Here is a 144179-nt window from a genome sequence, read left to right on the forward strand (position 1 = left end):
ATGCAGTCCAAAATCATCAATCAGGCAGAACACAATATACACGTCTCTCACATGATATAAATAATGCTTTGGATCAATTCAGTCATGTAGATACAACATATTTTGATTTCGGAAAAGCATTTGAGTCAGTACCAAATCTATGATTATTGTTTAAAGTAAGATCATACGGTGTATCAGGAAAAATTTATGACTGGACTGAATACTTTTTGGTATGGAGGTTACCTTGGGTAGAGAGCCATTGTCAGATGTAGAAGTAATTTCAGGTGTGCCCCAGGAAAGTGTGTTGCGACTACTGCTGTTCATGTTGTATATTGATGATGTCATGGACAATATTAATAGTAACCTCAGACTTTTTATACATGATGCAGCTGTCTGTAATAAAGAACTGTCCAAAAGAATCTACATAAATATTCAGTCAGATCTTGATAAGACTTCAAAGAGGTGCAGAAGTTGGCAACTTGCTTTAAATGTTCAGAAATGTAAATTTGAGCACTCCACAAAATGAAAAAAATGTAGTATCCTATAACTATAATATCAATGAGTCACAGTTGTAATTGGCCAACTTATACAAAAAATTGGTGTAACACATTGCGGTTTGTGAAATGGAATGATCACACAGGCTTAGTCATGGGTACAACATGCAGTAGTCTTTGGTTTATTAGTAGAATAATGGAGAAATGCTATCAGTCTACAAATCTCTCATGCGACCCATTCTACAGTACTGCTGAAGTGTGTGGGACCCATAACAAATATCAATAACAGGGGATATTTGGAATGTACAGAGAAGAGCAGGACAAAGAGTCACATGTTTGTTTGACCAGTCAAATAGTGTCATAGAGATGCTGAAGAAACTCAACTGGCAAACTCTTCAAGACAAATGTAACTGATCCCAAGAAAGCCTACTTACAGTGTTTCAAGAACTGGCTTTTATTGATGACCCTAGGAATATACTACAACCCCCTTTGTATGACTCACAAAGGGATCATGAGACAAAATTAGATTAATAACAGCATGCACAGGGGCATTTAAACAATCATTCTTTCTGCCCTTCGTGTGTGAATGGAACAGGGCAAAAACCTAATAACATGTACAATGGGATGTAAGCTCTGCCATTATTTCATAGTGGTTGCAAAGTATAGATGTAGATTCAGATGTAGATGCCACCCATAATGAACACTACAGTGGCTGAGTACCTTCACCACACCTAAACTAACATGAAAATCAATGCTATGTGCTCTATAACACAGACTGACCTGGAAAATGATGCTATTGGCTGGAGCATTGTGTAGTACAATCCCCCTTGCCACTGTGCAGCAACCTACCAACCGCCATCTTAGGCGCACACTACTATAACAAGGGAAGAAGACATCCAACTTGAACATGGTTAACTTCCCTTCTGTTATGAATTCAGCTTGTTCCATCATTGGGCACACAGCAGTTCGCACCAACAGAAGGAACCAGCCAAAAAACAGAATTTAAACAAAACTGACAGTAGTACTCATAGAAATAAAAGGAGCTTGTGCGACTGCAACTAATTCTGACTGACAAGACAAATGCGCCCTACCTACCAAATTAGCTGCTTGTATCTAAAAGTCAGTGAATTCTCGGTGGGGGGAAAAAAACAACTCTAACCACTCAGTCACATCCATATGGCCATCAGCAGTAAGCTACTGCATCAGTGTGCCAATACACAACTATGCAATCAGCATCATCCAACTTAAATTTGGGTGAGTGATGATGTATGACTTGCCATATATACTATGTTCAGTTAATCACCACTCTCTAAGACTGTAGATATTGTCATCAGCAAAAACACACTTTCAAGCACCAGTTAAAAGCCACTGTCTATGCGACTGTGCATGCTGAGATTTAATCAACATCAAATGAACAAATACAAAGCTTATGCTGTAACTAAGTTGGACTGCCAACTGACATAGGTCTAACCTCAGGCAACACTGATGCGTCCTCTTCTCTATACAGAGGTCTGTCACCCCTACTTGTAACTTTTTGGGCTTCTGTGATGTCAGCCAAGTCGCTTTACTAATGGTTCCCATATCAAAACTGTAATGTCCTACATCAGTTCTTCCAGTGGAAACTCTACCAGAACACTACAGTGGAACCTCGCTTAGTGAGCATAATTCATACCAGAATTTTACTTGTAGTATAAAACACTCATTAAGTGAAACAATTTATTCCATATAAATTAAAATAAAATACGATAATCCGTTCCAAGCAGAAAAAATACTAAAAGTTTTATCTTATTCATGCCGTTTATTGAAAGAAAATTATACATACAGTATTATGCACTTTATTATTCATGATACATTATTTGTTTCTACCGACACTTCAACACTTGGCGAAAATGTGACACAGCATTATCGCGTCAAATAAATGTGTAGTGTGCTTAGCTACTGATTTATTGGGGTGATGATTTTCAATGTACTGTGCAACCGATTCCAATGCTTTCAGCATTTCTATTATTGCACCAGAATATTGCTACTTTGCTGGAGCAACTTTTTGACATTGTCCAGAATACGAAACCATTGTTTAGATACTCTTGTCACTTTCTTTGAAGCATTTACCTCCTTAATCTTGTCCTTGTTCTTGAGGATAGTGCAAATAGTTGATGTAGACCAATTTTATGTACATGTTAATCAGCAACACTCACACCACGTTCGCATTTTTCAACGAATTTATGTTTCATTTCTAAGGTCATTTTCTCTCTCTTATGATTATCTTACTCATTATGCAAAACATTGTCATTAAGCAAGTCTTTTTTTTTTAATTTATTTTGCTCGTTATGTGAGTGGTACATTATGGGAGGTGCTTGTTAAGTGAAGTTCCACTGTATTTGGAGAGGATAGATTGTTGCTCATGGTAATGATAACACTACGAGCTGCAGACACACACAACAAAAAACTGTTACACAAAAAGCTTTCAGCCAAAGCCTTCTTCAGAAAGGAAATGAAAAACACACACATATTCACACATGCAAGCATACCTCAACCACACATGATTGCTATCCTGCCACTATGGGCAGAATGCAACTTTATCACTTAGTGTGGAAGTAGCAATATGGAGTGGGGAAGGTGGAGGGATAGCAAGGTATGGGTGGGGGTAGAGGAGTCAGTGCTGCCTGGAAGAGTATGCAGGGTCAAGGTGGTAGGACAAGGCTGCCATGTGCAACATCAGGAGGCTGTGTGTGGGAGGAAGAGGAGGGGAGGGGAATGGGGAGCGGAAAAGGAGAGGAGCGCAGAAGGGGAAAAGACTGGCAGATGCGTTGGCAGTGTGTGGTGCACAAAGAGGATGATGGGACATGAATTGGGAGGAGGGGATAGGGCAAAGTGGACAGAAACTGTTGCGTGGAGGTTGTGGGGACAGAAAGTTACCATAGGTTGAGGCCGGGATGATTTTGGGAGAGGAGTATATGTTGTAAGGATAACTCCCATTTGCGCAGTTTAGAAAAGCTGCTGATGGCAGGGAGGATCCAGATGGCACAGGTTGTGAAGCAACCACTGAAATCAAGCATGCTCAGCTGCATGTTGTGCCATAGGCTGCTCCCCACTACAGTTTGGCAGTAGCCATTCATCCTGGAGGAGAGGTGGTTGGTAGTCACACCAATATAAAAGGCTGTGCAATGATTCCAGTAGATCTGGTATATGACATGGCTCCTTTCACATGTTGCCCAAATTCTGAAGGAGTGGGGTAAGCCTGTTGCAGGGCTGGAGAAGGAAGTCTGTGTGGGTGGATTGCACCTGAGTCTTCCTTACGAGTATGATCCCTGTGGCAAGGGGTTGGTATTGGAAACAGCATACGGATGGACTAGGATGTTGTGGAGGTAGGTGGGTGATGGAACACTACTTTAGAATGGTTGTGAAAAGTCTTGGGTAGGATGCTCCCCATTTCAATTCATGATGATACATAATCCAATCCCTGATGAAGGATGTGTTTCAGTTGTTACAGTCTGGGGTGGTATTGGGTGATGATGGGGCATTTCTTTCTAGATGGTTCTTGGGGGTGGTGGGAGGACTGGGGGTTGAACTGAATTGAATTTTATTAGATACAGCAGGTTTACATGGTGTACAGTGAATGCGCAAGTAATTTAGGACATGTCAAAAATACAAAAAACCTTCATTATCACATTCTTCCTAACTACACTAACATAATTGATTATAATTAACAATATTTACAAATTTAATGTGAACAGTGTTCATCAACATTGCAAAATTCCTTTTCCACCAGATAGTCTTTTAGGTTCTTTGAAAACATAGTGTCATGTATGTTGTTACACAGCTTTTTAGGCAGACTTCTTAGTAATTTGATACCTGAGTACTGGGGTCCTTTTTCAAGCATTGTCAGTCAGTAGGGTATGCTTCGTATGTCATTCTTCCTCCGTGTGTGCACAGGGATACAGGACAGTTAATCTGTTTGTGCACTAGATCTGGAGATACGGACTGTCTGTGAAGGCCATGATTCAACCTTCAGCATACTGGACAAGGGAGCTGCCATCACTGCAGACACACAGTCCCTGGTTGGTCAGGCTGTGTGAAAGGGACTTTTTGGTATGGACGGGAAGGTAGCTGTTGAAATGCAGGTACTGTTGGTGGTTTTAATGTGGGCAGAGGTCTGGATGGAGCCATCAGAGAGGAGGAGGTCAACATCCAGTAAGGAAGCAGACTCGGTTGAGGAGGACCAGGTAAAGCAGGTGGGAGAGGGGTGTTGTGGTTGAGAATGAATGGGGATAAGGTGTCTTGGGTCTGAGTTCAGATCATAATGATATCAGCAATGAACCTGAACCAGACAAGAGATTTGCAGTTTTGGGAGGATAGGATTTCCTCTAAATGGCCCATAAATAGGTTGGCATAAGAGGGTGCCATGCAGGTGCCCATGGCTGTGCCATCAGATTTGTTTTTGGTCACATTTTCTTCCAAGGAGAAGTAGTTGTATGTTAGGGTAAAGTTAAATATGGTGTATGAGGAATGAGGTAGTGGGTTTGGACTTGAAGGATGTTGGGAGAGGTAGTGTTCAACAGCAGCAAGACCATGGACATGGGAGATGTTGATGTATGGGGAAGTGGCATCAACAGTAATGAGTAGGGATGGGAGAAAGTCGATAAAGGAAGTGGTCAGTATCTTTGACATGAGAGGATAGCTTTTGGGCAACTGGCTGGGGGTGTTGGTCCACATTGGCTGAAATTCTTTCAGTAGGAGCACCATAACCAGCTACAACGTGACTTCCAGGATTGTTGGACTTGTGGATTCTGGGGAGCATGTAGAAGATGAGTGTGCGTGGTGTCTTAGGGGTGAGGAGGAAAACAGATTCAAGCAATAGGTTCTGGAGAGAACCTAAGGCTTTAAGCAGGGATTGGTGGTTATGTTGGACTCCTGAGATGGGATCACTGTGCCAGAATTTTATTCGTGGAAAAGTCAGACAATTACCAGAAGCCTTTAGCCAGATAGCCACTGGGATTCATAATTACAGCGGTGGAAACTTTGTTTGCAGGTTGTTTTATTAGGTCAGGATCAGTTTTGAGACTGTGTACGGCTGTCCTCTCTTCTGTTGAAAGGTTGGTGTCCTTAAGAAGGGACCTGTGAAAGGACAACGAGATCAAGTTGGACGTAAGGAATTCCTGGAAGGTGATCAGGGAGCAATTAGGTGGATGCAGAGAGGATCACAGTTCATTGGTGGTAGGAACTGGAAGAGGAAGGCTTCAATGCTGAGGTTAGTTGTGTTTGGCTGGAGGGATTGGTTGCAAAGAAGTGTTTCCTTTGCAGGAATAAGCAGAAGGATAACATGTCCAACAAGTTTCAGCTCTGTCCACATTAATACCAACAGCCACCATAAATACATGCATTTTGACAGCTGCTATCCCTTCCCCACCAAAATGTCCCTCCTACACAACCTGGCCACCCATGGACAGTGTATCTGTAGTGACAAGGACTACCTTTCCCAGTATGCTGAAGGTTTCACAAAGGACTTCACAGACATGCGCTATCCCCAGACCCAGTCTGCATACAGATTTCCCATGTGATTTCCCCACTCACCACCAATCCTCCCACCACCCCCAAGAACCAGCTACAAAGGAGTGCCCCATTCATCACACAATACTACCCTGGACTGGAACACTGAACCACATCCTTTCTCAGAGCTTTGATTATCTGTCATCATGCCACGAAATGAGGGACATCATACCCAAGACCTTTCCCAACCCCTTAAAGTGGTGTTCTGTAACTCACGCAACAACAATGCAACATCGTAGTCCATCCCTATGCTGCTCCCAATCCCAACACCTTGCCACAGGGATCATACACCTGTGGACACCCAGTGCAGCACTTCCTTCTCCCATCCTCTCTGAAGCTTATCCTACTCCATCAGACACTGGGCTACATGTAAAAGCAACCATGTCATATACCAGCCATGTTCTGCCAACAGACTGCTTTCAACTCATTATCAGCACAGCAGAATTTAAGTATCTGTTGATGCCATCCATTTTCATTTCCAAGCCTTGTTGGGGATTTCTTTTATTGTCTAATTTGACTTGTCTCTTGGGAGCTCTACAAATGCTGCTTGCTATGTTTTCCATTTTCTCTGCTATTAATTCATCTTAGCTCTGGGCTCCCGAAGTCAGAATCAACAGAAGTTGGACATCTTTTGGCAAACAGTGTATGGGTTACCGTTCCTGCCTAAATTTGTGAAAACACAATGTGCTGCTACCCAGTTGTTGCACTTTCTCTGTCACTTGCAAACGATGAGTTTCAGTATTCCCAGGCTTCAATTTCCACAAAATAACATAATTATTAGTTACCCTTGCACAGCTAATCACTTCCAGTCACAATTATCTACTGTTTCTATGGCTGCTGACAACAGTTAATTTTTGACTTCTGTTTATTCTCTGTAAGCTTGCTTGTAGTGCTTTTCACTAATGCAAACGGCAAGCATTCAACTGCAGAATAAAGATGAATTTGTAAGTATTAATACAAAAATATATATATTCAATTTAATATGAGGCATACTTCCCACAAAAATGAACAGCTATTTCATTCTGTTCAGTCCTAAATGGTAAACTGAGGCAGATGTAACCTGAAAACTCAAATTACATTACTGAATAAATAATAATAATTGTTGTTATGGATATAGACTGAAGTGGTGAGTGAAAATTTGCACCAAGGCCGGGAATCAAACCCAGGCCTCCTACATACCAGGCAGGTGCGTTAGCCACTAAGCTACCTTGGCACAGTGGTTCACAGAACTGCTGGATTACCCTGGCATGCCTCCTTCCTCGATTTGAATTCTCACTGCTGCCACAGTCTATTTAAATTGAGTAAAGTCTCTGAAATTGGGTCTTTTCATTTGAATAATAACTGTGTTATGCACAGTAGAAATAATAAATATTTGAGGTCTGTTGAAAAGAAACGAGGTTTCTCGGATTGCTAAGGAACTACTCGTCATGGTGTGTGAGTTTGCGGTCTTGAATAATGCCCCTGGCAAGTTTTAACTTGATCAATAATCAGTGGCAATGAAAGTCCAGTTTATTATTGATGTGCTCTTGCCCTCTGCCTGAAAATGTTGTATATGAAACTGACACAAACAGATCATGGAAACAATGCTGTACATGTACATAATTACAAAATATATTCAATTATTTCACAGCAGGATCCATTGGAATCTACATATGTCTGTATTTGTTTCCTTTAGGGCTCCAAATATTTACGCATGTCATTTTCTTTGCCATTTACACCTTACTGTACATTGCATGCACACATCTGTTGTAAATTGCTTGTTGTCCACTGCCACTGGGTTGACTGGGAAGTTAAAAACTGGTCCCAGCAAAAGAATACTGTTGAAAAAAGATAATGCACTAAGGTGCTGCAATATATAGTTCATTAATAGTATAGTGAGATGGTTAATTATTATTATCCACCCTAACAAAACAGAGTTGCAATTTTTTATGGTAGGTTGTCAGATAGTACTCTTGAAGCACACTCCACTTATTCCATGCAAGTAGTAGAGTTAATGCACTCATCTCTCTGCACCCCTCTGATACAGCCAAAGAAAAATTTTCACAAACAGGACTATCCCTTCAACTCTTCATGAAGCTATCTTTGACTACAGCATACCGATAGTGACATAAGGTAGGTAGATGATTTCATTTGATAAACAGGACAAGAGCTTTCTATATTCAATGCTTGAAAAAAATTATTTATAAGGTTTTTAAATAATTTATTATTAAGTATTGACACAAACTATTACAATGACAAAGATAAAAATCATTGACTGAGCATACTACTCTCCAAACATACACAATTAGTGCAAAAGCACTATCAACACATGATATGCATAAGCTAATGCATAGCATTATTTTAAAAGAAAAGTGCTTCATTATACTGATCAGATTAATAATTAATCTGACATAATGTATAAGACATCTGTTTCTGTACAAAAACTGTTTCTACAACTTGAAACTGTACGTAAGATAAATGGAATTTAAAATAACTGGGAACCTGTATCATCACAGTTCTGGCAGTGTAGCCCAAAGTTTAAGAAATACTTAGTCTGTGCACAATAACAATCATCAAAAGCTGGAAGTACTTCCTCACATAAACCTAGCAGCTTATTTATGTACATTAAAATCTTTGTAGAGATGTTAAAAATAAAAAAAAATCATTCATTCTAATTGCATGATACTATCAAGGAATGCCACAATCAGGAATTGCTTCATTTTTTATTGTTATATTTGCAGGAGATTCTCCTTCACAAAGTTCCTTTTTAATTTCTTCACCACAATCTTCCTTCTTAATCTTCTTATCTTCATGTTCTATCTTTTTTAATTTCCGTTTTACTACTCCTTTCTTGTTTTTCATTTCTTCATATAACTTCTGCATTTTTTTTACATTGCGACGTTCGACAGTCCAATCATTTTTCTCATTTTCTGAAGACAGTGTTGGGTCTTTTGTTGGGTCATACTCAGGTATTGGAATGTTCAATGCTTTCATTAGCATATTCATTAGTTCATCAACATAGCAGTGAATTATTAGGTCTGCTTTTTCATCCTGGAATGGGTATATATTCATTTTAACATAAGATTTAAATGACATTACAAATGATACCAATAAGAAACATATATTTAACAAGAGTTCTCATTACAATAAAAATTAATTACAATTGCAATTGCAAAATAAAAAAAATAATTTTATAGTGGATAGAAGTGCTACAGAAGAATGCTGAAGATTAGATGGGTAGATCACATAACTAATGAAGATTAGATGGGTAGATCACATAACTAATGAGGAGGTATTGAATAGAATTGGGGAGAAGAGAAATTTGTGGCACAACTTGACTAGAAGAAGGGATCGGTTGGTAGGACATGTTCTGAGGCATCAAGGGATCACCAATTTTGTATTAGAGGGCAGTGTGGAGGGTAAAAATTGTACAGGGAGACCAAGAGATGAAAACACTACGCAGATTCTGAAGGATGTAGGCTGCAGTAGGTACTGGGAGATGAAGAAGCTTGCACAGGATAGAGCAGCAAGGAGAGCTGCATCACACCAGTCTCTGGACTGAAGACCACAACAACAACAGTGGATAAAAAGTAGACTGTTTTAAACATTACTGTAACTACATGAGTAAATGTTAGTAGTTTACATCCACTTAGTTCAAAGTGACATACATTTAATGTCTTATGTATATATTGAATTGTCTCTCTTATGTAACTCATCTCTACAAGGAGAAACTTCCTTCCCACCTTCCTCCACCTTTACCCTGCTTTTCCCCCTGGGATATCGTAAATATTTTGGCCACTGCCGCTGTGTATGAAGTTCTCGCTCTAACCAGGTAAGATCCAAATCCATTGGCCAGCTAAAGGCTCGATGTTTGCTCTCTTTTGTGTTTTATCTTTTCTAGTGTCATTTTAAATAGTAATATTCACATTTCTTGTTTTCAACTCTGCTTTGACAGCATCGATCACAGCTTTCAGATCAGTGGTCTACTTCCCTTTTTTGTATAACAAAACACACATGGAAAATCCTCACTGAGTATCCCATTCTCTTTTGCACTGCAATACACTACAATAATCCACAACTTCACAATTTGTAGAAATTCAAGCAAAAACTGGGAGAAGTAAAGATAACCACACAGTTAATACACTGAGCTGCTACACACCAATAAGATTCAGAACATGTATCTTAGTTTTTAGATGATTTCCACAGAATGCGTGTTCGAGAACTGAATACAATGTTCAGTTTCTTCTTCATGTGCCTATCAGCTACTGACACGTTTCTCATTAATGTTAAGTGGTTGTCTTTACTCATTTGATGTCTTATTTTCTAATCAGATACTCCCATTGTCATGTTAATTTGGTTTACATCTATAGTCTGCAAACCACTGTGAAGTGTAAAGCATAACAATCATTTAAATAACTGTGTGCACTGAAATTAACCTAATCTTGTCTCTGCAGCAATCAGTGGTCATCACTCAAAATAGATGTATTATCACAATCAGTAAAATCATTCAGGCAGCCCACTTCCCTCACCCGATCATAGGAAATCTCTATCAAGTAATTCTTAATCTTTGCCCCCCCCCCCACCCACTCCATCTCAGTCTGGACTCCTTTATCATCTATCTTGCCTTGAAGATAGTAACACTGTACATTATGATGCACATACACCATCCAGTCAAGACTGGATTAATAAAAAATAGAGGAAAGTTAAGATGGTAGCTTTAATGCTTTGGGTGTTCTACATTGTCTCCCCCACTTGAGTCAATGCACAGAACATTTGCACAATTATGTGAAACTGCCAGAAAAGTCCTTCTTTGGGATGTTGTTCAACACACTCTTCATATTCACTTGAATGTCAGTTATGTCATCAAAGTGAAGACACTTCATATGAATTTCTGCACTTTCGTCATTTTGTACTAGATTGATATTGACAACACCAAGTCTTGGCACCTATGGTGATTTTTCCAGGAAAGAATTGTCTGCATGTTGCACTTCAATCAAGTCATGGGACATGTCCATGCATTGTCATTTTTGTTTGCAAGTCAAGGTGTGCATGACAAATTTCACACACAGTGCTTCCACTACTTCACACTGATCAAATGCACATCTCTTATTTACAGTTGTTTCTTCAAGCTGCCATCATAGTTACTGCACAAACACTGTTTACGTGCCGAGAATAAAATCGGTCACAGAATTATCGGTCAGACATTGTATCAGACTGACTGTTACCATCATAGAAGATCATTAATGTAAAATCTTAGAAAAATAAAAGTACTTGGTGAGACACTACTGTAAAATGTTGGAACAAGAATTCAATGGAAATAATTTTTTTGAATTCCTAAAACATCTACAAAACTTACATGTTTAGTGGGTTGTAGGTTGCAGATTACAAGGCGTCCACCAAATTTCTTCGTACTGAGTGGTAAGTTTCCACTTGGAACAATCTGAAGTGTGGTTCCAAGAGTAATACTTAGATCTGCTAGGCTGTTCACAGTTCATATTAAGATCAGTAGTGTAAAATTTGGCACTACACTTTTATACATGTACATAAAACTTTAAAATACTGTTAAGGACATATACATGGAAAAACCAATGACAGAGCTTCACTTCACTGAGTTACAGTTACTCTAACAACTTATTAGTAAACTTTATGGTGCTCCACATTTTTATTCCACAGGGTCATTTTAATATTTATATGAAGAGATATAATTACTTTTCTGAAATTTACTAATGCTGATCAAGTCATTTAGGCTTTTGTACCTGCTAACTCAAGTGTTAACCATAATATTGACTAGGCATCACATTGCTAATGTTATTAAAACAATGTTTATGTTTAAATATGTTGACCCTTGTACTTTATAACAGAAACAGGATATTATGGCATATAAAAAGTTTAGGTAAGTTGTCCCAGTCTGCTTTGAGAAAATTTTGTTATTTACTTAAGATAAACAAATTAAAATTAAACATTATGTATACAAATGGTAGTCACCCCTGTTTACACAATGGAAAATTAATGCTTTCTACCCTGTTGTTTTAGCAATCTGTCAGAGACAACTAAGAATGTGAATCTTAAATACACACATCAAAAAAGCTTAGCATTACCTCAGTTCTGAGGGTTCCGGAACCTGTACGGAAAATTGGAATACAGATCAACATAAACATCATTTCCGCCCTTTTGACTGCTCATGAAAACCACACATTGCATGTTGTACCACCATACGAGACCCTCAGAGGTGGTGGTCCAGATTGCTGTACACACCGGTACCTCTAATACCTAGTAGCACGTCCTTTTGCATTGATGCATCCTTGTATTCGTCTTAGCATACTATCCACAAGTTCATCAAGGCACTGTTGGTCCAGATTGTCCCACTTCTCAATGGCAATTCGGCATAGATACCTCAGAGTGGTTGGTGGTTCATGTCGTCCATAAACAGTGCTTTTCAATCTATCCCTGGCATGTTCGATAGGGTTCATGTCTGGAGAACATGCTGGCCACTCTAGTTGAGTGATGTTGTTATCCTGTAGGAAGTCATTCACAAGATGTGCATGAAGGGGGAATGAATTGTTGTCCATGTCCATGAAGATGAATGCCTTGCCAATATGCTACCGATATGGTTGCATTATCAGTTGGAAGATGGAATCCATGTATTGTATGGCCGTTACGGTGCCTTCCATGACCACTAGCAGCATACGTCAGCCCCACATAATGTCACCCCAAAACGACAAGGAACCTCCATCTTGCTGCACTCCCTAGACAGCATGTCTAAGACATTTAGCCTGACTGGGTTGCCTCCAAACACATCTCCAAAGGTTGTCTGGTTGAAGGCATATGCGACACTCATCAGTAAAGAGAACGAGATGCCAATCCTAAGTGGTCCATTTGGCATGTTGTTGGGCCCACCTGTACTGCGCTTCATGGTGTCATGGTTGCAAGGATGGACCTCACCATGAACGTTGGGAGTGAAGTTGTGCATCATGCAGCCTATTGCGCACAGTTTGAGTCGTAACACAATGTCCTGTGGCTGCACGAAATGCATTATTCAACGTGGTGTTGCTGTCAGAGTTCCTCCGAGCCATAGCGGTCATCCACTGCAATAGTAGCATTTGGGCAGCCTGAGCGAAGCATGTCATCGATAGTTCCTGTCTCTCTCTGTATCTCCTCTATGTCCGAACAGCATCACTTTGGTTCACTCTGAGACACCTGAACACTTCCATTGTTGAGAGCCCTTCCTGGCACAAAGTAACAAGGTGGATGCGATCGAACTGCAGTACTGATTGTCTAGGCATGGTTGAACTACAGATAACATGAGCCGTGAACCTCTTTCCTGGTGGAATGACTGGAACTGATCGGCTGTCGGACCCCTCCATCTAATAGGCACTACTCATGCATGGTTTTTTACATCTTTGGGCAGGTTTAGTGACATTTCTGAACATCAAAGAGACTGTGTCTGTGATACAATATCCACAGTCAACGTCTGTCTTCAGGAGTTCTGGGAACGGGGGTAATGCAAAACTTTTTTTGGTGTGTGTATATTACCAAACCTTGGTATCACCCCAAAATTAATTCCACACACAATGTGTGTGGGTGTAAAAAGCCTGTACCATCACACATAAAAACAATAGTGACAGAATTAAATGGTTTAGTTAGGTATTGGGAACTTCTGCATTCCAATGCCAAAGTGCCCGTTCCATTCTTTACTGTGTGAAGTTGTAGTAATCTCATAATGAGTGGCTCAGCTGGACAACAGATTGAAAGTAAAACTATGCAGTATCATGACATGGCGTTGGTGATTGCATTCTACTCTCTACTATATAGACCATAATACTATGGAAGGAATAACTGTTGAATTTTCAATGTTTCCAGAAACTCTGTACTCTGGAGGAAGTTAATCAGCAGAGAAATGAAAGTGTTATCCTAAATCACAAACAAGGGGTAGCCTCTATATGTGATGTCTTTGTTATTACATGCGGTATGAAAATGTTATCCGAAATCATAAACAAGCAGTAGTCTGTATCTGTGATGCCTTTGCTATTACAAGCAGTAGACTGACAGGTGTGTCGTCATTGATGAACTGACTAAGGATGAGGCAGGAATTAACTGTGAACTACACTAACGACCATGACTTTGAGTTACTTTACATTAAACATGGAAAGCTGGGGCAGACTGGATAGTGATGCATCACATTTATCTTCCAGTGTTTTGCATTTATAACCGATCCATAAGTCGGATACTGATACGATTACGTTATTGGGAATACAGCATATAGTTTAAAGAGTTGCTTCTCTTTTGTTAAAGTATACGTTGTCTCATGCCACATCACTGATGGTTCTCATTCTTGATGGGATCTATGTGACACAATGTTTGATGAAAGGGGGAAACATAAGAAGGGGAAAAAGTTTACACTTTCCTCATACAAGTTGTGACATTACCCATGCTTGGATACAATAAAAATAAACTACTTATTATCACCACAGTTACAACTTCTAATGATAAATGTGACAAAAGAACAGGATAATGCAACTTGTCAGCTCTCTATGAACATAAAAAACTATTCCATATTATTCAGCTTCTCTAGAAAACCTTCATATGCCCAATCTGAATTACACATTTGGACTGTCCTGACTATCACTTAACTTTGTGATATAATAACAGATTATTGAAGCAAAGTAGATTGTAACAACCTGCAACAAACTCTGACACAAACCTAAATTTATATCAAGTGAATTCCTCCTTTCCACATACATGAGACATAATTACAACAGCACAACACTGCTGACTGCTTGCTGATTCCGTAGACACCATAAAATCTTTGGCTAGTTCTAAAATTGTTTCATGTATTAACAAATGAAGCTGTAGTGCAATATTAAAATTAAATTAAAAAAATTGTTTTGAAAAGTAGTATTTATTCAGCAGATGATGAAGGACAAAACACCTAGCTTTACACATACAACTGTAAGACAAACGCATCAGGTGAATTAACATGGGGTGATCATTAAGTCTATCTCTGATTACAAAAAATAATTATTTTAAAGGAATTATGCTAGATACAGCTGTGTGATTTATAGCAGATTGTAGTTTAACTCGATTGTTTTACGGACACATTTCTACATTTGCTAAGTTACCTCAGTTACAGGCATTTCAACCATAGGTAGTATTTCCATAAGATGGAGCGCTGTCACTCTGGAGGTAATTTGTTCACCGATCTTGGATGAGATGGTACAACATCAGGCCCAGCATACATCATACGTAACTGCTCTTGCCTTTTTTGTGGGGGGTTACATTAAGGAAAACTGGTCCGAGCTGGTGTAGAGGTGGTGACGGAGAGATGTTGACAAAGACTTGGAGAGAGATTGAGTACTGCCTCTAAGTTCTACGCACAACAAACAAAGCACCTGTGGAACTGTCTCCATAAAGAATACTATGAGTTAAGCCACCATTTGCAATAATTCGCTTAGCTGTATTGAGCATAGTTGCTTAGAAATACATTTTTGTAACACTAAAGTATAAATCACAACATATTAATTCACTGTAACTTCAGAAATATTACAGACTCTTAAAATCAATTTTGGAATAAGCAAGAGTATTCCTTAAAGATGAGACAGTGCAACTCAATTCTCAATCACTCTGATTTCATAAAAATTTCATTTATTTTATTTTTATAAGATGGCAGACAGGTTTGTGAAAGCAATAGTGGCTTCAAATGGGGTTGCTATCACATTACTATACATTCAAACAAATGTATTTCTTTTAAGTTAATACTATTACAGGGTGAGCCAGAAGTTATGCAACCTTAAATTCAGAAAATTCTAATCTGCATTGAACAATGAAAACAATGGATTTTTGACAATATAATGCAATTGGATATGTAAAAATCTACTCATCAAGTGGTGGGCAGAACACAAACATTAAAGGAGGTTATATTTACGCAAGCTTTTGGAACCAGTGGCTCCTTCTTCAGGCGGAAGGGTTGTAGGGGAAGGAAGAGGGGTGAAGGAAAAGGACTGGAGAGGTCTAGGAAAAGGTGTAGATTTTGGAAACCGCGGGTCAGGGGAGGCTTACTGGATGGGACGAGAAGGGAAGCCCCGCCCAGTAAGTCTCTCCTGACCTGCAGTTTTGGGTGATTTTTCCAAAATCCACCCCTTTTTCTAGACCTCTCCAGTCCTTTTCCTTCATCCCTCTCCCTTCCCCTTCAGCCCTTCTGCCTGAAGAAGGAGCAACTGGCTCTGAAAGCTTGCCAAATTATAACCTTCTTTTATGTGTGTGTTCTGCTGCTGCTGCTTGGTGAGTAAGTTTTTCATCTATCCAAATACAAATATTTATTAATGTACTTATAATGTATCCACTCACAATATATATTTTCTCATAACAGATAATGGAAATATCCTCTGTGTCCTGCAACACAAACATCAACACATTTCTTCAATTAGCTGCTACTTTTCAGATTATGACTACACTTTGGATGAATTTCGTCTTCGATGTTGTGCTTCAGTTGGTTGATTGTGTTAGGGTTATTCTTATAGACATTATCCTTCAAATGTCCCCAGAGGAAAAAGTTGAGGGGAGCTAATCTGGGGCTCTAGGTGGCTGTACGTCACGTGACATGATGTGTCCTCATAAAGAATTCAGCCAACACTATCATTGTGCTATTTGCTTGTGCACTGTTGCTCCATCTTGCTGCAGCCTGCAGTGCTGTTCAGCAGCCTCTAATAGTGCTACAAATTGCATGATGATGTCCAGGTATCATTAAACTGTTACCATTTCTGAGAAAAAATTGGGCCTACAATTCTTTTGGGCAAAATTGCTGCCAAATTCCAATCTCCTGTGAATGTAAAGAGGTCTCAGGGAATATGTGAGGGTTTTCTGAACTCCAGTTTTTATCATTCTGGCAGTTTATACAGCCACCTAGATGAAACCTTGCTTCATCAGAGTAAAAGACATAATCCAACACATGAATGCTATTGAGAATAAAATGCTAAAACCACTAACAGTAACATACTACTTTTCCTTTAACAGATTTTCAAATTTCATGCATAACGTGAATGCGATACAGATGGAGTTTCAGCTTTTCTGTGGCTCTCCAACCACCCCCATAAGACATTCACAGTTTGCTGACACAGTTTTTGTATCAATTTTCTTCATGTACATAGCAAGGATGAGCAAGTATTTTACAATGAGGCACCACTTGACACCGAAGATCAGCTGGAATGTTCACATCCATTCACATTACCAGTATTTCTGAAACAAGTGACTATGTGTGCAATCCTTGATTTGTTAGGCATCCTTGTTTCAAGAAAAGCTAGAAAGACTGTGATTTGAAGTTACTTTCAAGACGGCGTTACATTTTCTTGGAGATATACCAAGTCTCAACTTTATCTTTGATAAGGATAGAAGCTGAAGTAATGAATTAAAATTTGTGCGAAAGCCAGGACTTGAATCCGGGTCTCCTGCTTACTATAGCCCGATTCATATAGGATGGCACCTCCGCGCATAAGGGTGGAGTGGTAAGAAAGCGTGGAGGGACAAGAAATGTGCAGTGTGGCAGTAGAGAGCAGGCACACAAAGTCCATATTGCCGAACTGCGTTGGTGCATGCAACAGTCAGGCTCATTTGCCTACAGTATGTCATACTACACATTCAAATCTATGAGGGCAATAGTAAATATTAAAACCAATTTCAATCAATTGTCAAGAGAGAAATATTAATTCGCGTCTAGACGACATTCCGTCCACTGCTCCACAGATTTACTCTGCGTGACGTCGGGAGGCGAGAACAGCTGACACAGCTTTGTGAAGATGTAAAGTACAATTTTTCTCAAAATGATATTTGTCTAATGACAAGATCATAGAAACCGCTTGCAAATAATTATCATTTATTGCGATTTGAACTGTATTATAAGTAAAAAAATTTAATACATAACAAAATTAACTTTAAGCACGAACCAAAATGGTTTATACACTCCTGGAAATTGAAATAAGAACACCGTGAATTCATTGTCCCAGGAAGGGGAAACTTTATTGACACATTCCTGGGGTCAGATACATCACATGATCACACTGACAGAACCACAGGCACATAGACACAGGCAACAGAGCATGCACAATGTCGGCACTAGTACAGTGTATATCCACCTTTTGCAGCAATGCAGGCTGCTATTCTCCCATGGAGACGATCGTAGAGATGCTGGAAGTAGTCCTGTGGAACGGCTTGCCTTGCCATTTCCACCTGGCGCCTCAGTTGGACCAGCGTTCGTGCTGGACGTGCAGACCGCGTGAGACGACGCTTCATCCAGTCCCAAACATGCTCAATGGGGGACAGATCCGGAGATCTTGCTGGCCAGGGTAGTTGACTTACACCTTCTAGAGCACGTTGGGTGGCACGGGATACATGCGGACGTGCATTGTCCTGTTGGAACAGCAAGTTCCCTTGCCGGTCTAGGAATGGTAGAACGATGGGTTCGACGACGGTTTGGATGTACCGTGCACTATTCAGTGTCCTCTCGACGATCACCAGTGGTGTACGACCAGTGTAGGAGATCGCTCCCCACACCATGATGCCGGGTGTTGGCCCTGTGTGCCTCGATCGTATGCAGTCCTGATTGTGGCGCTCACCTGCACGGCGCCAAACACGCAAACGACCATCATTGGCACCAAGGCAGAAGCGACTCTCATCGCTGAAGACGACATGTCTCCATTCGTCCCTCCATTCACGCCTGTCGCGACACCACTGGAGGCGGGCTGCACGATGTTGGGGCGTGAGCGGAAGACGGCCTAACAGTGTGCGGGACCGTAGCCCAGCTTCATGGAGACGGTTGCGAATGGTCCTCGCCGATACCCCAGGAGCAACAGTGTCCCTAATTTGCTGGGAAGTGGCGGTGCGGTCCCCTACGGCACTGCGTAGGATCCTACGGTCTTGGCGTGCATCCGTGCGTCGCTGCGGTCCGGTCCCAGGTTGACGGGCACGTGCACCTTCCGCCGACCACTGGCGACAACATCGATGTACTGTGGAGACCTCACGCCCCACGTGTTGAGCAATTCGGCGGTACGTCCACCCGGCCTCCCGCATGCCCACTATACGCCCTCGCTCAAAGTCCGTCAACTGCACATACGGTTCACGTCCACGCTGTCGCGGCATGCTACCAGTGTTAAAGACTGCGATGGAGCTCCGTATGCCACGGCAAACTGGCTGACACTGACGGCGGCGGTGCACAAATGCTGCGCAGCTAGCGCCATTCGACGGCCAACACCGCGGTTCCTGGTGTGTCCGCTGTGCCGTGCGTGTGATCATTGCTTGTACAGCCCTCTCGCAGTGTCCGGAGCAAGTATGGTGGGTCTGACACACCGGTGTCAATGTGTTCTTTTTTCCATTTCCAGGAGTGTATTTGCTTGACAACAGCTTCTACTCAATGGAATTTTTTAAAATGTGTAAGGTGTGTCTGAGAATGTGTTTGACTTTTAAGTGTAATCACTGTGTGTAAAAAAGAATTAGTGGTAGAAAAGACTAATGTAAAAAACTATTGTAAAAATGGTCAGTAAGGTGTCATATTTTTCGCTTTTAATGGGCATTAAAAGTGTACACTAGCTCATTCGACATTACAGTGAGAGACCACATTTATAATACATTGAACAGGCACACAATTAACCATCATCTGTGAATAACTCCAGGGAATGCTGACTGATAACACCGAAAACCACCAACATCTCTACAAGTAACAGTTCCTGTCATTTTAGGGCCTTATCCAGTTCGTGCCTTGAAAATTACAAGGGTTTACACGCCGAAATATCAGACTTCTGACTAATTTATCCAGGTGCATTCTTGCATATTATTAGAGCATACAACACGGTGGGAGTAGCTTAACTTCTCCTTGGACAATGTGTTGAACATTATAGTCTGCATAATTCCAAGAATATAAAGTCCTAATCAAGAATGTTAGGAAGTTCTCATTCGCATTATTATGTATACAACTGATATGTCGGCACACATTTTTTAAACCATGAGTCTTTAAAATTAAGAAATATTACTTTGCTTGAAAATCTACATCATAATACCATTGTCACTTCTATTTGAGCCTGTTGCTGAACAATCTGATTGTAAATTTACAATGATATGTTCAAGACTTATATCCATCATCACTTCCCTGTCAAATTCTTCTGTCTGAAGCTTTTCAGCATGCCGTACATACTGTGCCCACACTACAGGTTGGGTTGTTGTCTATTGCCTCACGCACAAATGATTTAGTGTATGTTATCTTGAATGTTATGCTTTTGTCTCCCACATAACCTTAACCCTTTGTCCAAATTAATTTCATGGGGATGCACTGACAGTGACACATGGATAAATGCAAAAATGTGTGACCCGTGCACTTGCAAGGATGTCAAGCTTATACGTTCTGTCACGTGACTTGTATAAATTAATGAGCTGCAGGAGATTGGCACGAGTCGGGTTTATACCGTGCTTAATATTTTTATTTTTCAGCCAAGGAAAGATATCCCCTTTTCTGATGTTTGTACTTGGTTTTGTCTCTGTAACAGTTGACTTATACCTGGCAATGACCGACTTTGAAGAAAGGTATGACAAGAATTGTGAACCACGTCACGAAACTGACAGCGTTCATTTCTGAACATTAGTCACTGCTGTTTTTCTTACATGTAAATACAAGTTCATTCTTAGAATCAAAACCAGAAAAAGAGTCAGCATGCAGAATAATTATCAGAGAACCTATTCCCATGAGAACTTTAAAATCGCCAGTACCACCACTCATTTTCCAGCAGATCTTCCTGGAATGATTCTAACTGACCCATGTTTCAACAAGGTCATACACTGTTGAACTACCTCCTTCTCTTGTATTGTAAATCTTTGTATAGGACGTAGTTTGTGCTGCATCTATGTCACTTCTTTGAACTAAAATCTCTCTTATCATATCTGGAACCAACATCTTTTAAAATTCTTTACATTGATGAAGTGCTTACAATTGAAGCCAATTTTCTCCTGCGTAACTGTAACAAGTTTTTGTGATGTCGGGCATTCAACATTCACATTGAGCACTTTAAAATATTGCTATTAAAACCATGCACTTGTGTTACAGGTTCCTTGCGATTTTGACGCTTTCCAGGCAACACAAAACCAACTTTTTCTATGGTTCCTACAGCTCTGACACTTTTGTTTACAATTAGCTTTACAGTTCTCTTGCTGACACTACATGGTTATGGAGTCCATTCTTGTCTCTTAAGTAGGAGAACTGCTTTCAAATTCACATTTGAAAAAGTTATAAATGCGGTAAAAAATCCCCCTCACCTGTTTGTGAACCACTTTACATTTATTGCCGTCACCAGACTTTTTTAAATCGCACTTAAAAATTTACAATACACATTCATAGCTACACTGCTACAAGAAAGAACAAAAAACAACTTCCAGTTGAATGAATAATTCTGTTGTTGTCATGAAGTACGGCAACCGTGCAGCATGTTAGAAGTGAGATTCTCGCTGTCTAGCTGTAACCTGCTGCTAGCTGCTTGGTAAGAGAATGAATATTTATTGCCTGCCAGTGGCTGGTAGAGGGGGATGTGCAAAACGACTGAAAATTGGGCCGCCTTACTACATGAAATGGACTTTCATAATTTTATTACATTCTATCCTGGATTTTTGAGTGGAAATAAGCAAATGTGCTATCCTATACGCCACCCTGGCACATCTGTCTAGTACACAGAAGATCCAAGTTCAAGTCCTGGCCTTGGCACAAATTTTAATACATTACTTCAGCTTCTAACCTTATCAAAGATGAAGCTGAGACTCGATATGTCTCCAGGAAAATGCATTCATAATTCCATCAGATCCATCGATCACCTACATATAAGATACATGCAAGATTTGCCCATTATGAACAAAGCTGGGGTGCAATTCCAGTATTTGAGAGTCTCGGCAATTCTGATGATTTAACAAGAGGAAAATCAAGATGGGCTGAGGTGTGAACTCAAGTTCGTGGTAGGGAGAGCAATGGACTAGGGTAATCCATGCAATAGGTCTGTTGATAAAATATCAATATTTTTTTCCCAGAAAATACTGTCATATTAATTTAACAACTTTTCAAATGATTGATACTAAAATGGTAATACCGAGTGGCGATATTTTTACTTTATATCATATTTTTTCACAGTTTTTGGTGAATATTTGAAGTTGTTCTTTTGATATTGTAGTAGTGTACTTTCACTTTGTGAAGGAGTCTTACTACTTCCTGAGCTTTCATCATGTCCAACCTTCTCTTTGACTGTATGAAGCAAGAGCACACTAGTTGCATTAAAAAATATCGGCATTCTTAAAAAAGAATTGGTTAAAATCTAAATGACAAGATTGGTCTTCGCGGTGGGCGGAGACATATGAGGAGGAATGCTGACGTAACCGGTGCTCAGCACTACCAACAGAAACTGCAACATTTAGCTTCACCAACCAATTATGACACCACAACTGCTAGGTCACTGGCATTGGCAGTAATGAAAAAACAGGGAAGTCGATGTGAAGTGTTCCAGAAAAATCTGATATGTGATGAAACCGAGTGACAGACCCATCGGACACCTTTTTAACAAGTGAACACGCATCATTTTGCTTGCAATTCTTGCTATATGGGAGATAAGTAGGCTGCGTGCTTGCTGATGAACGGAGTATCTAACAATAAATCGATATTTAAATATACAGCTCTAAAACTGGCAGTATACAGAGTGTTTCAGGAGGATTAGTAAATATTTTAGGGGGTGGTAGGATAGATGAATTGCAATAAAAAAATGCCATATAACATGTGTGCAATTTTTATTGAGTATAGAGATAAAGCTGTTCACATGCAACACAAACTAACTTAAAACAAAGGCAAATGAGGACGTTATCAATGGATTTTCAAAAATTCGACTGCCAATTTCAATGCACTTCTGACTTCTCTTGATAACACCACATGTAGCTCTTCTGAGGTCATCTTTGCGTTCTTTTATAAGGGCTGCACTATTTGTAATCCGAATGATCAAATCAGCTCTTGTGGTTAAGTTTTCTTTGTAGACTTTGCCTTTCAACCATTCCCACACACAAAAATCCAAAGGGGTAAGGTCCGGGGACGTTGGTGGCCAAGAAACATGCCCATATCTACCGATCCATCTTCCGGGGAATGTTAGGTTTGGATGATGTCTCACCTGATGACTACAAAGTGCAGGAGCCTCATCAATCTCAATTAACACATACATTCTTGTAGCCAGAGGAATCTCTCCCAATAATGCTGGAAGCTCATTTTCAATAAAGTGTAGATAAGAGGGTCCTTTAAGACGATGTGGTAACACAACATGCCTAATTAACTGATTGTCTATCAAACCACATACCACTTTTACAGAAGAGTGTTTTGAAAATGTGTCTCCACAATGGAAGATGGGTTTTCTTCAGACTAATGACATGAATTACGGGTGTTATTGATGCCGTCATGAGTGAAAGTGGCTTCATCAGTGAAAAGTAAAAATGGAATTACCTGGCGATTTTCAAGTATGCAATGACAAAATTCCAATCGTCTATATTCATCTCTGATCAAAGATGTTGAATGAGCTGCAAATAATATGGATGAAACCCGTGCATATGTAATGTCCACCATACTCTTGTATGTGGAACACTGATATGTGGAGAAATTCTATGTATGCTTGTTGAAGGACTATGTTCTACTGACTGAATAATGTCTTCTACTTCATCCACAGTTTGTACATTTACAGGTTCAGATGCAATATGAGTGCTGGGCACTGTAACAGTGTCACACAGTGTACTGAACACACAAGTAAACACTCTTGACTCTGGTAGTCTGCAGTTAGGAAGTGGTATGCCGTATTTTCTACACGTAGTAGTGGCATTTCCATTACAAAACCCATACAGAAATACCATACTGGCATATTCAGCATGTGTAAATATGTGAGACATGTTTACGTGCTACAGTACAATAGACTTGGCCAACAAATCCCAATGAAAACTTCAATGGAAACTAAAGCACAACTTCACAACATGAACATCAACACTCTACTGCTGACATTTGATAAACACACCCACAGCGACTTATAGCAACTGGTGTACCAACACACAAAATGAAAATGCACTGAACTCAGCTGTATCTATGTACTCAATGAGAATCGGACACATATTATATGGCATTTCTATTGCAATTTCTCTATCCTACCATCTCCTAAAATATTTACCATTCTTCCTGAAAAACCCTGTATTTACAATGCGCAGCCGTTATTTTTATACGTAGGTACGTAGGTATTTATGTCTGTCGATATGTCGATACTTTTTGACAATATATTGAGAGCCAATAATGATATTTTTTGAAATATTGATATATCGGACTCCCAATATTTCTAAAAATATCAACAGTCCTATCACGTGGCTGTGTTTGACACAATGCCAGGATGGTGGTGTGGACAGCACTTATGTCTAGTAGGCAGGAGACTCGGGTTCAAGTCCCAGCTTTGGCACAAATTTTAATTCATTACTTTGGCTTCTATTCTTACCTGTCAAGAATGAACACATGTTCAGCCTGGGGAAACATGTTTGCTCACACACAACTAACTCAACAGTAAATCTAGTCTACAGATAGTCGATGAATGCAGAGCATACTTTCAAATGAACCTTCTGTTACTTATGGAGGCTTGCTGAACAGTAATGCCTTCATTTTTTAATTCTGTTCTGAATACTGGTTGAGGTATTACATGTCATGAATATTACTCAGTCAACTTTCCCACTTCACCGATGCAACTTGCAGCCCTTTGCTGCATGAGGGCTCTGAACTGTAGTGTGTAATATGACAGTGTGTAACATACTTACGTTAGTTCGCGAGAAATAGTGTGTGCAATCCCTCTGAAAACTGACAGAATGAATTAGAAGAGATTGACAGTATTTACATGGCATGCAGTTTGAAAAATTGATAGCACTCTTGATCTCCGGGAGCCGAAATTTAGAATTGACTGCAGCTATTAAAATTCATCCTGTGATACGGATGAAATCTACAAATTGGATTTGTGGCATTGAATGGGGGCCTTGACTTTATTTTTATCAACCCTAAGCATAGATAACTTCACAACTCAGATGGTCGGTAGTCACTTGGCCATGATTGCATAAATTCAGCACATGTTGAGAAGTCCTGAGATCATTGTGGTCCTGACCTTCTTAGCAAACATCATATGCATAATCTGTTTTAAATTATTTGTCCTGAGGACATGCAGCTATACAGTTTGACTTTTGGATAAAATATTTTGGAGATAACATGGTTCCTACTCAGATCTCCAGGTGAGGACTATGCAGGAGGGTCACCACCAGGTAAAACAAAAGTGGTGTTCTACAAGTTGGAGTGTGGAATGTCATGTGCCTTACCCTTGTGGTGCTGTTGTTCACTGCAGTGGACAGCTGTTAATGTTGCTTCTTTGGCATTTTTAACCAGTTCTGAGGCTGCAAATGCATACATGGCACAGTACCAGTAGGGAGTATCCACTGGAGTAGACTGCATACATTTGCTGTCTCAGGACTGATTAAAAATGCCAAAGAAGAGACATTAACAGTTGTCCACTGAAGTGGACAACTGCACCACAGGTTAACTGGGCAGATAGGTTAGAGATTCGAAAAGGGATACGGGCATGTCAAAATTTAGACACACTATCTGGTCAAAAGAATTTTGACACCCCTTTGTAATGTGGAATTGACAACTATATATCATGAGAGATAGACCTGCTAGTATAAGAGGAGGTGAGGAGAATGGTGCTGTCAGTAGAAAAAGCAGAAGCAGCAAAATGGGTTGGTCACCACAGCTCAGTAACTTCGAACATGGCCTAGTCATTGAATGTCACCTGTATAACAAATCCACTTGGGATGTTTCAATCCTCCTAAAGCTGCTCAAGTTGAATGTATGTTACACGATCTCAGCACACTATGCCATCAAGACTCATCTGCTAGCCCATGACGTACATTCCAGAATCATCCATTAGGAACAGTACCTGCTTCCCTGTAGAGAGTCTGCAACACAGATGTAAGTTCTGAAGCTCACAGTGCGCCAAATGGCACCCATTGGAAGTACAGTGGCTTACTTAGATTGCGGCCCAAGCTACATGCTTCACTTTGGTAGCTGCACCGTGACGATCATGTACTTGTTCTCTGTGCTTGGATTTATGACTGGACTTTTCTATTCGGATCAACTTTTAAGCAGTGCTTGTACTTTGGTGTCCATAAATAAGTATTGTGGGGTGTTTAACTGTATAGTAGTCACTACACTGGGAGGGGGGGGAGGGGGGGAGGCGGGAGAGGGGGAGGGAGAGGGAGAGGGAGAGGGAGAGGGAGAGGGGGAGAGAGAGAGAGAGAGAGAGAGAGAAGGTCAGAGCACTGGAAGACCTAAGTCGAAACAAGGTCCCTGGAGTAGAGGGTGTTCCTGCAAAATAACAGAGATCCTGGGAGAGCCGGGTACGACAATACTGTTTCATCTGTTGTGCAGGATATGAGTTGCAGGTGAAACACCCTCAGACATCAGGAAATATGTAATAATTCCAATTCCACAAGAGTCAGGTTCTGACAGATGTGATTATCAAATTAACAGTTTAATAAGTCATGACTGGAAAATACTGACATGAATTTTTTCAGAAGAATGGAAGCATTGGTACACAATGACTTCAGGGAAGATCTGTTTGGGTTTCACAGAAATGTAGGAACAAACAAGGCAATAATGACCACGTGACTTGTCTCAGTAGATAGATTAAAGGCAGGTAAACATATTTTTATTACATTTGCATATGTAGACAAAGATTTTGGTGGAGTTGACTAGACTACAACCTCTGTAACTTTGAAGGTAGCGGGTAGAAAATATAGGAAGCAATAGATTATCTATAACTTGTACAAAAACCGGAATGCAGTTTTATGTGTCAAAATACATGAAAGGGAAATAGCAGTTGAGGAAGGATCGAGACAGGATTGTTCCCTATCCTAGGCGTATGAGCTCTCCTGACCAACGCATTTTGCTACTTCTGCTTTTCTAGTGACAACACCATTTATACTAGCAGGTCTATCTCTCATGATATCTAGTTATTCAATCATTAAAAGCTGTGAAGGAAACAAAGGAGAAATGTGGAAAGGGAACTGAAGCTCAAGGAAAAGAAATAATAAATTGGAGGGTTGTTGATGACAAACTAATTCTGTCAGAGATGGCATAGTACTTATAAATTAAATGGAATGGATAATGTCTTGAAAAGAGGTTATGAGATGAACCTCAACAAAAGTAAAACATGGGGAAGGTTACACGGTCGAATTAAATCAGTTGATTTGAGGAAACTAGATCAGGATATGAGACATTAAAAGTAGTAGGTGAGTTTTGCTACTAGGGAAGCAAAATAATGAATAATGGCGAAAGATGAGAGGATATAAAATGCAAAGTGAAAATGGCAAAGAAAGTATTTCTGTAAAAGAGAACTCTGTTAACACTGAATGTAAATATAAATGTTAGGAAGTCATTTTTGAAGGTATTTGGAGTGTTGCCCTGTATAAAAATGAAGTGTGGACAATAAAAAGAGAATAGAAGCTTTTGAAATCTGGTGCTGTAGACGAATGCTGAATATTAGTTGGGTAGAGAGAATAACTAACGAGGAGGTACTGAACACAGGAATCTTGACTAAAAGAAGGTTTTGGTATCCATTTCTCTGAATACTGGGCAGCACAATGTATAATTTCAACTGGGCGCAGGCGGATCTCTTACATTACTTAATCAAAATACTTACAAACTGCTTGGCAGTCCATGAATGCTCCCTTCAAATACATGTGTGATGACTTATGATGGTGCTAAACTTGACTTTTAGGAGCATGTGTCTTAAATGCTACTTTAAAATAAAATAAAAAACAGTGGCATTTACTGTCCTCCACGCAGCTTCAAGTCAGAGCATTTTCAGTTTGGATGCTTTTGATCTCTTTGGCCAGAAAATACAGGACAATGTGCAACACCTGGCTTCTCACACATCTTTTACTGATGTTAATGTCTTATGTGACGAATTTAAAATGTTAGATTATGCTGCAGACAAAGTAGCAACAGAGCTACATCACTTGCAAAGCATTTGTGTTTTGCAGCCTATTACAGCAAGTCAGTGGGCGTCACCTCTGATTGTAATAAACAAACCTAATGGAGACATTATAATTTGTGTGGATTTCAAATCTACTTTAAATGTCCTGACCACATTTGACACTTTTCCTCTGCCTCATCCTGAAGATCTCATTGACAAACTTCAATCTGGCACATATTTCTCCAAAACTGATCAAAAGGATGCCTTCCTCCAGATACCAGTGGATGAAGAAACCCAACAGTTTATGGTGATCACTGCTCACATTGCCCTCTTTTGTTTTCAACATTTATGTACTGCAGCTCTTCTGCTTATGCATTATTTCAAAAGTAATTAGAACATCTATTGTGTAAGGTTCCATGTTGTGCCACATATTTGGATGATATTTTCGTTTCGGGAACATCGCCTGAGGATCACCTGAAAACCTCAGAAATTTCTTTACTGTTTTGGCTTCAGCTGGTCTTAAATGTAATTGTGACAAGTGTGTATTTTTTGTTCCTGAGTTGGAATATTTGGGCCATGTGATTGATAAATCAGGCATTTGCCCAGCTCAAAAGCATTTGGACACTATTCGTTGGCTACCAGTGCCAAAGAGTGTGACTAAGCTACAGACTGTTTTGCAGAATTTGTCTTATTACATTAAATTCATCCTCAACACAGCTCAAATCCCTGCTCCGCACGATTGCCTTCAGTAGGAGCATGTGCCTTTTCAATGGGCAAGGGAATGTCAATGCACTTTAAAAAAACTTAAGGATGCACTTCTCAGTGACCCATGACTCACGCCTATCAATCCGGTGAAGCCACTTACCCTTGCAATGGACGCTCCTAATGCTGGCAAAGCGGCACTGTTGTCACACAAAGTGGGCTCCTCAGAATGACCCATTGTGTTCCCATCCAAGTTACTTACTGGGACTCAATGTAATTACAGCCAGATAGAGAAGGAGGCTCTGGCTATCATCTTTGGTGTGCTAAATTTCATCAGTATCTCTATGGAAGATGGTTTATTGTAATCACTGACCACAAGCCATTGACTTCTTTGTTTCATCTGTCCAAGAATATACTGGACTGCACAGCTCAGAAACTTCAACATTGGGCATTGAGTCTTCCAATTATAATAATGATATTGTCTATAGGCCTACCACTAAGCATGAAAACGCAGATACATTTTCACGCCTGCCAGGAAGTGAAGACCTAGTTTTTGATTAATTGGAAAATTATTGTTGTCAACTGGATTAGTCTGAACTCAAAACATTGCAATTCTTCCTGATCGATGTTCAGATCGTTGCTTCAGCCACCGCATGCGATCTGCAACTGAAATGGCTTTCTAAATTCATCCAACGTGCATGGCCAACCCACAGATTGGAGATCACAGATCCTGTTGTTTGCCGTTACTTTTGGCAACGTCAGGCATAGTCAATACAGTAAGGCATTATTCTGGTTCACTCGCCAAATGGACAGACAGTTTATTGTAATCACTGACCACAAGCCATTGACTTCTTTGTTTCATCTGTTCAAGAATATACTGGACTGCACAGCTCAGAAACTTCAACATTGGGCATTGAGTCTTCCAATTATAATAATGATATTGTCTATAGGCCTACCACTAAGCATGAAAACGCAGATGCATTTTCACGCCTGCCAGGAAGTGAAGACCTAGTTTTTGATTAATTGGAAAATTATTGTTGTCAACTGGATTAGTCTGAACTCAAAACATTGCAATTCTTCCTGATCAATGTTCAGCTCGTTGCTTCAACCACTGCATGCGATCTGCAATTCAAATGGCTTTCTAAATTCATCCAACGTGCATGGCCAACCCACAGATTGGAGACCACAGATCCTGTTGTTTGCCGTTACTTTTGGCAACGTCAGGCATAGACAATACAGTAAGGCATTATTCTGGTTCACTCACCAAATGGACATACTCAAGTCTTAGTTTCTCATGAGTGTCAAGCTTCTGTTTTATGCCAGCTCCACACGGGACATCGGGGTCTGGTCAAGACCAAACAGCTCCCTCGCAACACCGTAATTGATTTGGACTTGATAAGCAGATTAAATGCATCACTGTGCACTTTGACCTCATCCTACTGTTCCATGGGAATGTATTCATGTTAAATTTTGTGGACCATTCCAGAATGCGAGATGGCCGACTGTAGTGGACGCATACAGTAGATTTCCATTCTCTGTCCCTATGCACTCCACAAGATCAATGAGCACCCTTCGTGCACTGGAGACTATTTTTTGTTAGATGGATTACCAAAAGTGATTGTTTCTGACAATGGACCTGAAGTCACTTTGGCAGAATTTCAACAGTTTTGTTCCTTCAATGGAATCAAGTAATTGACTAAGACACCTATTTCACCATAAAGCAATGGGGAAGCATGTTTCCTAATGGCAAGCCCACAGAGCTTCTACATGGATGTCCTTGTGGTATTATTTTGAGTTTATTGCATCCCCGAACTATGCCATCTCCTCAGCAGTTTCACACAAAGTCTACAGAGTTTGACAAGGTGTACTTCCACGTATACAATCAGCAATGTGCCTGGGAATCGAGCACTGTGGTTGTCATTCATGGTCGGGCACATTACAACGTCGCATCGGCTTCTGGTCACATCTGTCGTCGGCACCAGAACTAGTTGAGGCCCCACTCTTATGAAGATTATGGTGATGCCGCTATGAGATTTCCTTACACAGATTACAGCCGATCACCATTCTGGCCTTTAACAGTTCACTCAGTCGACCTTAGGGCTTCAAGGCATCTCCTCCAGCCTGCCCCCCCCCCCCCCCCCCTCCTCCTCCAGGGTGCAGTCACCACCACCAACGTCTCCACTGCCGGCCCACATGAAAGTGGACGCACTATTGCCAGACGACACAGCCCCCATGGACCTGGACACGTAGACAATATCTCCGTTGCCAACTACCTCCAATAACCTCCAGGGACACCTAGCCTCCTGGTGCCCCACAAGACCTGCCATGGGTGTGCACCCTGCTGATGGTTTCCCAGTGGATGTTTCCTCATGTTCACATGACGAATGTCGGTGTGCGGGCCGGCGGTCACCATCCACCACAGTTCCACTGCCAGTTTCCTCATCTACATCTGGCAGCAGTGTTCCCTGCTCCCCCACCCCCACCCCTCCCCACCAACATTCTCCACATAGTTCTCCTATGATAGTGCTTTGATTTAGGGAGGGAGGCGTATGGTGACAGTACTCTCAACTTCAGAGAGAACCACACCACAATTAATAAGTTGCACTTGAAACACTCGTAGCGCAGCAGCTGAATGGGTTGGCAGTATAAACTATACCGAGGTCCGCCAGGGGCCGGAGCTGCCAAAACATGGGCATCACATGTGTGGATAGCAATTGGTCTGTGCTGAGTTGTGTACAATCTCCAGTTACCGACAAGTCTACAAGCAGCAGTGTTCGTCCATCATCTTCGAGACTTAGACCTCGTAGTCGTCCAGCTTTGGATTCTACATGGACATCACTCAATCACAGTGAAAGGACTTTAATATTTTAGAGGACTTATTATTAAACTTCTAATTGTGCTGGACGTTTCACAAGAAGTATCATTTAAGTTGAGTATTTCTTCATATTAAATAAATATCATTTTATTACTAATTGTTGGGAATTTTTCTGATTGAAGATAATCCAAGCTGTCTTCCTACTTTCCCTGCACAAAATGTTCTCCAAGCCAATAGTGAACATCTGTGGCTTCGTAATAAGGCGCATTATCAGCCATAAAAATTTCATAGTTATTTGGGAACATGACGTCCAGGACTGGCTGTAAATAATCTCCAAGGTTGTTTCTGATAACAGATCCGCCCTGAAACTATCCTGGCTAACAGCCATTATTTGCTGGACACCAAGGCAATATGGCAGCATATCAGCAACTTTTCCAACGTGGACATCGATTTCATGATTCACTGACATACTTCTGTAATTACTTACACTAATGCAGTGGATAGTCTTGAAGACTGTTTTATCTAGTGGCCACTGAACTCGGCTGCCTTTTCTTCATATGTTGAAGACAGTAGTGATGGCACCATGCTGACATGCGATTGCATGACTCGTGAAGTCTTCCTTGGCCTTCCTGGATACTGTTGCTGTAGTATCACCAAAGATGCAAGATGCACCAGGGTGACTCATTCCTCACTTCATGCCCATGACTTATTGGTTCTTCATAGAGTGCACACACTTACAATTTGTACTCTGCAATGCTTACACTGCTGCAGATTCAAGTGCAGCAGATGGTTGAGGAATCTTAATCGCTTCCTGACGTGAGGGAGGAAACTGTGTGTTGTTCTGCCTGTGTTGGAAATGTATTTTGTTTTTCCATAATTGTAAAATGATATAATTATATAATTTTTTGTACTCATCTCAGTTCCAAGTATCCTATGTATTTCTATGACTCCCCTTTTCTCAATGTTCAGGTTTAATGAGTATATTTCCAAAATTAGCAACAATGCATCATAAAGGTTGCACAAAAGGTGCATGTCAATCTCAGTAACACTCTTGACTTAAGCTTCACAATCTTTAATTCATGGACCCATATTCTCACACTATATCTACAAGTGACACAAATTATACTGATAGTATGGCCTGATTGTTTTCAAATTAAAACTGTCTATTTACAATTTTGTGCATCATCTTAGACTTGTTTCTATGCCTATATGACATGTGAGGTTATGATGTTTACCTAGGAATACATCTAGATATCTTATTACCATTCTTATTCTAGTTTTTACATTGTTTAATTTTATTTTAAGATTTCTTGATAGGTACTATTTTAGCAGTAAATACACTATGAAAGATCCTTCAAGTTCATGAAATTCATTACTACACTTGTCTTCTATAATTCTCCCTGAGTCACTACTTACGGCAAAAAAACACACTACTGTATCTGCAAAAGCAATCAGTCCACTTATGTAACTGCTGTCAAAGCTAGCATATTTGCAGCATCTTTTAAATTTCTTGCCTGATTTGACAGGTCTGACCACAATTTAATGACATCCCTTACTGTGGTTCTTGACTGTTCCAATTCTGCCCATGTTAAAATCACAACAGCTTTGAGTTTCCAAAGCAGTTGCTCCTTCTTTGCAATTGGAAAATAAGTCACAATTACTACAGTCAGTTCAGCAACCTTTCCATACAAGCAAAAAGTGATTCCCAATATCCCACACAAAAAAAGCATTGGTATTCTTGTCACTGTCAAACATTTCTACTCTGTAATGGTTTCCACACTTTTCTACTATGAGAATATTTGATTTAATAATAATAATCATCATCATCATTATATTTTATTTAATAAGTTCAACAAAATATAACAATTCTTACTTTTGGCCAAATTTTATTAACAAAGAACAACTTGCTATTGATTTTTATTTAATTTGAGAAACCCATACACACAATTTATGACAACGCTTAGTTAATAAATATTTTTTAAAGGAAGATTTTGTTTGTTGTCAGTGTTTCAACTGGTATGCAGCAGAGACTGAGATTAGATTAACTTATTTACTACAGAGTTGTATAGAGAACAGAATCTTCAAACTAGAATAAAGTAGTGCATCAGTTATTTCATTTCTTCTAAATTGATGTACCATTTGTAACAGTTCTTTTGCAAAATATTAACTATGTTACTACAAACGTTATCACCTCACGGTTATTGAAAATGATAGATATCACCACTAATACTACATAAAAATATCACACATATAACACCAGAAACAGATAAGGGGCCAATAACTATCAAGACAATTTAAACTGTCAGCACTTCTATTAAACTTTGATAAATTTCTAAATTTAAAGCAACCTCAGGTGTTTATGAAACAACAATCTTACCAAGAGTGATAGTCAGCGAGTGCCAACTCGTCATCTGGCAGGCCATGCTCCCAATCAAGAATTGTGTCACGCATTTGTCCACGACAAATGCGCCCACCTCTTCCCCATTTGCAATCCCTTCCAGACTTCTTCTGGCCTACAGTAGCACTAGGGGCAGCAAGGACAACCTGACGTTCACATCTATCACATCGTTCCACAAAGACATTTCCATGTAGCTCAGATATGTGGGAACGCGGCAAACCCGATCGCATGTGTAGCCCATCAATATTCTGGCTCACCACATATGATATCTTCCCTGTGGAGAAAGATCAGCACATTTTCACTATATTGCATTTATGCATGCTGGAAAAAAGAGGAAAAAAAGAAAATGAAGGCAGACAAATTCTAAAAATAATCTTCAGAGAACTTATCTACATCACAGCAGCCTTTCAGACCATGATGGGTAATTCTATAGGACACACAATATTTGTACAAGAGCAGGCAAGATGATACACACAATGGTGTCAACATCTTAAAAATAACCAGGATCTCAAATAACAGAAAACTATGGTTTTATCCTAAGGAGATATGTAACTAGTGAAGCCTCTGGTTGGAAAAACACACTGTCATTAGTGGCTCATTGCTGTATTCCTGGGAAAACACTGATAAAACTTAGCTGCGGCAGAGCTTTTATAATACAAATGATAACAGAACCAAACACACAAAACAGAGTGACATCTCGAATAAAATAATAGCCTGGACATACATGAACTGCAAGCTCAACTGTTGGCTATAGCACGTATACAGGACAACACAGTCCAAAACAAAACTGCAACCACACAAGGATAGCAAAAATTTAACACTAGGCGACAGTTTGAGGTCTACTGATGAAAGCATGCCAGTCGAGATGCAGACAGCAAAATCAGATCACCCAGAAAGTAAACACACTTTGACTGTCAAAATTTTAACAGTAAATTGCAGTATGATTTGTGAAAAAGGTCTTACATTTACAGCATTCCAGGAAAGTACTCATGCTGAAATTATTCTCAGAACTGAGTGCTGGCTGAAACCTGAGGTAGAAAACTCATACATATTTAGCAAGCCATGGAATGTATCCTGAACAGACAGATTAGATGCCATAGGAGGGCAATTGACAAAAATATTGTGTCTATTGAAGTCAAAATTAAGTCAGACTGTAAAGTTAACTAGATGTGAGTAAGAGGCCTAAGTGAACTGGAGTCAATTAACGGATGTTTTTACTGACCACCCAACTCTGCCATTACAGTTTTAGAATCATTCAATGATAGAATCATTTAATGAAAGTCTACACTCAGTAGCACAGAAATACCCAGATAGTGCAGTATTAGTTGGAAGCAACTTTAACCTACTGGGTATAGAATTACTGCCTATGGGTTTACTGCAGGTGGTACAGATGGACGATTTGTGAAATAGTTTTGAACACATTTTCCGAAAACTGTTTTGAGCAGTTAGTTCAACAGCCCACATGCAATGGAAATATTTCAGACCTTGTAGCTGCAAACAGGCCTGACCTTGCCAACAGTGTCAGTATAGAGACAGAGATTAGTGATCATGGTATCACTGGAACAAGAAATCCGTAAGACTACTCGTATATGTATTTTTGCTAGAAAGAGCAGATAAGCAATTGTTAATATCCCACTTAGACCATGAATTTACATCATTTACTTACAATACAATGGATGTAGAGGAATTATGGACAAAGTTTAAACAGATTGTAAATTGTGCTCTGGGATGTGTGTGCCCAGTAAGTGGATTAGGGACAGAAGAGACCCACTTTGGTCTAACAACAAAATTTCGAAAATGATGATGAAGCAACAACTGTTGCAACCTAGCTTCAAAAGAGAACTCTCAAATGACAATAGGCAAAAGTTAGTAGAAATTCATGTATCTTTGAGAAGACTGATGCGTGAAGCATGCAACAACTATCACCATACCTTAGCAAAGGATCTAGCTGAGAACCAGAGAAAATCTGGTCCCACATAAAATTGTTAAGTGTGTTGAAGGCTTGTATCCATTCACTCGATAACCAATCTGCTGTGGCAGTAGAAGAGAGCAAAAGGAAAGATGAAGTTTTAAATTTTGCATTTAAGAAATCATTCCTGCAGGAGAATCATACACACACACACTGTCATTTGACCATTGCACAGACTCCCGTATGGAGGACACAGTAATAGGGATAGAGAAGCAACTGAAAGTGTTGAAAACAAATAAGTCACCAGGTCTGGATAAAATACCAATTCAATTTTACAGAGAGTACTCTATGGCCCTTACGTAGCTTGCATTTATCATGAATTTAGTGCTCAGTGCAAGGTCCCAATTGACAGAAAAAAGTGCAGATGTTCCTGTATATAAAAAGGGTAAAAGAATGAACCTAGAAAATTGCAGACCAATATCCTTAACATTGGTTCCCCGCAGAATTCTTGAATATGTTCTTACATTTTCTTGGGATGGAAGAGCTTCCGTCCACAAATCAGCACGGATTTAGAAAGTGCCATTCATGTGAAATTCAGCTTGCCATTTTCTCACATGGTATCCTGCACTCTGTGGATGAAGGGCAACAGGCATATTCCAGATTCCTAGATTTCCAGAGAGCATTTGCCATGGTGCCCCACTGCAGACTCTTCATGAAGATACAATGTGGATTAGGTTCTCAGATATATGAGTGGCTCTAAGGTTTCTTAAATAACGAACCCAGATATGTTATCCTCAACATCAAGTGTTCATTAGAGACAAGGGTATCGTCAGGAGTACCCCAGGGAAATGTGATAAAACTGCTCTTATTCCCTACATACTTAAAATATCTGGCAGGCAAGGTGAGGAGCAATCTTTGTCTGTGTCTGCTGATGATGTTGCAGTGTATGGGAAGGTGTCATTGTTGAGTGACTGTAGGAGATACAAGGTGACTTAGACAAAATTTCTAATTGGTGTGATGAATGGGAGCTTGCTCTGAATGCAGAAAGATGTTGGCTAATGCAGATGTGTAGGAAAAATAATCTCGCAATGTTCAAATACAGCATCACTAGTGTTGACACAGCCACGTTGATTAAACATGTTTGCAATGTTGCAAATTGATATAAAATGGAACGAGCACATCAGGATGTTAGTAGGTAAAGCGAATGATTGATTTCAGTTTATTGGAAACATTTTAGGAAAGTGTAGCTATCTATAAAGCAGACTAAGTATAGAGCACTAGAGCAACCCATTCTTGAGTATTGCTAGAGTGTTTGAGATCCCAAGCAGATCAGATTAAAGGAAGTCATCAATACAATCCAAAGGTTTGTAACTGATAGTTTCGTTAAACCTGTGAGTACTATGGTAATGCTTCGCAAAATAAAATGGGAATACCTGGAGGCTTTTAATTAAACAATATTGAGAAAATTTAGAGAACTGGCAGTTGAAGCTGACTGTAGTATGATTAAACTGCCACCAATATACATTTCATGGAAGAACCACGAAGATAAGAGAAATGAGACAATCTTTCCCCTCATTTCATTGACACATGGAACAGGAAAGGAAATGACTCTTAGTGGTACAAGGTACCCTCACCATGCACAATAAGGTGGCTCGCAGAATATGTCCGGATGGTTATAAAGTGCAACTGTTCATGGAGGTCCAGCCTTGACTGTAATTATCGTATGGCAGCAAAACTTGGCAGATATGCTAATGCATGAATATGAACCAATTTCCGCTGGACAAAAACTTTAGTTTCAATTGTGGCGACCAGCTGCATATCTAGCACTGTACACTGTTTATATGATGGTATGATGTCCACGCTGTCAACTGACAAGCCATAATGTGGATGAGCAATGTAGCTATCAACAAGACAGACCATGCACTGTAAATGAAACTGTATTTATGTGAATGGCAGCAATTGCAGTGCTGCATTGAGATAGTATCACCAATTGAAAGGTCTAGGGAGGGGCTAAATGTCATTCAACGATTTAAAGAAGATGATAATGAAATTCAAAAACATACGTGAGCTTGGTGTGGCACCTGGAGGAGGAAGGCATCCAATTCTGGTGGAAGTTACCGACGAGATTGCTGTAGCTGACCATGAAGCATGTGCCCCAGTGCACAGTGTCACAAGAACTGTCCATCCCATTGTCAACAGGACATAAAGTTTTACAGTCTATTTTACAATGGTAGCCATACAAGACCCAAACGGTGCAGTAACTGAAAACTCATGATCCACAGCAACATTCTGAATTTGCTCTTCGGTTTCTGGCAGGGATTGAAGTTGATGGCATGTGGTCAGGCAATATTCTATGGAGTTATCTGGCATGTTTTACACTACAGGGTGCAGAGAATACACATAACTGTTGGATTTAGGGTACTGTTGAACCATGTATTATGCATGAAGAGCCACTACCCTCAACTTATGTGACTGTGTGGTGTGGATTCACAAGCACCTTTATTCTTGTCTGTTCTTTGAAGACACCCAGAGGGCCTGCCAGGTGCACCGTGACATCTGCATGTTATTGAGACCTTGGGAAGCATGTGATTCCTGCTTTCTAAGAACACAACTGTGTGGAAACCACTGTTTTCATGCAAAATGGGGCAATTACTCATGTTGCTCACCCAGTGAAAAACCTACTTAATGCAACCTTCCATGAACGTGTTACCTCCACAGGTTTTCCAGATGCAAGGCCTGCAAGATCATTTGAACTAAATCCATATGACATTTGGCTCTGGGGATATCTAAAAGAAGATGGTTACCAGGGACATGTTTTGGTCTCTACCTGATATGAAGGCCAGTATTCAGTAACACATTGCTTAGATTCCACTGGAACTGCTGGAGGCAACTGCTGTTCACACTGTTTTGCAGATGCAGCATTTCGTCAATGTCTCCGGCACTCATATTGAGCAAATTGTGTAAGTGGAAGGTAATAATAACATCAACATTATGCCTTTCTCAGTTATTTGACACTTTCTGCCCATGTCCCATTCCTAATTCATGATATTTGAAAACATTTCTATACATTTTTTTGCATTCACAGTGCCAGATTTGCACCTGGTGACGAAAATTGGAACCATTTTTTTTCAGATGTAAGTCAGTTCCACATTAATCCACTACAATATCTACCAAGTTTCACTGCCATATGATAATTCCTTCCCAAGCTGGACCTCTACGAGTAGCTGCACTCAACCAGTACGTACATGTAGATGCAGATGTGCTTGAGGATGAAGGAAGGTTATGATTTAATGTCCCATTGATGCTGAGCCAATATGATAAATGGATGTAAGTAACATACAGAGTAGGATGGGTAAGAAAACTGGCTCCCCCCTCCCCCACCACCTAGGAAGGCATTTCCGCGCATAGAGGCAGAGCGATAAGGAAGTGTGGAGGGGATGAAGTCTGTGCATGTGTGGCGGCAGAGGGCACTCAAACAAAAGTCCGCTTTGCAGGACTGTGTTACTACAGACAACAATCAGGTTCATTTTCTTATGGTACATCGTATTATATGCTCAAATCTACGAGGGGAATAATACATTTTAAAACCAATTTCAATCAACTGCCTACATGAGGAAGTCTTTCTTCATGTCTCTATGTTGCATTTACTGCTCCACAGCTACAGCACATGACGTTGGAAAGTGAGACCAGCTGACACGCCTTTGTACAGACGTCAAGTGCAATTTTTCTCAAATCAATGATTATCTAACGGCAAGATCATGAAAACTGGTTGCTATAATAGTCGTTTATTGCAATTTGATTTGTATTATAAGTAAAAATGTAATACGCAATAAAATTAACTTCACATTCAAACTAAAATCATTACATTTGCTTGACAACAGCTTTTACTCTATTTTTTTTTTTTTTTTTTTTTTTTTTTTGATGTGTATAGGGGTATGTTTGACTGTAGTTAAATGTAAATCATTGTACATAAAAAAGAATTACTGGTAGCAAAGACTAGTTAAAAAGACAATCATTAAAACTGTCACTATGTTGTTGTTTTGCTGTCAATGGGCACTGTGAGTGTGAAAAAACTCTTTCGACATTACAGTGAGAGGTCACATACATGATCAACTGGACAAGCAAATAATTAACCATCTTCTGTGAATAACTTGAGGGAATGCTGACCGATAACACTGAAAACCACCAATATCTCGACTTGTTGGAATATTGGAGTTTTTGACAAATTTATCTGGACACATTCTAGCGAGTAATTAGAGCATACGACATTCTGGGAAACGCTTAACTCCTCCTTGGGCAATATGTTGAACATTACAGTCTGCAAACTTCATAGGATACAAATTCCTAATCAATTAAGTCCAAGAAGTTCTCATATACTATGTATACAGTTGATATGTTGACAAACAGTTTTCAAATCGTGAGTCTTTAAAACCTAGAAATATTATTACTTTACTTTGTTCCAATGTCTATATAGTGATACCACTGTCACTACTCTCCGAGTCCATGTTCTAACCATCCGATTCTAAATTTAAGATGATAGGTTCAAGGCTTATATTCATCTTCACTTCACTGTCAAAGTCTTCTTTCTGTAGCTTTTCAGCGTGCCGCACACAGTGTGCCTACACCGAAGGAGGGGTGTTTATTGCTTCATGCAAATTAATTCAGTGTCTTATCTTGAATGTTTTGTTTTTCCCCCTCACATAGCCCTTAACCTGCAGCCAAATTAGCTCTGTAGGATTATACTGACAACGAAACATGTCTAAATACAAAACTGTGTGACCACATTCACGTGCAAGGAAGTCAACTTTGTATTTTCTATTGCGTGACTTGCAGAAATTAACAAGCTGCACCAGTTAGGCAAGAGTCTGGCTTATATTGCATGGAATATCTTTATTTTTAAAACAGGTTACAATACCAGCTTTCCTAATGTTTGTACTCCGTGTTTTCTTGCTAACAGCTGAATGATAACTGTCATGGTAATTACAATGACCGACTTCGAGACAAGATCTGGCACGAACTGTTCAGTGAACCACTTTCTGAAACTGAAAACTTTCGTTTCTGAATGGTAGTCACTGCTGGTTGCCTTACAACTAATAAAAATTCACTCTCAAGAATGAAACCAGAAGAAAAGCCAGCATGAAGAATAAGTATCCCAGAGCCTTTTCCTATGGGAGCTTTAAAGTTGCTAGTAACAGCACTCATTTTCCAGCAGGTATTTATGGAATTATTCTGATTCACTCACGTTTCATCTAATGCCTTCTCTTGTATAGCGCATCTTTATAAGAGTTGTTCGTGCCTCACCTATGTGACTTCTTTCAATTAAAAACACTCTTCTTACCATATTTGAAACCAATGTCTTTTTAGATTCTTTGCACTGACGAATTGCTACCAGTCACGTATAACTGTAACAAGTGTGTGTGGTGTCGGTTATTCACTACTTACGTAGTCCTACATTTCAAACAAGGAGCAGTTTACAATATTGTAGTCAGAACCATTCATTCGAGATGCAAGTTTCTTGTGATTTCAGTGTTTTCCAAAAGACACAAAACCAAATTTTGCTGAAGTTTCTACAGCTCTGACACTTTTATTTATTATTCTCTGTACAGGCCTCTTGCCAACACATGGGCCTGAGGTTCTAATTGCTTCTTCAAAATAACAAAAACAGGAGTCCCAGTTTCAGATTCACGTGTGAAAAAGTTATAAACGCAGTAAATAAACTTCCCCGCCTGCTTGTGAAGCACTTAATTTTAATCACCGTCACAAGACATTTATTTGTATATCATACTAAAACATTTATAGAGACACAATCACAGCTATACTGTTACACGAAAGTAACATCGACATCTGAATGAATAATTCGGTCAGTCTGTTAAAGCTGCATTGTTGCGAAACACAGCAACAGCCCAGTGTGCGGCAGACGGATTCTTGCAGTCTAGTTGTAGCTCATGGCCAGCCGTTCTGAAAGAGAATGATTCTTATTGGATGCTAGCAGTTAATGGATGGGGGATGCACATAGTGGCTGAAAATAGGCTGTCTTCCTACATGATGTTAACTACAGTGTCAGTGGCATTGAGAAACAGCTGAAATTGTTAACATTGAACAAAGCCCCAGACCCAGATGGAATCCCCATCAGATTCTATACCCAATTTGCAACTGAGTTAGCCCCTCTGTTAACTATAATCTAACATAGATCTATCAAACAAAGAAACTGTGCTTACTAGTTGGAAGAAAGCACAGATCACACCTATCTATAAGAGGAGTAGGAGAAGTGATCCCCAAAACTGCCATCCAATATCCTTGACACAGATTTGTTGTAGAATCTTAGAACACATTCTGAGCTCAAACACAATGAGGTATCTTGAATAGAACAACCGCCTCCATGGATTTCGAAAACATAGATCATGTGAAACCCAACTCGCACCTTTCTCACGACATCTGAAAGCCATGAATCATGGCAATAAGGTAGACATAATATTCTCGATTTCTGAAAAGCATTGGACTCAGCACCACACCTGCACTTATTATCAAACACACGATCACATGGCGTACATAGAGACAGGGGCGGCAAGTTATCTTGGACATCCCATGGAACTGTGTTGGATCCCTTGCTGTTTATGTTGTATATTAGTCATCGTGCGGACAATATTAACAGTAAACTCAGAGGGTGCAGTTACCTACAGTGAAGTACAGTCTGAACGAAGATATAAAAACATTCAGTTACACCTTGGTAAGATTTCACAGTGGTTCAATTACTGGCAGCTTGCTCTAAATGACTAAAAATGTAAAACTGTGCACTTCACAAAATGAAAAAAAAAGTGTCCTATGATATAATATTAGTGAGTCACAGCTGGAATCTGTAAACTCATAAAAATATTTAGGGACCACTTGGTAGGGACATTAAGTGGAAAGATGAAATATGTTCAGTTATGGTTAAAGCAGGTAGCTGACTTTGGTTTATTGCAATGCAATCAGCCTACAAATGAGACTGCTTACAAATCACTCATGTAATCACTCATGTAACCAGCCTAGAGTATTTCTGAAGTGCAAGGGACCTGTACCACACAGGACTAGCAGGAGATATTGAACATATACAGTGAAGGGCAGCACAAAAGGTAGCAGGTTTGTCTGACCCATGTGAGAGTGTCAACGAAATGCTGGTATAGTGCGACATAACCTCTGCCGTGCACTTCACATTCGTTCACCGAGTATAGGTGTAGATGCAGATGCAGATGTAGATATAGCTGGTTACAATGTTTCCAGAGAGAGATCCTCTGCCTTAACTGACCAGCACTTCCAATTAATTGTCTGTCTACTCTCATCACTTTCTCCACTGCCTCTCCTCAGTTCCTATCCCTATTAACACCAGACTTGTTACTTGCCACTGTGCTTGCTTTGTCCCTGTACACCAACGTGTCACATTCCCATGGCCAGCACTTCCTCTATAAGAACCCTGCTGATACCAAACCAACCTGTCTAATCCTTCTGATTAAGTAAATTTGACCCATTATTATTTCTTTTGTTTGAAGGCCAAGTCTACAGACAAATCTGTGGCATTGCAACAGATGCTTACAGGACACCGTTCTACACTAACTTGTTTCTGGGCTGCCTAGAGGAATCTTCCCAGCACCAAAAACCCTTGTCTGGTGTAGATTAACCGACTTCATGATCTCAATCTATGACAAAGAGAGCTCAGTTCTTCCTTCCACAACCTCCCAATTCAGCAACCAACCTTCCTGGATGCTGATTTCCATCTCTCAGATGACCTCCATAAAAAGCTCCGTTTATATCAAACGGACTGAGTATGAGTGGTACCTCCATTTTTTATCAGTCACCTGTTCTCTGTTAATAGATAAGAGAAGAAAAATCTGCAGTGGGAAGTGGGATTTAACAAAATATGCTGATGACATTGTCCAAGCCTTTACAGAAAGACAATATGTTGCCTAATTTCCTGCACCATTTCTTCCATTGTCCAAAGTAGTATTTCATCACGTGTACAACCTATGCAATATCTTCATCATTACGCCACTGTCAAACCTGCGCCACCCGTGAAAGACTCAGATGCAATACCTGCCCTATGCAATCACACACTACCTTCTATCTCAGTCCAGCAACAGCCATTTCCTGTCAGCCACTTTATATACCAAGTGTGCTGCAGTTACTGTGCAACATATTACAGGGGAATGACAAATAACAAGCTGTCTACTACAAGCATGAATGGCCTCTGCCAAACTTTGTGTAACTGCATACTTTACCACCCAGTTACTGAGCAGGCTGAATACAACAACACCAGAAGTTGCTTCAGTAGCCATACAATAATCCCCACCCCCAAGCCTCAGAGTAGATGGGAACTGTTCCGCCAACAAATTACTTGCTCTCGTACATTCCCTGGCCTAACCTCCACTAGCCCCTTCTCTCTCTCTCTCTCTCTCTCTCTCTCTCTCTCTCTCTCTCTCTCTCTCTGTGTGTGTGTGTGTGTGTGTGTGTGTGTGTGTGTGTGTGTGTGTGTGTGTGTGCACTTAAAGTAGAAACAAATTGGTAGCTTGAAAGCTAGTAATATCTCTATGCTATCATATTTTTCTATATGCTAAACTTAGTTACAAGTGAGTGTTTGCCTGTCCTCATTTTATTGTTTCATTTGTGAAATATCTATTATTGAAGAATGAAATTAGTTAGACATTTTCAATATACTTGTATTTTGAACATGTATCTGTATCCTTTTCTTTTACAACCAGTGATTGTCTAATTGTGCCGTCTCAATACACCTCCTTCTAATATATAAGAAATTATCAGCCTCGATTGTGCTAATGATACCGACATTTACCTAGGTTTCAGCCCAAGTAATTGAGCCTTCTTCATAAGATAAACCTGATTCTATGATATGTCTATGAGGGCATGGTCTAAAAATAAAACTAAAACAGCCCGAATAGGCGTAGTCACATTTTAAAATTGCGGTACATAAGTACTAAGTCACCACCAAGACCAATTACTTGGGCTGAAACCTAGGTAAAGGTTGGTATCGCTACCGCAATCGAGGCTGATAATTTCTTACATATTAGATTATCACAATTGCTGACTGGACTGCAATGTTGAAAGTACTAACATCTCCTTCTCATGGATTGATTTAAAGCTTCAGCAATTTACCATCTTATTTTATTTCTCTATCCTCAATGGTGCTCGGTGACTCTCCTGATACCATTCAGTTTATTTTATTTGTATTCTGACAAACCATTTTATTTAATAATGTAAAATAACAGAATCCCAGGTTGCATCACAAATAATAATAATAATAATAATAAAAAAATGTGACATTGATATGGAAGAGAAATACTGTTCTTATCTGAATTTAATGAGCAAATCACAACCACTACAAATGCAAAAAGAAGTATTTACACAGTACGAAACACATTTTAAATCACATGTAAAGGGTTAAATTGGTGAATTTTATTAAACATGTACATCAGCAGTCAGTTAATAAATTTCCATTTACAACATATTTTTAGAATAAATAAATTGATAAAACAGAAGGTAGTCTGCATGCAAGGACTAAATGTATTTGGTATATACACCACCTGCCTCTGCTAACTTCACAAGTGCCATATGAGTCTTAGTTGGTACGGCATCTTTGAAAGAGATATCTTTCTCAGGCTTCAGACCTTTTGCTTCCATTGTCCACACTCCCTTAGGTCCCCTATAATAGCAAATAGTCAACTTATATTAAAAGTTCTATGTATCTTAAATAAATGAAGGAAGAGAATGGGATGGATGCACAAGAGTAGTAGAGCTATCTGTTGTGAAGTCACAGTACAACTGTATCACGATATTAGCATAAGGATTATGATGTACCAGTTGCCCAATTGTGTGATTTATTTAATTTAAAAACACAACATGTTTTGGGAAGACATGACCACATTTTCACTGACTGGGCACAATGGCATAATATTTTCTTTCAGTAACTTCATAATGTAATCATGTCTTTCCAAAACATGTCATGTTTTTAAAATAAATGAACCACACATTTGGAAAACTTGTGCATCATAGCATCTGTACTGAGAGTAGTGGAGAACCGAACAAAAGCGAAATGTCACAAAGTACAGAAATATTTTTAATGATTCAAGATACCTGTGTTTATTTCATTGAATTTGAATAAAAAATTATGTATGAAGTAAAATACAGTATTCCAGGAATGAGAAACCTTATGCTTTCTAACATCTGATATTTTAATTCATCTTATCACATCTTTCTTCATTTCCATTAAAGAAACACCATATATACAATTCTTTGCTCCCAGGCAGATGATAAGCTGAACTAATACTGCCATGCTGATAATACGGACAATCACTAAAATTATTTAATTGGATAGATGCTGAGGCTATGAGCACCAGCAGAAATGCAACCATCCATGCTGAGGCAGACAAATAAAGTGGGTCTAACTGCTCTAAATCCATACACTGAGCAGCACAGCTTTGTCATGGATAATGTCAACTCATCATCAAATGTTGCATGTGCTGGTCCTCATTAGTCAGTCACAAAAGTTGCTCATATTTTTTGCAGCCCATGGAAGTAACAACTCAACTGCTTTCTGTCACAGTCAAATGGTTTCAAATAATATAATGAAATGAGTTTGAGCACAAAGTTGCAAGACAGTTGAACTAAGGCCCCGCCATGAGATTTCAAGCATAAAAGCACCTTCCCCTACAGCAAAACATGCCAGAAACCACTGTCTACAATCTGTCTTGTGTTTGTAAACCCTCATCACCAGTTTTGGAAAGGCCTCGTCGCTACTGCTGTGGAGGCCGAGTTTGTGAAATAGCTTCTGGAGCAGTACATCGTTAACACAATTTCTCCCTGCCACTATTACACAGCTGTGCCCCAGGGGCAGGTAACATGATAGGAGAACAGAGGTTCTAGGACCCTCCAACAAATTAATAACAAAGTCACACAAGTGAGTTAAAAAGGTTTACTTATCTTTGTGACTTGCTGAATGATTAAGTCTGTAACACTGCCCCTCAATAGCTAAGTGCAAATAATCACAGGTCATTGTCAAAGTACGTAGCAAATGCAATTTATAACGACTGCCTCGTCACTTCTAAGAGTTCACTAAACGATGATCCCTATCTAAGTCAGCCCTGGACGATGATCTATAACCAAGTGGGCGCGAACTGCTTTTCTATCTTCTGAGTAGGCATCTCTCTGCCGTCATACAGTCACTGGGGGATTGTACTTAGCTGGCAATTGGCCAAGGCGAAGTCGATATCTTCATCCTCAGCGCTGCTAGAACTCTTGCAAGTGGTGAGTCTATGGCACTGGCATCGGCTCGCATCTTTGTGACTGTGGTGCTTTTGACCTGGCCATGTCTTGTTTAAATGACACAGTATGTTTATTATGTGACTCATGGCTCAGCACACTGAATATCCAGCTCTGACGAGGTCCACAATACTGTCACTGATGTAGGAGAGAGAGAGAGAGAGAGAGAGAGAGAGAGAGAGAGAGAGAGAGAGAGAGAGAGCAGATGTCACTTACTGACATGCACACTAGAATGCATTATGTATGTCACTTTCTGAGCAAGAAACCTGGCACACGGAAAAAAGCCCTCCTGGCTTGCAGTTGCTGTTTTAATAATAATTAATAATTAATAATAATAATAATTATTATTATTATTATAGTCCATAATAAGTTGACACTCTTCGTCATTGTCATTTTTTGTACATTTACAAAATGAATATAAATATTCATTTACATAATGAATATAAACATTAAGTAGCACATTATATACTATTATGTAAACATTTACCACCATTAACATACTGCAGCATATAAAAGCAGAACTGTCAGTAATGGAGTTCAAAAATCTTTGAGAGTGTGTAAGCATTCTTCAATTAACAACTGCTTCAATTTGCCTTTAAAAAGATTTCCACGGAGTTGCTTTATACCATGTGGCAATCTGTTATAGAACTGTCTTCCAGCTTCAAGGAGACTGCAATCTGTAGCCCTTTTATTACTAAGTATCCTATGATAATCACATCTCATTTGTGTGTTGTAATTATGAACTATTCATTAGACCTAGTTGATCATTCTCTTTTACAAACTTAATAGTCTTATGGACATACAATGAATACACAGTCAGTTAATTATAATTTTTAAAGTACCGGGTGATCAAAAAGTCAGTATAAATTTGAAAACTTAATAAACCACGGAATAATGCAGATAGAGAGGTAAAAATCGACACACATGCTTGGAATGACATGGGGTTTTATTAGAATCAAAAAAAGAAACAAAGTTCACAAAATGTCCGACAGATGGCACTGGACAGCAAAACATCAGTGACTGCACATGACAATCGTGTATAAAAGGAGCTGTAATGAGAGAGAGAATCAGATGCGCCAGCAGTCGCAGCATGTTGATGTTACCTGACAAGGCGCTTTTAGTGAAGCTGTATTATCAGAATGGGGAATGTGCTAGTTCAGCATTACAATCCTATCACCATAGGAAGGGGATTTGAATGGGTAAAGGTCCATTGACAAATGCAGCTGTGGCGAGAATGATTTCGAAGTTCGAAGCCATGGGTTGTTTAGACGATAGGCCCCGTAGTGGCCGACCAAGCACAACGCGTAATGCTGCTGAGACAGTTCAGGAAGAAATGGAGACTGTAGCGGGTTCGTCTATGCACAGAGAAGTCAGCACTTGTGCAGTCGCACCGGCATTCCATACACTACTGTTTGGTTGGCGCTGAGGAGTACCCTCTGATGCTATCCGTACAAAATCCATCGGCATCATGAACTGTTACCTGTCGATTTAGTGAAGCGGAGGGCATTTGCGGTGTGGGCGTTTCAAAAGATGGCGGAAGATGACGATTGGTTGAGTAACGTGTTGTGGACCGACGAAGCTCATTTCACACTCCGAGGGTCTGTCAACGCCCACAACTGCAGAATTTGGGCTACCAAAAATCGTGGAAACTCCATTGCATGACGAGAAAGTCACGGTATGGGTTGGATTTACCACATCTACCATTATCGGGCCTTTTTTCTTCGAGGAAATGCGTGATTCTGGTTTTGTAACTGCTACTGTGACGGGTGAGAGGTATGCTGATATGTTACAGAATCGCATCATCCGCAGCCTGGCTGATAAACACCTGCTGGAAGGTACAATGTTTATGCAGGATGGCACTCCACCCCATATTGCTAGATGTGTGAAAGATCTCTTGCGCATGTTGTTTGGTGATGATCGTGTGCTCAGCCGCCACTTTTGTCATGGTTGGCCTCCCAGGTTCTCAGACCTCAGTCCGTGCGATTATTGGCTTTGGGGCTACCTGAAGTCGCAAGTGTATCGTGATCGACCAACATCTCTAGAGATGCTGAAAGACAACATCCGACACCAATGCCTCACCATAACTCCATACATGCTTTACAGTGCTGTTCACAACATTATTCTTCGACTACAGCTATTGTTGAGGAATGATGGTGGACATATTGAGCATTTCCTGTAAAGAACATCATCTTTGCTTTGTCTTACTTTGTTACGCTAATTATTGCTATTCTGATCAGATGAAGTGCCACCTGTTGGACATTTTTTGAACTTTTGTATTTTTTTTGGTTCTAATAAAACCCCATGTCATTCCAAGCATGTGTGTCAATTTGTACCTCTCTATCTACATTATAGCGTGATTTATTCAGTTTTCAAATTTATACTGACTTTTTGATCACCCGGTAGTCTTTACAGGACTGGTGTTTGGTTGTATTAGCAGTTATTCTAACTGCACCCTTTTAAAGGGACTCCACAGCTGAGAGTTTTTTATGCTGATTTCACTGTTAGGATTTTGCTTACATTACTACATCTTAGTTTTGAACTCTGTCTCCGAGATACAAATTTAAGAAATTTAGTGCTACTCCTCTTACTTGCGTTAAGTTTCTAATTTGAATAATGGTACTGCGGCATTCACAGAATCAAAGGCCTTAGAGAAATCTAGAAAAGTCCCAATGACTGATTGATTCAACCAGTCTGTTTAGCAGTTCATGGAAAATAGTTGCTACTGCTGTTATTGTGGATAGACATTTTTGGAAGCCTTGCTGTGGGTTCTTTAATAGAATGATTTTACAGAAGAAATATTCCATTTGGTCTAGAATTACTCTTTCAAGCAACTGTCCAAGTGTTGAATTCAATGAAACTGGCCTCTGTTTATGTCAGTGGTTGCTCCCTTCTTATACATTGGTCATATATAATTTTTGAAAGTTCACGTAAGGTTCCTTGGGGAATTGAACTGTTTATTAAATGTGTTATTTGTTTTATTAATTCATTACTTTGAGTTTTTAGATTATTTTCATTACTTTGTATTCTGTTACACTCCATCAGAAACGTGAATTACTCATTTTAACTGAGTTTATTTGTACATTTAGTTCAATATCTTCATTGCATGTTTCACTAAAATGTTGTATGAAGCCCTCATACACTGTCTTTGGCTCGCTCACCAACATTCCATTTTCTTCTAGTGTGCTATATTACTGCAACTTGGTTTCTCTTTATTTTTGCATTCTTTGTTTATTACATTCCATTCTTTGTTTATTAACATAACTGTATTCATGTATCAGTTCATCACAACAGTGTGCTTTTAGAGTCTTCAGCGATTCCTTGTATGATTTTCTGGTATTTTGTACTTTGTTAGGAAGCACTACAATTTTGTATCTCTGAAGAGTACTTACAGGTCTTTCATACTGCAGATTTCTGGTGGAATTTTGATGTTCTTTGTCTAACCTGAATTCCATAGATTTTTTTACTGTTGGACTTGCCTGATTAAAACTGGGGTTAAATATTTCATAGAAATAGCTCCACTTTACATTAATATATCATCTGATTTATATAACTTTCATTAGTTTAAGTTTATTATGATCAGTCACTATAAAGAACTATTTTGTGGTCTGTATTCATCTCTACACATGGAGCTCTTTGGTCTGAGAGGCAGTTTTCAGTAGTTCTTACTATTAATTTTTCCCTTCTTAAATTTGTAACAATATAGTCAATATAATAGGGGGAAACATTCCACGTGGGAAAAATATATAAAGACATAACAATATAGTCAATGCAAGACTGTGAATCAGGCGTTATTCTGGTTTGTGATAAATTTATATGGATAAGGTAATAGCAATGTAACAAGTCAGAATACTTCATACTATTTATATTATGTCATAAAGAGTCTATGTACACAGTCTCTTATTACTATAATCTGTTTTTTGTTTGGTGTTAGTGTGTCCAGGAGCAATGTAACAAGTCAGAATACTTCATACTATTTATATTATGTCATAAAGAGTCTATGTACACAGTCTCTTATTACTATAATCTGTTTTTTGTTTGGTGTTAGTGTGTCCAGAAGTTGTTCTAAATGGCAGATTCATCTACATCATTATTTGGTGGTATATGATGGCCAAAAATTATTGAGCTTTTTTTGCCTAGCTTTATTTTTACTGCTGGTGATTCAAAGGCCATCTCCAGAGCAAGTTCATCAATCCAATCAATGTTTTCACAATGAATGTTATTCCTAACATAGATGTCTAACTTGTGTATTTTTCTGCAATATGCACTCGCAATATTGTAATTATTTAACATAAAACTACGAATCTCTATGATGTTGCAACTGACTTAATACACAGTCTATACGTGTGTTTTACTTTCTCCTGGGATTCAACTTTTTCTATAAGGGATGATTAAAAACTTTCTGTTTGAGGGTGTTGCTGCAGCATATACACACTACAGCTAGACTTTTGATAATAAGCTCAACATGTGGTAATGAATAGGTCCTGGATTTTAATGACAAATCATATTTTTTACCTAATTTTGGGGTGAATTTTGCAACAATTTATAACAAATCCAGGTACGGCAGATAAATGTATTTTTATTGTGCATATTTACATCTGCTCTATACTTCTGATCTCTCCCCATGTAATTACCACATCTTTGGTACCTTAGAAAAGTTCTTGAAGGGCTGATGATTCCTAGAGTATGAGGATGTGCAGCAGGCAGTTACGGAGTTCTTCAAACAGCAGGACATGGTGTTTTACCAAACAGGTATCTTCAACCTGGACCATTGGTAGGAATGATGGCCTCAATGCTCATGGCGATTCTGCCTGATTGGTGTACAGATTATGGACCGTACAGCTTTCGAACGGAATCTTTTTGAATGCCCCTCAAATATTATTAGTAATGTACTGGACATTCTGGAACATTACTTTACATTTTTCGTCTTCTTTGGTGTTGTCAGTGGGTGTTTTACCTTCTTTTGTGCAAACTGAAGGCTGATTTACAACTAATAAAGGGATTTCAAGTTCACTAGCAAATATTCTATTTTAGTTTGATTTTTTCTTAATCCATTTGCTTAGTTTTTCACACAAAAATATGCTTACCCTCATAATGGAAATGTAATACATATCCAGTGTGCATGCTTTTATTTGAATGTATCTATACCTAGAACTGAAAATTTTTTATCTCTTGAGCATAATAATAAGCCACAAACTGGAACTCTTTGCACAAATGTTTTTCGGAACAAAAACGGATTTCGGTCGACCTTCATGAAATCACTGCTAACAGAAACTTTAGGAAAGTTTGCAAATCATGTTATACAGTCTTTTTTGAATGTGACTGAATATCAAAGGCTGAACAAAGTGACTGACTGATTGATTAATTGAGGGGGAGGGGGGTTATGGAACTAAACAGCAAGGTCACCAGTCCCACAATTTCTAAGTTACTTGTGGAAGAGAGGAGACCTGCTAAAAGTGGACAGATCCAGTCAGAGGGGTCTATAAAATAGGAAGTTCAAACACATACAGTACAAGAATAAAAGGATAGACCACATCTAAAAACTGGAAAAACAGAGGGATAAAAGAGCGGTCTTTGTACGGGGGAGTGGTCACGGGTCCCTGACTGGGAAACCACGAAGTGGACAGATCCAGTCAGAGGGGTCAAACTATAAAATGAGGAAGTTCAAACACATACAGTAGAAGAATAAAAGGATAGACCACATCTAAAAACTGGAAAAACAGAGGGATAAAAGAGCTGTCTTTGTACGGGGGAGTGGTCACGGGTCCCTGACTGGAAAACCATGAAGAGATGCCCCAACCACAACACCCTGCCCCTGCCCCTGCCCCAGGAATAAAGCAAAACCTTATATCTGAAAATAAAAACCACTTTCACGGAGGAAACTGAGAATCAGTTAATAACCCATGAATCATCTACTAATGTTAAAGACAAGGAACCTGGAAGATTATACTTAGTCTGAAGGGCCAAAAGAAGAGGACATTCCGCCAATATATGGGCTACCTTCAGTCTGACTCCACATCCACATTGTGGGGGTGGCTCATTATGCAAGAGAAAATAATGGGTGGGCCTGGTACAGCCAACGTGTAGATGGCACAAGACAGTGGACTCCTTCTGAGAGGAGTAGAAGGAAGAGTGCCAAACGGCAGTAGTCTTGATTGTGCAGAGTTTATTACTGAGAGCAGTGGCACACCAGATGTCACTCCAATTTTGAAAAAAAGAGAGATTTGATGTAGAACAGCACATCTGCAGCTGGAACCATAAAAGGGAATGGGGGAATAAGTATCTGCTTGTCCAGCCAAATGGTCAACCAGTTCATTCCCTGGGACGCCCACATGATCTGGGACCCAGAGAAAGAAAACTGAGCAGGCGGCACGGCACGGCCAAGGGCAGAGAGGTGGTCATAGATAGCAGAGACCAAGGGCGGATGAGAATAGCATACGTCTATAGCCTGCCAGTTGCTCATCGAGACGGTTTGTATTACAACACTGTGGAGGGAGGCCTGAGTAACAAAATGGAGAACCCTGTTAATGGCCAGTAGCTCTCCTGTGAACACATTACATGATCCCCACAATAAATGGTGTTCTAAACCAGTAGGACATATGAAAGCACATCCCTCCTTATCTGTTGTCTTAGAACCATCAGTGAAGAAGATGGTAGCACCCTGGAAATCTGCAAGGATGGGACATACAAGACGCTGGAAGAACATAGGGGTGACAGAGGCCTTAGGACCCTGGAATACGTCAGTCCTAATCTGTGGTCCAGGCACCATCCAAGTGGGAGTGTAGGAAGAAATATGCGGGGCACATTCCAGTGAGTGGAGAGGGAGATCCTGACAGAGCAAAGTGAGATGCATGCCAACCAGCAATTCCACCCTCATTTGCAAAGAGGACAGGGTACATGGGATCGTCAGTGAATCAATGGACGGTGATTACCTGAGAAACCAGGAGTTGGCTCTGTCACATTTATAGAAGTGGAATCCCTGCTTCTGTGAGGACACCGTCAATGTGACTACTGTGAAAGGCACCAATAGTTGGATGTACCCTGCAATGGTGAACAGGGTCAAGTATTTTCAGAGTGGAAGGAGCCACTGGGTTATAAACCTGACTACAATAATCTAGTCTGGGCAAAACCAAAGCACAGCAAAGATGGAGAAGAGTAGCACAGTCTGCACCCCAAGATGTAAAGGCCAGGAGGCAGGGAGAATTAAGCTTCCAGCACATGTAGTCTTCAGGTGGCAAATATGAGGCAGCCACATCAGCTTTTTATCATAAATAAGGCCCAAGAAATAGGACTGTGTTACATCTAGGCACTGGTCACATAAATGACGTTCTGGACCAGGATGTACTGCGGGTTGATGGCAAAAATGCATAACCCTTGTTTTGAAGGGAGAAAACTGGAAGCTATGGGACATGGCCCATAGAAGAGGCCTGTCAGATGGCACCTTGGAGCTGGCACTCAGCAGATGCTATCGAGTGGGGCATGCACCAGATGCAAAAATTGTCAACATGCAATGCCACGATGCCATGGTAACCAGAGGCCCAACAGAGATTACAAGCCCAGTGATGGCTATGAGGAAGAGTGTGACGCTTAACACAGAACCCTGTGGGATACCATTCTCCTGAATTCAAGGGGTGCTGAGTGAAGTGCCAACTTGAACACAAAAGAGTTGGTGGGACAAAAACTCGCGGGCAAAAATTGGAAGGGGGCCGCAAAAGCCCTGGTCATGGAGGGTAACTAAAATGGGATGGAGCCAAGCTGTGTCGTACGCCTTATGAAGGTCAAGGAAGACCACAATAAGGTGCTGGTGGTGAGTGAAGCCTGCCGGATTGCTATTTCCAGTCTGATTAAATGGTCAGTTGGAGATCATACTTCTCAGAAGTCATGCTGATACGGTAACAAAAGCCCCGAGATTTGAGTACCCAACATAACAGGAAGCTAAACATCCTCACGAGCAGTTTACAAACTATGTTTGTCGCGCTAATCGGGCACTGTCGAGAGATATTGTGTTCTTTCCGTTCTTATGGATGGGGATAACTATACTGTCTCACTACTGCAAGGGGAAGGCACCCGTGAGCCAAATGTGTTTGAAGACCCTGAGTAGATGTTGCATCTGGGTAACGTCCAAGTGTTGGAGCATTTGGCTGTGGATGGAATCTGGGCCTGGGGCCGTGTCATGTAAAGAGCTGTAAGAGTCTGCAAGACTTCCCTTTCAGTGAAGGGTTTATTATAGGGTTCAGCTTGGTGGGGGCTGAAACTGGATTTGGGGGGGGGGGGGGGGGCCTTGTACAACTTGGCATTTCTGCTGGAGAAAGGTAGCAGGATAGGAAGAGGATGCTGATGCTGTTGCAAGGTGTCCTGCAAGGACCGATGGATCAGTACATAGAGCACCCTGGAGGATAAAACCCTGGACAGTTGATTGCCGCTGCTGGCCCACAAGGCTACAGAGCTTGGAATTAACCTGCGATGAAGAGGCATACTGCCCCAGGGAGAAAACACAGCACTCCTGGCATTCCTTTCTACTCTGTTTAATAAGGTAGAAAGTCTTAGCACGGAGATCCTTAAAAGCAGTCGTGTTGCTCTGTGAAGGGTGTCATTTAAGTTGCTGCACCGCCCGTCGGTGGTCCTGGACAGTGACTGCTATGTCCTTGGTCCATCACAGTACCGGTCGACGATGAGGGGGACCTGTAGATAGGGGGATAGCAGTGCCAGCAACATGAAGAATAGTGGCAGAGAAGCCCTGCATGACTGCATCAATGTAATTCAAGACAGAGGTGCTGAAATGCACAGCAGAGCAATATAAAGGCCAACAGGCCCAGTGAAATACCCAACGTGGGGGCCTATCTGCCTGGTCGCAGCAGGGGAATGATAGAATCACTGTCACAAAGATCAACATGGGGTGATCAATGTAGGGAAGCCACGGTAGCAGATGAGGAGATTGTGAGATCGATAGCAGTGAAGGTGCTATGGGCAGCACTGAAGTGGGTAGGGGAACCATCACTGAGGGGAGACAAATCAAAATCTGATAAGTTGGTCAATGAGAAGACTCCTACCTGTCAAAATGGCACTCCCCCGCACGGGGTGATGTGCACTGATGTCCCCAAGGAGGAGAAGGGGATACAGGAGTGGGAATTGATGTATTAAGATAGACAGTTCAATGTAAGGAAGAGGCCTAATTGGAGGGAGGTAGACATTGCAAACAGTGATTGTTGGGGTCGTTTGCACTCTGACTACTATTGCTTCCAGGTTGGTATGAAGTCACTAATGACATCAGTGCCAGCCAAAGTGCAGACCCCTCCAGATGCTATTCCGGGGCCGGCATGGTTCCAACAGAACACCCCGATAACCACAAAACATTGAAGAGCAACACAGAATGCAAAATAAAACGAAACAAGGTGTCATATTTCCGGTAGGTAATAACAACATCCACTGGATCATCATGTGGCAAGAGTCCAGGTTAGACATAAAGAAGCCCTGGGGAGGTCATGTGACATGGTCAGTGATCATCACTAACAAGGACACAGTGACATCCATAAATAAGACATCAGACTCAGGTTGCGAGAGGAAATATGGCACTTCCAGGGGCACCGGAGGGGCCTTGTGCTGGGACCTGTGTTTCTTCTTCTTCTTCTTCTTATTCTCCTCTTTCATAGATGGAGGAGAGCAGGGCACAGAGGAAGAGTAGGCTTCTGCAAGGTTTGGAACCAAAGAGAGCGGGTAACCTTGGGGCATGCAGATGATAAGTCTTGTGGCCGATTTGTGGTAATAGGCTTTAGGCCTGAGAGACGCTGGGGAGAGGTGTCCTGGCTGGGAGCCCCATCACCGGTAGGTGCTGAAGAAGGGGGGGCACGTCTTCGTCTGGGGAGGGGGAGCAGCAGCCGGAGCGGAGGGCATGGAAACTGCAGGGGAGGGAGAGGGGAAATGAGGATTGGCCTGTGGTAAGGAAGAGGTAGGAGGGGGAAAGTATGTAACAGTGTTGTGGCCACATGTAGTAAGCGTTGCTTCACGCAGTGGAGAATGGCAAAACAGAGGCACGCCAGCGACCGAGACGTTGCGAAGTAAGTGGCACAGATAGCGTTGCCAACAGCAGCAGTCTACCAACAAGCTGACGCAAGGACGCATACAGACCGAGTGCTGAGCGAAGCCTGGAGAGTGCTGAGTAAGGGGAAGTGAGGCCAGCACGCTAAGTTACGCTGCAATATACTGTGGGAGTAATAACAAAAAGCTACCACCGAGGGTAAAAAACGTCCTCTTGCCGGATATAAATAGTGGAGCACTGGCAGCAACAGACAGAAGCCATTAGGAAGCAGTTTGGATCTGAGGACGGACGTGGTCCGTGTCCGAATGTTCAATCTTCATAGGTGATGATTCCATATATCTGTTCGAGCTCGCAGGAGTCATCCGTTCGCTGCCAGATGTCAACTTCAGCTCTGGGGATCGCCCCGAGTTCAGTTGGCACCTTGGCTGACTAACCACAGCGAGAACTTCCAGCAGGACCAGCTGCAGTGCGGTCTTGGTCACAGGCGCCGCAAGGGACTGATGCCTGGACTTCACGGCAGCAACCCGGTCCCACAGCGGGTGGCCCGTCAATGACAGGATCTCGCAGACATCGCGACTGATGGCTTCCCAGCTGCTGGTGCAGCAGGCACTCGCAGCTGACCTCACGGCGACGAGTTCATTTCAACCACAGGGCATCCTGGCTTCAGCGGAGCACTGGTGGCCTGAGGCTGCGAGTGCGATCAGCAGCGCGCGTTGCGCACATTGTCAGAGAATCTACACAGCAGCAGCCAGGCGGAGGGATCCGCAGGGCTGGGCAGTGACGAAGAGGGAGAAATTGTAAAGAAAGTTCGATAAATAATTGTAAAATGCCACGCCGTCTCAGTCTTTGGCGCAGCCACTGTGTCTGCTGCTAACAAGCAGTGAGAAGGCGTAACAAGAGGCAGAAGCTAAAGAAAGTCACTCTGGATTGAGTCAGTCGTATTTTTGGCACGACTCACCATATGATAGGTCTGGTACCGTGCACTGTGGAATTTGAATCCCCGCCAGACGTCATGGAAGTCGAAGGCCCCTAGCGGTCTCTGCACCATCGCACTGTAAGCTGTGGCGGCGCGCGCGTCCTGGCCCACATTTAGTGTGAGGGTGCCACAGTGGAGCATATGGTTCCAGCAGCCAGTTGCGGCGCCCCTGATAGAGTATTTAAGCTCCTGCCTCTCGCTCAGCCAGCGGGTCTAATTGTTGCGTGAGTCTCGACACATCGCCTCGACAACAGACAGCATGTTTATCGTTCTTTGTTTTCATTACTAGTGGATGTCTTGGATTCGTTTGGTTGTCTCTGTCACTCCGTTGCTCCTTGTGTATTGTCGTTGTAAGGTCTCTCTCCATCGTCTGTCGTTGTTTCGTGTCCGTCCTTTCCGTTCATTTGTTTGTTCGCAGGCTGCTCTCCGTTTGGTCCCGCCGCGCTTTCTAGGCCACACCGTGACAGTTCCAGTCACGGTCACAACAGGTTACAACAATAGGTGATCCAGGGACTTGTACTCTTGGATCTCCTTTTCTCTCTTGTAAGCTGGGCAATCTGGCGAGCGTGGAGAGTGGAGGTCACAGCAACTGAAACACACAGTTGGCGGAACACAGGGGAGTTGGTGTCCACAGCTGTCGCACAGTGGGAAGCCATATGCCAAAATGCAGGGACTGAAAGCACTTCATGCATGGTGGGACATACAGCTTCACATCACATCTGTAGCACATAACCTCGACCTCCTCACTCAAAATCCAGAATGAAGGCACTGGTATTGGTTCAGTTGTCTTTATGACTCTTCTGCACACGTCGAACAAAATGAATGTCACGTCACTCCAGATTAGCTCGGAGCTCTTCATCAAGCTGCAGGATGAGGTCCCTATGAAAAATCGCCACCTGGAGCATATTCAGAGACTGATGAAGGGTAATAAACACTGCACTGGGACATTGCCAAGATGATCGCAAGTAGGAAGAGCTGCAGATTGGATGGCAGAAGAAGCTTTGATCAATGAGGACCGCATCTTACTGACACAGTCCACTTCACCAAATTTGTCCTGGACATTCTCCACAAAAAGCAATGGCTCTGTGGCAGTGAACGTGTCGCCGTCCACCCTGGTACAGATGAGGTAGTGGGGAAAGTGCTTCATGCCAAGATGGTGAGCCTGGCCCTCCTCCCAGAGTGCAACCAGGGAAGGGAAGGCTGCTGGGTCATATGAAGCAGCATTCAATGATCCTTTACTATTCAAAGAAATGGTCGTTTGGGATTGGCCAGATCATTGCACCTTGACAAGCTTCATGCACCAAGCATCTGCCCTGATACCACCCACTCTGATCGGGGGCTTTCCGCTTGACACTACCCAGCCACAGCAACGGTCGACTGGCACAGCGGCCACCGCCGGGAGTTCCACTGCTCCAGGATAACAAGCACCCTCTCCTTGACATACATGGGGAGCTAACAGCTCAGGTACCTGTGTTATCAGGGAGCTCAGCCAGATGGGCACATAACAGCCCCACCACATGGACTGGTTACATGTGCTGGTGACCTGGTGGAGCGGAGGGGGGCCTATGGCAGGGACGGGTGAGTGAGGGGGATCCACACTGTAGATGTGAGAGTTCTTCCCCAAATGGAAAATTTAGAAGTGAAGGTCAACCCTCAAGGGGGGACCAAAATGCCAAAAGGAGGTTGATATAAATCACAATACCGAGAGAGGGGTAGGAGGGGGCAGGGGGAAGGAGCGTGGATGGGGAAGGAGGGGCAAGGTGAAGGAAAAGCTACCAGGGAAGGAAAATAAAGGGCTGCAACAGCTTGGGGATCCGTGAACACCACGCACAAACTCACAAAAGAACTGCAGCCCCCATGGGCAGGGGGGAACAAAGTGATCTTAGGCATCATTGTTGACCTAAGCCACTACTAAAATCATAAAAAATCATTAAATAAAAACCTTTGCAAGAAATTTCCATTTTGGCACAATACTGCAAACTAGTCAACAAGCACTTCACATCAAGTAATGCAGACTGTGAAAATAAACTTTTATAAGTGTTCACTGTACATAAGCTACTTTTTTAGTAATGGAGCAACCATTTTTTAAAACAGCAAGTGCCACATTTTAAAACAATAGTGATGTCACATATCTATAGTGCCATCTAGTGATCTTTTGCAATAAAAAATTTTTTTGAGAAAAAAAGGATGGTCAATTTTTTTGTGACATGATTAGTCTAGACTTGTGTCAAACAGTAAATATGGAAAATGATGGTGAATATAATATTCCTGGGAGTGAAACATGCCGTGTCATAAAAGAAGAGAAATGAAGCAGTCTAACATCTCCAAAGCAAAATCATCTCGATATTCAAACCGAAATGCTGCGCCTGTTATTGACTGCTGGAATTCTGAACGGAGTGAGGTGAACAACTGTGAAGGGAAAGTCTATCATGCAAGCAAGATGCATTCTTTCTATCATACATGGATGTCTCAGCATCAGCTAGGTATGTTGTTGATCCCATTGAAGTTAAGGCTTCTAAACCAGAGTCTATCAAGTATAAGATAAAACTTCATGAGGGATCCCAAGTACCAGTTTGTGCTGCTACATTTCAAAGAATAACAGAGGTATCGTTGGATTGCTTAGAATGGATTGCTAGGCACTATCAAGAACACAGGACTGCACTACAGGGAAGAGCAACACAAGAACCTCTGCCAAATCTTTATATTGGAGAAGTAATTTACCAACGACAAGTGTGGCTCTACAACCTGGCTGTGGCAGTACATGAATGAAAAGAAGGTATTATTAACATTTTTCGATATACTTGGTCTGAAACAGAGGCTGGAAGAGGGACAAATGAAACTGTATGTACACTACAACATTTTCTTCTACGTTATTTCGAGGACAGGACGAGAGATATTGGTAGTGGAGATGAATCTTGCTGTTTTCAGACTTGTGTACCAGCCAGAACACGAATTTTATAATGCTCTGTATGCTGTAACACTATGGAATGCAGTCCAAAGTTATCTGAACTTGCCCACTATTTTCCTATTCGTAGACACAGTTTCATGCCACCGGATTGTGTGTTCAGTAGAGATGAGAAGGAATACCGGAAGAAAGAAGAGATCATATCACCTTGTGAATACAGGAAAATTCTACCAAAGTTAGGAAAGGTGCTGGTGTTGGGAGAAGACTGGTTTTCCCATGACTTCAAACAGATTTCTAAATGTTGGATGACAAGCAATTACTTACAGACAAACCAATGGTATAATTCCAATATACTTTTAAAAAGCCGTATACCTCTGGATCAGAAGTTTTGAAGAAGAACATTACTTCAATCAGAGCCATGAAACTTGCTGCGATTACTATGAAGATAAACCATACGAGTGCAGAAAAGGAGAGAGAAGTAAGGAAGCTAATGCGTTTCCTTACCATTACTATGGATGTAGCAAATTCTTGCAATGACACTCTCTGCAAGTGGTAAGGAATATGGTCATGACAGTCATGGAGAATTTATGAGGATGAAAAGTGCTCTGAAGTTGTGTAAAAGAAAAAAAGAAATATTATTTTAAAACTTTAATGCAAGAAATAAGCACTTAATATTCAGATATCACTGATCTAGTACGAGGATAAAGCAAGTTTTGGAGGAAGGGAGAAGGTGATTCCTGCTTCCAGCATTTGAGGAAAAAAAAAAAAAAAAAAAAAAAAAAAAAAAAAAAAAAAAAAAAAAAATATGTACATGCAAAGACTATCTTAAAATAGATTCAAAACTGTACAAAATTTGTGTAAATTAACTGAATGTGTCTCCAGTAAAATTTTATTTTTTGCATAAAGTGAGTTTTGCAAAAATGGCCCTCAAATGGAAAACTATCCCATACCACGTCCAGAGGACCTCCTCACAAAGCTTGTCCTGGGTTAATACTTTACTAAGACAGACCATGCAAATACATACCTAGTTCCCTCTGAATGAAGAGTCAGAAGGGATCATGGGTATTAACATACCCGCCGCCATATATAAACTCAAGCGCTTGCCTTTTGGGTTTCCTTCAGCTCAAGCAATCTTCCAGAGATACCAGAAACAGTTAACCATGTCTATCCCGCAAGCGGCCCACATTATGTATTCACTAAACCAATTATGGAAGAAATGTTGCTACTCACCATATAGTGGAGATGCTGAGTCAAGATAGGCACAACAAAAAGATTCACACAATTACAGCTTTCGGCCATTAAGGCCTTTGTCAGCAGTAGACACACATACACACCCGCACACACACACACACACACACACACACACACACACTCATGCAAACGCAACTTGCACACACATCTGCAGCCTCAGGGAACTGAAACCACACTGCGAGCAGCAGCACCAGTGCATGATGGGAGTGGCGACTGGGTGGGGGTAAGGAGGAGGCTGGGGCGGGGAGGGGGAGGGATAGTATGGTGGGCGTGGCGAACAGTGAAATGTCGCAGTTTACACGGAGGGCAGGAGAGAAGGTCCGGAGGGAGGAGGAGGTAAGCAGTGGAAAGGAGAGAAATAAAAAGAAATTAAAAGACTGGGTGTGGCGGTGAAGTGACAGCCATGTAGTGCTGGAGTGGGAACAGGGAAGGGGCTGGGTGGGTGAGGACAGTGACTAACGAAGGTTGAGGCCAGGAGGGTTACGGGAACATAGGATGTACTGCAGGGAAAGTTCCCACCTCCACAATTCAGAAAAGCTGGTGCTGGTGGGAAGGATCCATATGGCACAGGCTGTGAAGCAGTAACTAAGATGAGGGATATCATGTTTGGCAGCATGTTCAGCAACAGGGTGGACCACTTGTTTTTTGGCCACAGTTTGTCAGTGGCCATTCATGCGGACAGACAGCTTGTTGGTTGTCACGCCTACAAAGAATGCAGCACAGTGGTTGCAGCTTAGCTTGTAAATCACATGACTGGTTTCACAGGTAGCCCTGCCTTTGATGGGATAGGTGATGTTAATGACCAGACTGGAGTAGGTGGTGGTAGGAGGATGTATGGGATAGGTCTTGCATCTAGGTCTATTACAGGGGTATGAGCCATGAGGTAAGGGTTTGGGAGCAGGGGTTGTGTGGATGGATGAGTATATTGTGTAGGTTTGGTGGACGACGGAATACCACTGTAAGAGGGGTGGGAAGGATAGTGGGCAGGACATTTTTCATTTCAGGGCACGACAAGAGATAATCGAAACTCTGATGGAGAATGTATTTCAGTTGCTCCAGTCCCGGATGGTACTGAGTTACGAGGGGAATGCTCTTCTGTGGCCAGACTGTGGTACATTGAGAGGTGGTGGGAGACTGGAAAGATAAGGCACGGGAGATTTGTTTTTGTACAAGGATGGGAGGATAACTATGGTCAGTGAAGGCTTCAGTGAGGCCCTCGGTATATCTTGAGAGGGACTGTTCATCACTGCAGATGCGACAACCACGGGTGGCTGACTGTAAAGAAGGGACTTCTTGGTATGGAATGGGTGGTAGCTGTCGAAGTGGAGGTATTGCTGGTGATTAGTAGGTTTGATATGGACGGACATTCCATCCTGGATTTTCCATTGTTTAATTATGGAAGAAAGGCATTCAGTACAGGAGGATGGCTACCTATGAGCACTTGTTCACACAGCTGAAGAATATACTACGTTCAGCATATTGCCTCAAGCCCTTTTCCCCCATAAGGTCCATTGGTTTTGGCTACAGGTGCCTCTCCATATCGCATTGGTGCAGTGCTGGCACAAAGGAACAATGACAGTACTGAGCTATCAATTGCTTGTGCGTCAAAATGCTGAAACCCATTCAAAACTACTCCTATTAGGTAGAAAAGGATGCTTTAGCAATCATCTTTGCAGATAAGAAGTTCCATGTTTACCTCTTCGGGAATAAGTTAATGCTCATTATGGCTTCAAATCACTGTTAGCACTATTTGGACCATGCTCCCTTCTTCCAGAGTGGACAGCACTGGGCATTTTTTGGCAGCTCCTACAATCATATTATTAAATATGCAAATGTGAGTGCACTGTCTTGCCTACCAGCAGGACCAGACATGACCTTTAATGAGCAGGAAATCTCATGTTTCCAAGTAGATGTGGAATGGCTACAAGCCATGGATGGCTGCTGAAATTGTTGCAGAAATGCGTAGGCACCCTATCTTATGGGACATCACACAGTATGTGCCCCATGGGTTGCCCACATATTTTTCGAGGAATGCCAATCTGAAGCTCCGGGCCTGGGCTTGCCTATCCCACTGTCTATTGGTCATCAACAATGTTCTCCTGCTTGATGCTGAGGCAGTCATGTCATCATCCCAATTACCTTGTGGCCTCAAGTTTCTATGCCAATCTTTCACCTACTGCCCATCTTCTGTTACCCTGGGACAGCATTCATTTGGATTTTGCAGGCTCGTTTCTGTGGCCTACGTGGCTCATTATCATGGATGCCTGCACTAAATACCCATATGTGGTCAGTATGGCACCTACCACAACACGTGCTGTAATTTATACGTTCATCCATTTCTTACCATTAGTGGTATCTCTGAATGATCGTGTCAGACAATGGCCCTAAATTCACATTTGTGGCTTCTTAACCTCAAACGACATCAAACACCTATTTAGTCTGCTATTTCACTTGCCCTACAATGGCAAAATAGAGAGTGTGGTGCCAATGTTTAAACAGCAAATGTTAAAATCAGTGGGAACCACTACCTTCACAGATGAGTTAACAGTGTTCCTGAAGACTTACAAGACCAATCCTGTCCATGTCCATGGTCCACAGGAGCTCCTCCATGGACGGCAGCTGCATAGTCCCAACTTGGGACCCAGAACACTGGGTGCTATCCACTGGGAACAGTAATATGGGCATGGATGTTGGCTACAATGGTTGCTAACTGTGGGCAGTGTCTTAGGATTGTTGACACACTAAGGGGTTTGGAGAGACCCACCAAATCCATCCACACCTTCCGAATGCACCACTTTCAGTGACTCAATTAGACCTGGAAAGCCTACCTTTATTGTCCCACAAATGCACAGGTACAAATTTCACACCAGAATACCAGCGATAGTTTCTATGGACTTTGCCATCGATTTGGAGGTCTCAATGCAGCCTCCACGACATCAGCCACTGTTGCTACACCCCAGTATGTTGCCAACACCCCCCTGGTTCACCCCCATTGGCTTAAGTACTATGACACCAACTGTGCCACAAGTTCACTTTCCAAAGCATCGTCCAGGCAGCTTTCAGCCCTGTGCTTCAATTTCAGGGGGGAGGGATCTAGCATAATTGTCTGGAAACTATGAAAAACTGCCTGAGGTCATATAAACTGGTGGCAGCAGCTAGCACTTGTTTGGCCTTTGTTATTCTGCCACGCCATCTACGTTGTCCATTCCCTCTTGTTGTTCAACTGCTTTACCGACCATGATTACAATAAAAATACCAGTTTTCTCAGTGTTTCTATGACTTTACAATGGCTGTCCCCCCGGCACTATATAACTGCTGCCCCACCAACCATCCTGTATTGTCATTGTGACCTGAAATAACATTATTAAACACCCAGGCCATCTTGACCCCACTACATTGGATACTGTTACAATGCCAGACTGTTGCCCTAAAGTGACTGAAAAGCCTGCTCTCCTCTTCAGGAGCCATATTATGTTAGTCTTGTCTCTCCACACATACACCCCCCCCCCCCCCCTCTCCCAATGTGGCAGCACATATAATATGGCTATCTGTATCACTGAGGCATGAAACTCATCCCCCCGCATTTGCAAGTCATATTAATATTTTGTTCCATAATTTGAGTTCATGTTACTTTTCAGAGTAATCAATTTTAAACAAGTGGCTACACTTTTAAAAGTCAGTTCATTCCAGAATGTTAATGGAAATAACAAGGTCACTAATTGTTTGAGAAGGCCATATGTACGGTGAAGAAACTAAGAATATTCAACTAGAATACTGAACATTAGCCAAAGATACAGAAATTTCAAAAAGAAAACCTGTTTGAAACCATGAATGGCACCTATAAATTAGTGTCAAGTGTATTGTTGATGGAGAAAAGAATATGAAAGGTGGTAGTAGATTATTTACTTACACATATGAAAATTCTACTCTAACTGCTCATAATTTCTGTCATCAACTTTCAATCACTTAATAAGGGTACCAAAATGGCTCTGAGCACTATGGAACTTAACTTCTGAGGTCATGAGTCCCCTAGAACTTAGAACTACTTAAACCTAACTAACCTAAGGACATCACACACATCCATGCCCGAGGCAGGATTCGAACCTGCGACCGTAGCGGTCGCGCGGTTCCAGATTGTAGAGCCTAGAACAGCTCGGCCACTTCGGCCGGTAAGGGTACCCGGGTACCCAATGGGGTCTTACAAAAGAGAAGATCTATGGTAACTAGTGTAAAATTTTATTGGAAATTTACAAAAATTGAATATGTAGTAAGTAGTCTTCTGACCAGATGCAATCTCACACACTTTTCAGTCTACACACCTGAAATCTGGAATTCCTGCTGCTGTACTTATTCCTGCACCAGTATGGACAACAACATGTTTGGCTTCTTGGATCCAAGTAGCAAGTTTGCTTACTTTTTCTGTGACTTCATCCTTGCTATCAAACTTCTGCAAAATTGAAAACACATAAAAAGATAAGTAATAGCCAATATATGTTGTTAAAAAAAATCACTTACCACGTATTTGCTGTATCTCTCTTTGTCAGTGCAGACTTGCTCTCGGCCTACAATACGGGATTCGATAATTTGCCTAAACAATTACTTCTCTCCTTGTCCTGGATATTTTCTCTTTTGTATGTAAAAAAGAAAAAGAAGAATAGAGATTCAAAGAAATGGAAACAAGACACGACAGCAACTTGTGTCCTGTGCTCCTTGCTCTTACTGGGGAAAAATGTGGATGTCATTGATTAAATATGGCAGTGAAATACAGAGTTTTCTATCTGCAGACACTTTAATGTTGTTCATCACATAATTTTCAGAAAACACAGGTTTCAGTTCAACATAATGTTGCTACTATGGATGTTTCATGTTACAAAATGTTATGCAAAAAGAGAACAAATGTGCGATATAAAAACAAATCAATCAAGAGTTTGGTATGAAAGAAATATTATGTGAAATGATACGTGATGAGTGTAAATGTATTTAAAAAAAAGGGAAAATGTAGCAAGAAAGTGTGTAATATGCTTCTCCATATGGAACTTAGCTAACATATTGAATTTTTCTTTGGACTTGGGTGGTGGTCTCTATCTGTCACCAAGCTCAAGAAAACCGATCTGATGTAGCACACTCAATGGCGATTGCGTGCACCAGTGATGTAGCCAGAGTGAAATATTTACAACCTTTCTCATGTTTTATAAATGGTTTGAGATATCATAATGAGATTGTGTCAACTAATACCATGCAAATAGGAGAATAACTTCCTGGTAGTTTAAAACTGTGTGCCAGACTGAGGCTCAAACTCGGGACCTTTGCCTTTCGCAGGCAAGGGCTCTACTGACTGAGCTACTGAAGCATGACTCACAAACCATCCTCACAACTTTACTTCCGACAGTACCTCCTCTCTTCATATTGAAAGATGAGAGTATTTTACCAAACAGTTATTATGCAAAGCTTCATTATCTCCCATGTTATGCCACTAAATACAGACTTTTTCAGTGAATTTTTAAGGACCATCATTAGCTGGTGAAACAAGAAATGCCATGGATTTTGGAACAACATAAGTGAAGACATACCACGTTTATTTTTGTACAGAGGATGTACTTTTTCATAAGCTACTGACCTTACTTTTCCTCAGTTCCTCACTCAATAAACCATTGTTTCAGAAATCTCTCATAATAGCGGCTGTACGACATGTTAGTGAAGTGACATTATGTAAAATCTGCTGCATTTTGGCAGAAAAAGCAAATATTAACACGGCAACAACAGAAGAGAGTAGGTTTTACTCAAAATTCACCACTCATAGTGCTTCTCTGCAAGTTACAAGTGGTTACCAAGCCAAGCAAAAATAAATAGCTGTGTTTGTTGCATTTTTAGCAGAATTCTTTTTTAGATACTATCCATTGCAGAAGTGGCAGATCTTTTTGAATGGTCACCATGCAAATGTGGGTGTGGGGGGCTTTGCAAAAAGCGTGAGTGCAGGCTTCAGTTTAGAAAGGCACTTCCCTCCAGCATTCTGCATTTTTCTTACAGGGCCTGCCCGTAACCCCCACCACTACCCCTCTCCCCTCACTTGCCTTGCCTTGCTGGCGACTTTATTCTGTACAGACTCTACATCCTGTTCCTTGAAGTTGAAAAACAAACAAAAGGGCTGATATTTTAATGGATGAGGAATTCATCTCTCTTGTGGAGAGCTTGTTTGTTACATGAAATATAAAACTGTGAAATGTTCTATAAAATTTTATGTTGTGAAGCAGGTTCTTAGTAAACTTTCTTTCTCTTTGTAAATATGTGGTTGAATGCACAAAAAACTTGTTGTGCCAAGGGGGCTCTAATCCTGAATCTCAAAAATTACACTTTTTAGTTGTAATACCTATGCCAGTTGTTAATTTTGTGTTGTATATCACTGCAAAGAACATGTGGCTTTATTTATTGATTTTACAAATGGAAGATAGGTTAGGGTTTAGTGTATCTCCCCACCCACCCTCATATGTGACAAACAATTTAGAACATACAAAGAAGAAACAAATTCAGCTGCTGATTGTCCCCATAGCACTAAATTGGTCTCAGCAAAAGATTCAAATTGCTTTCAAAATTTCTGAACACTCAGTATGGCAAGCAAAGAATATTTTTAAAGAAAAGAAATTCTTAGCAAAACCAAACAAGGAAAGAGAGAAGAAATTGAAACCTGAAGTAGCTGATGTATATAAATTTTTACCAAAGTAATGAACATTCTAGAGTTTTTCCAGGCATAAAGGATGTTGAAACTGCAGGGAAAAAGCAGTGCACAAGAAAATGGTTAATTTGACACAGTCTACACAAATTTTAAAAATGAGTCTACAACAACTATATCAGGTTTTTCCACAATGGGTCCACTTCACTCCAAATCATGTGTTTTAGTATGTGATAATGGTATCTTCTCACTACATGCCTACATGAATAATGGGATGCATTGTGGGAGCTTTAGCACAGAGGTTCCATTGTGGCAGGAGGGGCGCTCTGGGGGTGGGGACGTCACTGAGACCCTCTCTTGAAACTAAAAAATATGGAGCAGGAATAAGTTAATAGAGGAGCAGGAATGAAAGATCTGTGCCATGCAGGCACATTTGGATGAAGTTAGGAGAAAGCCAGCAAGGATGAAGGAAGGCAGTGGTAAGTGGGATGGTTGGGAACTGTCAGCTGGTCTGAAGGCTAGCACAAGGAGGATGTGGTCAGACAGTTTTGTTGGGTCTAACCAGTAACAGTTCCCAGAGTTGAGAGGAGAGGAAATGTGCAGCACACACTGCTCGTTAGTAGGAAGCCTAGGAATAGCACTTCCATTAGGAAGAAGAGAGAACTGCTGCTAGGCAGCAGTCATGGTAGAGCTGTAGGCCCTATATTAAGTCATTAAATCACCTGCATTTCCAACCAAAAGTGTTGGGCTGAATCAGGTGTTTGTACGTTTACAGTCTTTGTTAACAAGATTTCATGAAAGATGATGAAGTAGTGATAGTGGGTGGAGCAGAAAACTGATTGGATAGGGACAGGGCATACTAAATACATGGCGAACTGAGTAAGATAGCTATCTTAAGTGGGAGAATGAATGTGAACACAGTTGAGCTATTTTGTTGAAATGATCGGCTTCGTCTTGACAGTGCTGTACAAGTCAATCGAAAACTGGATATAATGCTGATGAATCCTGAATGAGCACACACTGCACTGGTGCAGGTGGGGCCTATTGGGAGACAGGACTCACTTGCATGGTCTGCACTTCAGCAGTACTGAGAAAGGGAGGTTTGTGGAGAGCATAGCCGGTGGGTGTGGGTCCACACATGGTGAAATATTTATTGTCATGTGCAGAACAAATACGCCTTTTTAGGATACATCAGAAAACAGTCTCCTCTCTCTTAAAAGTACTGAATCAGTTTGGAGATTTCTTCAACAGTTACACAAAAGATAGACAGCATCACAATAGAGTCCCCAAATGCCACTATTCTTCATCAAGTTTACTAAAAAAGTACACCAGCTTGAAACTGATTACAGTCTTTGAGCAGTACAGTGATACGCTTTGTAGTGCTTGATAGTATGTGAAAATCCAACCTCTGCAAGTATGCTACAGTGCTGTAATGAATACCTTCAAAAGAAATGATGATATGCTGCCTAGAATTTTTTTTTTTTTTGAAAATTGTGATGACAATCAAACCTTCGATTTTTATCAACAGTCTTCAACTGAGAGAACATTAATTATCACATTACTGCAAACATTGATGACTTTATTGAGGATCTATCTCCTAAATTGGAAAAACTTGTTGCACATTCTTACCTAAGTCTCAATCAAAATATTATAAGACTTTAAAAAAAAAAAAAAAAAAAAAACACCTGATATGAACATCATTAGAGTATCAAGGGACTTGACTGACAATTATGCTTTTGCTATGATGGTTGGTTGTTTAAAGGGAGGGGGGGGGGGGGGACACGATCAAACTGCTTGGTCATCAGTCTCTTGTTCCTATAAAACAAGTTCACAAGGCAAAGAATAAAACAAATGAAACTTAGCGCACAAAAATCGGAGAAAAGAAAAACCACAAGAACGACAGAAAGACAACAAACACTACAATGGACAAAATAGGACAAAGAAACACAAAGATATGCAAGAAACAGGTGAACAGGAGGAAGAAATTAAAACAAGAGAGCAAATGACCGTGGCTGGCTGCTCACGAGAATAAAAAAGCATAAGCCAGCCACTCTGCAACACATTAAAACCTCCAGTCTAAAAGCATTAGGGCAGAGAACACAGAGTGACAAAGGACATGTGCCAAAATTGAGATGGAATGATAAGACCCCGCTCATGTATAAAACATACAACTAAATCAGCCGACGAGACATTGTCAGCTAAAATTAATGGCAACAAGTCCCGTAATCGAAGATTACGTCGCAGGGCAGCCAAAGCAGGAGAGTGCAACAGAATGTGGCTCTCCGTCAACCGGCCGTCGCACTGACACTGAGGTAGGTCTTCACGATGCGCGAAATAGCTGTGGGTCACCCACGTGTGGCTGATGTGGAGCCAGCATAGAACTGCAGAGTCCCTGCAAGAGGCCCGCATGGAGGACTTGCACACATTCATAGTCTCCTTCATGGCACCCATTTGTCGTGCATACCGAGGTTATGCCATTCCGTATGCCAAAGCCAAAAAACCTTGATGCCGATCTCCAGAAGTGGTATCCATGTAGCGTGTTTGGCCAGCCCGTCAGCAAGTTCATCGCCTGTGATTCCAAGATGTCCTGGAGTCCAGACAAAGCCAGTGAACAACTGGACTGTTCCAGGGCATAGATGGTTGCTACCAAAGGATGGCAAGGGTAGCACTGGCAAGGAGTCACTACATACAAGGAATAACACGCCAGAGCATGAACAGATATGCTCAAGAACACGAGATATGTTATCCAGGGGGGAGCCCTATGATACCATTGGACTCCTGAAGTGTACATCCATTCATAATTCATCTAAAACTATACTACAGGTGAAGGATTAGTTGAATTTCTTTGTGGTGCTTAATCATATATATTTACTCAATATATTTACTCATTGTGGATTTTGTGGTTGACAGTCCCGTGAAATTTAAAAAAAATACACGAGTGACCTCCATTGTGACTTCAAAAATATAATTCAGGCACAGAAAGGGGTACAGTGTTAAATATTTAATTCAATAACAAATAATGTCAATGGCCTATGCAGAAACACTGCATTATTTACAAATAAAATAAAAAAATGCATTTACTTAATAAATGTACGATGAAGGACTTTTAAAAGATATGTACAGACCTTTTAGTGTGTATTTTTTCACTTTGCTTTTGGTTTACTCTAATTTTGTGGTTTCGTGCATTCTTGAGGGTGTGTGTTTTGGGGCTTACGGGCACTCAACGCCAAGGTTACCAGCATCCAATTTTGTGGTATCATTTTGCTTGTAGCTGTTTTTGTACATTAATTTTATTTTCCCTTATCACATGTTCGATTTATTGGGCCTGGTGATATAGCAGCAAAGAGCACACCTGGAGGCCACAAAATCCCAGTCAAATCACGGAAATTTTTCAGTTTGCCTTTAACCTAGACTTCACATCTCAATGATGTAAAGATTCACCAGGAACAACTTAAGGTTCAGACTTTACATTAAACTGTATGTTCCCTTTGCCTGGTAGGACTGCTGGGGCAGGTTAGGAAGACACAAGTTGCCAAAGTGCTGTGCAGTTGAAAGACTCAAGCCACATGCCATTATTATTATATTATATGTAATTAACATTTTTCTATTCTTTAACTCATTCCATTTCCTAGTGGTCCATAAGCATAAAACGATAAATGGAATATTACACTAATAAATAAATGTCTATATGGTCCAATAAAGGCAAGAAACTGTGACTGAATTCATCACAGAAACACATTCAAATCTTAACGAATAATCCACTATTTTAGTGATGGTTGCACAGGCCAAAAAATTTTACGAACTTACATTTTCTTCAATACAGTTTTACTGCCAGTGCTAACTGGTCATTCCTTGCAACTAGCCATGGAGAAACTGAGTGTGATGGCTTAGGATTGACATTTAAAAGATTATCACACAAGGAAATTTTACAGAAATCCATAGGAAATCAAATACTATCTCCATTAGATTTATTTCAGTTTTTAACTTTACCAAAATGAAATTCTATTTTACTTCTGAAGACTCTGTAAATCAGACATATTCTGACTTTGCATTACGCTCTGCAGAACTTAAAATACTTTATGGAATCTGAAGATTCCAAAACATTAAGCAGTTAGTTGTTTGGGGAACCTAGACACAAAGAGGGCTAGCAGTGAGGTGGAACCCAGCTTAAAATACAATGTAAGGACTAAACTGGCATTCTTTCTCAGAGAATAAAATCTGATCATATATAGCTTGTAAATATTCGAGTTCTAGTACTTCAGGATGATCAATGAACTAAAAACAACAGAACATTATGTTACAGCACAATTTTTGCACATTCGAAGAGGTTTGTTGTCATACTATTTGCACAGATGAGAGAATATTTCCCTGTTCCTCATGTTCTTGCTTTTACTGAATGACCTAAAACATCACCTAGAAGAACTTGACAAGCCTGTGTTATGTCTACTGTATGATGCAGTGTATAAAAAAAATAAAATTAAATGGAGCTTTTTAAAATCTCGATTCTTAATTAACAATATGAGACACAAATCAGAACAGGGGTACGTTCTAAAACATTTTTCTCGTCTGGGTGTGTTAACTGTTTTACAATGGAACATACACAAAACTGAAATTTGGAAACTGGGCGAATCATTTATGAGGATACTGATTTCTTAAGGAACGTATTGTAAAATGCAAAATCTAATAATTTACCGACAATTCTAAGACTATTATGCCATGGCATTAAGTAAAACTGGGCAAACGGCTTTTTCTACACAACCGGTGAAAATAAACGTACTCATGAAAATACACTATTCAATATCTTTACCTCCGCTAATCCAAGTTTTCCTTTATTTTCATAAGGAGACAGTCCATCCGCATAATTACACGACATGATTTTTAAAATATTTCAAACAGATGTGTATAAATAGTTGTCATGCAGTTTAAATCGCAAGTTGTCAAGCCGACATTTTTCCTTGAGGCCGCAGGCAACAATACTGAAAAAAGTTTACATTGGTCTAATACCAACATGACGATGTTCATTCTGGCGTCCACTGTTACACGCAAAATTACTTATATACGCAAATATTTTCGCGCGGACGGAAATAAACAAACGAACATAACCTACAAACAAGAACTGTAAGTACGACACAAACATAAACATATCGTTCTGTCAAAGTATAGAAACTGACTTGTTTTGATCCATTAACATTTTCGCCACAAACTGATAAATTTCTGCCATTTATGTAAATTGAACAGAAGTCCTGCGCTACGATTTAAATAAGTTGATTATTTAATGTGAAACGGAATAAGTAAACAAAGAAAATTAAGTAAAAGGTAATAATACAATGCACTATCAACAATGGTACGATTGTTTGATTTTTATTTGCTTCTGTTAGTTAATCACAGTCTGCAGTGTACAAAGGTAGTACCGTAAAGTAGGACAAGTCAAATGATACAATATTTCTTGAACAACAAGAGGAGAGCAACAAACAATCCCGTCAACAATATACATAGAAGGTATTCAAGGTTTCAAGAGAACCCTGCGGACAATATATGTATAATGTTTCATAAATTAACGTACAATATTAAATCATTTATAATACAGTATTGTTTTACAAAATTTATAGTTCTAGAAACTCATTTAAATGGTATATAGTACCTATGGTTTATGAGGAACTGTTTCAGTGTCCTCTTGAATTTATGAGGGTTGATAATGTTCTTTTTCAAATTCATTGGTAGCTTATTGTAAATTCTTATTCCACACTGAATAGCTCCTCTTTGTACTATATCGAGAGCTGGTGAATCTTTGTGAAGGCTTTACTTCTGCCTTCCATCATGATTGAGGATCTTACAGTTAGCTTGGAGAAGATTTTTGTTGTTGATCACAAATAGTATCGTCAGCAAGTAGTGGCACTGTAGGCGACACTGCAACCAGCCACAATTTTTTTCAGATGATTTCATTGTACCGTTACTAGTTTCGGGGCTGATTTCGTCGTCAGATCGTAGCGTTGACTTCTTTATAAGTTCTTCATTTATGTTTTCATGAAAAGCTCTCCTTTGCACATTATAAGACACAGATTTGATTTTCTTTTACGATTCATCCAGATCAATGAACTCAACTGATTTCCTAAATAAAAATAAAATTCTCTCTCCCTCACAGCATGGCTTCACGAAAGGCTATTCAACTGAAAGTGCAATATTTGAATTTCTTAATGAAATCTATACTAAACTGGATGCAAGTGAGTTTGTGACAGGCATATATATTTTGATTTATTTAAAGCTTTTGACGTCATTGACCATAATGCCCTACTGCAGAAGCTTGACCAATTAGGAATTAGAGGTATATCCAATGAGTGGCTCAGGACATACCTTTGTGGTCGCAAACAGGTGGTTGAAGTGTAATATACTGACCATAACAAAATCAGCTACTACTATTCAGGATATGAAAATGTGAAATATGGCGTCCCTCAAGGATCAGTATTAGGACCCATTCTGTTTCTCCTCTATGTCAATGATCTCATGTACAACAAGTATTGCCGAACTACCTCCAATTTGCAGATGATACAAGCTTCCTTATTAGTGGTAAAACAGAAGAAAAACTAAAAGACTCTGCTATCTAAACAATGAGCAGTGTAGAACAGTGATTCAACTATATCAAGCTAATTATAAACAAAGAAAAGACAGTAGCATTGAACTTCTACTATGTGAAAGGAAGACACCAACCAAACATACAAATAGAATTTAGGGACAGAGTTCTTGAAAGTGTTGACAACACAAAATTTCTGGGACTCTGGGTCCAGAACAACACAAAATAGGAGGTACACATTGAATATTTGCAAAGAAAGCTAAGCAAAACCCGTTACATGATACAGATCCTAAAACTTCTTGCAGCAAAGCCAGCCTGTTAAATGTATACTACTCTATGTGCATTCTGTAATTAAAATATGGCATAATCTTCTGGGGCAATGCAACAACAAATATTAAACTTTTCAGGATGCAAAAGAGAATATTAAGAATTATTGAAGGGGTAAACAATATGAAATCATGCAGACCCATATTCAAAAAACTGCCAGTTATTCCTTTTCCTTGCATTTTTATCTAAGAAACATCAGTTTTCTTCAGACAATATATTGACAGACACCCAGATATCTTATTAAAAAATGAAGATATACATGCACACAATACAAGGCAAAGATCTGACCTTCATATGAAAGAGGTGAGAACATCATAGTGCCAAAAAGGCACACTACATTCTGGGATAAAGATTTACAATAATCTACCTAACCATATTAAATCAGCAGGTAAACTCTGTAGTTTTAAGGCTTAAGTAAAGGCATATTTAATTGATCATTGCTTGTACAGTCTGACAGAGTACATCAAAGCCAAACAACAAAAATAAAGATGCATTATGAATATTCTACTTTGCATGTTGCCTGTAATGTTTGTTGTATTTACGAATCTTTGCTAAATTACTTCAATATCTATTCCTTAGGATTGCAATACAAACTGTATTTTACCTTGTAAATACCTAATCATGTCCAATGTCCTTTTATATATTTTATACATGTAGGATTTGAAGGAATAAATAAATAAGTAAAATAAATAAATAAATAAATAAATAAATAAAATAAATAAATAAACTAAACACTTGTATTTAATTCAGTTCACTAATCAGCATCGATTGTAAAGGAAAATCAATACTCTGTCTTGCAATGTGTAAGGGAGGGCTTTTCATGAAGGCAAAAATGCAAAGCATGCAAAGAAGTCAGTTGTATTGTCTGACGATGGGCTCAGGCACAAAACCAGTAAAGGTGAAATAAAATAATTAAAAACAGGAGCTTGTGGCTGGTTGCAATATTTACGAAACAGCTGCGATGTTCTCTACCCAAGACGTATAAAATGACCAGTAGATGTATTGACTTGTGAATGTCAATGCCCCAAGAGTCATGAATAGCTGCTTACAGGACATCCGACTTGCAACACCAGAGATCACACTCACAGCTTGTTTTTTTAGTTTCAACTTTTGCACAATTCGTACAGGATATTGTAATATATCAGATCAGACCCCCCCCATGAACCATGGACCTTGCCGTTGGTGGGGAGGCTTGCGTGCCTCAGCGATACAGATAGCCGTACCGTAGGTGCAACCACAACGGAGGGGTATCTGTTGAGAGGCCAGACAAACGTGTGGTTCCTGAAGAGGGGCAGCAGCCTTTTCAGTAGTTGCAAGGGCAACAGTCTGGATGATTGACTGATCTGGCCTTGTAACAATAACCAAAACGGCCTTGCTGTGCTGGTACTGCGAATGGCTGAAAGCAAGGGGAAACTACAGCCGTAATTTTTCCCGAGGGCATGCAGCTTTACTGTATGATTACATGATGATGGCGTCCTCTTGGGTGAAATATTCCGGAGGTAAAATAGTCCCCCATTCGGATCTCCGGGCGGGGACTACTCAGGAGGATGTCGTTATCAGGAGAAAGAAAACTGGCATTCTACGGATCGGAGTGTGGAATGTCAGATCCCTTAATCGGGCAGGTAGGTTAGAAAATTTAAAAAGGGAAATGGATAGGTTGAAGTTAGATATAGTGGGAATTAGTGAAGTTCGGTGGCAGGAGGAACAAGACTTCTGGTCAGGTGACTACAGGGTTATAAACACAAAATCAAATAGGGGTAATGCAGGAGTAGGTTTAATAATGAATAGGAAAATAGGAATGCGGGTAAGCTACTACAAACAGCATAGTGAACGCATTATTGTGGCCAAGATAGATACGAAGCCCACGCCTACTACAGTAGTACAAGTTTATATGCCAACTAGCTCTGCAGATGACGAAGAAATTGAAGAAATGTATGATGAAATAAAAGAAATTATTCAGATTGTGAAGGGAGACGAAAATTTAATAGTCATGGGTGACTGGAATTCGAGTGTAGGAAAAGGGAGAGAAGGAAACATAGTAGGTGAATATGGATTGGGGGACAGAAATGAAAGAGGAAGCCGCCTGGTCGAATTTTGCACAGAGCACAACATAATCATAACTAACACTTGGTTTAAGAATCATGAAAGAAGGTTGTATACATGGAAGAACCCTGGAGATACTAAAAGGTATCAGATAGATTATATAATGGTAAGACAGAGATTTAGGAACCAGGTTATAAATTGTAAGACATTTCCAGGGGCAGATGTGGACTCTGACCACAATCTATTGGTTATGACCTGTAGATTAAAACTGAAGAAACTGCAAAAAGGTGGGAATTTAAGGATATGGGACCTGGATAAACTAAAAGAACCAGAGGTTGTACAGAGATTCAGGGAGAGCATAAGGGAGCAATTGACAGGAATGGGGGAAATAAATACAGTAGAAGAAGAATGGGTAGCTTTGAGGGATGAAGTAGTGAAGGCAGCAGAGGATCAAGTAGGTAAAAAGACGAGGGCTAGTAGAAATCCTTGGGTAACAGAAGAAATATTGAATTTAATTGATGAAAGGAGAAAATATAAAAATGCAGTAAGTGAAACAGGCAAAAAGGAATACAAACGTCTCAAAAATGAGATCGACAGGAAGTGCAAAATGGCTAAGCAGGGATGACTAGAGGACAAATGTAAGGATGTAGAGGCCTATCTCACTAGGGGTAAGATAGATACCGCCTACAGGAAAATTAAAGAGACCTTTGGAGATAAGAGAACGACTTGTATGAATATCAAGAGCTCAGATGGAAACCCAGTTCTAAGCAAAGAAGGGAAAGCAGAAAGGTGGAAGGAGTATATAGAGGGTCTATACAAGGGCGATGTACTTGAGGACAATATTATGGAAATGGAAGAGGATGTAGATGAAGATGAAATGGGAGATATGATACTGCGTGAAGAGTTTGACAGAGCACTGCAAGACCTGAGTCGAAACAAGGCCCCCGGAGTAGACAATATTCCATTGGAACTACTGACGGCCTTGGGAGAGCCAGTCCTGACAAAACTCTACCATCTGGTGAGCAAGATGTATGAAACAGGCGAAATACCCTCAGACTTCAAGAAGAATATAATAATTCCAATCCCAAAGAAAGCAGGTGTTGACAGATGTGAAAATTACCGAACTATCAGCTTAATAAGTCACAGCTGCAAAATACTAACACGAATTCTTTACAGACGAATGGAAAAACTAGTAGAAGCCAACCTCGGGGAAGATCAGTTTGGATTCCGTAGAAACACTGGAACACGTGAGGCAATACTGACCTTACGACTTATCTTAGAAGAAAGATTAAGAAAAGGCAAACCTACGTTTCTAGCATTTGTAGACTTAGAGAAAGCTTTTGACAATGTTGACTGGAATACTCTCTTTCAAATTCTAAAGGTGGCAGGGGTAAAATACAGGGAGCGAAAGGCTATTTACAATTTGTACAGAAACCAGATAGCAGTTATAAGAGTCGAGGGACATGAAAGGGAAGCAGTGGTTGGGAAAGGAGTGAGACAGGGTTGTAGCCTCACCCCGATGTTATTCAATCTGTATATTGAGCAAGCAGGAAAGGAAACAAAAGAAAAATTCGGAGTAGGTATTAAAATTCATGGAGAAGAAGTAAAAACTTTGAGGTTTGCCGATGACATTGTAATTCTGTCAGAGACAGCAAAGGACTTGGAAGAGCAGTTGAATGGAATGGACAATGTCTTGAAAGGAGGATATAAGATGAACATCAACAAAAGCAAAACAATGATAATGGAATGTAGTCTAATTAAGTCGGGTGATGCTGAGGGAATTAGATTAGGAAATGAGGCACTTAAAGTAGTAAAGGAGTTTTGCTATTTGGGGAGCAAAATAACTGATGATGGTCGAAGTAGAGAGGATATAAAATGTAGGCTGGCAATGGCAAGGAAAGCGTTTCTGAAGAAGAGAAATTTGTTAACATCCAGTATTGATTTAAGTGTCAGGAAGTCATTTCTGAAAGTATTCGTATGGAGTGTAGCCATGTATGGAAGTGAAACATGGACGATAAATAGTTTGGACAAGAAGAGAATAGAAGCTTTCGAAATGTGGTGCTACAGAAGAATGCTGAAGATTAGATGGGTAGATCACATAACTAATGAGGAGGTATTGAATAGGATTGGGGAGAAGAGAAGTTTGTGGCACAACTTGACCAGAAGAAGGGATCGGTTGGTAGGACATGTTCTGAGGCATCAAGGGATCACCAATTTAGTATTGGAGGGCAGCGTGGAGGGTAAAAATCGTAGAGGGAGACCAAGAGATGAATACACTAAGCAGATTCAGAAGGATGTAGGTTGCAGTAGGTACTGGGAGATGAAGAGGCTTGCACAGGATAGAGTAGCATGGAGAGCTGCATCAAACCAGTCTCAGGACTGAAGACCACAACAACAACAACAACAACATCAGATCAGATCGTGGAAATATGTGAAATACAACAACATTATTATTTCCCTGTCAACACAGGGCGAAACAGCTCTTAGCGCAAGGTATGCTGAGCTTAGTTTTGTGAGCAGGTTATTAATATGTTCATTCTAACTTAATTTATAACCCTTTCATATGCCTATAAATCTTCTACATGAAGTTTCATTTATTTTCTGATCGCTAATACCTATTTCAAAAGCTTGAAACTTGTTATTTGCTGTCTGAAATGGTGTCCAATGTTAGTTTGAAAGGTTTGATGATAGTTTTCTTCCTTCAGATATTACAGTTCACATTAATGTCTTACCTACTTTTAAAAGTAAATTAAGAGAGTACCTAATGGGAAATTCCTTCTACACTCTTGTTGAGTACCTGCAGAAAAATCAATGTTTTTTTTGTAAATTGTACTGCCATTGGTATTTATATTATTAAAACTTTGTTTGAATGTGTTATGCTATAACTCATGTTAACTGTTTAAGTTAGACAATGTAATATATTTTTTTTCAGTAATTGTTTTGTTACTTGAGCTATACCTTTGATTTGACTTTAACTGTCAATCTTACTCATTATTTTATGGTACAGTTTTGTCATTTTATAGACATATATTACATCTGTTTTATGTACTCATGACTCATTTAATATCCTTGTGATTATCACAATACTGACTAATGGAATATGTAATAAACAAATAAAAATAAATAAGTGATTGGGCTTTGATACCATAGTGAGGTTGTTTTTATTAATACTTGTATGTTATGTCTTACACAATCGAAAGCTTTAGCGAGATCATAGAAAATTCCCATAGGATACCTTCTATATTACAGTTCATCTGTAATTTCTTTTGTGAGGCCGAATAATGCTTTCTCCAAGGACAGCCCTATGCAAAAGCCAAAATTGGAGGGTGCCAGTGAGCCATTTTATGTCAAATGATCATATAGTCAACAGTTAGATACTACATGTCTCTCACCAATTTTGTGTATTGGCATCATGTAGCAAGTTTTAATCTGTAAGGAAATGCTCCAGTATTCATAGACCAGTTATATTTTTATAATGTCATTACATGTTGTAGATTAACTCTAAGGCTACATTTCTGAATGATGTTTGTTGCACTTCATCTTCTTTGGTGAAGGAATTCAGAGTAAACACATTTAGCAACTTTCATTTTATGGCTCTGTATTGGTAACAGAGTGAAGGTATTGATTTTTTCTTGTCACAGATGAACTTTACATATGAGCAGAATCTCTTTGAATTTTCTGCCAGATTTTGAGATAGAGTATCATTACAGAAATTATAAAGGGCATCTAGCATTGCAGTCCTTGTTTCTCTAAAACTTTGCCAATATTGGTGATTTCACACTCTTCTAAATTTGACATGCTCGTTTTGTTACTTCTACCACAGTGTTGTGACCCATTTTGTGTACCTTGGGGGATCAGTTCCATCTCTTATTATTTTATTTAGTATAAATCTCTCAATTGTTGTTGATGCTATTTACCTGAATTCAAGCAAAATCTGGTTTATTCTTACATAGTTAGTTAAGAAGGAGTGGAGGCTGAGGCTGTCTCTTAGGAAGGTGTCAAGTGCACAACTGTCTGCTTTTTTAAATTGATATATTTTATGTTTCTTTTTAGTGGGTTTCGATGTTACAGTCCCACTACAACGACCTTGTTGTCACTAGTCCCTATATCTGTCGCGATGTTCAGGATTTTTTGTTGCCAAGAAATCTAGCATCTTATCACAACCATTTTCACATCGAGTTGTCTGCTGAATTAACCGCTCGAAATAATTTTCGGAGAAAATATTTAATACAATTTCGGACGAAATTTTGTGCATACCATTGACGTTGAACATCTATTTTCGGTAATATATCGATTCATTAACAACTACAACTGTATTTTAAAGGATCTTCATGTTTTCTTACAATCTTTGAGAAACTGTATCACCTGTATCATATAGTTGTAAAACGAACCCTTGTAAATTTATTCTGACTGTCTAATGTAACCTACCCACTAATTCACATGAACTACCTACTTCAGTTTCACTGCTACAAGATAGTAGCAAGAAACACGCCATCACCAATTGTATTTGTAGCTGCCTCCTGTGTGACCTTTGATCTATTAAGTGTAACACAATTCCCCACCACCCCATTGCGCAAATCGAGGAATATGTGGCCTACACAGTTGCATGAACAACTGAGCATCTGATTCAAACCCTCCATTTGGCTCTGACGAAGGTCAGCAACCGGTCCTATCGATAATGCTGCAGATGGTGAGTTCTGTCTTCATCTTGCAAGTGCGAGTCGCAGGCTTTACCATTTCAGATAGCCGCCAGAAACCAGGGAGAATCTGTTCCAATCTAAAGTAACACACATCACTAGTAGCGACATGAGCCACCGACTGCCATTGACTGTATCCTGTACTCTTCATGGCATCAGGAAGAACCTGTTTCATATCTGGGAGGACTCTCCAAGTATGCACACAGAGTGCACACTGGACATCTTTCCTTCTTTAGCGCCATGTCCCAAGGGGCCTCATTACACATCTAACATGGTAGTTACCAACTTAGTAATCCAGCATATGTAAATGCCTGAATCTTGCAGGTTGAGAAGCTTCCTCTGAAACAATACAAGCGATTGCATTTGACCCAGGATCTTTATCAGTCACAAACAACATCTGAAAACCGTTTGCCAGACGAATAGGAGAGGCCTTTTCATTGGCCTCTGGAAAGTCGTTCAATGCCTACCACACCTTGGAACGATGTACCACTCGACCATGGTTGAGTGGTCAACTTAGTGCAGGTAATAACTGTGCTGGTCACAGTAGTTATCTGATTGGGGGACACCTGGGATGAGCTGGATGATCCTTGCATCCACACATCTGGCTCCCCACAGTGACGCCATTGGCAACAGTATCAAGCTATGTGACTGAAACCAGCAACACCTAAAACTATGAGCAAAGTGTCAGCAACTCATTTTGTGCCAAGACACAGCAATCACAGTCCCTATTCATAATAAATACGGCGGAACTATAACCTGGACAGTTATTAAAAGACACAACGCCTAGCAGATAAACAAACGTGTGATAAACTCAAGTATCAAACTACTAAGCATGTAGGTAAATGCAAATAAGTCGCTTCTAGTCGGAAGCTCATAAATTAACCCACAAACAGATGATGTACCCCCCTCTGGTGCTGCAGGAATGGAAGGTGCAGGCTAACTAAGGTGTCTTACTGCTGTACAAACAAAACGAAACAAATGACTGTGGTGTTACCAATACAAGCAACAGAACTATACAAGAAACAGTTATTAAAATGCAGAACTGTATCTAGCAAGTATAAAAACACACAATACACTTAAGAATTAAACTACTGAGTACACATATAAATGCAATTATATCACTTCTAGATGGAAGTTTGTAAAATAGTTCACAAACGAATGAGGTACTCTCCTGTGGTGCTACAGGAATAGAAACTGCCAGTTAAGCAGGGTGTCTTACAACTGAATTGACTATTCGGACAAAAACAAGTAAATGACTGTGGTAGTGCCAGTACAGGTGTCAGACCTATGCACAGTTGAGATCAGAAATGAGCTGCACTTACTGTATTTAAACTTTCTAGCAAGTTCTGTGACATAATTCCCGTAGTTGTCACCTCTGTGTGCTCGGAGATTCGATTCGTTAGTCTCTGCCGCTGTCCATTTAACTGAAAACTCATCACTTGATGATGTTGTTGGGTACAAGTACACTTGACCCATGTAGAAAGGAGAGTTACACTTGTGAACTCATATATTCACTCTCCTTTCTACATGAGTCAAGTCTACTTTTACCCAACGACAGACTCAAGTGACGAGTTTTCAGTTAAATGGGCAGTGGCAGAGACTAGCGAGTCGAATATATATATATACCGTGGTCTCGCGGTAGCGTTCTCGCTTCCTGAGTATGGGGTCCCGGGTTTGACTCCTGGTGGTGTCAGGGATTTTCCCTGCCTCGAGATGACTGGGTGTTGTGTCGTCTTCATCATCATCATTCATCCCCATTACAGTCGGAGGAAGGCAAACCTCCTCCACTAGGACCTTGCCTTGTAAGGCGGTGTGGGTCTTCCGCATCGCTCCCTTACGGTCTGTAAAGAAGCACGGGACTTCATTTCCATATATATATATATATATATATATATATATATATATATATATATATATATATATATATATGTGTGTGTGTGTGTGTGTGTGTGTGTGTGTGTGTGTGCAGATACAAACACAAATGTAGCTGGTAGGGCCATGATTAATAACTTTTTAAAAAATACCTCTAACAACAATTTGTAAGCAAAATGTTTAATTTATCTTACAGCATTCTTCTTAAGTTCCAACATCCGTTTTCCAGCATAGCATACAATACCAAAGTAAACTATGGATGCAGGCATAATAAACAATTAGCACTGTATCAGAATTTCAAACGATCTTAGAGCATTAGTAATATGCAATAGCACTTGCTTAACTTTTCCTTAAACTTTTCTATGTACTTTCCTCACCTTTAATGTTCATCCACCCATAATCCTGACAATTCTATATGATTAATTAGCTGGATCTGGCTGTTGCCTAATGTAACCTTTACATTGATTCTAGTTCTATTTTTTATATGGCTGAAAGTGATCCTCACATTTTCTGTTCATTAAAAATTAGACAGATATCTTTATATAACGTTTTTGTTACTACTACTATTTTTTCAATTTTCTGCTGCAGGTCATGATCATTCATTCCTTTCACAAAGAATCTGTCATTGTCTGCAAATAAAACAGTATTTGCCACTGAAAATAATAATGGACCCAATACTGAACCTGTCAGCACCCTATAAACTTTTCACCATAAAAATTGTACACTTTACATTCCTGGCAGCTTTCCACTCTTTCTTTCCTATTAGATAAATATGAACACCATGCACATTATAATTTTTTAGTTTTAAAAGTAGTAAATCATGATAAGCTCAAAAACTTTGGAAAGGTTAAAAAACAAACCATAGTTTAATTCACTATCATCTACAGCTCTGAAAACAAAGTTTAAGAAACTGGTCCATTTCCACCAAATTTCCTTTTGTGAAACCATTCTGTGCATTAATGAGAACTTTGTTTTTGTTTTAAAATCAAGTAATCTCTCTTTATAACACACACTTTATGGAAGCACATTTCCGTGCAGGATACTAAGTAAGACCACTTAGGAGACATCACCCTAACTGTCCATGTGAATGAGGGGCTTTGTGTGGTCCAGTGATGTGGTTGGGTAAATACTGGCTATTGACAGCCTTCCAACCCAGGCAGGGCTTCACAAAAGATCTAGACAAGCAATGTCTATCAACGTCCTGTTTGTTGCTCTTTCCTTTCCACCTTCTGTGACTGTGTGGTAGCAGGCACACTCCCCTAATGTGGCAGTGGAAGATCCTTGGCAACCAGGACAATAATGATGCACTTAGGCCTTACTGCAGAGGGATGGATAACGTTTTGTTGTCAGGGTGAAGCTAAATTATGAATGTCCTGAAATAAAATCTTAGCAGGTTTGTAGGCCATGAGGTGGAAGCTCCACCAGGACATCCTGGGCCTTAGATTGATGACTCACACCACCAAAAAATTAAGATCACAGAAACTAAAAGGAGAAATAACTGGGTGGATCATAAGGATGTGACCTTTGGCTTGAAAAAGGAAAACCATTAGTGAATTTTGGAATGTAAGAGAGACACAGGAAGACTAATACAAGTTGGAAAGGAGATGATAACTACCCATTGGATATGTGGGACTAAGTGAAATTGAGTGGTCAGAATATGGTGAAATCCAAACAAAAAATGATGGATTGCTGATGTATGTAGCGCAAACAGGTGGAGATACAATGTCCAGGAGTAGAACTCATATTATCTGCAAAAAAGAAAGAAAGAAAGCTTACTAGAAGAAAGCGTACTCAAGTGGGAGCCAGTCTCAGTTAGAACAATAACTGCACAATTTGAAACAAATGTGTGGAACATCACTGTAAATCAGAGCCATAAACCTACAGAGATGGCTAAAAGAGAGTGAAAAGATGCATTTTGCACAGGGGTGAATTGAGTCCTTAGGCAAACTATTTGCAGAGACATAAAAATTAGAGTGGGAGAGTTCAATATCAGAGTAGGTTCATAAAATGAAGACCTTGAGCACATAATGGATGTCCTTGACATTGGGAACAGAAATGGACATGGAGAACTCTTGACAGAGATGTGATCTGAACATGACTCAAAAGGGAACATCCCCAAGTATCAATAAACAATTTTGATTAAATATGGTGGGTGTGTAGAGGGGGCAAAATAATGGAATACGTTTTTCTTGTTTGCTTCCCATTTCACTTGTATGAGGTAAAAAACACCCCAAAAGGTAATTTGGCAGTTTAAGTTTAGAGGGAATTTCTTCAAAATGATGATATACAGAAATTATTTTCATATGGAAGTAGATAAGCTCTTGAAAACTGAACAATCAACTTTTTTAATAATTTAAAATTTTGCAAAATAACCCACCAACATGAATTAATTTTGAAAGAGGAAAACTTCTGTTACAACCTAAAGTAAAGAAGTTTTCAAGTCTCATGCATTCCTGTGTAGTAAAACTGGTTTCTGAAATATCATTTCGGGAAAATTAACTTTGCATAATGTGCTGTGAGAATATTTTCGAGATATATAATTAAAATATCTAAACATTCATTACTATTCTTATTATTTAATTTACTTACATTTGTTTTAAGTTTTACATTGTAATATTACATTCATGATTTTTGTTTCTTAGTTTGCTGTTTCATATACATATACTATATTTAGTTAACTGAAAAAATGAGTAAATTATTGTTATGTTAGAAAATAATTACAATAATGGGAATGTGTAATGGAAAGCTTAAAACATAATTTTTTTACGCCTTGCACATAAAATGAACGATTTAGCAGGGTTTAAGCTTGTCATGGATGATCTGTAACTGTCTTGATTTTTATCAGGCATATTTCAGTACATTCACAAGCCTTGATTAAGACAACCGATTGTGTACTAATTGGTACAGATTGATTATATTGCTTCTCAAGTGGAGATTGACATCATAATCGTTCAATAGAACTAGGTGTGAAAGTCTTTTCATAAAGTCCTTCGAACATCAAAAGCTGTATATGTCCTCGGCTTTACCTGGCCATCAAGTCTTCTGAGATCACCAAATGAGCAAGTTAATTGTCCTCAGGTATGGTGCTATGATTGGTTCTTTCACAGAGGCCACTGTAAGAATCTAACAATTTCAGATATTTCTTCATCACTGGGAAAGGAAACACTTTTCAAAAATATTTTTACCTGGTCAGATGTTTGTTTACCAGATTTCTATGATGCCAAAAGTGCATTTGTGGCTTCAAAAAGAACTTCTCGAAAGCTTGGACTATAGTCACCATTAGTATTTTTTAAATCTACGAAAAGGTGGATGGTCAGCATGAAAAAAACCGTTTTGAGTGTCGTACCTGTGGACAAGAAACATCTGGTGATCCCAAAGGGCTTGATGACACAGGCACAGACATGGAACATATACAGCTTTCAATGTTCGAATAACCTTGTGAGAAGATTTTCAGATCTAGTTCTGTTGAATAATTATCATGTCAACCTCCAGTTGAAAAAAAATATAGTGGAGCTGCAGTCAATAGTACATCATCAATTCTCTTCACCAAGGCTTACCAGTGCACTGAAATAAGCCTGATACAAATCAGGATATTTAGAGAATCACCTATGACAATTTAAATCCTGCTGTATTTTATTTTATAGTGTCTTCTCCATTTGATACATAATGCGAGGAAGTTTCGTTCATTTTGCATGCATCATGTAAAAATAGTTGCGTTTTAAGCATTTCCTTACAGATTATCATTGTCATAATTATTAATGAGTTACTTGTTATTTTCAATTAACAAAATACATACATGTGAAACATTGAACTAAAAAACAAAATACCATAAATGTAAAATACAAATATAAAACATAAGACAAATATAAGTAAAATAATTAGAATAATAATGAATGTTTAGATATTTTAACTAGGTATGTTGAAAATTTCTGACAGCACAATGTGTACAAATTATTTTCCAAAAATGGTATTTCAGAAACCAACTTTATTACACAGTGATGTATGTGGCTTGAGAACTTCTTTAATTCATCTTGTAACAAAAATTTTCATTCTTCAATATTAACTAATGGTAGTTGGTTATTCTGGAAAATTTCAAATTGTTACAAAAGTTGATTATATAGTTTTCAAGAATATTAATTACAAATCATTATTTGTTTGAAAAACATTTTTATACGTTATTGTTTAGAAGATATTTCTTCTAAATCTAAAATGCCAAATTTCCTTTTGGGATGTTTTACACCATAAGAGTGAAATTGGGCACAAACAAAAAACGTGATGTGCTATTTTCCCCCCTCAACACAGTTGTTAAGTTTTAACAAGATCATTTGTTAAGAATTGGTTAAGAATTTTCAACAGTCAGCAGATATTTTAACTCTACCCAATTTTAACTCAGTCATTGTGAAATGTCAGCTATCTTTATTGCATCAAAATATTCGAGGACTGAGAAATAAAATTAATGAATTAACTATCTGCATAGATGAATTAGAGTTTTCAAACCCAGCTGACATAATCTGCCTCTCTGAACATCATGTGACCACTGGTACAGAGCTTTTAAGTGTTACAGGGTTTAGGTTAGCATCTCACTTTAGTAGATCAGAAATTGAGAAAGGAGGAGTTGCCACATTCATCAGGAACTGTCATAAATTTAAGAACATAGACGTTCATAAATGTTGCCTAGAAGAGCATATGGAAGCATGTGCAACAAAAGTAGAATTTCACAAAAAATCCTTCATAATATTAAGTGTATATCGAGCACCTGCAGGTAACTTTAATCTGTTTGTAAACCACCTTGAAGCTGTACTGGACCATTTAACAACCAAAAACAAAGAAATAGTGGTTGCTGGTGATTTCAATGTAGATTTCCTTAAATACTCCCCCAATAAGAACTTATTTGAGTTAGTAACACTATCATTCAACTTAATTCCCACTGTAAAGTTCCCCACTAGGGTAGCCAATTGCTCATAAACAGCCATTGATAATATCTTTATAGAAAAGTCCAATGAGCAAAGTTATATTACAAAACCAATAGTCAATGGCCTCACAGACCATGACATGCAGTTCCTTCTGTTAAATGTTAATACTGAACAGGATATAAAATCTGTTAAATGTGAGCTAAAGAAGGTAATCAATAAGCCAAAAATTGATTATTTTAGGACACTCCTCAGAGACATTCACTGGACTGATGTTTACAGTGCTCATGGCATGAGCAAAAAATATAACACTTTTGCTAAAAAAGTGCTTACCTTATTTGAACACTGTTTTTCCCCAAACCTTACCAAGGTTAGAGCAAAGTCTACAAAGAAGCCGTGGATGACTCAAGGAATAGGAGTATCTTGTAAAACAAAAAGAAAACTGTATCCATCAATCCGAAACAATTCCAATGTTGATGCTATAGCACATTACAAAATATACTTCAAAATATTAAAGACTGTAATACGGACATCAAAGCAAATATATTACAAGGAAAAGATAGTCATATCAGATAAAAAAATAAAAACAATATGGGATATAGTGAAGGAGGAGACCGGTAGAACCAGATATGAAGAGGAACAACTAGCATTAAGAGTAAATGATACTTTGGTGACGGATGTGTATAGTGTTGCAAAACTTTTTAACAAACATTTTATAACTGTTACTGAAAATATGGGGTTGTCAGGTTCAGTAGATGCTGCTATGGAATACTCAGACCAGACATTTCAAGTAACTTCCATAATATGAATTTGACCCTCACTACCCCAGCAGAAACAATGTCCATCATAAAATCTTTAAAATTAAAAGCATCTAGTGCATATAATGAAATATCAACAAAGTTAATTAAAGAATGTGATTCTGAGCTAAGTAACACTTTAAGCTATCTGTGTAACCAGTCGTTTATCAGTGGAATATTTCCTGAATGGTTGCAATATGCTGAAGTTAAGCCACTGTTTAAGAAGATAGATAAAGAAATAGCATCAAATTTCCATCCAATTTCACTGTTGCCAGCATTCTCAAAAATTTTAGAAAAAGTAATGTACAGTCGGCTTTATAACCACCTTATCTCAAATAACATACTGTCAAAGTCACAGTTTGGATTTCTAAAAGGTTCTGATATTGAGAAGGCTATCTACACTTACAGTGAAAATGTGCTTAATTCATAAGACAAAAAATTGCAAGCAACTGGTATATTTTGTGATCTGTCAAAGGCATTTGACTGTGTAAATCACAATATCCTTTTAAGTATAGTGTAACAGGAAATGCTGCAAAATGGTTCAAATCTTACATCTCTGGCAGGAAACAAAGAGTGTTATTAAGAAAGAGAAATGTATCAAGCTATCAGGCATCATCTGACTGGGAACTAATTACATGTGGGGTCGCACAAGTTTCCATTTTGGGGCCCTTATTTTTTCTTGTGTATATCAATGACATTTCATCAGTAAAATTACCAGATGCCAAGTTAGTTTTATTTGTCGATGATACAAACATTCCAATAAATAGCAAATCAAGTGTAGTCTTAGAAAGATCAGCTAATAAAATATTTGTGGACCTTAATCACTGGTTCCTAGCCAACTCTTTGTCACTAAACTTTGAAAAAACACACTACATGCAGTTCAGAACTTGTAAGGGGTGTCCCACGAGTATATGTCTAACATACAATGACAAGAAGATAGAAGAAGTGGACAGTGTTAAATTCTTGGGTTTACATCTCGATAACAAATTCAATTGGGAGGAGCACACCACAGAACTCCTGAAGTGTCTTAACAAATCTCTATTTGCAATGCGAATTGTGTCAGACATAGGGGGTATAACAATGAGAAAGCTGGCATACTATGCTTACTTTCATTCCATAATGTTATACGGGATAATTTTTTACTGTAATTCATCAAGCCAAGCTAAAGTTTTCTAGGCACAGAAACGTGCAGTAAGAGTTATATGTGGTGTGAACTCAACAACATACTGCAGAAGCCTGTTTAGGGAACTAGGGATACTAACTACTGCTTCCCAATATATTTATTCCTTAATGAAATTTGTCATTAAAAATATATTACTTTTTCAAACCAACAGCTCAATTCATGAAATTAATACTAGAAATAAGAATAATCTTCACAAGGATTTAAAGTCACTTAGTCTTGTAAAAAAGGTGTGATTTATTCAGGAACACACATTTTCAATAACTTGCCAGCAGCCATAAAAAAGCTTAACAACCAATTAAATTCAGTTTAAGAGAAGCCTAAAGGATTTATTGGTGGCCAACTCCTTCTACTCCATTGATTCTCAGTAAAACCAACTGATTTGTGTATTAATATAACTTCTGCACATTTTCAGTGCAGTAATATGTTCATTGTAAATTTATGTGTGTGTGTGTGTGTGTGTGTGTGTGTGTGTGTGTGTGTGTGTTTGTAAGTAAGTAAGTATAATCTAACTTCTGCACCATGTCAGTGCAGTAATGTGTTCACTGTAAATAAGTATTATAGTAGTTGTATTACATGTTTATTACCTTATAAATAAATAAAAAACTTTTTTATTTTAAATTCAGTGCATTAGTATTTGTAAAATGACTCTTTCATATAGTGTTCATTATAAAATGACATCATTCCACTTGGGACCTGTGGAATGGTACACTAGCTTACTTGTTTTAGTTGTAAATACTTGTCATGTATTGTTGTATTTCTGACATGTTCTTCATCATGGAGGACCTCCTCACTATGGATCAATTGGAATGAACGTAAATCTAATCTAATCTAATCTAACTTCAGAATGTTCCCATGCTAGTCTTTTGAGGTATACCATTCCCACATCACAACTGCCACAAAATAACATGGCTCTCGCCAGATCGTGTTACTCTAAATCAAATAGCCTCATAGCTCTTAGCTGCAAGTTTCGACTCTCTATGTTAATTGTGAGGAATGTAGAAAAATTGATGCTGGATGTGAGGAACCGAAGTAGATTGACAAAAACTTAAAGAAAGTTATCGAGATGTTAAAGAGAACTTCTTACGATTTAAGATACATCAAAGAGAAAAATGGATTCGATGAAACATGGCATGAAATTAACCACATGAAGGAACTAAAAGAGCAGTTATATCCTTGCAAGACAAGAGTGCAGAAAATCGAAGTGCATAAAGAACACACTGAGACACATAAAAAAGTGAAAATAGGATCAAAGAGAGGTAAAATGAAATGGACAGATGATTAGACACAATTAGTAGAGGAGGCAGCAAGACAGGGTAATATAAAAGAGTTGTACAACATTAGCAAATGGCTGTCAAGTGAGAATTTTAGATGTGAAGCGAGAATTTTAGATGTGAAGAACCAGTTAAGAGAAAGAGTGAAGTGATGGCTATAATCCAACAGGCACAGTTCCAAAGATGTGACGAGCATTTTAAGGAACTATTAAATCATTATTTCAACCAAGAGGAACAGGTGAGAGATGTTACAGAGGAAGTCGAAGATGATCAAAATATAAATCTGCAGTGTTCCACAACTGACGAAATTGAGAGTGCTTTGAGAATCCTAAAGTACAAAGGCTTCATGGCTAGACAGCTCTGGCTCAAACAGAAATCCCTAAAGGAGTGAAAAATGGGTTGGTGGTGGAGTTCCTTAAAACAAGAAATCCATCAAACAGCTGGTGTGGTATTACAATGCTGTCTGAGCTCAGTAAGGTGCTCAACAAAGATCCACTTTAACATCGACTGTGTACAGAACTGGCCAGTTTTTGGGCATAACGAAGCTTTGTTGATGTTTTTCGCACTTTTAGGATTATCTTAGAGCAAAGAAAAAAATACAAGCAAATATGTAACTGGGTTCATAATCTTACAAAGGCCTTTGACTCTGTGAAACATCAAATACTGTGACATGTGTTGTAGAACTATGTTGTACACACAACAATGGAAATCACACAGAGTCAATAGAGATGACAAACAGTGTTCGGCAGGAATGTATTTCGTCACCAACACACATCTTTATTTCAGTTATGATAAGAATCACAGCTGACAGGAGAAGAGGAATCCAATGGGGAATCCATTAGCTGCCAGAGGATTTGGACTTTGCACAGAAGACATAGTTTTATTAGCTCAAAGGTTGACAGGTTTGAGAGTTAAATTAAACTCTCAGAGAAAAGAAGCAGAGCTTGCTCATGTCAAGGTAAATAAAGCTAAAACAAAGGAAAGGAGAGTAAATCCTGGGTGCTTGGAAGAGCCTCTGTTTGTAGGGGAGCAGCAGATGGAGACTACCAACTCACTCTTGCACTTGAGTAGTGTGGAGACAGATGATGGCAGAGTTCCTGGTGTGAACTGCGTAAAGAAGGAAAATTCTGCCTTCATACAATTGTATCCACAATGATGGAACAGAAACATTACATGCAAAACCAAAATTCGTATTTCTAATATAAATATGAATGAAGCTCTGCTGTATCAGATAATTTCAAATAGTCATGAAGCTGACTCTGCATTGTCTTTGCTCATTGAAAGTTCTTGGAGTACTCACTTAAGTTTCGTTTGCGCATGTTGGCACCATCTTGCAATTTTCATTGTACCATTATTCTGAATTTTAACAATAATTCAATATTCATGAATTTGCTTTTCTTATTTCTAGTAGTTGGTTCCTTTGACCATGTTCTTTGATTTACAAAACGATTTGCAGTTCATTTAGATGTTAATAACGAATCCATTGTTGATTTATCTGATGACACAGCAATCGAACTAAAGTCGCTCTATTGCAAACCAACTTAGTATTAAAATCGAGCCTGTATTTTTTGCTAATGCTGCCCATCTTTCATATTAATGCAGGCTGTACCTGTAGCTTGAACAGTTAACTTTCACATTACTCACCAACAGATAGGTCATTTAATTGAGATAGTGATCAGGAATAATAATTTCTTTCTGCATTGGCAGTAACTTTAGAAATATGAAGTCTGAGTTTTACAGAAAATTTAAACACTAATATCAGATTGCAAAAGTTCAAATTTCTCTGTTAAAATGGTTATCTCTCTCAATTAATTTCTCTGCTGGTCAAATTGCAAAGCAATATTAAATAAAATGAATCACACAATTTGTGCAATAGGACAGCACATTCTGTCTTAGTATAGGACACAATATCTTCAGTCTCTGCAATAAGTTAGTGTGACTGTAAAATTTGTATTACAACATTATTGTAACTACAATATTTTATGTTTTTGTGTTTCATGTAATCATTACAATAGACATGTAAAGGTAATGTAATAATGCAAAACCTCCAGTGACAAAGGAAATAATGCCTATCAGAGCAGTGGAACAGAGAAATAAAGGTCTATTTTTATCCCACTATGTCACTCTGCTAGGCAAGTTCAAAGTTCAGTGTGTGGAATTATTTACAGATCAACGAGGGCAACAGTTACGAACTTAGAGGATCTATCATGTTCAAGATGATTGACTTTTTGTTTGGCACTTACAACATAACTATTGCGAGTTTGTTTTAGTTACGAATATTTCATTGTTAAATGCTGGAACTTCATTTTACAATAATGCAGTCAAAGCTTTCTGTCATTGTTACCTTGTGTAAGAAGTGACAATTTCTTTACAAATTTTAATTATTCGATTGTATGGTTAAGATTGCAAAAGAAAATAACTATGTAATCTGATGAGCATATTGATACTGGCTCAGCTACCGATGGCGTCGAATTCGTCGATCCAGTGGTGATGGTTCTCAAAATGCACAATGTCTTCTGATAGGCGAGGTTTGGCAGACGTAGACGCAAATGTCATCAAACATTAAGTTATTGCCCCTAAACTTGCTAAAGAACTAGCCAATAACCAAGAAGCTGCTGCTAAAAAATAGGTGATGAGCAGAATGCTCTAAAATCTCAGATTATGGAACGTACAGAGATCGGCTGACGAAATAAGAGCCATGCGTTTGGCACAAGCTATGCTAAGTGAAAACGTTCAGCAGCTATCTGCTAGAGTAAATGAACTAGCTGCCAAACAAGGAACAATAATAACTGAATAATTAGAGCTACATAGTCAGAAGTTTTATTGCCAGTTCGGCAGTAGCGCTTATAAAGCTAAGTACTGACAAAGTTATTTGCACACTGTTATACAGTTATTAAATTTAATAGTTTTCAGCGGTGTTTCGTGCTGTTTATGGCGAAATAACTATTTAATAAACTTTTGAAAACGTTCGCCCGTTGCGTTTTTTAGAGTTTTCTATGTATTGAAGTCGTTTAGTAAATTTCGTGCTTTAGTTTTCAGCTGACGTTTCTTATTATTTCTAGTGAAATATTTCAGTAAAATTTTCATTCAGTGTTTTAATTTCGTTGAGTGTTCCAGTGGCTGCTTGAATTTTTGGTTTTAGCTAGTAATTTTGTGAAGTTTTGTTGGTACTGGTATGAGCTGTGGTATAATAGTATTAATACAAGTAGTTGCTTTCTTAGTAGACAGGGAATTTCAAGACCGCTATTGTTAGTTCTATAAGTAGTTCTACTGGTGTAACTGAACTTAGGTAACGTAGACATATAGCGTGTTTCAGTAACTGTAAAAGTTTACCATGAGTGAGAAGTGCCGTAGGTTTGTGAGTAGTGGGTTACTGTGTGGGACTTGTTAAAAGTATTTTCATTGGGGGGGGGGGGGGGAATGCAGTCGGGAAGTCAATGGGCGTTCTAGCGTGATCCTCTCCTGGGAATGCAGAATCTGTAGTAGAAATAAGTTGATAGAGGAGCAGGGGCATAAGATCTGTGCCCTTCAGGTGCAGTTACAGCGCGCAAAGGAGGAACTAGATAGGTTGAGGAGGGTCAAGGGAGTTGGGGAATGGGAACTGGCAGTTGGCAAGAAGGTATTCAGACAGTTATACTTTGCATTTGCATGTATGCAATAGATTTGACCAACTATCAGAGTTGGGTGGAGACGAGTCTCTTGTAGCTGTAGGTGTAGGGAACATGCAGCAGTCCTCAGCAGTTAGGAGGCCTAGGTTAGTTGTAAAGTCTAACAGAAAGAACAAGAGTCTGCTGCTAGTAGTTCGCACAGTAGAGGTGTGGGCTAGCAGTTCTAGGAAGTGTTGGGGAGTGAGTACTAGTTCACCAGCATTGTGAAGCCTGGTGCAGCGTTTGCTCGGGTGACTGACAGCATAGGGGAGTTATCTAGGAATTTTATGAAGGAGCATCAGGTAGTAATAGTGGGTGGAGCAGGGAACAGTCGTGATAGGGATGTGGAATATGATGTAGGTGGTGACCTGGCAAAGATAGCTTCTCAAACTGGTGGCATCAATGTGCATTTCGTGCAACTGTTTCAGCATCATGACCGGTCTCATCTTATTGAAGCTGTTAGTTGTATTAACATGGGGCTGGAGAGGGCGCTGATGGCAGAGTGCATGGTTCACATTTCAGTGGTGCAAGTTGGGTCTATCAGTAGATCAGGTTTCACTTGGCATGGCCTGTACCTCAATAGGTAAGGGAAGGGGAGGATGGCAAAGCTTATAGGTGACCATGTAGTGGGTGGTGGTGGGATCACTCAAGGATAAATTCCTGTAGTAGCTGGTGTTAGAGCTGCACCTTTTTTGGATTGAAGTCAGCTGGTGGGTATAACTGCTTAAAGGATGTCCCTCTAACTAAGGGCTCACTATCAGAGGATGTCATGTTTCCAAGTAGAGAAGGAAATAGTATATTTCATCAAAATATAAGAGGTATTAGAGATAAAGTGAATGAACTGCTTATAAACGTTGACTCTGAAATTATTGGTATATCAGAGCACCACTTACATAATTTGACAATTCAGAGGCATTCCTTACCAGGATACAGATTAGCTGGCTGTTTTTCAGGGGAGTGGCTACACACATAAAAAACAGTATTCCATTTGAGTCCATAGACATATTGTGGCACTGCACTGAACAGATATTTGAATCTTGTGCAGGGGCAGTTGAATTTAGTGAAACTGAACTTCTGATTGTTGTTGTTTATATGTCCCCTAAGTCTGACTACATTCAGAAAAGAAACTAACGTTAAATCACGGTAAGACTCAGTTTTTACAGTTTCTAACATGCAATTCATCAAAACCTGACCTTTTAATTTCACAGAATGGGCATGTGATCAATGAAACTGAACCGTTCAGATTTCTAGGTGTTCAGATAGATAGTAAACTGTTGTGGAAAGCCCACGTTCAGGATCTTGTTCATTGACTTAATGCTACAATTTTTACTATTCGAACGATATCTGAAGTGAGTGATCTTTCGACACGAAAATCAGTCTACTTTGCTTATTTTCATTCACTTATGTCGTATGGTATGTTGTTCTGGGGTAACTCTTCCCATTCTACAAGGATATTTTTGGCTCAGAAACGGGAGGTTTGGGCAATAAGTGGCGTAAGTTCACGAACCTCTTGTCGACCTCTGTTCCAAAGTCTGGGTATTTTGACATTGGCCTCGCAATATATATATTACTTACTGGCATTTCTTGTTAACAATATTAGCTTATTCCCAAGAATATGCAGCTTTCACTCTTTCCATTAACGCGTGACGTAACCCGACGTCATTATGTTTAACCACAGTTTTCAGATTTATGGTTTACGTTCGCGACGAGGCACTTTTCACATTGTATCTGTCCGCACTACGAAATTAAATGAAGACGACTGTACTGTAGATCATTAGGCCGTGGTTTAAACAGAACAATATGCACAGTGCGCAATTAGCTACGTAACCTCTTGAATCTCGCGGTGATTAGCACACCGAAAATTCACTACTAAAATTCTTCATGTCAACAAACGACACATGTGTTGCCATATTTTCTCTTTCATTGTATAATCCATGTATGCACTAAAGAGTTTGTACTGTCTACAACCGAAAATATCTTTACGGTGTGCAGATAGTTTACCTGTCTGCATATCAAAGTTTTATGTTTAATGAGCCAGAACACAGTACCGGCAAATGGGCAACGCAACACATAAAGTCATTAGTTCGTTAATCATCTACATCTACATATAACTCCGCAAGCCACCTAATGGTGTGTGGCGGAGGGTACTTTCGGTACCACTATCTGATCCCTCCAACGCTGTTCCACTCGCGAATGGTGCGTGAGAAGAATGATTGTTGGTAAGCCTCTGTATTGGCTCTAATTTCTCGAATTTTCTCCTCGTGGTCAATACTTAAGATGTATGTGGGGGGAATTAATATGTTGTCTGACTCCTCCTGAAATGTGCTGTCCTGAAATTTCTATAGTAAATCTCTCCGTGATAGACAACGCCTCTCTTGCAGCGTCTGCCAGTGGAGTTTGTTTAGCATCTCCGTTACGCTCTCTCCCGAGCTAAATTATCCCGTGACGAAACGCGCGTCTCTTCTTTGGAATTTCTCTGTCTCCTCTATCAGTCCTACTTGATGGGGATCCCAGATAGATGAACAACACTCAAGAATCGGGCGAACAAGCGGCTTATAAGCCACTTCTTTCGTGTATGAGTTACATTTTCTTAAGATTCTTCTGATGAATCTGAGTCTGGTGTCTGCTATCTGTTTTATGTGGTCCTTCCACTTAAGGTCCCTCTGGATAGTTACGCCTAGATATTTTACGGTAGACGCTCTCTCGAGCTGTTTGTCATCAATAGTGTAGCTGTACAGTAGTGGATTTCTTTTCCTATGCATGCACATTATGTAACATTTATTTTCGTTGAGGATCAACTACAAGAACCTGCACCATTCATCAATCCTCTGCAGGTCGTTCTGCAAATTCTTACCATCTTGTGGCGTTGCTACTACTAGACAACTGCATCATCTGCGAATAGCCTTAAAGAGCATCAGACACGTTCTACTAGATCATTTATACACTCCTGGAAATGGAAAAAAGAACACATTGACACCCGTGTGTCAGACCCACCATACTTGCTCCGGACACTGCGAGAGGGCTGTACAAGCAATGATCACACGCACGGCACAGCGGACACACCAGGAACCGCGGTGTTGGCCGTCGAATGGCGCTAGCTGCGCAGCATTTGTGCACCGCCGCCGTCAGTGTCAGCCAGTTTGCCGTGGCATACGGAGCTCCATCGCAGTCTTTAACACTGGTAGCATGCCGCGACAGCGTGGACATGAACCGTATGTGCAGTTGACGGACTTTGAGCGAGGGCGTATAGTGGGCATGCGGGAGGCCGGGTGGACGTACCGCCGAATTGCTCAACACGTGGGGCGTGAGGTCTCCACAGTACATCGATGTTGTCGCCAGTGGTCGGCGGAAGGTGCACGTGCCCGTCGACCTGGGACCGGACCGCAGCGACGCACGGATGCACGCCAAGACCGTAGGATCCTACGCAGTGCCGTAGGGGACCGCACCGCCACTTCCCAGCAAATTAGGGACACTGTTGCTCCTGGGGTATCGGCGAGGACCATTCGCAACCGTCTCCATGAAGCTGGGCTACGGTCCCGCACACCGTTAGGCCGTCTTCCGCTCACGCCCCAACATCGTGCAGCCCGCCTCCAGTGGTGTCGCGACAGGCGTGAATGGAGGGACGAATGGAGACGTGTCGTCTCCAGCGATGAGAGTCGCTTCTGCCTTGGTGCCAATGATGGTCGTATGCGTGTTTGGCGCCGTGCAAGTGAGCGCCACAATCAGGACTGCATACGACCGAGGCACACAGGGCCAACACCCGGCATCATGGTGTGGGGAGCGATCTCCTACACTGGCCGTACACCACTGGTGATCGTCGAGGGGACACTGAATAGTGCACGGTACATCCAAACCGTCATCGAACCCATCGTTCTACCATTCCTAGACCGGCAAGGGAACTTGCTGTTCCAACAGGACAATGCACGTCCGCATGTATCCCGTGCCACCCAACGTGCTCTAGAAGGTGTAAGTCAACTACCCTGGCCAGCAAGATCTCTGGATCTGTCCCCCATTGAGCATGTTTGGGACTGGATGAAGCGTCGTCTCACGCGGTCTGCACGTCCAGCACGAACGCTGGTCCAACTGAGGCGCCAGGTGGAAATGGCATGGCAAGCCGTTCCACAGGACTACATCCAGCATCTCTACGATCGTCTCCATGGGAGAATAGCAGCCTGCATTGCTGCGAAAGGTGGATATACACTGTACTAGTGCCGACATTGTGCATGCTCTGTTGCCTGTGTCTATGTGCCTGTGGTTCTGTCAGTGTGATCATGTGATGTATCTGACCCCAGGAATGTGTCAATAAAGTTTCCCCTTCCTGGGACAATGAATTCACGGTGTTCTTATTTCAATTTCCAGGAGTGTATATACACATCAAAAAAGTTTTGCATCACCCTATTTCCCAGAACTCCGGAAGATAGACGTTGACTGTGGACATTGTATCACAGACACAGTCCCTTTGACTGTTCAGAGATGTCACTAAAGCTGCCCAAAGATGTAAACAACCATGCATGAGCAGCGCCTATTAGACGGAGGGGCTCCGACAGCCGATCAGTTCCAGTCATTCCACCAAGGAGGAGGTACACGGCTCGTGTTGTTTGTAGTCTAAACATGCCTACACGATCAGTACCGCGGTTCGAACGCGTCCACATTGTTACTTTGTGCCAGGAAGGGCTCTCAACAAGGGAAGTGTCCAGGCGTCTCGGAGTGAACCAAAGCGATGTTGTTCGGACACGGAGGAGATTCAGAGAGACGGGAACTATCAACGCCATGCCTCGCTCAGGCCACCCAAGGGTTACTACTGCAGTGGATGACCGCTACCTACGGATTATGGCTGGGAGGAACCCTGGCAGTAACACCACCGTGTTGAATAATGCATTTAGTGCAGCCACAGGACGTTGTGTTACGACTCAAACTGTGCGCAATAGGTTACATGATGCACAACTTTACTCCCGACATCCATGGCGAGGTCCATCTTTGCAACCATGACACCACACAGTGTGGTGCAGATGGGCCCAACAACATGCCAAATGGACCACTCAGGATTGACACCACTTTCTCTTCACATATGCCTTCAACCAGACAATCGTCGGAGACGTGTTTGGAGGCAACCCTTTCAGGCTGAACGCCTTAGGCACACTGTCCAACGAGTACAAAATTGTTAAGGCTTTCGTGGCCACTTGTTGACAAACTGCCTATTGGCTTCTGTCTCGGGTTCTTCGGGCGACGTTCATCTAATGATTTTTCTGACGTTTCGCCAGCACGAGTGGCTGGCATTGTCAAAGCTTCACCCTCCATTGCCGGTGGTGAACTGGAGCCGAGCTCGCGGGCGCAGACTATATGTACCTGGCGCGCCAACGTCCGAGGGCTTCTCCGCGGTCATTTCCGGTGCGGTTCTCCTCTTGCTACCTGCGACGGTCGTTCGCTGCAGTACGGGAAGCCAGGATCCGTTGACCTCAAGGCTTTCCTCTTTCTTGTTCAAACTGTTCGCGTGTTTTTGTATTTCTACAGCTTCTCTGAACAAGCGCGTGTGATAATGCTTCTGTACAGCCAGAACTTCCGTGTCGGCGAATTTTATTACGTGGTCGGTCTCATTCAGTGCGTGCTCTGCCACGGCCGATTTCTCCACCTGCCCCAACCTGCAATGTCGCTTATGCTCTTTGATCCTGGTGTTGATGGATCGTCCAGTCATTCCGACATAAACTTTTCCGCATGTGCATGGGATACGGTATATTCCCGACATTGCAAGTGGGTCTCTTTTCTCCTTCGCCGATCTAAGACACTCTTTGATCTTCCTTGTCGGTTTGAAAATCGTCTTTACGCCATGTTTGCGCAATATACGGCCGATTCTGTCCGTCACTCTGGGAATGTATGGCAGAAAGGCCGTACCCGACATTTCTTTTTCTGGTTCCTTACTTCGCCGAGTGTTTGGCTCTGTTACACTTCTAATATAATTTGTGGAGTACCCATTGCTCCTCAGGACAGTTTCCAGGTGTTGCATTTCTCGTTTGAGGTGTTGCGGCCCACACATTCGTCCTGCTCTCGTTACGAGCGTACTAATCATGCCTCTTTTCTGGCTCGTGTGGTGGTTTGACAGTTTGTGCAGGTATCGGTCCGTGTGTGTCGGTTTTCGATACACGCTGTGTCCCAGGGTTTCACCGTCCCTTGTGACCAGCACATCTAGAAATGGCAGTTTCTTGTCCTTTTCTACTTCCATGGTAAATGTTGTGTTGGCATGGAGGCTGATCAAGTGTCTTAGGAAGTTACCGAGCTGTTCTTCACCATGGCTCCACACCACGAAAGTATCATTGACGTACCTGTACCACACCTTAGGTTTGCAAGTCGCCGAGTCCAGTGCGTGTGCTTCGAATTGTTCCATGAAGAAGTTGGCCACCACTGGACTGAGAGGACTACCCATGGCGACGCCTTCCAGCTGTTCGTAGAAATCGCCATTCCATGTGAAATAGCTCGTGGTGAGACATGCATGGAAGAGCTTTCTGATGTCCTGCGGGAAAATGGAATCGATGTGCTCCAGAGCGTCACTGAGTGGCACTTTCGTAAATAACGAAACAACATCAAAGCTGACCAAGATGTCGTTTGGTGCAAGTGCAGCAAAGTGGTAGTTACCTGCTGTTTTGGGGTGGCATTATGTGAGGCCGACGTACACCGTTGGTGGTCCTGGAGGGAGCAGTAACGGCTGTATGATACGTGAATGCCATCCTACGACCGATAGTACAACCATATTGGCGAGGCATTCGTCTTCATGGACGACAATTCGCGCCCCCATCGTTCACATCATGTGGATGACTTCCTTCAGGATAAAGACGTCACTCGACTAGAGTGGGCAGCATGTTTTCTAGACATAAACCCTATCGAACATGCCTGGGGTAGATTGAAAAGCGCTGTTTATGGACGACGTGACCCACCAACCACTCCGAGTGCTCTACATCGAATCACCGTTGAGGAGTGGGACAATCTGGACCAACAGTGCCTTGATGAACTTGTGGATAGTATGCCACGACGAATACAGGCATGCATCAATGCAAGAGGACGGATATTACAGGTACCGGTGTGTACAGCAATCTGGACCACCAACTCTGAAGGTCTCGCTGTATGGTGGTACAACATGCAGTGAGATGCCCTGCTAATCCCGCAGGACAGGACAGATAGTATAAATTGAGGAAAGGGGCCAAAATAAGGGGCTGTCAATTACAGTTGAACATATAACTTTATTATCTGATCAAATATTACAAGAGCCCAAAGAAATTCTTTTTCTTTTAAACACGCAGCTTTAATGTATGGGACTTAATTACCAGTTGAAAGCCACTTTAATTTAAAAACGGCTGAAGGCCAATAGCTTAAAATGCAAGCATAATCAGAAATTTAAAAGGCAAGCCTTATCTTAAAACAGTTCTTTAGTTAGGCTGAAGTAAACAAGTTAAATTCAAATCGGTTGAAGGCCTAACACTTAAAACTCTATAACATTATAATTTTTTTTTTAAATACCAAAGGCCTTACATGAAACAGTTCTTTAATTTAGGCTGAAGGCCTTAAGAGCAAACAACTCAAACTCAAAATCGGCTGAAGGGCCAAGACTTAAAATTGAACAACATTAAAATTTTAAAAATTCCAAAGCGCTTACGTGAAACAGTGCTTTAAACTAGGCTGAAGGCCTGAAGAGCAAAACAACTAATTTTTTTAAAAAAATCGGCTAGAAGTCATACAAGTACAAACAACAAGAACAAATTAAAAAATAGGGCAGTACACCCAAGGGCGCTCAGACGTTCGAGGGTCAGCCTGGAAATAAAACACTAACGCTCGCTTAGGTGAGACAGGCAGTCGGGCCAACCATTCCCGATCCGAAGTCAACCCAATCGACCGACAGTCAACAGACCAATGATCAACATCAGTTCCGCTCCACACTTGCACCAAAACTCAAACGATGCTAACAACAGAGACTGTGAAACAACAATAAGAACGGATAACAGACAATCCATAAGCGGTGAACGACCCACATACACATCGTCTAATCAGACGACTGACCAAATGGCCAAGCAAGGTTGTTGCCACTGAAAAGTGTGTGTCGGCAATCGTCGGGCGAGTGATGGCTATCCTGTCCTTCCTCGCTACTCCACGCCAACCGACCAGAGCTAGTACGCCGGAAACATTTAAATTAACTTGTCAGTCAGAATCACATAAACTACACACAGTTTCACGAACACTTGCACGAAGAACTCGACGATGCTAATCCCAGTGACTGTGCGATAACATGGACGAATCACGAGTCGGAACACACAGTCAACCCATAAGCGCTCGCCGGCCAAATATACGTCGTCCGACAAGACGACCAACCGACGATCAACCAAAGTCGTCCCCACCCAAATCATGTGTGTCGGCAGTCATCGGCGAGTGATGGCTATCCGCACCTCCCTGGCGCTGCATGCCCCACTCATGCTACAACGCGACTGCGCCAACCGACTAACTGCTACACATAAGCATGGAGACAGCACTAAAATAACTGGGCAGTGAAGATCACAGACTACACACAATTTCACAAACACTTGGACGAAGAACGTGACCAAACCTAAATGCAGTGACTGTGCAATCACCAGGACGTAGTACGAGTTGAGACACACACCGCCAACCCATAAGCGATCGGAGAGCAAATACACGTCGTCTGGTAAGACGACCAACCGACGATCATCCAAGACCGTCCCCATTCAAGCCATGTGTGCCGGCAACGTTCGGGCGAGTCGTTGCTATCCTAACCTCACTGCCGCTCCAACCTGACCGAAGTTCTGCCCGATTCCCGGCAGTGTCAGGGATTTTCTCTGCCTCGTGATGACTGGGTGTTGTGTGATGTCCTTAGGTTAGTTAGGTTTAAGTAGTTCTAAGTTCTAGGGGACTGATGACCATAGATGTTAAGTCCCATAGTGCTCAGAGCCATTTTTGAACTTCTGCCACGTCCCAGCTGTCCCGACTGCCAGGTCCGAACCCCACTGCAGGCGCGTTTCAACTGACTTCACTGCCCTGCTGGCGCGTTCCAACTCGTTGGACGACACACGACGACCAGGAAGTAATAGCAGCCCAGCAAAAATAATACGGCAGGGCCTATATCGATAAGCGCTGCTGCTGCCGCTCACGGGCAGGCAAGGCAGCAACTCAGTGACACCAGTAACTGAAAATTAACATAACGAGATGGCAGTACGGTAAAAACAGGGTGTTAAATAGGAGATGACTTGAACAAGAGCCACGCACGGCTCAAACAGTGCCTCACTGAAATCGAGGATTATGGCATCATACTGTGCGCCTTTGTCCACTGTGCTGTTTATCTCATGGAGGAACAGAGTGAGCTTAGTTTCGTAGGATCTCTGTTTGCGGAACCCATGTTGATTTTTATAGAGGAGATGTCCATCTTCCAAGAACGTCATAATTCTCGAGCATAAAACATGTTCCATAATTCTGTAACAGATTGACGTCAACGATATAGGTCTACAATTGCGTGGATCTGTCTTATGGCCCTTCCCAAAAAGGGGAATTATCTGCGCTTTTTTCCAGTCGTTAGGTACCTTTCGTTGCTCAAGCGATCTACGATAAAATACTGGTAGAAGGGGCGCAAGTTCTTCGCATAATATTTATAAAATCTTGTAGGTATCTCATCTGGCCCTGAAGCCTTTCCACTACTAAGCGATTATAGCTGATTTTCAGTTCCGCAATCGGTTATCTCAATATGTGCCATTTCGATGTTCGTACGACCAATTAAAGGAGGGACAGTGTTACGATCTTCCGCGATGAAACAATTTCGGAAGACCGAATTCAGTGTTTCTGCTTTCTCTCTGTTATCTTCCGTTTCGGTGCCGGTGTGGTCACTGAGAGAATGAATAGATGATTTTGACCCACTTTCTGATTTTACATATGACCAAAATCTCTTAGGGTTTCTACTTAGGTCAGTTGACATCGTCTTACTTTCAAAATCATTGAACGCTTCTCTCATTGCTTTCCTTAGGCTCATTTTCGCTTAGTTCAGCTTTTGTTTGTCAGTTACTTCTCATGAATCTGACATAAAGTGCTCTTTGTTTACGTAGCGCCTTTCTAACATGGCTATTAAACCATGGTGGATCTTTCCCATCCCTTAAAAACTTATTCGGAACATACTTGTCTAGGGCATATTGAACGATGCCTTTGAATTTTTTCCATTTGTTCTCCACCTCTTCGTCCTCAGCACCGAATATTTGATGCAGACTGCTGAGATATTCTGAAATTTGTATCCTGTCACCCTTGCTGAGCAAATATATCTTCCTACCTTTCTTAACATTCCTTGAAGAACCAACCGTCATAGATGCTGTCACTGACACATTCCTCTACGTTAACTACACATTGAGACCATAAATGTACCACTGTCCAAACACTGACATTTTTCACCGGCCAGAACACGATGTGTAGCTGTATGTATGCGGTACGACAGACACTTTCCTATGTTCTTCTCATTCTCGACACTTTGTTGATGCCTTCTCTTTCCTCCTGTCGATATGACACTACATTGTGCATACACTTCACTTCACGTAACACTTTCGAAGATTCTGATTACATCGAGTTAGAGCTTTATACAAAACCACAATTTCATATTACTCAGTCCATATAAAATTAATTCAAATAAGATATTAACAAATAACAATATCAGCGTAACTGAAAATGACAATCACATTCATAAAAATTACATGTGTAAACAGGAACATAATTCTACTAAGAATTAAATTTACAAACTCATTCTGAAATAACCTTTTCAATGTATGATGAAGATAAAGAAGGAAATAAGTAAAAGAAAATATAGTAAAAAGGAAAAAAATTGTATATCAGCCTGTAGTGTTATCTTCACACCCTAGACAAATATTTAGAAAGATGTGGTCAATACGATGTGCATACATGTATTTAGGATATTTTCTGTATTAGATAATTGGGAATTCTAAATGTGCACACATTTTAAACTGAATGTATTATGTGCTTATGCAATATTTTGTATCCACTGTATGCAAATGAATGGATGTTGGCTACAACCTTCTCCCAAGTAAGGAGGGCCAATCTTGTACATGAGCTGCATATAAATTAAGGTAGGTTGTATATTTCATGCATTTTTGATACATGTCTTGTATTTATGTGTATAGTTGTAGATCAATAAGTGGTGTAAGAGCTTTTTATAATCAGAAATTATTAGTTTCACAAGCTAATAAGTAATACTTGTAACTTTTTTCTTTTCTACACAGTGAAAGCAGTGTAATTTTAAAATAACTTTTGCACTGAGTTATGATTGTATGTGCCACATTAAAATTAAAAGCAGTCACGCCATAGCAATGGCTAAAAAATAGAACATTGCAATCAACAGCAGTTGGGTGTCTCCATCTTAGATAAAAAGTAAATGTCATTCCTAGGAATGTTAAAAGACTTCACTAAGAAGAGTGAATATGCTAAAAATATTTACTTATTCATGGTCCTAGTTATAAGAAAACAACCCGTGAATGGTCACTGAACAGTCTAGATGAACATGACTAACATTAGGAAATATTCTGATCTTCTTTGAGATCATGCTTTATTGTTGCTTTTCCGAGTTTGCTAGAGTTTGATTCTATTAGATCTGCTGATCGTTAAAAGCGAGCAGAGATGTCCCCTGTCAAAAACAGACAATTGTCTGACACAGTCTAGACTATGGTTTGTATAAAAATGTGTATGTGAGATTTGGGCGAGTGTGTGAGATAATAATAAAAAATAATTCCTAACGGAGGCACAGTAAATGAATTAAAGTGCGTACTCTTAGATGAAATATGTATAATGCAAGAGTGCTGATGGTTGCACTTGGAGACACTAAATATTTGATCAGTGGGTGCAGTCAAAAAGAAAAACTTTGTAGTATCACAAATGTTATGTTACTGTAAATGTGTGGTGGTGTGAAACCGAAATTATGGTGGACTGATGTGAATGGTTTTAAACAACAACATTTTTTTCACAAGTGTCCAGAAATATGATTTTCTACGTTTACTTTTATCTGCAACCAATGGACATGCAATTATATCAAAAGCTTCAGAGATTGACAATGTGCCAGAGACTGACGATTCAAGTATCATTCTAATTTTTTCGTCCTTTGCAATACTCAGACAGTGTAATGGTTTGTCTTGTTCTGAAGGAAAATATGTTCATTGGTTTGTGGAGATTGTTCATCAATTATTAATAGCTGCTTCTGTTAATGAACCACATTTTACGTGACAGATACATAATGTTTGTGTGTCTATATATTCATTTTATACAATGTGATGAAGAGTTAGCGGCCAAAGTGTAAGGTGATATCACCATGGAAATGCTCAGGACAGCTTAACAGCTATTAGAGTAGCCGTCAATCGTCTCATCAGACATGGAGTACATGAAACATAACATTTTTATATTAGTAACTTATAACAACTAAGACTACCTGAAATATATTCATATTAATTCATGGGAACAGACATATAAAAAAAATTGAGAAACAAATTTCATATTTAACGTTTTAACAGTCCTTAAATGGATCCACTGGGGAAGACAGTCTTTAGTCACGCTCTCCTAGAGAGTCAAAGATCACTCAGGCATACTTTTCTTGTAACTATTGTCGGTGTCCGCGTTAATGGCCACTGGCTGTCCAGCTCACGAGCGATGCTGCACTGTCAACTTGACTGAAAGTGTATATACAGAAACTACGTTATGGACAGCTGCAAGCAATAGCAGAAGTTTAATGTACCTCGCTACAGCCTGGTTCTTTATGCGCTACAAACAGTTTTGCGATAAATTTATTATATGTACCTAGTAAGTATGAGATACACGTTACAGAATGGGATGTGTATCCCATCTCCAATGACATGAAGTGAAAACAGTGATACAGATTCTCGCACTGCAGAATGGATTCTATAATAAACAGCAACTTAAAGAACGGGCTACACCTTCGATTGCCTCTTGCTTTATTAACGAAAGGGCAAAAGAATCAATTCTAAGATATCTACAGCAGGATGAACAGCATTTTAAACTACATCGTACTCCAGTCAGAATAGCGAGAGAAGTAAAATAAAATTTTCATTACAGAAACATTACTATCTGAACCACTTTTTACTGCACAGACTGTTTGACAAGAAGGTAAATGTTCCATGAAAATTACGAAATATATTTACATTCCATTCATAACTTTTTATTCATATGTTTTACTGTCACTGCCTTCTGAACTAGAATCGCTGGATGTGGGTACCAGACAGACAATTAACGAATCTATTATTTCATCCCTAAAAACTTCTTCGCGGTAATTTTCATCTTGCAGTTGTAAATGTAACATATGCACGCTTCCCAATCATCGACTGCGATTTTGATTGTTGCTTCACGGATCAGTCTTTCAATTTGGGCTATTTTAAATGTAGTGTTTTTATCTGCCACATATATCTTCACATGTGCCTACACCATTTCTGTTGGGTTATAATTGCAATAAGGATATACTCGTATCACCCTGTGACCATGTTGCAGAATTATGTAATCAATTTCATATTTTTTACAGCTGTCTTTGAAATCTTAATGAGCTCAAACAGCTCTGCTCTGGTTTGTATTTCAAAACGTTGTATATTATTAATTCACAGCCATGAAAGCATATCATTTTTTGTTGTGTTTGTAGTAGGAGGCCTGTTGAGAATAACAGAGTGATAGCTTGCATTTCCACAAGATTGAAAGGATCTGGATGCAAATAGGCCAACAGCTGATCCTCAAACCAAGTTTCCCCACTCATTTCGAAATGGTAATTAGAATTGGTTTTCGATTCTGATCGGAATACAAGTGTTCTTCGAAGCACAAATCCGCTAACAGCGGAACTGGACTGACAAATTATAAGATGCTGTCCTTTTCCCAATGGAACTTTCAAGCTGCCTTGTACCTTCTACTGTGCTTTTGCTTTATCCAAGTCTCTTGCAAATAATACACAGTTGATTTTCTTTTGATCTGACTTCGCGAGTTGTTTTTAGACATGTCGCCCTAACAGCAGCAATACCATTACACACCATTAAAAATTTCTGTCCATCATTAGATTTTACATATTTAAATCATTATCCCTTAACTCATGAGGTCTCCTATAATGTATACTACGAGGTGGGATCTCTGTCATACCTATGTTAAACCGAGTTTTTAAGGAGCAAATCATTTGAAATTTTTAGGTTCTTATGTAATGTTTGGTTTTGAAATTACTGAAATGTTGTTTAAATACTCCCTGATGATCTGATTTCACTAAATAAAACCTATAGTATTTTACTTTTTATCACACAAAACCACAAACTTTGAGCACTGTTTTAAGTAGAGCACATAAGTAAACTGTCAGAGTACTAAAATTTAATTTCTGAAAAGTTGTACTATCTCTGTAGCAAGTAAATTTTCACAATAACTGAATTCAGAATATTAAAATTCCAGATATAAATTGCTATCGATAAGTACATGAAGGAAGTCTACAAAACTGACATTCAGTTCTGGGGTCTACATTTTTCTTTATCACCATTCAGAGCATATTTCATTTTAACTAAGATATTATGTATTTTATTGGAGAAATAAGAAGGTCTCAATCACAGTTCATCTGAATTCTTCCTTTGAATGACACTCCGCTTGGAGAACTGTGATCACTGGCTATTGTAAAATCGTCGTCTTTTTCGTATGTTTCGTGATCTATAAGACTGACATCTTCTCCAACCGTCGACTAACAGTGTCATCGAACTTAGGATCATGAAGGATGATACATTCCTGCGAAGTAACTTCGTACTATACTGAAAAAAAGAGGTATGTTGTTCACGACGTGCGCTCTAGGAGACCCCGACACATCTCAGAAACGTGTGCTAATAACAAACAAAGAAAGCAATAATGCAAACGACAGCATAACATTGTAGGATTGTGGCGGAGAGGGGGGGGGGGGCAGGGATACAGATGCATTCGGCAAGGACTGAGCTTGGCAAGATAATTCGAAAATTTTCGCACAGTGTGAAGGACCATACCTCGTTAGTTAAGGGATACTATTTGGATTGACTTTGCACTTCCTTCCAAGTCAGTAGCTTCATACATTGCTGTGACCAATTTTGCTACCATGGGGAACTCACCTTATCATAAAATTCGACAACCCTCCAATGTAAAACATCTTGATCTAAGTCGTCGATTCTTGTTAACAGCTTTGGCATGCCGTTTCTTTCCTGGAGACAGAAATTCCTCACTTCCTTTTACCTACTGAGACAGCTTGATCTGCACAATTTGTCTGACAGTTCGAACATCAGTACCACCACAGGCCACAGCGGTGCGTTCCTGCACTTTGAGAAGTTCGCAGACTGGCTCGCCTGAATCTGCATCACATTTGATGGATGGGTGCACTTTAAAAATAAGGTCCCTTGTCTGTTTGTGAAAAACTTCTACGTGTTCCAGCCATTATAAAAAAACTCACAGTACACACAGAATACCACAGAAGTCAGTCAATTATAGTTTTGTGCATATAAAACACGATAGAACGCTCAAGTATGACGAATATCTACACAGTACGGAACGAGGAAACCGACTGAGCGCTGACTGGCTAGCTGAACACCTGATTGCTACGCATTTACAGCACAGATGCCATAAATGCTGTTTTTGGCTATAGGACTCTGAACAGGTAAACGTATTTAGCAAATCCACTCCGACTAGTGAAGTCTGCAACATCCATACGAATGAGATTTATTTCATTATTTAAGATGGATATAGCTCAACTATCATTGATTCCTATGCTCCCCTTTTTAACCATTATTGTGGCATGACTCTTTTTTTTAATGTAGCGCAGGCATCCATAACTCAGTGTATAAGCACCTTTTGAAGTACACTATTTGCATTGTATAGAAAAGAAAACAAGTTATATATTTTATACATTAAGCCTGTTAAAGTAATAATTTATGAATATAAAATGCTCATATATCTTTTACTGATCTACAACTACACCCAGATACACAAGACATTTATAAAAAAAATTGTAAGAAATATACAACCTACATTAACTTCTGTGCACCTGTACAAGATTCGTTCTCCTTAGTTGGGATAAGGTTGTAGTTAACATCCATCCATTCACATACAGTGGAAATAAAATATTGCCTAAGGACATATTATACACAGACTATACTGTCTGCACATTCAGCACTCCCTAAGCATACTCAAAGCCTAAACTATATTTAAATAAGGTGATCAAGATTTACATACACTGATCAGGCATAACATTAGGATCACCAGCCTGCTATTGATATAAACCTGTCCATGTGATAGCAGTCTCATCTGGTGAGGAATGACTCTAGTCAGATACAGGCACAGTGTATGTAGTATCAGCGAAAATGGTGTCTGTTTGTAGAATGGGGAAGTTGTCCGATATATCTGAGTTTGATTGAGGACAGATTGTGAGAGCACACAGACTTGGCATGAGCATTTCATAAACTGCATGACTTGTTGGATGTTCGAGGAGTGCTGTGATGAGTGTTTTCCACACATGGCAAAACAAATGTGAGACCATGTCCGGATGTCGTTGGGTTGGGCGGCTACCCCTCATTACAGATGTCATAGGCTGGGCGGACTGGTAAAATAGGCCAGGTGGCGAGCTGTAGCAGAAGTAACATCGGACTTTAATGCTGGGGAAAGTACATGTGTGTTTGAACATATTTAATGGTGGTCCTCTGCAGCTGACGACCCATGCATGTGTCAATATTAACACAGGGAAACTATTACTGAATGGCCATGTGACCACTGGCTCCAGAGTGTTGGTGCAATGGCAGAGCATTGCTTGGTCTGATGAATCTTGCCTATGAGAGGGAGTGAATCCATCATCTACCAGTGGAACAGCTCCTTGATATCTGTACTGTGGGCGGACACAAGCTGGTGGCAGCTCCATATTGCTCTAGGGAACGTCCATGTGTTCAGTGGAACTCTTGCACGGCGCCATGACAGCAAAGGAGTATCATACACTGGTTGCAGACTACAGACACTCCTTCATGACGATCATGTTTCCTGGCAGAACTGGCAGTTTTCACCAAGATGATGAGGCATGTCACAAGGTCAGGAGTGTGTTGGAGTGGTTCAAGGAACACAGTGGCAAGTGTCAGTTGATGTGCTGGCCCCCAAAGTCACCAGAACTAAACCCAATCGAACGCATCTGGGATGTGATTGAGTGTACCGTCAGGGCTAATCGCCTCCCCCTCCCCCTCTCCCAGGAATTTATGGGAATTAGGTGACTTGTGTGTGCACATATGGTGCCAGCTCCCTCCAGCAACCTACCAAGGCCCTATTGCTTCCATGCCATGACGTGTCACCGCCGTTGTCCGTGCTAAAGGGGGACATACCGGCTATTAAGCACATGGTCATAATGCTTGGCTGACCAGTGCATATACATAGAAGCAACATTTCTTAATCATCTAACATAGAAAATATCCTAAATAATCTTACACACATCTTATTGAACAGATGTTTTTAAAACTTGGTATGGGCCTAACCCCTTAATATTACGTGATCCTGTATATACCAGCAAATAGCTCCCTGGACGTGGGGTCTGGATGATTTCAAATGGCCCACAAATTTGAGTTGCCTCTTATTAATCATTTTCCTTATAATTAAATATTTAGTATGGTTTTTTACCAGAACCTTTCACCCTTGTGAAATTTTTGGGTTAGAGGAAGCTTGCAATCAAAGAGCCCTTTTCTTTCATTGAGCCTTCTTGTATTGTTGATAAGAGCTTGCTTCACTTTGTCTTCCCATGACGTACTCTCCCTGGGAACATGATGAAATGGGTCTATCCATAGACTCCTTTCTGATTTCTTTAACATCAACTTTGTGGGCATATGTTTTTTAGATGAACGTGGCAGTGTGTTCAACACTTCTTCATAAAATGTCAAGTGCCATAACGGAAGAGTCTACTTATTGGCACAGTAAGTGCAAATGAAACAATTTAGCTCTCTAAATATATGTTTAATTGGGCTTGCTTCAGGATTAAATTATGTTTTGATCATGAAGGAATGTTTTCCAGCATTTACTAATGACGTTTGGTGCATTATCTTGCAGTGAGTCACTTATACATATTGTTCATTGTGGTTCGTGTGGGTAGGCTGGGGTTCAGTAGTAGTGAGTGCAACCTGCCTGCCACACTTGTGAACTCAAAACATGATTAACTCTATAAGCTAATCTATGCCTTGTAGGTTTACAATGCCACGAAATGACATTGGCAATGATAAGCGCTCGTGCTGCTCAGTACAGCTGCACAAGAAATTTAACAAAAAATAAACTCAAAAAACTTATAAAAAAGAAATGAAACAATTAACTTTCCTCGTTAATCAAAAATGTTCCCAGTAATGGTATCTGTGCTACAAAAGAACACCAACACAGCTAGTGTACAATTCAGTCATATAGAACCAACTGATGATATTCATTAAGAGCAAATGGGTTGTCTGATCAGATAATTGTAGACCAAAAAAGATGATATTCATTAAAATTGAACATCAGTTTATTAATCCTTAAAAATCAATGTAAATTACAGTGACTCTTCACTATGTCAAGGACAAAAATTAATGATTGTGCAATTAAAAAAATTACGGTAATCTGGGTTGAGACAAAACTCCTGTCTATTTTCAACGTTCTGTATAAATGCTGGAGGCACCTGAATGCTATGTGGAAGGCTACTACTCAACTAGAAAATGTCTTAATTTACAAGGTGTGGTTAAATGGATTGTATAGGCATGCAACTGTCGTAATTGACGTTGTCGCACAGCTTAGTGGATGATGTTGTGTGGTATCCACCACTATTAATCTCATGACAGAGCAGCGGCGCGCTCCATTACGCGCGGCCGAGAAAAGCATCGTCGGCCGCACTTCTCTGCTGTCTAACGTGCAGGTCGCCTTCGCGCGCACTTCAAACCACAGTGATTGGCTACTCATAATACTCAGCGATTGGCCGCCCAGAATATACAGCGACCTCAGTCGCCGGCTCCATTAACTTCTCATCGTGCTATGTTCTACTCCACAACTATAATCCGTTCATCATAAGAATAAGCCCGATGTAAACATTGCACTATGTATTCTTCCGCGTTTGCTGGAACCTCATTGGGTTTCCGTTTCACGTGGGACTGCAGCCAAGTTGTCTCGAGTACTGTCAAGTACGATAAGGGTATCTTTTGTACTGTGCGTTACGCGCACATCGACTTAGCGATAATACGGGACAACAGTTTTACTGACGCATTTAACTTGGACAGCACTGGCCGGTCAGCTGGAACAGCTAGCCGCCAGTGACGTGGCCAGCTGCAGTTCACACGTAAAAAGAGAAGAGCATAGGAGCAATATAGCTTCGAACGTCATTTCATTTTTAAGCAGAATGAAGTAATAAGCTGCAAATCTCCCTCAGTTCGCTCTTTAGACGACTAGACGAAAACTGCAACATGTCATCGTTTTTAGCTAACGCACTATTGTAATTAAAAAGAAGAACGATGAAAATTCCTGACTTAATCACAGGGTAATCTTCCTGCATAAGCTGTATGTAACGTAAGAGAGTATTGAAAGATTTCACCGTGTAGTTAAACACTGAAGCCACTGAAAGTATTACTTACAGTCAGTCGTCTGGTAATCCCTTAGCTCCTTCCTTATCCGAATCTGAGAAATACATTTCGGTTCTGGAAGTGTCACCTGCTGCGTTGCTAAGGAGCCTAACAACAGCAGACTCCACGAAGCCAACCAGGCGCAGCATTTTCTCTTCTTCTTTTATGACGAGCCGTTCGGCAGTGACGTGTGAAAAAGCTGCGTGCGTTAGTTCCATTACATCTGGAAGCTTAACGGTCTTGTTACTTCTCGGGCCAAATCTCGCATCTTGGCTCCAGATCAGTTCTGTTGGGTTCATATTGCAATGGCACAGTACGAAATGTAAAAATGCAGCATTTGTATTATGTGCTCGATGCTATAAAAATGATTGTTTTTCATATTTCTACGATAGTTATCTATCTCTTTGGTATAAAACGACGGACATAGTCTAAATAAAGAGGATTTGGTTTTTAAATTGTTATGTTTTCTTAATTTAAACAGCTTTTATGAACAGTCTTTCATAAAACATCGATAATTAAGAATTTGTATTTGAAATGGAAACAGGAATTTTGCATTCAATATGTAATTAGAAACAAGAAGACGTGCATTATTCATAAGAAATGATGAGTTTTATAATCACGAGATCTAGGATTTCAAATTGAACGAGAAAAAAAATGCTACCGGTAAAATTTGAACTAACACAAAGCGCATTTCACTTATATTCCATCAAGCCACCGACTGCGCTATACGTTCACTAACGGTTTCGCGCTCAGCTGCATAATATAAACACTAGAAAAACTTCAAACCGATTATCTCCGTAAATTTATGAAAAACATTAAGAACAGCCTATTTCTCGGCACATATTAACCGTGTTCCATGCACGTGTTTCACTGTGGACCAGAAAGCAACCTCAGCCATTTTCCTACTGCGCATTAACAGCGCGACAATCAGAGCACAACGCTCTAGAGAGTGTGACTGTACACGTTTTTTCAAATAAAATCTACGTAACTAAAGCATGATTAAAAAAACGTTGATGGCTGTTAATGCATTTGAATATCTTAAAGTTTCATTTAACGTAACTGAATAATGAGATAACCAATAAACGAGTCTGACCTACTTCCAAGAGCGGAACAACACCAGTGTAGTGTGCTACGGCTTCTGACCAATCATCGCGTTTGTGTTTGTTTACATCAGGTTTATTCATACGATGAACGGATTATAGTTAAGAGCTACGCTGTGGTTGACATGCTGTTCGGTGCTACTTTGGCTGTGCTCTGGACTTAGAAGCCGAATGCTATTGTGGAACTTGGACTTCGCCTTCACTAGGCTCACTATGTCAACGGACTCATGATTTACGCCGAAATTCTGGATTTCACTTGCATTTTCTGGACATTGGCGGAACCACCATCGAGTTACATAATTTTCCATAAAGTGTTCATCTACAACATGGCGCTTGGTAACAGAATTATTTTGTATCAATAAACCATAGAACAGTGATATATTTATTGCGCTATTCCTCGTTATAACAATCTGATAATGAGCTTGGGCTCGAAACTAGTCACCAAGTAATAAAGAAAACCATTATTGCAACTTGGACAGTTCTCTGCAATTTATTATACAGGGTGGTCCATCTGAAGTTTCGGATGAGATCATCTCGAAAACTATACATCGGGTAAAATTAGTGGGTAAGACAAGTTCGTAGACTCATAGGGGGACATCAAATGATACTACACTTGACCCCAATCTCCGCCCCCTTGGGGGGGGGCAACTTTTAAATCTTAAATGGAAACCCCCATTTTTATTGCAGATTCGGATGCTCCACAAAAAAGTAATCAAGTTTTGTCTGAAACATTTTTTAAACCATTGACAGATGGCGCTGAAATCGAGAAACATTAAAATTGGGGAAGAACTCCGATTTATTTAGAATGATCCGAGAAGGACGCATCGAATCAATACAAAATGTGCACCAATTCTTTCATTACGCCAAATTAAGCTATTTTTTACAAAATGTATCCCACCCGTCACAGTTTTTGATGGAGGGAGGCGGAATGGTATTAAAATCTCGTTAGGGAACTCTTCGCAATTGTATTACTCAGCCGACTGTGGCGCTACCGTGACCAAACTGCGAACTATGGCTCAATATAAAGGTCGGTACAATGCGATCAGACATATAAAGGTCGGTGCAATGCGATCAGACGTCACTTCACTTTCAGGTTGTGAACTGTAAACATCACTGACGAAAGTAAATTATTCTTTAGCGAAACATGGCTCACTATCCTCCTACAGAGATTGTTGATATGATGTTAATTTTAGGTGAATGCCATAACAATTACGTTGCAGCTGCGCAATTATATGCGGATCGTTTCCCAAACAGACGACATCCAAGCGAAAACATTATTCGAAATTGCTCACAACGAGCTCTAAATGGATACATGCACCGCCCACCTCGTCATCGCGAATACAGTGAAAATGACGCTCGTACCATTACCGGTCTCACCTGTGTTCAACTGAATCTCGAAATTAGTAGTCGTGCTATTCAGAGACAAACTGGAACACCGAAATCAACTATTTTGAGGATTTTGAAGGCACATAAATATCATGCGTATCGTATCACACTGACACAGGCATTAACATCGAAAGATATGCAAATACGCGTGGATTTTTGCTAATGGGCCTTGGAAATGATAAAAGGTGACAACGATTTTTGTTCGATACATTATGTTCACTGATAAAGCCACATTCAAAAACATTGGCGAATTAAATCGTCATGATTGTCATTATTGGTCCCTGTCAATCCACACTGGCACAGACCCGTTGACAACCAACACAAATGGTCGTTGTTGGTCTGGTGTGGAATTTTAAACGGTTACTTGATAGGACCGTATTTTTTTGACCTAAATGTTACTGGGAAATCTTATTTACAACATCTCCACGATGATCTGTCGGAGCTAATGAAAGATGTTGATTTAGAAACTAGGCAACGAACGTGGTTCCAACAGGACGGGGCAGCTTCCCACTATGCTAAAAATGTGCGGAACGTTTTAAATTTATGGTACTCTGGTCGGTGGATAGGACGCGGCGGACCAATTCAGTGGCCTCCACGTTCACCAGACCTAACATCTCCTGATTTTTCTTGTGGAGTTATTTAAAAAATATTGTTTACGAAAGACAGCCCACAACCAGAAACGATATGGAGCAACGCATTCGAAGAGCCTGTGCAGCCATACCACGGGATGTGCTGCTCAAAACTGTGGACAACTTTCGCAGGCGGTTGACTTTATGCATTGCAGCAAATGGGGATCATTTTGAACAATTTCTTCGTGGCTAATTTAATTAATTAAGCACCCCAAATGGCGAGAGGCAAGGGGACTCACACTAATGAAGCACCCGATGGGAACATCATTCTACTATGCCCAGGTCGTTGTTCCTGGGTAACACTAAAAGGAGAATACGGTACATTTTGTACAAAAATAGCTTAATTTGGCGTAACGAAAGAATTGATGCACATTTTTTTATCGATTTGATGCGTCTTTCTCGGATAATTCTAAATAAATCAGAGTTCTTCCTCATTTTTAATATTTTCTTGATTTCAGCGCCATCTGTCAATGGTTTAAAAAATGTTTCAGACGAAACTTGGTTACTTTTTTATGGAGAACCCGAATCTGCAATAAGAAATTGGGTGTTTCCATTTAAGATTTAAAAGTTGCCCCCCGCCCCACCGAAGGGGGCGGGGGCTGCAGATCACTTGCAGTGTCATTTGATGTCCCCCTTTGAGCTTCCGAACTTGTCTTATCCATTATTTTTACCCGATGTGTAGTTTTCGAGATAATCTCATCCTAAACTTAAGATGGACCACCCTGTATAATTTACTAGTTATTTGAGTAGAATTTTGAATTTAAATTGTTGTATCAGCAAATTGTTTATTTTGTTGACTGTACTTCAACTTGCTCGCTGTGTAAATTTTGGCTTGTTACATCATTAATAATTCACGATATGAAGTTCTATAATATTATGATGTGACTTATTATTGTTTGAGTTTAAGGAATTTTAATCCAGAGAAAATGACTGCTGAAAACTGCCAGAAACGCAGTCTACAGGCCTCGACTAGATTGAAGACCTGGCTTATGAGGGAAGCTCCGAAACGACACATCAGTCGGAACTGAAATTAGACGACGCGACACGGAAAATACTGGAGGGACATCAGCTACGGTAGTTATCACCACAGTTGGGATTGAAGATGAGCCTAAATTTAAGATGCAATTGATTAAGATCCCGAAAGGTGGTTGAAAATTATTAACGACTGCGTTCGAACGACTTGGGCCATGCTAGGTCCTCCCGAGTGCATTAAAGAAACCGAAGAATGTCCTAAAAACGTGGACAACCGGTGCATAAACTCTGTGCGTTACAACTATTTTCTGGAGAAACTAGAAAAAGCAGACTGACATTGGTTGGTATACTCAAAGAACAATGACGCTGTTTTCTGCTTTTGTTGCAAACTTTTTACGTCATCTACAGCAAAACTTGCAAAGAACGGTACAAGCGACTGTCGGCGCCTTGCTTCTTATCTCAAAAGTCATGGAAAATCGAGCGAAAATTTGAAATTGACAAAAAAGTGGATCGTGTTTCCTGAAGAACTGAAATATTCACGAATTATCGACGCCTATAATGAAAGGCTACTGAAAATTGAAGCTGAACATTGGCAAAATGTTATTGAGCGTTTAATATCGAAAATAAATTTTCTGGGTCAGCAATGTCTACCTTTGAGAGGAAGTACAGATATACTCTTTCAGCCTGACAACGGAAACTTCTTGAAACTCTTTGAATTATTCGCAATGTTCGACGCTGTGATGATGGAGCACTTGCAGAGAACAAAGCAAGGAGAGAGCAAGTATCATCTTTATCTCAGAAAAGACACACAGAACAAAATAATTCATCTTATTCGGTCATCTATAACCAACAACATTTTATTAATGAGGAAATGAAAGTTTAAGATGCGACAGTAGTGGTGCACTTCGGCTACGACACACTATTCGAAGAGGTATGCAATATCCGAATTCGCAAGCGTTTCCTGGGATTTCTTCCAATGCCAGATCCTCCAAGCTCCACTTTGACGCAGGCTGTACTCAAGCTCTTGGAAGACAAAAAAATCTCGCTTTGTAATAAGAGAAATCAAGGGTATGACAATGGGGCAAACATTTAGATTTGAACAAGAGACTATTTCATGCACTATGTAGCAGTCACGCATTGTTTTCACGTTTTCGACAATGAAGAACTTGAGCGATTTCTTCTAGTCCTCCGTTCGGCATTGGGATATCTTGAAGGAGTATCTGCCTAACCTGACACTGAAAAGATAGAGCGATATAGGTGGGAAAGTCGCATCGATGCACCTACTCCCATGAGGTTTCCAATTGGAGGAGTTTATGACGCACTTGTTCACATATCGGAAGAATTCTGTCACATGGCTACCTTATATTTGTCTTACTTTTAAATTAATATTTTATTTGAATCATCCTCTACAAGTATTGAAGTTAGTGTACACGACAATTAGAATGAAATCTTTACTTTGGAGAAAACCAGCAGCACCCTAACGCGCCAAAGGGTTGTCATGCTTCTAGCACCTAACAGAACTGGTGTGGGAAGGGGAATGACCAGAAAATTGTTAGCTCCATGGCCTCTAACGATTCATAACAGAGAGCCTGAAGTAGGAGTCCTATGTCTGTTCTGCTAACGATTAAGTGTTGCTAGTACGAGTCCAGCAGCTTGATAGTGCTATACATATTTATTACCTGACACTTTTGTGAAAAGTTGGATTCATATATCAATTTTCTACTGAGAACGGTATGTGCTGTAACACTTCTAAAACCGAGAACCATGGCCAAGGACACGTGATGGAGTGGCCGCATGGTTAAATGCGACCGTCTGACAGACTGAATAGATGAAAGGTGCCTGCCAGCCCTTGTGTAGGTTTAAGACGTGTCCTCATCTTCATCCACAGTAACTTTGGGTTAGGTTTTTCGTTTTACACTGTGCAACAAAATCAAAGGCTCACTTTTTGAAACACAGTAACTGTCTCCCATTCTGCTGCATAAGTTTGAAATTGGGCTCAAACGTGCCAACAACATTCCTCTATGACGGTGCCAAAACATCGCTCCCTGCGACATCACCCTCGGGTGCAGCGACGCTTCAAACAGCAAGATACCGACAAATGCGAAAAAAGGCCACAGCTTAGAAGTTTATGAGCTTTAAGGCAAATTAATGATGTCGCATTGGCGCCAAGTTTCACCAGGGTTAGGCAACCCCTTCTATTCACCTTAGGTGCGGTTTGCCTACCTTCAGGCGCTACAGCAGCCAGGAGACTGAATTGGTGTCGAAGTTTCCGACAGATACATTTTTAAAGTGCTCGACAAAGATGGATGAGTGCCACCGAAGGTGTTGTCGAACTGAGAGATCTTAGAAGGACCCTTTTGCCGTTTCATTCATGCACATGATAATGTAGCACACAAAAGTATAAAAGCCGTTTCATTCATGCACATTATAATGTAGCACACAAAAGTATAAAAGCCGTTTGATGCTTCGGATCACGTTCAGATTTCTTCTAATGGTCTCTAGTGGTTCCACCCTGTACACAAGAGCAGTAATTGCGGTCACACTACACTCCAAAGTGGTCAGATCATGTTAAATGTGGTTGTAGCCCCACATTGTCCTTAGAGTTGGGTTGAAACGCCCAGGCGGTGGCAGCAATGTCGAACATTGTCAGGGACGTCGTTCTGTTGCTCATCGCACTGTAAGCTGTCGTTTTTGACAGCGAAGTATATGGGAATCAATGCCCAAATGGAAGGGATTGTGTAATTGACGCCCTTTATGCCGACCTCTGAGGCCTTGTCGATTCTGAGCGATGGTGAGTCTTAAATGTTTCCCTCGGTGATCGATAAGAAAACAGCATGATTTTAGCATTGGGCGTCGCGGTTTTACCTCCATCGCAGAGTCGTCAAACGAAGGAGTGAAATGTGGGTAAGAGGGGCTGTGACGACCTTCCCATCGTGCGACACGTCCTCGGCGGCGTTGGGCAGAATCGTGGTGAAATTTGGTGCCAATGGGACATCACTAATCCACTTTACACGTTACATAAACTTCTGAGCTCTGGCTGTTTTTTCGCATGTGTCGACACAGGCTTCTGTTTGAAGCGTCTCTGACCCAGAGGGTGACATCGCAGGGTGCTATGCTCTCGCACCATCACAGCGGACAGTTGTAGGCACCTTTGAGCCAAATTTCAAACTTATGCGTCAGAATGGAGGCAAATGCAGAGTTTCGGAAAAAGTGATCGTCTAATTTTGTTGTGCAGTTTAGTTAAACGTTTAATGTTTAGGAGCGACAGGGAAAATGTATCTGGAACTATGTACAGCTTTGAGAACGACAGTTATACGTAACTTGGTTCGAAGTTATACATAACTAGGTTCAGAATCGTCTTAATAGCGACAGAGGAATATGCTTACGGATTGCGGCTCATCATTTTCTGAATATACCGATGCTGGAAACTCAGCGATCCACCGAACATCCACATCCTCTATGTGTTGTGATCATAGTGACGAAAATTTACAGCACCAGCAACTGTCGATGGACTTCTTCCCGTTGTCTAACTCAGGGAATTCTGTGTGATTCAAACACCGTTTCATTTTAATGACTGTGATACTTATCGACGGCAAATTTCCTTCCATGTGTTGTGCTAGAAAAAAAATGTACTTTTTAGTTAAACTATTTTTGCTTAAAATTAGTTTTTCTCTTGATTGCTAACGGTGGTCCAGTTGGTGTAGCACTATTTACTTCCTGTAAGGGTTGAAAAGAATGTAAGACAGGGATGTAGTCTTTCGCCCCTCCTGTTCAATCTGTACATCGAGGAAGCTGTGATAGAAATAAAAGAAAGGTTCAGGAGTGGAATTAAAATTCAAGGTGAAAGGATATCAATGATACGATTCGCTGATGACATTCTGTCCTGTGTAAAAGTGAAGAAGAGTTACATGATCTGCTGAATGGAATGAACAATCTAATGAGTATGGAATATGGACTGAAAGCAAATAGGATAAAGACGAAAGTAACGAGAAGTAACAGAAATGAGAACAGCGACAAACTTAACATCAGGATTGATGGACATGAAGTAGATGAAGTTAAGGAATTCTGCTACCTAAGCAGTAAAGTAACCAATGATGGAGGGAGCAACGAGGACATCAAAAGCAGACTAGCAATGGAAAAAAGGGCATTCCTGGCTAAGGGAAGTCCACTAATATCAAACATAGGCCTTAATTTGAGGAAGAAATTTCTGAGATGTACGTTTGGAAATCAGCATTGTATGATAGTGAAACATGGACTGCGGGAAAAGTGGAACAGAAGAGAATTGTAGCATTAGAGACGTGATGCTACAGAAGAATGTTGAAAATTATGTGGACTGATAAGGTAACGATTGGGGAGGTTCTGCTGAGAGTCGGAGAGGAAAGGAATATGTGGAAAACACTGATAAGGAGAAGGGACAGGATGATAGGACATCTGTTAAGACAGGAGGGAATGACTTCCATGGTACTAGAGGGATCTGTAGAGGGCATAAACTGTACAGGAAAGCGGCGATTGGAATACATCCAGCAAATAATTGAGACTGTAGGTTGCAAGCGCTATTCTGAGCTGAAGAGGTTGGCACAGGAGAAGAATTCGTGGCGGGCGCATCAAACCAGTCAGAAGACTAATGATAAAGAAAAAGAAACATGTGTGTTGACAATTTGTTGGTAGCACTGTGTCTCCTTCCATGTTATGCTGTGTAGCAGACAGTAAACCTTGCAGAGTAGCATAACGAAAAGGCGAGGGGCTCCCGTGTTCTGACAGAGACTGAACATTATCTGAGCACAAGTACCCAGGCAATGCTATGTAATGCGTAATAGACCACTAGATTTAATGAGAGGTGGAGCCGCCAGTATAGAAGAAGGCAGGCAGTATAGTGTCGTCCGCAGAAGAGCAATAACTGCAAAATAGGTCGGTCGGGAGAGCTTAGTGTCTTCAAACGTGGAGTAGTCACTGGAAGTCACCTGATTGACAAATCAATCTGGGACGTTTCATCCCTACTAAATCTGCCCAAGCAGAGCGTTGAGCATGTGACTAAGTAGTGGAAATGCGAAGGGACAGCCACAGCTAGAGCAAGACCAGGGAACCTCTTGTACCGATGGACAGGGACTGTTGAGCATTCTGAAGGGTGGTTGTAAGAAATCGCATGACGTCAGCGGAAGGAAATACTCGTGAGTCCCATAGCATTACCAACAGAATAGCTAGCACAATTATTGCGTAATGAGTTAAGAAGAAAGAGGTACAATGGTATAGCAACTCTGAGCAGTGCACGGCTCGTGTTCATGCCATTTATTGTTTGTAATCTTGTGCTCATGGTACTGCTGCCTCGTTTCTTATGGTGTGCTGGAGTCAGCAAAATTTTTCAGCCGTCTTCCTGTATGGTGTTGAACTTTTGAAATGATTATAATTTATTAGTGAAGTGCACCAGTGGTATCTTCTGCCTTGTCTCTGTTAACGTTCCAGATTCCTGCCCTGGTAGTTAGCGTAGTTTTCGGGAGTGTGTTTTCCTCGCTGTGTTTATGCTGTCGGGCGCGGCATATAGTTTGACAGTTGATGTTGCTCTCCCTTTTTGCTTTGGGTGGTTATTGTGCTTTTACTGTGTTTAGACGCCAATTATTAAGACGTAGTCCTGCCGCGATCCTCATCCTCGCTGATATTTTTGGTTGTTTTCCTACTGGTTGGTTGGAAGGGAATTGATTAGGTTGGTGGTTGGTTCTTCAGCCATACCTAGGTTGTGCTGTCATCCCAATTATTTAGTGTTACGCTTGGCTGCCTGTCTCAACCAAACTGTTAGAGTTTCCTCCCCGGGTCGACCCTTGGAACACTTCTGAGCACCACTGTTCAGTTCTTTGTGATTGCGATTTTCTTTGTCACAGGTACTGTGTCAGGCTTTAGCCATGTATTAACTTTGTCCATTCTATGTTCAGTCTATGGTCTTCAGCCGAACCTTATGTGAAGTATTTTTAAGATTAGGCCTTCAGCCATGTTTTATTTAAAAATTTTGTTTGCTCTGTATTTAGGCCTTGAGTCGTGTTTGTTTTAAAATCTGCCGTAATGTGTAAATTCCTGTCTTAAAATGGCCTTCAGCCATACTGTGTAAATGCTTATCTTAAGGTTTGTCTAATTATTTTGAATAATTGTTTGGGCCTTCAGCCATCAAGATATTTCAAGTTTTCTTAAGATAGTTTTCTGTTGTACTGTGTAAATGCTTGTCTTTGAAGGTTGCCTTTTATTATGTTGAAAAATAAGAATTAATTTTAATTTTCCTGAATATGGCTTTTAGCCAAGATTTGTAAATGCTTGCCTTTCAAAAGATTTCCTTTGCTGATCTGAAATATTATTTGGGCCTTTAGCCGAGAAGATATTTTAATTTTACTTAAGTAAGGCCTTCAGCCGTTTGTCTAAATTCTTGTGCCTTAAAAGGAATTATTTAAGTATATTTTAATTTTATTTAGGTAAGGCCTTCAACCATTTCTCTAAATCCTTGTGTTTTAAAAGGAATTATTTAAACTTTATTATTGAGAAGTTACTTGGGGCCTCAGCCATGAATTGATCCTTGGTGTTGTGAGGAGAAAACTGTGCATTGGTTTTCGAGGAATAAAGTTGTGTGTTCTTGTGTAATTAACAATGACTGATCTTGGCCCCTTTCCACAACCTGATCCGCTCTGTCCTGCAAAACCAGATTTCAATCTCCTCATAAGCTAAACGTTTCTGTAGTCATTGGTAAGCAACGCTTGACGTGGTGTTAAGAGTGATGCCACTGGACAGTGGATGACTAAAAAAAGAATGATTTGGGGTGATGAAACGTGCTATAACACTCAGCTGAACTGATGGAGGAGAGTGCCTGGAGAACGTTCCCTGACGGCAAGTGTAGTGTCAACAGTTGAACCTGAGGAGGTGATGTTAGGATATGGGTGTGTTTTTCACGGTCAGGGTGTGATCTCCTTATTGAGATTGAAAAAATTCTAAATGCGGAAGGATATGAACGCGTTTTACAACACTGTGGCTGCGCACAGTAGAGGCACAGTTCGGATATGATGACTGTGTTTCTTAGAATGACAGTACACCTTGTCATAAAGAGTTATCTGTGGGGAAACGGTGTGTGGCAAATAACATTCCTGAACTGGACTGGCCTGTCCAGAGTGCCGACCTGAACTGAATGGAACACCATCGGTATGAGATAGAACGTCGACTTTGCTCTATACCCTAGAACTGAACATCACTACCTTCTCTGGTTCAGTTCTTGAGGAGGAATGGGCTGCCAATTCCCCACAGAAATTTGGGCACCTCATTGAAAGTGTACCCAGAAAATCTAAAGTGGTCGTAAAGGCTAGGGGTGATGATGTCCACTAACAGCTGTCCAGATACTTTTGATCAGCTAGTGTACATGGAACAGGTTTTCAGTAGTCTGTACAGTACAATTAACGATAAAAATAGAGCAAAGCAGGATGTCTCAGAATGTCAGGATTCTTTCAACCCACCTAGATAGCATGGAGTGTTGAAGCTTCACTTCCAGGACAGGGAGGTGTTCCAACCCCAGATCGAATCCGTCCGGCAGATTAACGAGGTGGGTCGATGTGCTGACCAGCCTGGATGTGGTTTTTAGGCGGTTTCCCATATACCACTAGGTGAATACTGGGCTCGTGTCTGTGTTCTGCCTCAGATGCACTATTAACAAACATTTAGAAAACATTCTCTCACTTCCGCATGAATACCACTACACACATACAATTGAGGTGCACATATTCCATATTCCGGACAATGACGTACACATTTTCCATCCTGAGTGTAAAGGGATGGTAACAGGAAGGGTATTCTACTACCTCTTGAATTGAACATGAGTTATCCGTTAGTAAACATGTCGATCCTGAACTGATGTGGGACGAAGGCACAAGAAGAGATGTAAGGGTTCTACAAAATGGCAGAGGTCAGTCGGTAACGTATGAATCTTTCTTCCCTGCACTTGCTCATAGTTTGGTTAGTGGATTCGTTAATGCAGTTACCGACCAGTAATCTGTAAAAGTAAACTTAAAGGCTATGAGAAGTAGTCATAAGCTTTAATTATCACCTGAAAAAAATTAAGCTGTGACCATTAAACGTGATGATGATGTTGGCCCTTCTCTGGTCATGTAGGAATATGGGGCAATGAACAGGCCGATCGGGCTGCCAAGGAGGCCTGCAGAGAGCAGGATGTGGTCCAGTGTCCTCTTCCCTTACAGTCTGTCATTTCTGCACTCCACAAGAAGTGCATGGAGTTGTGGGAGGAAGAATGGCTGGCGGTGACGGCCAATAAATTGCAATTGGTGAAGTCAACAACTCGGCCGTGGCGTTCCTCCTGCCGGTTGGTCAGGCGGGTGGAAGTGACCCTCACGCGTCTTCGGATTGGGCACTGTCTCCTCTCACACATAGCTTTCTATTACGGGGGGAGGATGCCCCGTTTTGTGATGCTTGTGGTGTGCACATCTCTGTCCGGTACATTTTAACAGACTGCATTTTATACCGTGATGCAAGGGCAGAAGCACAAGTTGATGGGGATCTGCCCTGTGTTTTAGCTAATGATGAGACGTGTGTGTCTAGGGTTTTAAAGTTTTGTGATGTGTCTGGACTCTAGCCTAAACTTCAAGGCTGGAGGTTTTAGTGTATTACAAAGTGGCTGGCTCCTCCCTTTTTTCTTGAGGTCAGCCAGCCACTTCCATCCGCTATATTGTTTTAGCTCCCTCTACCACTTTCTTCTTGTGTTGTCCACGTTTTACTGCTGACGTCATGCTTCGTCCCACGTTTCGGTGTGGGTAGGCACATATTTTTCCAACCTTGTTACATGTGTTTTACGTTCTGTTTTACTGTTCTGAGTATTTTCTTGACACCCGTCTCAATCTGTTACTGAGCGAGCGCTGATGACCTTGCCGTCGTGCGCCCATACAACCCTCTCCATCCATCCATCCATCTCTACATTTTTCATCGCGTAATGAGTCACATTGGTAACAAAGACGGATAACTTCACGAAGAGCTAGTTGTAGAAGTCTGCAGCTTAGCAGTTCAGGAATTATTACACGTCGAAAATCACGTTGCAGTCATCTGGAAGTGCCTGCCATGCATTGGTTTAATATCGCGAGGAAAGAGGAAGAAGCGTCTGGGCGCAAAACCTAATAGCCCAGAGAAGGAACACGTGTCAATGTGTCCCGTGTGGAACGAAATGGGAGGTGGGCAGTGGCGGTGTCCGAGCCGTGTGTCGCCTACACGCGATCCGCTGTGCAGTTTGGCAGCGCGAGTTGGGAGCTCAGAGCTGTCGCTTTAAACGGCGGATCCGCTGACCCCGTCGCGCGAGCCGCCATTCTTCACGAGTAACGAATTGCCTCCCGCAGATCGCTTGACAGCAGCAGCGGCGGACGCGGAAGCAGGCAGCTCTGGTCTCTGGAGGAGCTCCAGGCAGCAGCGCGCCGCGTCACGTGAGAAAGAGCGCCCAGCCACACACGTGCCCCGGAAGAGACTCTCGTCTGGAATCCCCATATCGCTAACATCTGTTTCTCAGTGCGTAGCACCATTATTTATTTGGTTTAATACTCTTGTAAACTTTAAGCTTGGTGTGTTACTTTCGTAACTTTGTTCTTTCAACTGCTTTACCATAACACACCAAAGTGGTACGAAAAGCTGACTCTTCAATACATAGTGACGCTTTTGTGTGTTGCTCCACAGGTTATTTATCACTTTGTAAGTAGGATATTTAGGTTTTTATGTTGGTAACGCCACGTAGCGCCCTGTATGAAAATCACTGACTGTGCTGTGTGCAGTGTTTGGCTGGTTGGCATTGTTGGAATATTCGCTATAGTAGTCTTGGGCAGTTGGATGTGAACAGCACGTAGCGTGGCGCAGTTGGAGGTGAGCCGCCAGCAGTGGTTGATGTGGGGACAGTGATGCCAGAGTTTTGAGCGGACGATATGGACGTGTGTCCGTCAAAAAGAGCAAATTTGTAAGACTGGATATCATGAGCTGATACATATTTGATGACTTCTGAACATTGTTAAGATAAACACACTGTTTGTTCTCTATAAAAATCTTTCATTTGCTAACTATGCCTGTCAGTAGTTAGTGCCTTCAGTAGTTAGAATCTTTTATTTAGCTGGCAGTATTAGCGCTCGCTGTATTGCAGTAGTTCGAGTAACGAAGATTTTTGTGATGTGAGTGATTCATGAAAGGTACAGGTTATTGTTAATCAGGGCCATTATTTTGTAGGGATTATTGAAAGTCAGATTGAATTGCGCTAAAATATTGTGTCAGTTTATTGATGATCAGAATAAGTAAAGAGAGAAATGTCTGCGTACGTTCAGTTTTGCTCAGCTGTTTGCTAATCAAATAACGTAAGACGTTTTCCAGCACAGTCATTCATAATTTTCCAAAGGGGACGTTTCAACTTAAGCAATGGTAGTGTACACTATCGAGTCGCCTTATGGGATGGCCTCGTCAGAAGCGATGTTAGCGTCTGGTGGCCCTCAAGGCATTGTTACAGGGCCACTGCTGCTCTCTACAGAGGTTGGACCAAAAAAATGAGAACTACGCGAGAAATGCATGTTGAAACATAAACGAAGACGGTAAGTGACACTGTTATGCCTCGAACGGCAACTTTGCAATGACCTTAATATGTTGCAATTGTCAGCCGTGGTCAGAACAGCATTGTGTGTTGTTGAGAGTGCAATATGTTGGAGCTACGCGAATTCGCACGTGAGCAAATTGTTGGGGCTCATATGCTGGGTGCTCATACGGTCGAAGTGTTTGGTGTTTCAGGAGGCACCGTATCGAAGATTGGTGCTGTGTACAGGGAAATCGAAAAACGTCATCCAGTAAGTCACAACGCAGACGGAAGTGTTTGTTGAGTGATCGTGACAGACGGTAAAAAAAAAGTTCAAATGTGTGTGAAATCTTATGGGACTTAACTGCTAAGGTCATCAGTCCCTAAGCTTACACACTACTTAACCTATATTATCCTAAGGACAAACACACACACCCATGCCCGAGGGAGGACTCGAACCTCCGCCGGGACCAGCCGCGACAGACGGTCGTTAAAGAAGATTATGAGGAAAAATAAGAGGATTATAGCTGGAAAATTCACTGCAGAACTGAGTGTCATACTCGGGGACCCTATCAACGGCAAAACAACACGAAAGGAGCTCCATAAGGGAAAACTGCAGAGCGAGCTGGAATTCCAAACGCACTCATGCCCTTAAAAAGTAAACGTGGTGCCGAAGCCGTAAAATCTGAACTGTGGAGCAATGGAAGAAAGTCATTTCGTAATTTCCTCTGATGAGTCTTGTTGTATACTGTTTCCATCTTCTCTCTGAGTTTACGTCCCAAGAGTGAAACATGGCGGTGGATCGGTCATTATTTGGGCAGCCATATCGTGATATTCCACGGGATCCATGGGTACTCCGCAAGGTTGCATTACTACCAAGGATTTATGGTAATTTTGGCTCTGCAGGTCCATCCTCAATGGTGATGCTGTGCTTCAAGGCGACAGGACTGGCTTCGTGAACACGAGGGTAAACTGTCGCATTTCCCCTGGCCGCCAGGCACCAGATCTCATTATTATTGAGCCTTCGGGGTTTGCTTTGGAATGAAAGAGGCGTGATCCTATCCACCTCCATCAAAATTACTTGAACTTGTCACTATTTTGCAAGAAGAATGGTGCAGGATTTCCCTTTTAGGCCATGAGGAGAATCTGTATTTGTCCATTACGAGACGACTTGAAGCTGTGTTGAATGCCAACGGGTTTCCTACACCGTATTAGGCGTACTTGTGTGTTGTGTGTTTGGTGTTTCTGTAATTTTGTCCATCATCTGTATACTCGATGCCTGAAAAAACAAAAGTGATGCACCCAGAAGGGAAGGAGGAAATGACGTGAAACTTCACAGGTTGAGAAGGTATCTGATCTTATTTCAGTGGTTGTAAAATCGAGACAAACTTACAAAGAATTTGGCAGTACAAACCCAGTTATCGGTACAACTTTGCACCCCTTTTGACCTGGATAGGAGGTGTGTCGTGTAGCCATTGTATCCTCTCCCGAAGTAGGCTGTCCCACAATCGTTGTAACTGGCCCTTGATGTCTTAGATACTGGCGCTGGGATGTATTGTAACTTCCTTCGCATGCATAAATTTGTTTGCTGTAGTTGCTGCGTCAGTTGCTAACAGTAGATTTGAAAGTTGAAATACACTCTTGGAAATGGAAAAAAGAACACATTGACACCGGTGTGTCAGACCCACCATACTTGCTCCGGACACTGCGAGAGGGCTGTACAAGCAATGATCACACGCACGGCACAGCGGACACACCAGGAACCGCGGTGTTGGCCGTCGAATGGCGCTAGCTGCGCAGCATTTGTGCACCGCCGCCGTCAGTGTCAGCCAGTTTGCCGTGGCATACGGAGCTCCATCGCAGTCTTTAAAACACTGGTAGCATGCCGCGACAGCATGGACGTGAACCGTATGTGCAGTTGACGGACTTTGAGCGAGGGCGTATAGTGGGCATGCGGGAGGCCGGGTGGACGTACCGCCGAATTGCTCAACACGTGGGGCGTGAGGTCTCCACAGTACATCGATGTTGTCGCCAGTGGTCGGCGGAAGGTGCACGTGCCCGTCGACCTGGGACCGGACCGCAGCGACGCACGGATGCACGCCAAGACCGTAGGATCCTACGCAGTGCCGTAGGGGACCGCACCGCCACTTCCCAGCAAATTAGGGACACTGTTGCTCCTGGGGTATCGGCGAGGACCATTCGCAACCGTCTCCATGAAGCTGGGCTACGGTCCCGCACACCGTTAGGCCGTCTTCCGCTCACGCCCCAACATCGTGCAGCCCGCCTCCAGTGGTGTCGCGACAGGCGTGAATGGAGGGACGAATGGAGACGTGTCGTCTCCAGCGATGAGAGTCGCTTCTGCCTTGGTGCCAATGATGGTCGTATGCGTGTTTGGCGCCGTGCAGGTGAGCGCCACAATCAGGACTGCATACGACCGAGGCACACAGGGCCAACACCCGGCATCATGGTGTGGGGAGCGATCTCCTACACTGGCCGTACACCACTGGTGATCGTCGAGGGGACACTGAATAGTGCACGGTACATCCAAACCGTCATCGAACCCATCGTTCTACCATTCCTAGACCGGCAAGGGAACTTGCTGTTCCAACAGGACAATGCACGTCCGCATGTATCCCGTGCCACCCAACGTGCTCTAGAAGGTGTAAGTCAACTACCCTGACCAGCAAGATCTCTGGATCTGTCCCCCATTGAGCATGTTTGGGACTGGATGAAGCGTCGTCTCACGCGGTCTGCACGTCCAGCACGAACGCTGGTCCAACTGAGGCGCCAGGTGGAAATGGCATGGCAAGCCGTTCCACAGGACTACATCCAGCATCTCTACGATCGTCTCCATGGGAGAATAGCAGCCTGCATTGCTGCGAAAGGTGGATATACACTGTACTAGTGCCGACATTGTGCATGCTCTGTTGCCTGTGTCTATGTGCCTGTGGTTCTGTCAGTGTGATCATGTGATGTATCTGACCCCAGGAATGTGTCAATAAAGTTTCCCCTTCCTGGGACAATGAATTCACGGTGTTCTTATTTCAATTTCCAGGAGTGTATATACAAATATAGAGGTTTACAATTTAGTCAGTCTTCAATACAATGTCTGTTCCATAGATGACGAGCTCTGACCGTTACAAATGTCTGTAAATGTTATGAAATAGCAAACACACAAATTGGGCGCTGTGCATCGATGTTTAGAACTTAAGTGGACCTGCCGCCGGAGCTCCGAAGAGGGGATGCTTGCATATCATTGGCAGCGGCGTAGTCGTTCGTGGCAGCGGCCTGATGTCGCTGTTGCGGCTGTGGGAAACGTGGCGGCGTGAATGCCGGTGCGCGTGGTTTAAAGTGCGGTCGATGCCGCTGGATGGTGTTGGCATACGAGCTGGTGCCACACATGTTCAATCGAGGACACATAAGGGGATCTCGGTGGTCACAAGGCTACCTCAGTACCACGCGGACAGTTCACAGAGACACGTGACTCTTGTATACAAACATTGTCCTGTTGAAAAACGGCACCGCGCCGTTATCATGTGAGGGGTAACGCGTGATAATACAGGATGTCCTTGACGTACCGCCAGAGGTTTGTCAGTCGATACCAGCTGTGACCTGAAGTGATTCCCGATGACTCCCCACACCATGATGTCAGGAACAGCACCGCTGCACATCTCCAAAACACTGGAAGAGTAGGACCTCTCCCCCCCGACCTACTCGTCGATGATGGTAATTCGGGGTACTGCAGAATCGCGATTCATTGATGAACGCAATGTGATACCATTCATCAGCATACCTCTCTGTCACGGCATCACTCCAAAAGAGGCTGTTTGTGTTATGGTGCTAACAGCAGTCTACACATGGGACGGTAATTCCCTTGTGCGTCTCTGAACAGTGGTGTGAGATGACAGAGAATGTTGCAGGGAGTAAATTTCTAATTGTTCTCGGATTGCAGGTGCACATTTGAAGGGGTTATGATGTACTTCGTGCACCGTACGGCTATCCTCCGTTAATTTGGTGAGACATGGTCGACCAGAGCCGGTACAATGATTATGCCTGCCCTTCAGGTGGCCCAACGTCAGGCCACTACCAAATCCGAATGCCTCAAAAATCTGGATATTGCACGATTCGATCAGCCAGCCAAATGGAGATCCACAATGAGGCCCAATTCAGACTCTGTCAGTTGCTGACAACGCTGCCTTACACAAGTATGCAACATACCCGTGTCCTTAACTGCGATCACTCAACATCCGACGCTTTTTACTTTAAGACATACAAATATGAAATTCTACACACATGTTTACGAACCTCTCAAGTTCAGATTACAGATGTTCAATACGTCCTCCATCAGCGACACGAACAATATCATTTCGATACTCAAATTCCTCCCATACTCGGGCAAACATGTCCTTCGTCACTGATGTTATGGCAGTACGGATCTGATTCTTCAACTCTTTCAGGTTCTGTGGGAGTCGTGGTACATAAACGTTGTCCTTAACGAAACCCCACAGGAAGAAGTCAGAGAGTGCCAAATCCGGTGACTGTGGAGCCCAACTGAGACATGCTAAGTCGCCAGATCCTTGACGACCAATCCAACGGCTCGGTGGAGTTTCATTCAGATATTCACGCACTTGGCGACTCCAGTGACGGGGTGCCCCGGCTTGTTGAAAAACAAGGTTGTCTTCGTCCAGCCTCGGTAACAACCAGTTTTGTAACATAGCGGGATACTGCTGACCCTTAACCGTGTTTCCATCATAGAAGAATGGGCCGTAAACAGATGATCGGGATATCGCACAAAACACATTGATTTTGGGCGAATCTCGTACATGTTCAATGGCTGCTTGTGGGTTCTGTAGGTCCCAAAAATCGAACATTGTGTTTGCCTACCAGACCACTAACATGGAAAGTCGCTTTATCACTGAACACGATGCGTTGTGCGAAAGTGTTATTATTGTCAATAGCATCAAGATCTCGTTACAAAATGCCACACGTTTTCGTTTTTTCATCAGGACGCAGAGCTTGTAACAGCTGTAACTTGTACGGCTTCATAACCAACCGACGTCAAAACGAGTCAAATTGTTGTTGTAGGCAATTGTAACTCCCAACCGGCAAGACAAGTTGATTTTGAAGGACTACGTTGGAAGGCAGTTTGAATTCGTGCACCATTTTCTTCAGGAACACGAGGGCGGCGAGGACTCTTTCCTTTACATACACGTCCTGTATCTATAAACTGCCGATACCATCTGCGAATGTTCCACCCATTCGGAGGAGCAATTTGGTACCTCAACCTGAAACGTCTTTGCACTGTAATCACGGAATTGAACTTCGCAAACTCGAGAACACAAAATGATTTCTGCTGCGGAGTAGCCATTTTAAACATATGACGGTTACCAAGCAAAATAGAAGACAACTGACATCAAGCGGGTATTAATATAAGCTAGATTATGTATTCGTTTCTCCAACAGCCAACCTGAGGCGCAGCGATCGATAGTTTTGACAAAATAATACTTTGTAGTACTTTTTGAAACACCCTGTATATTTTACCACGCTTGGTGACAACATTACACATGAACAACACTAATACACTAGAGTGGCCGTTCTATCTGTCATACAGAATTACAATCATTTATGGACCTGCTTATGGTGTGTACGTGAACGAAGTTGCATTGACATACGACCGCGTCTTCTGGGTGTTTTACCTCTTTTTTTGTGCTTCAGTTTTTTTTGTCGGACACTGTACGCAAATGACCTGGTAAATAACATATATACCTCGTTAGAGCGACGGAGCGATGTTCTCTAGAGGAAGCTGACATCGTTAGATGCTCGTTACAAAACGTAGAGAAATTTACATATGATCAGCTGTGGTGCAAAGATTGGCATCTAATTCTACACACAAATAAATGTCTTCTAATGCATATAAACAGACAAAGTGATAGATAACGTTTCACTACGCGATCAGTGACTGGTCATCAGCATCAATCACAATGTTGAAATGTCTGGGAGCCCCTGTGGTGGGCGATTTAACATGAAAAAAACTAGATAAATTTAGGATGGTGGATGGCAGATGCTAGTTTCGAAAAAAAAAATCTCACGGAAGTGTAAACCATGCACATAAGGTGTTCGCATATAAAACTCTATTTCAACCAGTTCTACAGTACTATTGGTCGGTCTCGGACCATGACCCAGTTGGATTAAGTGAAGACAGAAAAGATTTACAAATGAGCTGCATGACTCCTCGCTGATTTGGTTCCTCGATGAGCGTGTCACAGAAGGTGGGGTTTCAGGGCTCTCAAGCAACCCAAGTCAACCATAGCTGAATATAGTGAAAAAAGTAGTCTTTGATAATGCTCATGTATTAGCAAAAACACCAACTCTGTGTAGACGAAAAGTTAGAGAGACAGTCGAGACTGGCAAATGCCCCAAGTCTTTTAATAGTGACGATGTCTTCAAGCTGCTATCAACATGTTACAAGGATCGTGAAGGGACACTTACAGCACAAAAGCTTACAGGACAACCTCGTCTGTTGACTGACAGATGCCGCCGACAGTTGAAGAGGGTCGTAATGTGTAATAGGCAGGCATCTATCCAGGCCATCACACAGGAATTCCAAACTGCATCAGGATCCACTGCAAGCACTATGACAGTTAGGCGAGAGGTGAGAAAACTTGGATTTCATGGTCGAGCGGCTGCTCATAAGCCACAAATCACACCGGTAAATGCCAAACGGTGCCTCGCTTGGTGTAAGGAGCGTAAACATTGGACGATTGAACAGTGGAAACGTCGCGTGGAGTAACGTGTGACGGTACACAGTGTGGCGGTCAGATGGGAGGGTATAGGTATGGCGAATGCCCGGTGAACGTCATCTGCCAGCATATGTAGTGCCAACAGTAAAACTCGGAGGCGGTGATGTTAAGTTGTGGTCGTGTTTTTCATGGAAGGGGCTTGCACTCCTTGTTGTTTTGCTTGGCACTATCACAGCACAAGCCTACATTGATGTTTTAAGCACCTTCTTGCTGCCCACTGTTCAAGAGGAATTCGGGGATGGCGACTGCATCTTTCAACACGATCGAGCACCTGTTCATAATGCACGGCCTGTGGCGGAGAGGTTACACGACAATAACATCCCTGTAATGGACTGGCCTGCACAGAGTCCTGACCTGAATCCTATCGAACACCTTTGGGATGTTTTGAAACGCCGACTTCGTACCACGCCTCACCGACCTACATCGATACCTGTTCTCAGTGCAGCACCCCGTGAATAATAGCTGCCATTCCCCAAAAAACCTTCCAGCACCTGACTGAACGTATACCTCCTAGAATGGAAGCTGTCATCAAGGCTAAGCGTGTGCCAACACCATACTGAATTCCAGCATTATCGATGGAGGGAACCACGATATTATAAGTAATTTTCAGCCAGGTAACCGGATACTTTCGATCACATAGTGTAGCGGCAACTTAGTACCAGCAATAGCAGCGCTGCATGCAGCAAGCATAGTGCCACCTGGTACTGTGGTGGCTACTGGGATTTCTGCTGGTGTGTTGTTGGTGTACTGGAATAGTGGTAAGCCACAGTACGTTGCTGTGTGGCTGCTGTCTTGGACGTAGACGACTGCCGAGAGTGTAGCATCCCTCTTACCTAAGGAGGACATGGCTGAGCCATCTCACTGCGTGGCTTGCAACCTGTGACTAAGGCGACAGCTGAGGATACAGAAGGGTCATTCAACATCCTATGACGAAAACTAATTTCTTCCAATATATTAATTGTGGCTGTGGGCCATGTTGTAACTAAAATATTTGAACAATAATTCGCTACACACCTGTAATTGGGTAATCAAGTAGGCACCGAGTGGTTCAAGCAAAACAGAGTCCAACCACATTACATCGAACAGGTGTTTTGCTTTCTTAATGAATACTGCGTGATTGCAGTCACTGACTGCATTGGATTATCCCAAATTTACTGGCGCAGGCACAGACTGTTCTCCACATGCGACCGATCTGACTTCATGTGACTAATTTTTTAGGATACTTTAGAAAGCACGACATGGCAGTTTTATCCCATCTCATTGGACGGGCGTGAATCGTCGTTCTGCGTGGGAATGGAATATGTGTCCCTCAAGACACTACGGGATGTAATGGAAAATATCATTGTTCACATGCACCATCTCTCTGCTGCGAGTGGTGAACACTTTAAAAATATTGTGATGTGACTGAAACTTATCTACAAAATTCTTACAGATTTCACAACAAACATACCGTTTGATTAATTCTTTTATCGGTTTCTATTTTCACGTTATTTAGTTTTAAAATCAGGAGGTCCTTCACTGGACACCTTGCATGAGGAGCAAGACATACGTCACAAATCTCTTGTCTGTAGTAGCTATTAGACCCAGGAGTTCTAATTCGTATACGGGAAACCTACAAATGCTTACAGCCACCTTAAGACTCTAGTCTAAACCCTCTGCAGTCCTCGCCCTACAAACCACTCCCAAATCTTTCTTAAGGCGTGACAACACTACTACGTTTTGTTCCATGCTATCTGCTCCTTTGTAACAAATAAACCCCTGTTTATGCATATCCTATCCCAACGAAAAAAATCTATGCTTTCACTTTAAATGAGACCTTGAAAGGCGGCAAGTCCTTCGGATGACCTCTTTTCATTTACTCACCTTTAATTATACAACAGGAGGGCGGCTGAATTCGTTTAACGGGAGTCATGATACCACAGCGATTGTATGAACTGATTTTACTTCCTCTTCTTAACCTTTCGTAGTCTGATTTGGTTCTGGGTTAATTAAGGTAGGTATCGCTTACAGTTCTGGCATATTACGACAAGCGAGATTATTGCAGCCAAATTTCAAGGTAGGTTTCACTGCCTTATATTCGCCAGTGCTTCCACAGATTTGAGATTTTTAGGTGTTTGTTCCAGAGAAACAGTTACTGTGATCGGCAAAGTCAGGTTACAGTACATTTCTGAGAATTACATGTGAGATTTTTTTTACCAATTCCATCTCATTTGGTAGCTTTGCCAGTTCATAGCTTTGTTTGCAGTTCTCATAGCAAAGTACATCATTGTAAAGTCCATGTTCAAGTAACTGATTTTTAGCGCTTTATAACTCCAGTTGTCCTTTACAATAAACCATAGTATACACTTAAATCTTGAGTTTATTATTACATCCATTCTCATCAATAACAAATATTATGTCAATTCCCACACCTTCAGATTCACAGCTAGGGCCTAAAGAATGTAAAGTGTTAATGATCCATTGCGTACATTAAATTCAGCACTGGGTCTAGAGGGTGTACCTGATTCATGATTAATTCAGATTGAGTTAAATTTTACTTTCACACGTTGGGGTTTTGCAACGTTCCTCTAAACCGAACCTCTCTCTGGTCCTACACTGTACAGAAAATCCCCTTATCCTGGCTAGAGGCGGAGTTGCAATCGGCCACTAAACGAACATCCCTGTTTGGTCATAACTCCCTTATACAGTACTCTCAACGAATCCCTTATCCTTACTCTCTTCATCAAAACCTTAACCGTCAATTGCGCCACCATATGGATCGAAGCACCCCATACTCTACGACTTCCTTAGTCACGTGGACAACACCTTTTCCACCTATACAATTGTCACTGACTTCAACATCCATAGCAAATCTCCAGCGGTGACGTCAGTTTCCTCAATCCCTTCAAGGTGACAAAATCCTCATCCAACAACACACCCATCTTGAAAGTAGCACAACCGCAAACACCACCGTAGCATCTCCTAATCTCCTTGAACATATCACTGCAGAAGGCCTGCATAGAAATGGCAGTGGCCACGTACAACGCGTCTTTCACTTTTATGGCTGACTCCTTTCCTCATATATTAGTTTTGGCCTCTCTGATTACATATGAAGAATAACACAAATAATTGTAAAGACAAGTAAATAGTCCCCTCATATACCACCTATTTCTGGTAATTAGATGCATCCGTTGCATAGGTAATGTTTCGAACAATTTTGATGTTAATAAAGTAATAAAACTTCCGTCATGTAGTGCGCATAGGTATTCGTCTTTCATTTGGGCTAGTCCTTTCGAGTTTTCTCTGGACAGGGGGTTTCACGAAGGTGGTATCCTTATGTTCATAAGGTGGTGGTGACAGCTCAGTGTCTTGCCCAACTGTTGCTAGTAAAGTGAGCTTTTTCTTCTGAAGGGACCGTCTGGTCTGTTACTTTCCAATTTATCTGGGATCAGGGACTGCCAAGGGCAGTCTCCTCTCACGCTGTAGAGTGGCGATGGCTTAGGTGCCTCGCTTGGCTGTTACCAGTTTGAGTGCGCTTTTTTCTTTCGTTGCGGCGTCTGGTTAGTTGTTTGGAATTTCTGGGGAGAGGTAATCAGGAGGACGATCTCCTCTGATGCCACTGGGTAACAACATTCATGCGCCTTGATTGGCGGATGCTACTTTTTTTGTGAGCTCTTTTTGTCGGTGGCGATGGGAAGAGGGAGAAGCAGAGTTTTCGTCACTCTAGACAGTGGCTCGATGGCGTCCACACTCAACCAGGGGAAGTGCCGTTCTACCACGAGGAAAGTGCTACTTTGCTATGATAGTTGACTTGAACCAAAAGTGATGGGGCAGCAAGACATTGTTTGACTCTTAGAGTTAGCAACGGTGATATTTCATGTAACTATTACTGAATTAGTAATTTTTGTCCGTTAATGATCCTCGAATGAAGTTCAGTCCATTGCTAAGTTAATCCTTGTGTACATGCTTCCACGTGATTCGATGAATCCGTGAAGTTGATTGCTGTTTACGCTGCCAATTGTATACTACTAGCTCCTTTTGCACACGTTCCTAGCACCCACTTTTCAGGAACTGCAGTTTTATAGTGACTTTTTTTATCTGACGATGGCTCATTGAAAGTCGAAGCGGATAATAAAACTTTTGTGTGATGAAAACAATTCATTATCATGTAATAAGATATTTCTTCTTGGAATGATCAGTGTTCAGCTCCCCATCTGTCCTCTTAAAGTAGGTTTTCCATGATAAGCAATGTCTTTGTCAATGAGACATTAAACTCTTAACTTACATTCTTCTTGCATATTTTGGGCTTCTCTTTTTCTGTTTCACTGTATTTACTTTTTACAAGGTCCTGACCTCGTTTAAATTAACTCCTTTCTGGAAGTCTCATGAGGTTTTCACTATTTGAACTTTAAGGTCTGGACCTCGTTTAAATTAACTCTTTTGGAGATGTCATGAAGTTTTGACTATTTGAACTTTCATCCTTGACCATACCAAACGAGACGCAGCAGTCTGTTGCCGGATTGGCGTGTCTCATGTGCTAATCATAATGTGATTTATAATCATTACTATCTAAACTTAGCCGGCCGCAGTGGCCGAGCGGTTCTATGCGCTTCAGTTCCGAACGGCGCTGCTGCTACGGTCACAGGTTCGAATCCTGCCTCGGGCATGGATGTGCGTGATGTCCTTAGGTTAGTTAGGTTTAAGTAGTTCTAAGTCTAGGGGACTGATGACCTCAGATGTTAAGTCCCATAGTGCTTAGAGCCATTTGAACCATTTTTTATCTGAACTTAATTCCTATCACTCAATAAAATACGCAGAGGGAAAAAATTGCATTATCAAGGAGTTGTGCGACATAAATGAAAGTTGGTAGGCCTGTTTCTACAGCTGAAAGATGGTGTCTATTTAAATTTCATACCAGTTACATAATGAAACGCCCGCTAAACCTGCTGGACAGAACACTTAATAGGATTGTGGAAAGGGGCCAAGGGTTGAATTCTGCTTCTAATTGCCATTTATTGTAAATTAGCAACTCTTTCATGGCTGAAGGCCTCCAACAAGAAATCTTAACAAGATAAATATCCAGTTACGATAGCAATAAAATAATTCAAAACAACATACGCAAAGTGCAAGACAAATGGCTGAAGGCCACAATTAATTTCTAAAATTTTAGAATATATTACAATAGGCCTCTAAAGGTGGAAGACCAACAAGAAATAAAAAAAATTCAATTAAGATAGCAATAAAATAATTTAAAACCCAATAGGCAACATATACAAGGTGCAACACAAATGTCTGAGAGCCACAATTAACTTTCAAAACTTCAGAATATATTACCATAGACCTTTAAAGGTTTAACAACAAGAAATCTTAAGAATCAACAAGACAAAAATCCAATTAAGATAGCAATAAAATAATTTAAAGAAGCAATATATGCAAGGTGCAATACCAATGGCTGAGAGCCACAATTAAACTTCAAAACCATAAATTTAAGGCTGAAGACCGCAGTGTTTAAGCTTGAAAGATAAATTTAAAAATTAATTTTGCAAAATTTTAAGAAACAAACAACAACCATAAGCCTAAAATTTAAAATAGCTGACAACAGATAATATAACACCGGTGGCACTCAGAAGGCCTCCAGGGCAGTCAGTCTGCCCTCATTCACTTAGGTGAGACAGGTGGTGAGCCCAACTATACTTGATCCATCGGAACCCAACCGGGTGGTGGGGGGGGGGGGGGGGGCAGCCACGGACTGACTGACACAACAACTTGCTTCCCGTCAATCAGTACATGAGAACCCCAGCCAGCAATGTTACAAACGTGATAATCCACAATGGAGTACGTATTAGCTATTAAAATAACAAACCATGTTGGACAGCAATAACAGGTGAGGAAAGGACGCTGCCTGAAATTACGTTAGTGGCCAGGGCAGGTAATTTGAACACTAACGGCCACTAGGCAGAAAATTCCGTTGGTACACTTGAATTTGAAACATGGTAACAGGTAACTCGCTCAAAATAACACTGCCTGAATTTACGTCAGTGCCAAGAGCAGGTAACCAGAACACTAACGGCCACAAGACAGGAAAATTCCGCTTGTACACTCAAATTGTAGTCGACCAAAATAGTTAATTACATCGCATACCAGCTAAATCTCAGCGGTAGTACCACTCAGTGTTGCTTACCGGAAAACCTCCCCAACAGCAAACCACCGAAGCGAACCACCACAACATGAATAGACGTGGCTTGGGTGGTTAAAACCACTACTCAACTTTGACGTTCGGCGAGCCACGAAGCTCGTAGCAATCGGACAGCTCCACACACGCTATGACACTGTGCGGGGACTGCCAGCGGCCCCAGCCGACTGCACCGCGCGGAGAACTTCCCTCGTCCGCAACAACCGACCGACTCGCCGAATGCCGACAACATCTAAACTTGTCGTCAGTGGAAATAACCCCACGTACACACACAACCTGACAAACCCTCGCACTAAGATCTGAACGATACCAAACAGAAACCAAGCAGACACGAAGACAAATCAGGTGTCGATACACACACACATACACACACAACCGACTCATGAACGATCGGCGAGCCAAAAGGCGTCGTCCGGTCGGACGACCGACCGACGATCCACCAAGACCGTGGCCCGGCTCAAGTGATGCGTGGCGGCAATGGTCGGGCGAGCCATGTCGTAGCAGACCTCACAGCTCCAACTCGACTACACTAGTGCCGCATTGCAACTCCGCGACTGGCAGGTCCGGACTGCGCTCCCGACGCGTCCCCAACCGACTGGCAGCCCGATCTCGCAACACGAACTCGCGACATGAACCCCTTTACGACG

General features: G+C 41.0%; 1 protein-coding gene across 2 annotated transcripts; it reads right to left on the reverse strand.

Moving 5' to 3' along the window:
* Window positions 1-8256: 8256 nt before the first annotated feature.
* Window positions 8257-74746, reverse strand: LOC124804868 (NAD-dependent protein deacetylase Sirt6). Of its 2 annotated transcripts, none has more exons than XM_047265233.1 (6): window positions 74632-74746; window positions 66643-66770; window positions 45424-45542; window positions 33925-34219; window positions 11356-11479; window positions 8257-9050 (listed from the first exon to the last, which is right to left on the reverse strand). In XM_047265233.1, the coding sequence occupies exons 3-6, from the start codon at window positions 45518-45520 to the stop codon at window positions 8688-8690; spliced, it is 879 nt and encodes a 292-aa protein (XP_047121189.1). In that variant the 5' UTR covers window positions 45521-45542; window positions 66643-66770; window positions 74632-74746; the 3' UTR covers window positions 8257-8687. The 2 variants fall into 2 exon arrangements, with proteins under 2 accessions (XP_047121189.1, XP_047121188.1); XM_047265232.1 differs by lacking the exon at window positions 74632-74746 and adding an exon at window positions 73798-74143 and having other exon boundaries at window positions 8259-9050.
* Between the last annotated feature and the right edge of the window lie 69433 nt (window positions 74747-144179).

This window comes from Schistocerca piceifrons, chromosome 7 (assembly GCF_021461385.2).
Source record: "Schistocerca piceifrons isolate TAMUIC-IGC-003096 chromosome 7, iqSchPice1.1, whole genome shotgun sequence".
Taxonomy (NCBI): Eukaryota; Metazoa; Arthropoda; class Insecta; order Orthoptera; family Acrididae; genus Schistocerca; species Schistocerca piceifrons.

Coding starts and splice junctions, on each gene's coding strand:
- LOC124804868 (XM_047265232.1), bottom strand. CDS start 73,863: ATGTCGTGTAATTATGCGGATGGACTGTCTCCTTATGAAAATAAAGGA. Junction 34,220..45,423: donor TGTGAAGTTAGCAGAGGCAG/GTGGTGTATATA, acceptor CTTTCTCCACAG/GGAAGATATCATATGTGGTG. Junction 9,051..11,355: donor ACCTACAACCCACTAAACAT/GTAAGTTTTGTA, acceptor TACCCATTCCAG/GATGAAAAAGCAGACCTAAT.